Here is a 121,803-nt window from a genome sequence, read left to right as displayed (position 1 = left end):
CCATTTATTGACTTACTCTGGATCTTGGATATATGAGCCTATAATTCAAAATTTTGGGCTCTACTCTGAGCAACTAAACCTTTGGGCCTGACTTCTACAAAGTCCAATCTATTTAGATGTTTTCCAAGTTTGCCAATTTTGGAAGAAATTAGCAAATAACCACTTTCGAATCGTTAATTAGGAGTGCGCATTCGATTTTTTGACTTGATATTTAACTATTAGATTTCGATTTTTCAGACTAAGACCCGATCTTCCACACAATTGTTAATACAAAATTAGAGAGCTTCAGCAAAACTCAAAATTCATAATAAATTTTATTTCTCACGAATATACGATTTTTCCTATCAAAATTTTCATTAAGCTAATTCAAAAATTTTTAAAAAATATGCAAAGAAGTTAAAAAATATTCAAACATGTTATAAATTTTCGAATTCTCTTCTTCTGGTACAATCCTATCTATATTTACAATTGAGACAATTGACCATTGAACTTTGGACCTTTTTGTGTTTTTGAACAGGAGTAGTAATTAATTAATAAGACAAATGCTGAAAAAGTTAGAAATATATTTATATATATATATATGTGTGGGACCCGCATATAGGCATTAAATGTGTAATTGTCAGATCTTTCATTGCTTGGTCATTAATTAGTACTTTCATCTGTACCATATTATATGACTATCTTACTAAAATTATTTATCTTATATTATTTGATTATTTATTAAATTAAAATAAAAATTAATTAAATTTTTTATATTTGCTTCTATAATTAATATGACCTTTTGAATATAAATAATTACTAATACTAACTATTTCTATACTTTATGTATATTGAATTGATATAAAAAATGATAAAGTCTTTTAATTTATTAATGATTTTTTAATTATTATGTAAAATTGAAAGTGTCCATCTAATATTGGACGGATGTAGTAACGTTTTTGATCTTAACATTTCAATTTAATAACACTTTTAATCCTTCTGTTAGTTTTTAATTTTAATTTTTGTAATGTTTAACTAAATATATTTAACTTTTAATTATTTGAGTTGGGCACCTTTGAACCCTTTGTTTATGAATATTGAAAAGAATTCACATTTATTTTTTATTTTTTCTTTTCTTTTCTCAATCCACATGGCAATAAACTACGACCCCACCCAATCCTATTCCATATCCCAAATTAACTCCATTCACTTGGATCCCCAACTGCCCCCTTTATTGGACCACATGACCCAATAAAATTATTTTATGAATTAAAATATTTTATTAAATTAGTTATTTTACGTATATATAGAAGATAACTTATTTTATCAATCATTGTAATATAATTAGTGAGATAAATAATTCTGAAACTAATAACTTATTTTATCAATCATTGTAATATAATTAGTGCGATAAATAATTCTGAAACTAATTAATATTTCATATCAAAATACAAGATAAAATTATCTGCATCTTATCTATGAATTATTGTCCCTTATCCTTCATACCAATTGTTTAGTAAATGATTCTTTAAGAATTATTTGGCATGGGGGATGAGATAGATAAAGTTATTCCATAAATTTGACATATTTCATGTGATTGATTATTCCATCGTATATATACGAGATAACTTATTCCATCATTGTAATATAAATAATAGAATAAATAACTTCGAAAATAGCTAATTAATACACTTATAATCAAACGTAAAATAAAATAATTTTACATTTTATCTCAAAATTATTATCCCTCGTCGTACCCAACGGTACCTAATAGTATAATATTAATACTGGCTTCATCCAGTGTACAATTTTCCTCCATATATACATTGGTTCTAGCTATTCTTCTTTAGCTCTTCATTGCTACTGTTTTTAAATATTAATTTGTCTAGTTATTTAATTCCATCTCTAATGGCTGATTTGGATTGTTCAAGCACATCAAATAATGCCTCCATGGACTCTCCCGGTAAGTAATAACTATTCGTAATTTTCAAATATGTAAATTTTTAACTGTTCTACACACTACGTAGTTACTTTGCATTTGGTATTAATACAGTAGATATTAAACTTCATTCGATTTCTTCGTATGATTACTTTTTTGTATTTTGAATTTCCTTAATAATAATCTTGACTCCGACTAATTATATCCCTAATAATTAATAAATAATCTCATGTTATTGTTTCCAATGATGTGTTTAGCATTTGAGACCGACAAGGAAGAAACCTGGAAGCTTGAATTTTCAGAAGACGAGGATTTCCTTGTTGCTAAAATGTTCAACTTGGTTGGTGAGAGGTAAACTTCCTTGACGTTGAGTTTTACTTGTCCACTTTGAATTTTACACGTCTAAAATAATGATTGATATGAGAATTTTACTACAATGCATGTATTAATTGATATTTAATATTAGGCTTTGAAAAATGATTTGAGAAATCAGTAATTAATAGTAAAGGAAAAACATGAAGTAATTAGATATACTCCCTTCGTCTTATATTACTTGTTCACTTTTTTCTTTGTCTATACTGCTTTATACACGAATGCGTGAGTTATATCGAATACTCAGTATATTGGAGACCACTTCAAATTTTTATTTTCTAGAGGGAAAATCAACTGCGCAAATATCGATCGAAACTTAAACCCTTGTATAGATATGCAATTTCAGAAAGCATAACAATTGAAATAGGTAGTCTATATTGATATCAGATCTATTCTCAAGTTGCGATCTTTTCATTATTTTTTTTACAAGTTTTTTTGAAAAATCATAAACAAGAAGGATATTTTTATTAATTTATCCGTTTTAATACTTTCTATTTAAGTAACATTTTAAATAAATAATGGTGGTTAATTAGGTGGTCATTAATTGCTGGAAGAATTCCAGGGAGAACTGCTGAGGAAATTGAGAAGTACTGGAACTCAAGACACTCCACCAGGCAGTAAATATTTTCTTCTTGCTATATATATAGCTAAAAATGAAAGAAAATATTTATTAGTTCTTAAGGAATTATTATCACTTCTTGCTAATTATTTATTAGGACCCTTTTAGAATGCATGGCCATTGATTATCCCTTGTTTTCTTTTCTCATTTGGGATGACTTTTGCAGCACAATATGGAGAAAAAATAAGTGTCGCAAGGTTGAAAGGTATATTGTCCATTTTTCCTAAATAAAATGATATTATACTTCTCCATTTTGTTTCTAACAAAAGAGCAAGATTTATGGATTCATCATCTCAATGTTTAAAAGTAGCTTTTGAAGCATTTGGACTAAAGTTAATGTGCTTGCCTGATTCTTTTACATGAGACAAGTACATAAAAGAGGGGTGGGGTGTTGGAAGTTGAAGAGACGGGATGGAAAAAAGACGATCAGCATGAAATATCACATATATAACTTTTTTATTATTATTCACTAGAAAAATCATTAATTTTTTTTTAATTTTTAAAAGCTTATTTTTGTAAAGAAAATATTGTTTAAAACAATTAAACTAACCCAGCATAAAATCATTGAAAATAAAATATCTTATTCCCTACTAAACTACTCACCCACAATTATTTTTCGTTTTAATGATATTTGTTTATTTGGTGTTAGGTATGCCTAATAGAACTAATTGTCACTTGGTGCCTTGCATCAACTAACAAAATAAGAGCCCGTTTGGATTAGCCCGAAAAAAGTCAAGTCAAAAAATAAAAATTAGAGAAAGTTTTATTTTTTATTTTTAATTTTTTTAAAGTCATTTTAAACTTATTTTAAATTATTTTTAATTTTATCGAATACTCTCAAAAACTAAAAATAATTTTAAAATGGACTTGATCAACTTTTAAACCAGTCCATACAGGCTCTGAGACTTGTCAACAACATCAAAGTACTATCAAAATGGGAGGGGGGGAAATCAAGAAAAGTTGAACAAATTTTGTTTTCATAGAATCAAACATTCAAACAATGACATACAATTACATGAATAGGAAATCAAAACCAAGCAAAGACCGAAAACAAAATTGCAATCATGAATTGAAATACTAACATGTAATAACATCTTCAACGGCGTATTTGTATAACTACCTCATCTGAAAACTTAACTTATCAAAAAATATATATATATTTCTAATAATTTAACTATGTCTGCAACACGACCCATCATGTGCAGGCCAGACTATTATATCCTCTCAATAGGGTGAGGAGAGAAAGACGAGATAAGATAAAGAAAATATGAGGAGACAAAAAAACCCATAATCGGAAGACGAAATGTTGTTGCTCCCGGAACCATCACCACCTCCTCCTCCGCCTCCCCTGCCACGCCGTTGTCCCATCACGGGATCGGAGAGGAGGCACACGGCCATCAGTACAATAAGAACTATGGTCATTTTAGATGTAATTGTCATCTTCTCAAAACTATGCAAAAGAATATAGGTCATGTAATAATTATATATGGTGTTTGATATATAGTTGTAAATTAGTAAACGCAATGCTACTTTTAATATATTTAACCTATGGCCGGTGGACGTGCTATGATGTCAAGATAGTACTCATTCTTTCAAATTTATGCGTATTTGACTTTGACATAAAATTTTAGAAAGATTTTAAATATAAAAAGTTTTAAATTAACCATTTGTGTGGCCATTCATTATTTTATTAAATATAAAATAAAATTTTAAAGTTAATTTTTGGATAGATTTTCAAAAAAATAATTTACATATGCTAGTTGTCTCTTAAATAAAGTTCGCATCTTAAACACAAAAAATCAACTAATTATACAAATATTCTTATCAGATTATTCACGGGCCCAACATTTTAACTTTTGATATAATTTCATTTGTTTTAAATCTACCTTAGAAATATAAAGTATATTGGTCACAAATTATTTTCGATACGTATATATTAATTCTTGAACACCCTTAGCGAAATTTCTAATTTCGCCAACAGAGAATCTATGGGGAAAGGATAGAGTTGCGATTATTTCTTTATATTTTTATATTAAGCAGTAACGGAGATAGAATTTTTATTAAGGGGTTCAATATCTACTGTTTAAATATGAAGAAAATCGTCACCTTATACATATACGATGTGATATTCCGGCGAAAGGGATTCGGATATTCTGTCCCTCTATCTCCATAGGACACTGTCCCTATATAACAAAATTGAACTCCTCTTTTGCTCAACAATACCATGATGGAAAACAAAGGGAAGCTAGCTAGATTAAACTTGAAGCCAATTATTACTGATTTGGTGGTACCACTGCCACTGTGAACATATTAACAGGTAAACGTGGTAAATGTGCAGGTTGGATTAAATTTGGGCATGTTAAAACAGATCAAATCAATAAACTGGCTATTGTTCAAGCAACTATAAATTTGGTCGAATTTGTGTTAACTAGCCACTTTTCGAGCCTGCCTTTGAAAAATAACTATTGTTCAAAAATTTAACGATGATAGATTTTAAACCTCACAGCGGCTATTTTCAATTATGGGGACTAAAATGATAGGAAATTACACCCAATGACCTTGGAAGTGATGAACAGACCTTCAAAGTCAAAAGTAAAAAACTTGAAATTTTTTTCCCTAGGACAAATAGGGTTAGAAGTTCAAGATTTCCACCGTTTAGGCTATTTTTATAAATCTGGCTATTTGTGAAATTTGCTCCAAAATTTGTTTGGTGGGTCAAAATAGATTAGGTCAAGATTGATCAAGAAAATAGTTATGGCCCAACCCCTAAAATTCCCTCTTTTTTAATTTGGAAAACAAATGTGATAACTATTTCTCCTAAATTACATAATTTTCAATCTCCAAAGTCCAAAATATCTTTTGTATGAACAGAGCAGGGAAATTGCTTCAGATTAGGCCTTTCTGATCTTTTCCTTGACTGGGATTTGCCAAGAACCAGAGAAGGGTTCTACAGGTAGGTGGTATAGTCACATAATGAGTGACAAGTGGTCAGTTAAACAACTTCTATCGAAAAGAAAAATTAGATGCATAGATTGAGATAACGAGATTATACTAATATACTCCTCTAGGTTGATTAAGAATGTTACGTTATTTGAACCAAACAAATTTGGTTCAAAATTAGTGTCTTTTTAGAAGATCAAGAAAATATAAATTATTATTTTGTAATGAGTGATCTATATAATTTTCTATAATGTCATTCCATGCTTAGTTGCATTTACTCCTAGCAATATATATTTGTACTAAACCAAACAATATAATTTACCATAAGAATCACAAATTAAAATGTAATATCATAAGTGGAGTCTGGAAGAGAATATATATAAATTTTATTTCTATCTTTGTGAGGTTGAGAAACTATTTTCGGTAGATACTCGACTCCAAAGAAGTCTAATCAAATTAAGATTGAAAGAAAAAGTGATAATAGGCTTAAAGTATTTATTTCTTCAAAATAGAAATGTTCAAACATATTTAATAGATATATTTTGTTAATCAAAAGGGCCCCTATAGCTCAGTGGTAGAGCGTCAGTCTTGTAAACTGAAGGTCTGTAGTTCGATCCTGCATGGGGGCATAGTATTTTTTCTTTTTTGGAAAACATGATTAAAAAAGTTACGTAAATTTTTTGACAAATAACATAAATTTATATGTAAAATCCACGAAATTAAAATAAATAGTAGATATGAACTCATTACTTTAAAGATATAATGGGTTTAACTCTAAGAACCTTAAATATTGAACCCATAAAATTTAAATTTTGAATCTATCTCTAAAAGGCGAAGATCGCCCAAAATAATATAAGCTCAACATCTGGTGGAATAAAAATTTGATGGGTTTGACTATGAAGTTATGATATCATGATAATATGAGAAAATTGATTCTACCTTAACCTCAAAAATTAACTCAAAAAAGTAAGAATTTTTAAAATTATATACGGATAATAAACAAAAAAGAAGTTAGAATTAATTATGAACTAATCGCTAGTTGTAACGACCCTTTAGGTCATTTTGTATACTATGACTTTTTATTTTATAAAAGACTCACCTCGTAAATTTTTAATGGATACTTTGGACTAATTGATAACTAAGGTTATTTAATTAAGAGGTAAATTTAAATAACTAATTTAATTAATGGGCTAAGTTGATAATTTAATTAGTACTCTATACCACTTATTCTGTATTTATTTAAAATAAAATGGAATAGGGTTTAATATTTTAATTGTTTATTACTACACAAAACTGAAACGAGAAAAGAGAGAAGACAAAACATACTGCGGACGACGGAAGCAGCCCAAGGTAACCACTGAAATCCGTGTAATGTTATAAGGATGTATTAGTATGTTGTATTGTTGACTTGAGGGAAAAAGGAACGAAAAAGCTAAGAAATTTTAGGTGCTAAAGTAGTCACTGCTCGTTTTTGATTTTAGGATAGGAACAAATTTTAGTTTTCTTTATTAGGAACAATTGAAGGCTTCTTCAGGTAAAGGAATATATATATATATATATATATAACCAATTCCTAATCCCTATGATTTTATATATGGATAAATGGTCATAGTATTATTATATTAATAATTGAATTGGATGAGAAATTGAAAGTGCAAACTTTTCATGGTTATTTTAACGTTCTAATTGTTTTGGGTGTTTTGAGGGCACCGAATTTTAGTTTCTATCATTAATTAATGATTAGGTGTAGATGATATATTTTTATCTATTAGGTAGATGATATTTGAGAAAATTGAGACTTAACCCTAGGCTTGAATTTTAGAGAATTGATTATAGAGTTGAGTTTGTTGTCGGGTCTAGGTTAAACATATAAATAATATTGGTGCCTACAGACTAGTTTACTTATAAATATTATATATTTGATAGATTGGAAACGTTCTGAGGCTCCAAAGAAAGGAAAGACATTGGTGGATTAGCTTGCTTGACTTCGGTTCTTCGATTGAGGTAGGTTATGGTTTTGTTCTATATCATAGATAGACTCTTAATAGTGATTGATATTCATTGAGTAATATGTGTGAAGTTTACTACACATTTAATTGTTGTGGTTTGGATGGTTGATATGTTGTTGTGATTGGTCTAAAATCTCGAGGCATGAAATCCATAATCTTGAACTTGTCCTATCAAAAATGGTGCCTTGAATAAAGAAGGCTTGATGAAATATTGTTAATGAAGTGGAATGTAATCATAAGGAATGATAAATTAATTATATTTGGATCGGGTGTCACGTTCCGACACGGTATATTTGGATCGGGTGTCACGTTCCGACACGGTATATTTGGATCGGGTGTCACGTCCCGGCACGGTAATATTAAAGGGAAATAAATTAAAATTACTTAATACTACCCAATCTCCAAAAACTAATATTTCAAAAGAGTTTGATGTGGAGGCTTGAGTCCTTATGTGTGATCTTGATATTATTGACTGGTTATGTACTTGTTCATTGGTTGCCACCTGTTAAGTGTTGTTGTTGATTTTTCACTATTATTTTCTGTATATTAATTTCTATTTTGAGTTGGCCGATGATACCTACTCAGTACATGTTGTCCTGTACTGACCCCTACTTGTATTTTTTCTTGTTAAATTTTGTGGAGTGCAGCGAGTGTTCCACAGACTTCGACTCGACCTCAGCTTTAGTCAGTCTCAAGATCATCGGATTTCAGGGTGAGCTATCCTTCTAGCTCGTGATGGATTCTCTCGGTTATGGCATAGTGTCTTTAGTTTTCAGACACATTTTGTTATTTGTTCATTTTGGTGCTTGATGTTTCCAGACTTAGTTTTAGATTTTAGATGTCCTTGATGTGATGATTTTCAGATTTTGGAGAACGTTATGTAGTAAACTCTTGTGGATTGTTAATTCTTACTTTATAAGTTTGAGCTACCGCGTTGTTGTTATACATTATAAGTTGGGGTTTACATCGTTGGTTCTCCCACCTAGGAGGTTAAGGGTGGGTGCCACTCATGATCCATTTTGGATCGTAACACTAGTCCGCCGCTAAATTATCATAAATCACTCAAATTATATAAGGATACTGCACAAAAAATTAAAATTAACTATGAACTTCATTACTGATTCATCGCCAAATTACTAGCTATAGCTAACATATCTTTTTGCTAATAATCCATCGTTAATCCATTCCTATATAAAATTAGTAACGAATCTTGCTATTTCGCTATAAAATTTGTCTATCTTCTTTTTAATAGAAGCGGAAGACAACTGTCATCCACCCACAGATCAATGTTTAACTACTAACAAAAGGAGCAATATATTGACTAGTGTTATTGAAAATCATGGATACCTAGGAGAATATTCTTGCCTTGCAATATAAGGAATTTTGTTTAATAATAATAAAATCATATGATTGTGAAGGGCCACAGAGTATTAAAACTGTTTGGTATGCTAAACTTGCTTAAACATATTCATCATAATTATTAATCCAATTATTAATAGAACCGGCGGGAGGCAGATCTGATTTGATTTGATGCAAAATTTATGAAAATAGAAATGACTTTTAAATTTTATTATTACATCTACAAAAATTTAAGATGAAAAACCAAAAATATTCTTCTACCATACGGAAAAGATCATTTATGCCCTTTCTTTTTATTTTTGGTTTACCATTGCTGATCCCGATATTACAAAATTGGTGTAAAAATATCCCTTCTCTTCAGGCCTTCCAACATGGCAAACATTAGTCCAAGTGAACTGATATTTCATTGAGGTAAATGTTACGTGACATGCCATCTCATCACCTCAACTTCATCGATCGTCTAGCTATGCTAGACTTTGTTTAAACATATTAATAAAAAATATTCCAGTAATTAAGCATGAAAAAAAACAAGATTCTACAAGATTTTATGCGCCTTAATTCTTAAGTCTAATAATTGTAAAATTTGTTTGATTTTTTTATTTCTTATGGAAAAGATACGAAATCAATGAGATTATTCAAATCACAAGACGCTTAAAAAGTGATCATCTTTATTAGCTTTATTTTATACCAAAAAGATTCTTACAAATTTTCGTATACGTTTGAACATGAATTAGATAAGATTTTTAAGAAGTAATACAATATTTAAAGTTTAATTGAAAATTGAAAGCTAAAATTGTTGGAGATGAAAGCACAATTCAAAGACCTTTAATATTTTTTAAGATTGTTCACGGGTATACATAGAGAAAAATGGGAAAAGTTGCTTATGAAAAAAGATAGTTAATTAATCAATTTGCCTTAAACTAGGTATTATTGGCTAAATACAGTGAATGGGTACATGAAAAATGACAAGTTGAACATGATTATAAGTCGGTACTTGATTGTTTCATTTGTGTGTCATTAGTTTTTGTTTTTCTCAAAATTGTCATTCACCAATCAAATATCAAAACAAGAAAATCCACAAAAATACGTAATTCTATAGTCAAAATAACATTTTTCATGAAAATGACTTTCATCTTACAAAATACCTCAGTACCAAGATGCTTTTTATTTAACCCCCTCCTTATAATGGAAATTAAACCCACTGGACGTGTGACACCCCTGAATAGGGCTGTACAAGACAAACCGATAAACCGCACCAAACCGACAAACCGAATCAAACCGGAAAAAAAACCCGACTAGTGGTTTGGTTTGACTAGGTTTGGTGTTTGAAAAAAAAACCCGACCATTATAGGGTTGGTTTGGTTCTAACTAAAAAAAGTCAAACCGAATTCAAACCGACCCGATTATAAATATACTACTCTTAAATTATGTTATACATAAAAATATTTATTAAAATATAATTTATAAATATTTTAATTTTTTTTCATAATTGTTTTTTCTTTCTTACATTTAGATTTGGACTTGAGAAACCATCTAAATAATATACAAAAAAAAAGCTCATCTTATAAAGTTATATTATAAAGTTAAAACTTCAAACAGTGTTCTGCCTCCATCTTATATGTTGATATTTTGTACTAGAATTCTTTTTAAGAAGCACCGCTCTTTGTTTTTTATTAGATACTATGGAAACCCGAAAAATCCGAAAAAACCCGAATAACCCGAAAAAACCCGAAAAACCTGAGAAAAATTAATATCGAAAAACCCGACTTTATTGGTTTGGTTTGGTTTATAGATTTAATAACCCGATACAAATGGTTTGGTTTGGTTTATAAAAAATCCGAACCAACCCGGTCCATGTACACCCCTACCCCTGAAAGAGGACGGGTTGATGAAGGTGAAGCAAAATTGGCAGGTTTCTAGCTAGGTTGGTAAGCTTATGACATTTTAATGGAATGCCACATTGGAATAAGAAAGGAAAGTGATCGATATGATGTAGTAGAACCGACAAGCATCTAGCTAGGCTGACAAGCTTCTGAAGATGAGGTTCAAATGACATCTTATGCAAATTTCACATAAGAATGGAAGAGGAAAGTGAGGACATTTATAATGCATAACTCAAGTTCACATGATACACGTGCTTTTGAGCTCGATAATAGCCCAAAGAATAAATCTTCAAGGTCTATCGAGCTAAGGGGGTGATAAGTGTCATGTACACTGATTTTGTAAGAAGTGGTGTGTGTGATACCTTGATGGAGGGTGGGTTGGTAAGAATGGATCAAGCAGGACTTGAAAGATTTCTAAGGTGACAAACTTCTTAATTAAATGAGGTGTATATGATGTTTTAGGTGAATTCCATATATATTAGATTAATAATAGAAAGTTAATAACTTTATAAAACACAGTTTAAATTTAAATGCATAGTTCATACACTTTCAGGCTTGATGATGGGATAGCCTAATAAGCAAATTCATGAGTCGTATTAGAATAAAGCAGACATGAACTTAGGTCGACTGAACTCAAGTCTTAGAGGGACTTCATCATTTGTCAAATTTTACCTACTAATACTAAGCAGACACGTTGTCAACAGCCCATGTTCCAAATTCTTGGTTGTTAACAATTTGATTGACTAATTAATTGTGATTTTCCCACCAACTTAAAGCTGATATAATTACCATATGGGATAAACATCTTCTTAATCACTTTAATTTGATGCCACTAATTTTCCATCAACTTTGAGAAAATTCAATTGGTGGATGTGACCCTACAACTATCAAGTTCTGTCTATATTTTTCCTGTCATGCACTAGTGTCCATATATTACCTATAGATTATCTACAACTTTCATAATTAGACATAAATAGTCGTCCTCTAAATAATAATCAATATATATATATATATATATATATATATATATATTTTATTTGTCTAATAAATGTCTGGTCAAATGGGTAACTTCCCCTTCCAATAATGATATGCTTGAAACTGACTTGAAACCTGACATTGGAAGGCTTATCTAGAAAGACTAAATGGAATATTAACTGACAACCTTAATTATCATGTGCTTAATCTTGGGTTTTCTATGTTCATACTACATAGTCACTTAACGTTCCATCACAATTAGATGGTTTTGAACAATTTATTTTTTCGCCGAACTCATTGTTTAAGTTAATTAATTAGTCACTATCACTAATGACTTTGGCAAAAAAGTTAACCAACATATTTCGAATTTTCTATAACATATATAATATTGAGACGGTCCTGATGGAGGGCAGGCTTAGAAGGTGGTATAGGTTAGTAAGCTTTCGAATATTATGGGGTAAATATGATACATTAGCCAAATACCACAACGAAAAAGAAAGAGAAAAAATAATTTCTACATGGTACGACGTATGAGAAATTTTGGATTCAATGATGACAAAATAACCTAAAAAATAAATTCGTGAGATTTATTGGGCCAAAACAAACAATACGTGGTATAAGCATGTGTTATATGACAAATATCATAGCAAAGTCGGACCTCCATACTACGATGATGATGGCAGATGAGGATGGATCAACAAGAAGGATTGACGAACTTCTAGATTGGCAATCATACCTCCATAATCGTGCATAAGATCATATCTTTAAGACTTAAGATATTTTAATAGGAGATATGTGAGGTATTATATAAGTAGCGGTACACTCGTACAAATTTTTATAGGAATTTTGGCTCGATGATGATATAGATCAAGAGATAAGATTTGTCGAGTCAAATAAATAATAGTGTCATGAAATTGTCACAATGATCGTATAGAAGTGTTAAACTTCAAACAAAAACGGTATGCATAGCATGTTGTGGTTTGGGTTCGATGATGGCATAGATCAAGAGACTTCTGTTGTTGACTTCTGTTGTTTTAGGAGAGTTTAATATATTATTATTTGATACGTTTATTTTTTATTCTTTTTGGCAAAAATAAGAGTTTTTTCTAACAACGGAAGTATTAGATAGTCGTTCTCTATGTGCCTTTCATGGGTCACGAATTTGAATCGTAACACTTTGATAATATATTTTTTAAAAATGTTATCTAGTAGCTAGTCTATATATTATATGCAGATCTGCAAGTGATTTTATTTGATATTTTGGAGGAATGTATTGGACATTATCTTTAGATTAGTTGAAGTGTTATAGTCCATTTGTTGTTAATTATGTCATCAATTAAATCATCATACCAACTATTTCCAAATCATACAATAACAACATAACATACTGAACAGGATAATTTTATAAGTGGGGCTTGAAAAAGAAAAAATATATATACAGATGTTATTTTTATTTTTATGAGATAGAAAAATTATTTTCGATCCTCGAAAACTATTATATCTAAATCGTTTTTCAATATAGACAGAAAAAGAAGTAGGGAATTCAACAAGAGAATGTAACAAATATGTAACAAATTGTAAACTTATGGAATTAATGGTTAGTTATATATCAAAAGTCACCTGTGCTCACCTGCTAAATGTGTATGCACATGGAGGGGTCTTAAATTAATTAATTATATATAATCAGTTTTTTAAAAAAATATTTAAACTTGAAAATGACATTAAACATTTAAACTACGTACCAAAATTATTTCATTATACATTGTTAAACCTGTCGTGCTATATTTCCTATTTAGTTGTTGTGCTTACTAAAAGTCATTGATTCAAAATAGTCGTCGTTATTTTAGAAAACTAAGATATAATTAATAAATAATTTCCACTTTTACCTTTACTCAATAAATATGAAGAGAGGTTTATAATGTGGTAAAAAAAAAGTAGTATTAAATTAAAATCAAGGAATAAATAAGAAAATTTTAGACAAATTACCCTTTTAGTTGATGTTTTCTTAAGAAAAGTATAAAAAAAAAATTGACAAACAAATTGGACCAGAATAATTAATTTTTTTACAAACTTATTAAAAAGTATGAGAAAATAATATTCGCCGGTTAAAAATTAAAGTATTTGAATTACTTGATGCCCCAGATATCGAACACAAGTATATATAACAATGAAATAAGACTTCACTATATTACATAATGATCTTTTATATACTTAAAAATAAAAGTAATATTTTTACATGGAGAAAAAGAGAGGAAAAATCAGCCATGGTAGTTGACTAACATAGATAAAGGCACAAGACAAAGTCCTTTCTTCTTCAAGTCTGTATAGCCATTAATTTTGTCTAAAGATACATTGCCTCTTTCTACTTTTTGCACTTCTTGAAATTGTCTTGAGCTACCTTCATTTCCCTACAATATGATCCAAAAATTATGAAAATAATAATACTAAAAAATATTTTATTATAAGGGTACTTGTATTATTTTATTCATTTTTATCCATCTAAAATAGTACGTCAGAAAAAAAATGATATGATGTAGCTTAATCTAATTGAGGATACATCGCAAACAATATTTACTGACTGACAGACCACAATTATCGACAAAATAAATAGTACTTTAGTTGTGAGGGGTGGTTTGGATATTCTATCTGCTCATGTGTGACACATTTTTAACCTGCTCAAATCCAATCCAATCCAATCCGATCTATTTGCGAGCACTAATTGTGGTAAAGTTCTTCTATGGACTATATAAAAGAACCCCTAAAAATAACTAAAGAAAAAGAGCAAAAATTGAACCTCTTATATTATAGAGTACATTACCATAAAATTTCCAGTGCAATTTTCTTTTCTTCTGTAATTGATCTCCATCTTCTTAAAGTTGTTTACCTATTGATAATCACACAAGAAATCAATACAACCAGATGTTGAACAAATAATGATATAAATAGTGTAAGCAATTAAAGGTGTGTTTAATCTAACTATTTAAATTCTTTGATAAAATAGTCACACAATTAACTAGGGTAAATTTCACAAATAGACACTTTCAACGTCTAATAACTAAAAAATGATAATTGTCACGTAATTTCAAACTCCACAGATAAAATCTCACTTTCTGTGGAATTTGAAACTCTCGGATAGTGGCTATTTTTCATATACAAAACTAAAAAATGGTCAGTAAATGCTAATGTCTACCATATATCAATTGTATCGAACCAGAAGGCCTAAGTTCAAATCTCACAGTCATCCGAAGAAGAAACTAGAATTTTCACATGTTTGCCCTATCAAAAACAAATCAGGCTCATAACATGTTGAAAACATAATATAATCAAATAACTACAAAAATATACTTTCATAACATGAGATAGTTACACTGCTCAACTGCAAATATCGACCAAGTAGAATTAAAAAAAAAAAGAACCTTAGGACTGTTGATAGGTGAACTAGCAGTGTCTTCCAAATCAGGATCATTGATTTTCTTGTTTCTTGGTAATTTCTTTAAATGCAACTTCTTGGAAGCAACTAATTGATTGTAATTTGTATTACAATAATTGTGCTTCCATGGAGAAATATTAGAAGAAGCATCAGACAATAAAGAATAATTAGGGCCAAAATTATCATCATCATTATCATAAGTTTCCCTTTGGTTATTCATTAATGAAAAATCCTCCAAATAAGTTGTCCATCCACTCTCTTCTTGTTGTTCATCTTCATTTGTTGATGATGATGATTTATATTCACTTTGGTTCATTCTTGATTTTTTTTTCTTTTTTCTTTGAGGGAATTCTTGGAAATTGGAATCTGAGTTTTGTGAAAATGAGTTGATATAACATATATAGAGAGGAAAAATAGGAAGGAAAAGAAAAAGGGGACATGGAATCTTGGTGTAGGGGGAAAAGTTAAAATCAATTGTTTCATTTCATTAAAAAAAAACAAAGGAAAGCAAGATAATGTGGGGCTACTACTCCGATTAAGTCTCGAGTTCGAGTCTTGATATAAAAGAAATTTTTGATAGAGAGCACTTACCCTCTAATGGACCTAACACAGTGCGAATTCAAAATAATCAAATTCTAATATAAATATCAGAAACACGAGAACCAAATAAAAATAAAAAGAGATAACGTGCAGAAATGGAAAGGAACATTTCAAGGAAGATAGAGATATTTGGTTGACCTTGTGGATTAAAGTGTTACTTTAGGCATTATTCTATATGTTTGTAACACTGTGATTATTAAGATGATAAAATTAATTCATAAAAATTTAATTTTTTTTTAAAAATAATTTGAGCAGATTATGATCAATTATTTTTATTAGAATATAGGGAGTAATTGACAAAGACAATACATTTTTCTTTGGCCGCATACTTATCTAAATAATTTTTGTTTATTTATTTCTCGATCAATGTTTAATATTTTATGTTACGTCTAATTAATTAAATTTAAATTCACACATTGCCTAATTTATTTTTTGGGTGGTACTCCCGAATCCGTAAATGGAAAGGTGTTTATCATCTTGTGACTCTTAATTTTACATAATTATTTTATTGTTTGAAAAAAAAAGAAGGTTTACTTGGGAAATGCTACATGAATCACGCCAATATTTTCTTAATTTTCAGTTTATAATTGGGAAGAAACTATTGGCCAAAAATGTTTTCCTTTAAACAAGAGGTATGTTTAATTGTTTAATGGAAAAGATAAAATATATGAAACGATTAAAAAAATATGTATAGAATCATTATTTTGTTAAATATTATTATAAAAAATATATAATAAACATAATAATAAAAAATTAATTCCACAATAACATAATAATTATACTGAAATATTATTACAGTGAGATCTGACTATCATTTAAATAGCAAATTAAAGGGTCTTTCATTATTTATGAGAGGGAAAATAAATTAAATTACACAATAAGAACAGATCTAACATCACTATCCAACTCAATCTCAAAAAATAAAGAGAAGCATAAACAATTATGTTTTCTTAATCAATTAATTTTTAATCTTAGAAGAAGTTGTCCAAGCAAACAGCTAGCTTTGTGACCACAATAATGATGTTTAGGGTGATTTTGGCATTGTGAATTTGTGATAACATGTCATGTCAAAAAAATTGATTTTGAGCCAAGAATCAGTCTTTTTATCTCATAAAGATAGATGTAAAAAAATCGTGTATATCCTATCCTCTCCAGACATATTATTTGCACTTCTGCCCCTACTTTATGTTGGCTTTTAATGTATGTCTTTTATAACAAATAAGTTTATATTTTCGTATCATAATATCCTACAAGTTATATTCATACATGACTTCAAAATGTATTCACTAAGAGGCATAAGTTCAATTGCTAAAGGACAAACATTATAGACCAATTCATTTAAAGGTCAATTTATTTGGAGGAGAAAACGTATAATTAAATGTCCTCAAACCTCACTTATATATATACTAAATATGTTGTTATTGTTATTTTTTATTTTTGGAATCGTCTCTTGAACAAATAAGGCCCTTAGCTACGTCAAGCTACTATTGATCAATCTTATTCAGACACATCAATTAGACATTTTCCTTATCAAATTGAGAGGAAAAACTTGGCAAATTAACTAAGAGAATCAACCATTTTGCAAAGAGAATTAATTAACAAAACGTTTGTCATAATCATAAGAATTAAAAATAAAATTAGGTCATGCCTATTAATATCATATTAGTAGAAATGGCACCAGGCAGTTGCTTTAAGTATTCCCATTTGAAACATATTTCATTTTTAAAATATTATTTAAAATTTAGCTAGTCTTAACAATCTTCAAGATGACATTGTTGAACTATACATGTTTTATGTTGGATTGAGATCTTCAAACCTCTGAGCTGGAACTTTTCAAACTTCAGCCCTAGCAGTCTGAAACTGAAATTGCCCAAGTCTAACTTCAAATTTGAAAATTTAAATTTTGAAGTAGCTATAATAACAATAACATACTCAATATTATTTTACAAAGTGTGATTTGAGGAGGGTAATAGTCCAATGCAGTAAGCAAAAAGAAGTAATCAAAATAACAAAAATAACTGATAGTAACAAAAACAACAGTCTGTAACAAGACAGTAACTACAACAAAATAATATGATAGTTGAAGACAAAAAACAACAAATACTAACTGAATGGAAGGACGAGAAGCTACGAAAGCAACACTACAACTACTAGAATGGATGACAAAAAAGACAACATACTACCCTAATTTGTTTCCTCCATAACATCATTTATATATCTAAGGTCATGTCGTTAGTAAGTTGAAACTGTGTTATGTCATCTTTAATCACCTTTCTTCAATACTTTTTTGATATACATCTATGTCTCCTGAAACCCCTAATAGTCAGTTCTCACACCTCAAAAGTGGGGCATCCAAACATCTCCTCTTCATGTGTTTAAATCATTGTCACAGTCTCGCTTCCTCCATTTTGTCCTCTATTAAAGTTACTTCCACCTTTTTCCAAATATCCTCAATTTTAATCGTATTGCTTTTAGTAAATCCAGAATTCCATCATTATGTCCTCATTTTTGCAATCTTTTAAATATGAGAGTTCCTCGCTATCCTTTAAATAGAGGTCCCAAATGATTATTTGGTTATGCTTTAAATAAGGGTCCTTAAGAATGTGAAGTTACACTCTCTGGTAAATTTCAACAAAGCCCACATAAATTAAGCTATCTTATTAAAATACAACTTATCCTTACCTGAATTTAAGATAAGAAGAAATTCTTCATTGGTAGCAAAAGGTATGGAAAGCCCAAGATGATTTGGGTCCAAACAAGGTCCAGATAACTATGATTTGGGAAAATTATCTAACTAGGCAAAATTTGTAACTTATTTAGTAAAAATAACTATAGTTTAAAAATATTATAAAAAAACAATATTTTAATTATATAGAAAATTAATGGTATTCTAAGTTAGTTCCTAAATTACCTCATATTAAGGCCACATTTTAAACACAAAATTGAATTTTTTTTCTCTCATTCAATTCCTCACACACGTTCTCTCTCCAATTTTCACAATATTTCAAAAATAATTTTTTCTATCTCTCATCAAATTTTCTCTTTCTTTGGTTCTTCAATTTTCATTATCCCGCTTCTCTCTCATCCAAGTCTCTCTTTCTTTTTCAGAGATTGAAAAACAATCTCCTTAAAGATTTACACAACACATAAGCATACAACTTCTGTATCAAAAAGCATGCAAACATATAAACATAAAAATTTGAAATAGATAAGCATACAATTTTTTTTTTCAATTGTTGTATCAAAATCAAAATGTATTCAAAATAAAACTTTGAAATGTTGTATCCAAAACACTTTGAATTCAAAATAAAACTTTTAATTTTTGGTGTTCAAAACAAATTGAATTCAAAACTTATTCCAAGCAAATTCACGATTCATCATAATTTACTTTAACTAAACTTTTGAATGAATACCCGATTGATTTTAGCTCGGAGATTAAATTGGAATTGTCTGGCAATTAGGTATTTATTTCAACAAGTTTTTTCGATAGATTATCTCATACGAATCCATTTTGTATTCAAAATCTTTTTCATTGATATCGATCTCCTTTTTGTTCAGCAAAAATCTTGATCAATTGTCTTGCCTTCTATGAAAAAGGAGGATCATCAATGGAGAATTCATAGTCTCTATTAGAGGATGAGGAAGACGAGAGAATTAACCTTTGTAAGCGCTAATTGTTGCCTATTTTTATCTCCTAATATGTAAAGTAAGTAATAATATATTTTCAGAACTATTTACCTAATTTGAAAGATTCTCTCCCCTGATTTTCTCTAATTTGTTATTTCTTAATTGTATTCTATTAAGTTAAACAAAAGAAAAAAAATACATAAATCAACCCATAGCAAACTAAAATATAGCTACAACAACAACCCAGTGAAATCCCACAACATGGGGTCTGGGGAGGGTAGAATGTACGCAGACCTTACTCCTACCAAGGTAGGACGGTTGTTTCCTAGAGACCCTCGGCTCAGTAAAAGCATAAATGCATAAATGCATAAGAATAGGAAATTAAAAGTTTTATGAGAAAAATAACAAACAAATAACGAATAGATAACAAATAAATACAAATAAATAAATACAAATAACAAATAACGATTAAATAAATAATGATAGCGTCACAGGTTCAATAGAGTAATCAAAGCATAGAAAGTAATAAATAATAACATAAATAACAGAAATCAGAATTCACAGCGAAAGAGATCGTAATGCACTACTACGCCTATGAATAGAGAAGAAAAACAAGACTATGAACTAGCATTCTACCCTAATGTGGGTCCTCCACACCCTCCTATCTAAGGTCATGTCCTCTGTAAGCTGTAACTGTGCCATGTCCTGTCTAATCACCTCTCCCCAATACTTTTTCGGCCTACCCCTACCTCTTCTGTAACCATCCATGGCCAGCCTCTCACACCTCCACACTGGGGCATCTGTGTCTCTCCTCTTCACATGTCCATACCATCTCAGTCGCATTTCCCGTATCTTGTCTTCCACCGAGGCCACTCCTACCTTGTCCCGAATAGCCTCATTTCTAATCCTGTCGCTCCTGGTGTGCCCACACATCCATCTCAGCATTCTCATCTCAGCAACTTTCATCTTTTGAATGTGAGAAGTCTTAACTGGCCAACACTCCGCCCCATACAGCATAGCCGGTCTAACCACCACTTTATAGAACTTGCCCTTAAGTTTTGGTGGCACATTCTTGTCACAAAGCACTCCGGAAGCGAGCCTCCATTTCATCCACCCTACCCCAATACGATGTGTGACATCATCGTCAATCTCCCCGCTGCCTTGCATGATAGACCCAAGATACTTGCAACTACTTCTCTTTTGGATGGCCTGAGCACCAAGCCTCACTTCAACGCCAACCTCCTGAGGTATCTCACTGAACTTGCACTCTAAGTACTCTGTCTTTGTCCTACTCAACTTAAACCCTTTAGACTCCAAGGTATGTCTCCAATCCTCCAGCTTAGCGTTAACTCCGCGGCGAGTCTCATCGATCAGGACTATGTCATCCGCGAAAAGCATACACCATGGCACCGCATCTTGAATTTGTCGCGTCAATCCATCTATCACTAAGGCAAATAAAAAAGGACTAAGAACTGATCCTTGATGCAGCCCCATCACCACTGGAAAGTGCTCTGAGTCCCCTCCTACTGTCCTTACCCTAGTTTTGGCTCCGTCGTACATGTCCTTGATCACCCTAATGTATGCCACAGGTACACCTTTAGCCTCCAAATATGTCCATAGTATTTCTCTTGGAACTTTATCATAAGCCTTTTCTAGGTCGATGAATACCATATGCAAGTCCCTCTTCCTCTCCCTATGCTGCTCCACCAGTCTCCTCATAAGATGGATGGCTTCTGTAGTTGAGCGTCCCGGCATAAATCCAAACTGGTTCTCTGAAATAGACACGTCTCTCCTCACCCTCATCTCTACCACTCTTTCCCACAGTTTCATAGTATGGCTTAGTAGCTTAATACCTCTATAGTTGTTGCAACTCTGGATATCCCCTTTGTTTTTGTATAGAGGGATCATTACGCTGGATCTCCATTCTTCGGGCATCGTTGCCGTTTTAAAGATGACATTAAATAACCTAGTCAACCACTCCAAACCTACCGAGCTCGTGCTCTTCCAAAATTCCCCAGGAATCTCGTCAGGTCCGGTTGCTCTTCCCCAGCTCATCCTACGAACGACACTCTTAACCTCCTCGACCTTAATACTCCTGCAATACCCAAAATCGCGACGCCTCCCTGTATGTTCTAAATCTCCCAACACAAAGTCTCTGTCCCCTTCCTCATTCAAAAGTTTATGGAAATAGGACTGCCATCTCTGTTTAATGAGGGTCTCGTCTACCAATATTTTTCCATGCTCGTCCTTAATGCACTTCACTTGGTCCACATCGCGTGCCCTTCTCTCCCGCGCCCTGGCTAACCTGAACAATTTTCTATCCCCACCTTTCTTTTCTAGTTCAGCATAAAGGCGTTCAAAAGCTGTTGTTTTTACCATCGAAACCGCCGACTTCGCCTCTTTTTTCGCTATTTTATAAAGTTCCATATTCGTCCACTTCTCCACCTCATCTGTGCTTTCTATCAACTTTGCGTACGCCATCTTCTTTGCTTTCACCTTTTCTTGCACTTCTTCGTTCCACCACCAGTCTCCTCGATGCCGACTACGACTACAAATCGAGACTCCCAACACTTCCCTTGCCACAGTCCTAATACAACTAGCCGTCCTATCCCACATATTGGTCGCATCCCCATTACTATCCCAAGCCCCCATGACCTTCAACTTCTCTCCCATCTCCAGGGCATTTGTAGTGGTCAAACTCCTCCATCGAATCCTAGATCGATCATCCCCGACCCTCTTATTCCTCATCATCTTGATTCCTAAATCCATCACCAAAAACTTATGTCGGGTTGTAAGGTTGTCTATCGGAATGACCTTACAGTCTTTGCACAGACCTCTATCGACCTTTCTCAGGAGTAAAAAGTCTATCTGAGTCTTAGCCACCGAACTATGGAATGTTACCAAGTGGTCTTCCTTCTTTGGGAAAATCGAATTGGCTATGACCAACCCAAAAGCTCTTGCGAATTCCAAAAGTGAAATGCCTCCTCCATTTCTGACCCCGTAGCCAAAGCCTCCATGCACATCATCGTACCCTCTTGAAATAGACCTGATGTGCCCATTGAAATCTCCTCCCACGAAAAGCTTCTCAGTAGGTGGTATACCTCCCACTAACTCGTCCAAATCCTCCCAAAAGCGCCTCTTATCCTCCTCTCTTAAGCCCGCTTGTGGCGCATAAGCACTAATAATGTTGAGTGTGCTTCCTTCAACGATCACCTTAATCGACATCATCCTATCGTTGACTCTCCTAACCTCCACCACCTGATCCCTTAGATCATTGTCTACTAAAATGCCTACCCCATTTCTATATTTTGATCTACCTGAAAACCAAAGCTTATACCCGTCTACCTCCCTAGCTTTAGAACCTACCCATTTGGTTTCTTGGACACAACCTATATTAATCTTTCTCTTCTTTAGAATCTTAACTAGCTCTATGGATTTGCCTGTTAACGTTCCAATGTTCCAAGAACCAACTCTCAGTCTAGACGCTCCTTTAACCCACTTACCCCTCCTTACCCTCGTCCCCGACCCCGTCCCTGAAAGAGAACATGACCTTAGTCTACCATCACTATCTAAAGCCACGAAAATACGTAGGAATTAATAAGTTATTCAAAAATTTAAAGTTACCAAAATACAACGATAAGTGTATGAACAAAAATATAGGTAAACCGGAGGTACCAACTCCAGTTGAAAAGAACCTGATTCAAGCCGAAAACACTGTTCACGCCGGAAACACTGTTCACACCGGAAACACTGTTCACGCCGGAAAACACTTTTCACGCCGGAAAAAAGGAAAACCGCGAGACGACGTCGGAAATCAATAGATCTAGGCCAAATCTGAACAGATCTGGAGGTATTCGTTGGAAAACAAGCAAAAAAAAATAAAAGAAAAAGAAAGAAGAAGTAGTAGTCCGGATCTGAATCTGGAAGTTCTCCTGTAATCAGTCCAACAACCGGAAGAAGCAGGCAAGCACAGTGAAAGTGCGATGAATATAGCTATTTTCAATAAATATTGAAAGTGTAGCTAAGAGATACTATTAAATGCTAAAATGTTGTTGTTTTTAAAATTGTCCCTCTTTTATTCAAGCTGAAAGAAAATTTCCGGGATAACTTAATGAAGTTCAATATTTCTTACGTCTCAAATTATTTATCATATTTTTTTTACACATTTTAAAAAAAGATTTTTCATCTATTTATTTTTTACTCGTCCACTATATTAAAAATACATTGCATGTGTCACTGTTTTGATGGACTTATTTTAAGTAACTTATAAATTGAAAACTGCTTATAAGTTTTTTTAAAAATAAGTAGGTGCAACCCAACTTATTTTTTTTTTGACTTATAAGATGTTTACAACTTATAAGTTGTTTAAAATAAGTTCATCCAAACAAACCCAATTATTTGTTGAGGCTTATTTTAAGCACAAAATGACTTTAAATTGGCTAGCCAAACACTCAAAAAAGATGAAAACAACTTATAAGTCCATCTAAACGGGCTCTAAATAAATTAATATGAATATATGATAAAATACCATATCAATCATTATTTTTGAGAATCGGGTGAAATTCAAATTGGACATTTAAAAATAAATGGAGGGAGTATTAATTTGGAGGAATTCTCGATTATTTTAACCTTGATTATGTTAGACGATATAATTCTTTTATTATTAAATAATTATTTTATTTATCAGTCATAATTAAGATATTTATAATTTTTAGAACAATTAGTACTAAAGGTGAAGTGAGAAAAAAATTATTAAAATTTATCTTAGACTTTAAAAATAATAAATAATAAAAAAATGATTTTTAAAAATTACGCTAAATAATTTGAGACGGAAAAAAATATGGGTTGGATATCTGTATATTGTAATGCTAAAGCTGAACACATTAATTTTGGTGTGTCCACAATTTGCAAGGCAAGTACCCAAATCAGAGACGCATTAATATAAAGCAAACAGCCTTTTTTTTTTCCTTTCATTAATGCAAAAGTATTAATGCAGTGCTTGTTTACAGTAAGAATAGTACTTACTATTTCAAGATACAAAATTTATTGTTAAAAATAATTGGCAATTGACAATGAAGACGCCGATGATAATAATAATAATAATTCATACTATATTAAAATATAAAGATTCTTAGAAATATTGATTGAATTTTTCGTCATTCATTAAAAGACTTTATAATAGACATAATTGTTATTTACTATTTTTTAAAAATTATTTTTATTTAATTATTATCATAATATTAATAAATTTGAAATTAATTAAAATTATAACTATTAAATCTTTACCTGTTTGTAAATATAAGAATTCATATCTTCTTCTTCTTCTATAATTGAAAAAAATATAAAAAAAATATATAGAAATACAACTTAATAAATTATTAAACAAATTAATAACTCTCATTTTCATCATTTAAGTAAATATTGTATTCATTTTTAGCGTTAATTGTTATTTTTAATGCTAATAAATTGACGTGGCATATACATGCAACATATGTGTACTAAAATTATAAGAACACATTTTATTTTTCATTAAATGAATATAATATTACATATATTGCAACTTCAATCGCAATATTATATACTTCATTTTATTTATATGTAATTTTTTATATTGAAGTGACACACACATTGCAATGTCCCAATGTATTATACAGTACTATATTAAAATCATACTTTTTAGTTTTCATATCAGTTTTTTTTAATTGTTAATTATTTTTTATTTGTGGGGTACAAGGAAGTAATAATTTCTATTGATTTTTTATTGCTAAAATAGTTTTTTATGAGAAATCAAAAAGGCCAGAAAAAAACAGATTAAAATTCCGTTACCGGGAATCGAACCCGGGTCTCCTGGGTGAAAGCCAGATATCCTAACCGCTGGACGATAACGGATTTATGTACAGATTATGTAGAATATTGTTTACCTATATTAAAATAATGAAGGTTATTAGAAATATTATTTAAACTTTTTGCCTTTCCTTGAAAGAATTTGTAATAGACAAAATTGTCTTTTCACATTTTTCTCTAATTAAAAGTCCTAAATACTATCGACATTATAGACCTTTTTGTTATATTATTTTATCCCAAATTTTTAATACTTTATATTAGATTTTTATTTGAACTATACAATGATTTATTTTTTTCGATAATCCGTAATCATCTTCGATATGTTTTAAACTAAATCTAAATTAGAAGACAAAATCAATAACAATAACAATAACAATTATAATTATGGCTTTATTTTAAGAAGGTAAGTATAATTAATTTATTCAATTTTAGTATTAGATTTTAACGGTAAACTCTTATTCATGATTATGTTTTTTTTATTGAATTGTTATAATATTTTTGTCTATTTAAAAATTTATATAGAGATGAATAACTAGAGACATTGATGTAGATACTGGTTAAATATTCAAGTGTATGAATTTCGATATTGGTTAAATCTAGTTCTGAGGGAAACATGAACTTTTTATTGAATGCATAATTTGACATAAAAAGATTTAATTACTTATTGCAAAGCTAAATTAAAGTTTGAGCGTGCATTTTTTTAAAAAAAAAAAATCAAAAAAAAAAAACATGATAAGAATGTTGTAGTCAACTTTTTTTTTACAAAAAAGGAATTCTCAACTCCATTATTATTTCTTGTTCTGGATCCCTCAAAATTTTTTGCATTCTTCTTTTTTCAGATTCGAGATTTATCAGAAATAGCCAAGACCCCCACTTTGTAGGACTACACTAAATATAATATTGTTATTTTTATAGTTATTTGTCAATGTTAGAACTTGTACTTTAAAATTTGATTCTTAAACTTTTCACTATTTGAATTATATTAAAAGTTCTAACATTTAAGACTTTAAAACTAAAGACAACAATAAATATATTTTCAATCTGAATAAAAATTACGTGTATAAAACTATATAAATATGTTATATTTATTCTTTAATATTTGATTTGAAGATCCTGCGCATAGCGGGAGCCTTAGTGCACCGGATTGCCCTTTTTATTTGATTTGAAGTCTTAAAGATAATAACATATTTGATATATAGTATTATCTATATCATTTATATAGATACAACATTTATTTTAATGTCAATTGACATTTTTTAATAATTTTATTAATTGACGTGAAACACACATACACAAACTAATATACTAAATTAAAAGCATCATGACAAAGATGTCAAATACAAATCACATGCGTCTTAAGAGAAGGTAATAAAATAGCTTATTATCTAACAAATATACCACTAGACAGTGGAAGTATTGAATTCCAAACCTTCCAACAATTGGATAGTACTAAAGTAAAGAATGTTTTATTGGGATCTAATTTTCTTTTCTATCTGACAGCACAAATAAAGAAATAGAAAGAAATTTAAATAGGATGAATCTGCCTTAGAAAAAATAAGTCTCCTTTTTCTGATAGAATTTGACCTATTGACATGAGCTGCATACAGAGAAATCTGAGTGATAAATTATAATGTATCATACATGAGACTGGAAATAATCAAGATAGGAAAGCAAACACGAAAAAATAGAAGAGAGAAGGCAATGGAGTAATCGAGCTAAATATCAACATGAAGAAACAAGCAACAATAAATAATATCAAAACAGAGGACAAATAACAACAAAGGATGGATGCAACATACTATGCCTAACATGAAGCAATTTTCAAACGCTGAATCCATCGGTGCCATTCTAAAGTTGACATCAACTTTTATTTAGACACTCTTAACTAGACTTTGTTCATTTTAAACACCTCATGTCATGCCTCGTTGTCTCATTTTGACATTTTTTTAACAATCAAATAAATATATAAAGTGTATGTAATACAGTCGTCAATGATATATCAAAATAGCGAATTAAATAAATACACATGTGATATATATACCAAATATAATTGTCAAATAATCATTTTTTAGTTAAAACAAAAGTGTTTAATGATTGATTGACATATGTCATTTTTTATTCAAAAAAATAAAATTAACCCAACTCTCCATCCAGATCGTCTTCTGCACAAACCTACCCCAACCCCTACCCCAACCCCAACCCACGCCAGCTAGATCGTCTTCTCCGCTCCTATCCACCATAACTCCAAAATTACCTATTTTCACCACCTCACCCCATCGACAACCCCTTTAATTACTTATTTTCTACCACTCCAACCCCACCCCCACCCCATTTGCCTTTCTTTCCATCTCTTTTGCCCCCACCCTCCCCTCATTATTTTATTCTTCTTCCAGTTTTTTAAATTATATTTTAATTTTTTTCTTTTTTGTTGTAAATTTTGTTTTGAGAACTATTTTATTGATAGTAATTTTTCAGTAATAAGGTTCCGACAAATATAACATTCTTCTTCTATTTTATTTTCTTAAAATTTTCGTATTTTGTTCTATTAAATATTTTCAAAATTAATGTGATAATTTTTTTTTTCTTATAAATATTTTCAAAATTAGTGTGATGTTTCTTTCTTTGTTTAAAAAAAATGTTTTGTAAGGTTTTTCATCATGATTTTTTCGGTGGAAGGTGGAGCATGTAGTAGGCATAAAGAGTGAAGAAGAAAAAGGGCGAAAAATAATTAAAAAAGACTATCCTCACACGTTCGAAATGGATATAGCATATGCAATATGCCAAGTTAGCCAAAAGTGTTAAATTAACACATTGAAACTTTATTTGAGATGTTTAAAATGAACAAAACCTAGTTAAGATGTATAAATGCAAGTTGGTGCCACCTTTAGGAGACCACCGAAGGACGACTCAACCATTTTCAAATTACAAACAAATGTAACGGAATAACAACAACAAGGTATGTGAATCAAATTACATAATATAAACAGGCCATTTACACATTAGATACTCGATCTTTAACTATATTTAAGTTCATTGTCAGTCTGGTTGCCACAAAAGAACAAATGGGAATTGAAAAGTTGGATCGTCATTTTCAATTGCTAAATTAGTATTCTTGTATCTATCGTTTTCGATTTTGTTTTTCCTTTTTGATAATGTGGATTGGTTTTGCTTTTAATAAAATTGCACGTGACTATATAATTTAATTTAAAAAAAACAAATTTCATAAGTGAACATTGACTGCCATCTTCCTCCCCTTAACTCAACCCTAATCCCTTTATTTTATATATAAAATAGTTTTGCAATAATATTTTTTAATTATTTGACAAATACAAAAAGAAAAAAAATTCACTTATTTTTCAAGAAATATTTTCAAAAACAATAATCGAGTAAACCATTTTCCTTTACACCAAACATACCCTTAGTTTGATTTCAATCAAGTGTGGTTATAACTTTTTCCCTTTGTTTCATCAAAGTTATAACGTTCTTTCCTCCGTCTCATGTTAACGGTCACGTTAGATCAAAATAATTGTACCAAAACAACTATCTCTTTAAAAATTCAAGACTAAAGATGATTGTTGTTTTTAATTAAATATAAGCCCTTAATATTAAAGAAGAATGTAGGGTGTTTAAGAAAAAATAATTAATTGTAACTATCTGTGTCGGTCGTCAGGAATAAGCCAATGGGAAAAGATTTTGGGCCAAAAAACTTCGGGTAGTAACTTCGAAAAAACTTAGCCTCGACCAGACTTGGACGAATTCTGAGTGAGGTGAAATCTAAGGTGATCATGTGAATGATGGAAGGTCAAATCTCTAATTTGATTGGACAGGTTGATAGCCAAGATGATAGGAGCATTTATGGCTTCGCGAAATAGCATTCGAGCTAGTAAAACTCTCGAAATTGAATTTAGCGTGAAGGGTATATTGTAATACGTTTTGAAAAGAGGGTATGTTGTGAAATGGGGCTTGAAGCTCAAACTTCGAGCTCTCTATTTCCGTTCAACCCGCTAGAGTGGCCCCACCAGAGCGGGGCAAACGTGAATTAAGTCGAGAAAACCCCCCAGAATAGTCTTTTTCTGCAAAAACAGTTCCTGGGACTTTAGGAGGCGACCTAGGGCGATTTTTATCAATTTTTCACGGATTTCCATGCTTAATGTAAGAATTTTACTCCCTAAATTCATTCTTTGATTTCTAGAACCTAGAAACTATGGTTGGTAATCATTGGGGGAGGGTTTGAACTGAAAACTAATGGTGTGAAATAGCCCTAGGGTGGGGTTAGGATCATGGGTTTGGCCTAGGATGAGAATTGTGTTATTTTTCATGATAGTTAGGACATTGTGTTGATCCTTTATATGTATTTATTGTTTCTATACCAAGTACGAGAAGAGCAAACCTGGAAGGGGAAGACTCTTGCATTGTAAAGTTGTTGAAACTTGAATTTGAGGTAGGTGATGGTCTAGTTTTTCGTATGTGTTTCATATGCTTGTAAATTGCTTCATTATATGCATATGTGTATATGAATAGAGAAACATGCTAGATTATGTGTGAAATAATCACTTGTTGGCATGCTTTTGTGATGAACTTGTTCTTGGTGATATAATGTTGTAAATACCGAATATATTTGTGATTGTGGTATGTTTGGATTGGGTGTCACATTCCGACACATAATTGGATCGAGTTTCACGTTTCGATATATAATTGGATCAGGTGTCATGTTTCGACACATATTTGAATCGGATATCACGTTTCGACACAAAGTTGATTGTTTGTAGGTCCCTTGAGAGGACCCATGTGTGAAGTTATAGCATGTGAAAGATATTGAGTGTGATATTGTTGAATATGGTTGAACTTGATATTAGTTGACTTATTTTGTCTATGTATATGTCTATTGTGTTGAATTTACTTGTCTATGATCTGCTTACTGGCTAACCGCGTGATTCTACTAGTACATCATTGTTTTTGTGTATTGATACTATTCTTGCTCTGCCTTTTGTTTAGTATATGACATATTCAGCCAACTGCGGAGAGACCTCGTTTAGAATAGTAGAAGCTTGTTCAAAGTCCAAGGGTGAGCTATTCTGTCATACTGTCGTGGACTTTCTCATTGTCTAAGTCATTCGTTCGGGACTCAGATGTTTGGACAATCATTTAATATTATGACTTCTTTTGGGAGTGTTTCCGTTTTCTTTTATTGACATTTGGTTAGAATTTTGGTATGGACAACTTTCAAATCCTAGGATGTTTTTGCATTTCGTTTGATATTTAAATTGTTTTGCTGAGTTTACGAAAACTCAGTCTTATTCTGATTTAATCCTACTTCCACAAGTCTTTAATTGTTTTATCTCATAAATTGATAATTTGGGTTGTAAAATTGGTGTCATGACATTAATATACCTTTTTAAAATAAGAATAACTTAGTAATTTATTTCGTGAAAAAAAGATTTGGACAATCGTTTAATATTATGACTTCTTTTGGGAGTGTTTCCGTTTTCTTTTATTGACATTTGGTTAGAATTTTGGTATGGACAACTTTCAAATCCTAGGATGTTTTTGCATTTCGTTTGATATTTAAATTGTTTTGTTGAGTTTACGAAAACTCAATCTTATTCTGATTTAATTCTACTTCCACAAGTCTTTAACTGTTTTATCTCATAAATTGATAATTTGGGTTGTAAAATTGGTGTCATGACATTAATATACCTTTTTAAAATAAGAATAACTTAGTAATTTATTTCGTGAAAAAAAGATTTAGCATTTCCGTTACCGGGAATCGAACCCGGGTCTCCTGGGTGAAAGCCAGATATCCTAACCGCTGGACGATAACGGATTAGTGATCTAGAAATGTCAAGGGTTTTTCATATCTAATATATTAAAAATCATATTAGATCTTGCAATTTATTTATTTAAAATTAATTCAAAAAAACTTTACAAAATGTATTTTTCTTCATAAATGGTTGATTAAATATTTTGAAGAATAGTTTCTTTATATTTGGAAGATTAAAATATTTTTGGAGAATAATTTCTTTATATAAATGGTGTTCGTGATTAAAGTAGGAAAAATAAGTTTTATGAGTGACGTAACTTGTTAAATTGTCTCGTTCCACCTCCTGTCAGTAACCTCCACCATCATAGTTTTTGCATATATTATAAATTATACATTTAATATATATATATATATATATATATATTCTGATTACTCATTGAACATCAAAAACTAAATTAAAAAAATAAGAAATTTTTTAGGAAAATATTTTCTTGTTTTTTCAAAAACCCTTACGTCATGGTGATGCAACAATGATCTCATACAATAAAAACAATTTCTCAACCAAAAATTTGTCTAATTTATTTTTATTTTAATTAATGAATGGATGCTCTAGTCAATAGTCATATAATATAGTTAAAAAAGTCATTAACTCACAACTGATTTCTACTGTCTTTTTTCTCACTAATTTCTTTACAAACTCATCTCCAAGACTCAAAGCCAAAAAAACAATTAATGCTTAAGTTGTTTTAAGAAAATGGAGTTTGGAGATGGTTGGGACTTTGGGATTATATATTTGCACAAATTCCAAGGCTTCACCTTGCATGCAATACACTTGTTTAACTTTGACTAATGACTTTTAACCAAAAACAAAACAAAAAAAATAATTAATGACTTTGACAATTTTTGGAAGAAAAATAATCGAAGTGCACAAAGCCAATTTGTTAAATCCATAGCTAAATATTTTAAATTAAAATAGATTAAATTTGTCAATTAATTATTTTTTTCTATTCATGTTTACTTGTCTGATTTAATATATAGACATTTCATTATAATATTCATATTAATTAGTGTTTAGTCTTAAATCTCGAGAAATAATTTAAGGATTAAATAAGTAATGCTAAGTATTAAATCCTCTGTTTTAATATAAGTGATATTTTTTAGTTTGGGCATATTTTCCTTAATATAATTATTTGCGCTAAGTGTGTACCACTCAAATTTAATGTTAAAGGTCACTCCCTTTCGTCTCAAATTATTTGTCATATTTTTCATTTTCTTTTATATGTCACTTAAAGAAACATTGATTTACGAGGAATTTTTTACTTTACTTTTACCCTCACTTATATTTTAAGATATAATCTCTATCCATTAAATATTTATTTTATTGAGATATTTGTACTCTTCAAGAATAATTACTATTAAGAATAAAATGAGAAAGATAATTAATTTTATATTTCCTCCGTCTATTTTTATTTGCACATTTGGACTTGACAAACCCATTAAAAAATCAATGATTGACATGATTATTTTACCATACTAACCATATTATTGATTTTTAATAGTTATTAGGTCTTGAAAAATGATTTGAGGGATAAGTAATACTAAAGGTAAAATATGAAAAAAAATAATCTTTTCTTGATATGTTAAGAGTGACAAGTAAAAATGAAAATCTATTTTGGAATAGTGAACAAGTAAAAGTAAACATATGGAGTATTAAACTTCTAAAATGGATAAATAATTTGCAAAATCATTATTTTTTTTAAAATTACGACAAATAATTTGAGACGGAAGATGTAGTTATTAAATTATTATAATTAAATATTTTTTTCAATTATATATGCTCTTTATTAAAATGCTAAAACATCTTATATTTAATTTACTTCTGGAGAAATTAAAGAAGTATTAATCATAAGTTCAGATGGAGGGTTGCATGAATGCCTTCCTCTATATTGCAGTTTCTGTAATTAAAATACTATCTGGTCTATAAATATCAATTTCTTCATCCATACAATTGTAATACGTATGTTTTATGTAACTTTGTATAAGAGCTCCCAAAGGGATTTATACTATTATTATTTTTTCCACTTGAAAGATCATATTTAAAGATTATTGGTTATACGTGTGATTGCATAAGGGGGACATTGAAAACATTCCAGCAGATAGTACGTAATACTTTTTTCAGAACGAGCGCTATAAACTTTCCTATCTTAGAGCAGAAACATACTTACGAAACATAAAACTAACCCTCAAAATGTTATGACGGAAGGACACAAACCCAAAAGCAGAGAAAATAAATAACACCAAATTTAACGTGGAAAAACTTTTCAAATTGAAGGTAACAACCACGGGATCTTCAAAATCCGAATTGCTCCACTATAACAATAAGAGGGTTACAAATATTCTCCTAAATGGCTACACAACAATTGTCAAGTAAGGAGAAGTAATAGCTATAACAACAAAAGTAATAGGAAGAAAATCACCCAAAATAGAGCTACTGTTCGGGAGCTAAGTTGGGATGTTTCTGACCTCCAAATTCGATCTCCACCGTTAATATCAAACACTAAGATGTTAGAAACACTCAATAAAAATTTCAGCCCGATCCAACGGTTAATGAATCGGCAAACGCAGTTTGAAGGTTGCTAATCGGAGAGGCAAAACTCTTGCGGAAAACACTCTTTTCTTCTCTCTTCTCTCTTGTTGAAAGCTCTCTCAAAAACCTCTCTTATGTGCCTAATGTCTCTCAAAGACAATACCAATGAACAATTACATAATTCTCTCAAGTCATCATATTTATAGAGTGGTACTTTTTTCTAAAGTCAAAACCAACTCCAATTAGGATTATAATTACAATTCTTTTCCAAATAGAATTGGAAACCAAATTAGGAGAATTATTCCAATCCTTTTCCAAATAGAATTGGAAACCAAATTAGGAGAATTATTCAAATCCTTTTACAAATAGGATTAGGCCATGGCCTTTGGCTGGAACATGGGTCATAGCCCAACACAAAATTGAATATTACCTCAACTCAAAGGTTGTTTACTCAGATATTTCTTATCAAATCAAGGAACTTGTTTCAGGCGAAAGCAAATCAGAAGCTATTTCTGTTCTACCATGAATTGTTGCTATTTTCACACCCCTATTCAGTGGTTTGAGAAAGAAAGTTGAAGCATTCAGAAAGAGAGCACACGTGTATTAGGCTACTCCAACCGTTTTGGTGCGATTCGTGAATGCTCAAATTACTAAAATCGAGTCACATGTCATATTTAATCTCTTTTATTAGGTACGTCATTTAATTAACTTGAATTGAATGTACTGATTATGAAAATCGAATTGCACATGCTTGTTTAAACACTTTTGATACGATTCACATGTGCATAATCGATCTTTTTTTCACGTGCATAGTCAATCGAGTTACACTCGCATACTTAATGTTTTTCACCACTTTACTTTATTAGTTTACAAAAATTTGATTGCATGAGCTTATTTAGGCTCTTTCCCACGTGCATAGTCAATCTCTTTGACTATTTTACTCATGTATAGTCAATCTCTTTTATACGTGCATAGTCAATCGAGTTACACGTGCATACTTAATCTTTTTCACTACTTCAATTGATTAGTTTGAACTAAATACTCGGATTACAAAATTGGATTTCATTCGCTTATTTAGACTGTTTCACACTATTCACACGTGTACAATTTATCTCTTTCACTACTTCACCCGTGCATATTTAGTCGATTACACATCATACTTAATCTCTTTTACTATGTACATCACTTGATTACTTAGCTTGAATCGAATGCACTGATTAGGAAAATCAAGTTGCACGTGCTTGTTTAAAAACTTTCACATGATTTACACGTGCATAGTCAATTGAGTTAAATATGCATACTTAATCTTTTTCACTATTTTACTTGATTAATTTGAACTAAATGCATGGATTACAAAAATTAGATTTCATGCACTTTATAGGCTCTTTCACACGATTCACACGTGCATAGTCAATCTCTTTCACTATTTCATCAGTGTATAGTCAATCTCTTTCACTATTTCATCAGTGTATAGTCAATCTCTTTTGCACGTGCATAGTCAATCGAGTTAGACATGCATACTTAATCTCTTTCACTACTTTACTTGATTAGTTTAAAGGCACGGGTTACAAAATTAAATTTCATGCGCTTATTTAGGTTCTTTCACACGATTTACATCTACACAGTCAATCTCTTTCACTACTTCATCTGTGCATAGTCAATATCTTTTACACGTGCATAGTTAATCGAGTTAAACATATATGCTTAATCTTTTCACTACTTCTTTTGATTAGTTTAATCTAAATGCTTTTATTACAAAATTAGATTTTATGCGCTTGTTTAGGCTCATTCACACAATTCGCACATGCATAATTACTCTTTTTCACTATTTCATCAGTGAATAGTTAATCTCTTTTACACCTGCATAATCATTCAAGTACACGTCATACTTAATCTCTTCTACAACATGTCACTTCATTAGCTTGAATTGAATTCATTGACTAGAAAAATTGAGTTGCATGTGCTTGTTTAAGATCTCACACATTTCACACATGAATATAAAATCTCTTTCACTACTTCATCCATACATATATAGTTAGTAGCTTTTACACATTCATACTTAATCGAGTTACACGTGTATATTTGATCTCTCACTATTTCACCCAATTAAATTGAATTGAATGCACAAATTATAAAAATTAGAATTCACGCACTTGTTTAGATTTTTCACATAATTTACATGTTCATAGTCAATTTCTTTCACTAATTCACTCGTGAATAGTCAATATATTTTACACATACATAGTTAATTGAGTACATGTATATACTTCATCTTTGATTACTTCACTTGATTAGTTTAAATTAAATACACGAATAAAAAAAATTAGATTCCATATGCTAGTTTAGGCTCTTTCACATGATTCACACGTGCACAATCAATTTGTTCACTATCTCACTCATACATGGTTAGTATCTTTACACATGCATAGTTAATCGGGTACACGTTATACTCAATCTCTTTTATGGCGTACGTAACTCAACATATTAGAAAATCGAACTCATGCACAATCTATCTCTTTTATTACTACACCCATGCATAGTTAGTTTCTTTTACACGTGTCAATAGACTTACACGTGCATATTTTATCTCTTTCGCAACTTTACTTGATTAGTTTGAACTGAATGCACAGATTACAAAAATTAGATTTCATATGCATGCTTAAGCTCTTTCATGCGTGCATAGTCATTCATTTCTTAACCCGTGCATAGATGGTCAATGTCTTTTACATGTGTATAGTCAATCGAGTTGGACATGTATATTTAATCTCTTTCATTACTTCACCCAATTAATTTGAATTGAATTCACGGATTACAAAAATTTGATTTCACGCGCTTGTTTAGGCCTTTTCACGTGATTTACATGTGCATAGTTAAATCTCTTTCACTACTTCACTCGTGTATAATCAATATCTTTTGCACGTACATAGTCAATTGAGTAAGACTTACATATTTAATCTCTCACTACTTCACCTGATTAGTTTAAACTAAATTCACGAATTACAAAAAGTAAATTTTCTGTGCTTGTTTAGGCTCTTTCATACGATTCACAAGTGTACGATCAATATGTTCACTATTTCACCCGTGCATAGTTAATTTCTTTTACACGAGCATTATCAATCGAGTACATGTCATACTTAATCTCTTTTACAATGTACGTCACTTGATGGATTAGGAAAATTGAGTTGCACATACTTTTCTAAGCTCTTTCACACGATTCACACGTGCATATAGTCAATCTCTTTTATTACTTCACCTGTGTATAGTCAATTTCTTTTATACTTGTCAATAGAGTTACACGTGCATACTTTATCTATTTTGCTACTTCACCTGACTAGTTTGAACTGAATGCATGAATTATAAATATTAGATTTCATATGCTTGCTTAGGCTCTTCACATGTGCATAGTCAATCTCATCGAGTACTTAATCCGTGCATATATTGTCAATCTCTTTTACACGTGCATAGTCAATCTTGTTAGACATGCATATTTAATCTCTTTCACTACTTCACCTGATTAGTTTGAATTGGATCCATGGAATATAAAATTTTAATTTTACGCGCTTGTTTTGGCTCCTTCACACAATTTACACGTGTATAATCAATCTCTTTTATTACTTTATCCGTGCATAGTCAATCTCCTTTACGCATGCATCGTCAATTGAGTACATGTGCATTCTTAATCTCTTACTACTTCACCTGATTAGTTTGAAATGAATTCACTACAAAAATTAAATTTCATGCACTTGTTTAGGATCTTTCATACGATTCACACATGCATAGCCAATTTCTTTCACTACTTTACCCGTGCACATATGGTCAATCTCTTTTACATGAGCATAGTCAATTGAGTTACACGTGCATACTTAATTTCTTTCACTACTTCATCAGATTAGTTTAAACTAAATACACAAATTACAAAAATTAAACTCATGCATTTGTTTAAGCTCTTTCACATGATTTACATGCACGTGCATAGTCAATGTCTTTCATTTTTCACCGAATTACTTCAACAGAATGCATGAATTACAAAAATCGAGTTTTACATGCTTGTTTCGGCTATTTCACATCATAAATCTTAACCAATTATTTTATGAATTGAAATAACTAATCAACACGACCTTAAAAAAAGACTAAATATTTGCGATTATTTACTTTGACATCAATAAGTATATTCTTGTTTTCACAATTCATGAAAATAGATTGAAAAGTAAATAGATATATCAAAAAAATAGAATTAACTATAAAATTCATCATTAATTTGTCACTAAAATATTTGTAATTCACAAAAATTCTTTAATAACTTATTGTTAACTAAAACTAATGATATTTTATTTTTAACGACAAAAATTATCTGACACTAATTCGAATACTCCAATTAAAAAACGACAAAAATTATCTAACACTAATTTGAGTACTCCAATTAAAAAAATTAAAACTCTCTGAAGTTTGTTAGGCATAATTTTCACATAATTCAAACATTATGTGTTTGATCAGATCCATTAACTTTAGTCTAAATTTTTTTAATCTTAACAAATTATTTAATTATGAAAAATTATTAATTTAAAATCCAACAACAAAAAAGGTTGATCCGAATTCTGAACCTAGTCATAATTAAGCTTCAAATTCTGATTCCGTTTCAACGTCTACTCACATATACTTATACATATACATATATTCTTCTTTATCTCTCACTACTTCATCTTATTAGTTTAAACAAAATGCACAAATTATAAAAATTAGATTTCATGTGTCTGTTTAGGCTCTTTCACATGATCCACACGTGCACAATTAATCTGTTCACTATTTCACCCGTACAAAGTTAATCTCTTGTGCATAGTTAATCGAGTACACGCCATACTTAATCTCTCTTACGACGTACGTCACTCGACGGATTAGGAAAATTGAGTTTCACGTGCTTTTCTAAGCTCTTTCACACGATTCACACGTGCATAGTCAATCTCTTTTATTACTTCACCCGTGCATAGTCAATTTATTTTATACGTATCAATAGAGTTACATGTGCATACTTAATTTCTTTCGCTACTTCACCTGATTAGTTTGAACTGAATGCATGAATTACAAAAAATAAATTCCATATGTGTCACGACCTAGCCCCGTAGGCCGTGACTAGTGTCCGAATTGGACCCTCATATACACACCTATTATCTATAGTCAATCGGCAATTAAACATGATATAAGATTTATATGGGTAGCACGTCGTCTCAAACTGTTACTTATATATATACCAAAATCACCTATTTCTTGGGGAGTCTTAATTGTCAAAAATAAGATAACATAATATGTAAGCCGACAAGGCTTCCATTCTGAATGTAAACGTCCAAAAACATAAGTCATACTAGTACACCGGACAACATCTATATACAACCCACTCATGTGTCTACAGACCTCTAAGAGGATTAACAATAGCATATGACGGGACAGGGCCCCGTCGTACCCCTAAATACACAAATATATACATTATAAGGATTAGTACCCAAAGTTCGGGCTCTGAGACAATGGAGCACTTCAAACCGTTGAGTAGAATCCTAAGTTGGCGGTTCTCCAAAATGAGTATTTGTACCTGCGGGCATGAAATGCAGCCCCCCGAACAAAAGGGGGTCAGTACGAACTATGTACTGAGTATATAAAGCATAAAATACCGTAAAGGAGATCACATCTGAAATAAAGATTCAGGAGTCAAGTATCATAATCAATAAATCACTGTACCTGTGTCTTATAAAATGAAGACATGCATATCATCATCATATATCGTACATGGCCCGTTATGAGACTCGGTGTCACAATTATATCAATATATCATCATATGTATATATATACCATACCCGACCCTCTAGCAAGGGACTCGGTGAATAGAGTAGTGTACACTGATACCGTACCCGGCCCATTATGGGACTCGGTGCCATAATCATATCATCATATCATCATAATATCATATTATCATATCACGTACCCGGCCCTCTAGTAAGGGACTCGGTGAATAATGTAGTGGAATCCATACATGATAACATACCCGGCCTATCGTAGGACTCGGTGAATAATACCATAACAATATGCACGAATAAGGTATCATTAGCAACCTTGTGAAATTTGATCATTATCGGAGACTTAATAGAATAAGCAAAATAGTCCATCATTTGAAACCCAAGACAATAGTCATTATGAATCACACCAATTATGGATTATACTAAAATATGAATTATACCACAACATGATTTATACCAACTAGGATGGCTGGAATCATACACATGAGTCAAGACATAACAATATAAATTTTGAAAATCAAGAACGGTAGCCATCCGAGTATATCTACGAATAAGAGTTTCTTTGGAATTTAAGCATACGTCATTCGTTCGTTTCATATGGATCATGCCAAAAGAAGAAAATGTTAACTTTACATACCTTTAGCGTTTATACGTATATGTTGTCCAATATTGTCTCAACCTATATTAAAACGTTAACCACTATGATTAAGCTATGGACAAGAATAAAACGTAGTCTATCGTTAGTAGGTTATTTCTAAAAAAAAATTGGACAGCACCTCCCCTATACCGCTCACTTTTCCCACTTTCAAACCAGCCATATAATCATCAACCAACATCAACAATCCAAAATATTGACACAAAATAAGATTTATTATTCATGTTACCAAAGCAGTAAATTCGGAAAGTCAAGTACCTCACGTTGTATCTAAATTTTGAAAATTAAAACGGAAAAACTGGACTTTATAACCTTTATGAAACATTTAGATCTCTGTCTTAAGTTTCCAATGAAAAAGAAATCAACTCAAAATTCATTTTCTACAAAAAGATATCATCAAAATACGAACAGCTATACATGAAGGAATTTTCAATCCTGAATCTGGACAGAATTTGTCTTATGATTCATGCTCGGTTTTCGATATAATAACAGCAGATATAGACTAATACATAAATATAAGAGTTGTAGGTACGTGTATTAGCTTTCCAAAACATGTTTAATATCTAAAATCTAAGGTCTACACAATGAGATATTCCAGAATTACTACCAGCTACTCAATTCCAAAAACGGGTTTTAACATTCACAATCTTCATACACCTTTTTCCTCCAAATTCAAGAACAACAACTCATCAACAACATCAAACAATATCAACCATTATTATACATCATCACTAAGATAATTCCATCTATTTAATCTACCTAAAACAACCCTTTAACCCATAACTCTCAACAAATCACCAAACTAGTTTATAACACTATTTTCTCCGTCCTAATCCGTTAAAACTCTAACTAAACTTGTTAACAATGAAAAGGAGACTTTAATATTACCTTAAATTTGCAGCACCACATAAACTTTTCTCCTTATTGGCTGATTTCTAGCTCAAATTGAAGCCAACGCGACGTACAACAATTTTCTCTTCATGAGCTTCGGATTTCGGGATTTGAATTTTGGTCGGATTTGGGATTTCTCTCAAGAACTCCCTTTCTCTCTCTCTCTGGAAATTTCCAGAATTATGTTGGTCTAAAGTATGAAGGAATAGTTACAAAAAATCAGATTTAATTTCGTGGGTATTGGGCCTGACCCGAATTAGAATTGGGTTGGGCCGAATTCACTATTTAGTTTGGCCTGTCAGACTTAAAATGTCTATATCTTATTACTCCGATATCACATTTCATCCCACGACCTATGGTTGAAAAGATATTTCAATTATCTACAACTTTCATGTTGAGAGTTTTCCCAAATTCTCAAATTATAAAGAGGGTATGGCCTCCCGAAGTCAGCTTACCCGAAACGTGACTTTAAGAAAAACATATTTGATGGCTTCTATTTTGATTTGGCTTAAGGGTCCTTCTTGAGATGTATTTTACTACACATAAATTATTCATATAACTTGGCATCTACAACAAATCATGTCATTTTAAAATTCAAAATTAAAAGTCCTTGAATTTATAATCGTTAGCTTACGAATAATCCAAAATGCAAAAATACGGAATGTAACAATATGCTTACTTAAGCTCTTTCACACGTGCATAGTCAATCTCATTTATTACTTAATCCATGCATATATGGTCAATCTATTTTACACGCGCATAGTTAATAGAGTTAGATATGTATATTTAATCTCTTTCATTACTTCCCCAATTAATTTGAATTGAATCCATGGATTATAAAAAAATAATTTCATGCATTTATTTAGGCTCCTTCATAAGATTTATACGTGCATAGTCAATTTCTTTTCACTACTTCACTCGTGCATATATAGTTAATATCTTTTAAACGCGCATAGTTAATTGAGTAACACGTGCATACTTAATCTCTCACTACTTCAGATAATTTTAAACTAAATGCACAGATTACGAAAATTGAATTTCATGTGCTTGTTTAGGCTCTTTCACACGATTCACACGTGCACAGTCAATCTGTTCACTATTTCATCCGTGTATAATTGATCTCTTCTACACGTGCATAGCCAATCAAGTGCAATTCATACTTAATCTCTTTTATGATGTACGTCACTTGACCTATTAGGATAATCGAGTTGCACATTCTTTTATAATCTCTTTCACATGATCCACACGTGCATAGTCCATCTCTTTTATTACTTCACCAGTGCATAGTCAATTTCTTTTACAAGTGTCAATAGAGTTACATGTCCATAATTTATCTCTTTTCTACTACATCATCTGATTAGTTTGAACTTTATGCACAGATTACAAAAATTAGATTCCATATGCTTGCTTATGTGTCACACGTGCATAGTCAATCTCATTCATTACTTAACTTGTGCACATATGGTCACTCTTTTTTACACGTGCATAGTCAATCAAGTTAGGCATACATATTTAATCTTTTTCACTACTTCACCCGATTAGTTTAATTGAATCCATGGATTATATAAATTTGACTTCACACACTTATTCATGCTAAGAATCAGTAGATTAAAAGGCCTATAGGGTAGTTTTTCAACCTTTTTTGAAATACATTGCTTGCATTAGTAGATTAACATAGCATGGACCCTCCCCTTACGTCTACAATATCTTCACGATGTTTTGGATGTAAGGTTAGCAACGGATTTCACCCGAATTGATTTAGAACATGGGTATGGAAGTTGAAAGATTTTTCTTGGCCAAAACTTTGATTATGCTAACTATTTGGAGTTTTTGAACCAAATTCGTTTGTAAATAAAGGTGTTAGGACACTTAGGAGTACTGATCTATAAACATTTTGAAGAAAACAAGTAATTTGGTGAGGGGAAGGCGCCATGAACGCGCTTGATGTTCTTCACAGATGAAGCCCGCTCTGGCGGGATCTTGCCAAGCAGTGGCCTCGCCTTTGGGGCCTTTTTCTTCCACTCCTTCCCCTAACCTCAGTTTTTACACTTATGCTATGATGTTCTAATTGAAATTTCATGAAATTTACATGTACAACATTATGGCTCACCACGATGCCAACCTCTTAGTTATTCGTTTCCCAATGTCGTCACCCGGGAGAGGCATCATGACTATCGAAATAATAAATTCCTACCCGAGAGAGATACCTACATTCCATGCCAGGCTAGAGGAGTTTGAGTAGGGCCCCTTGACTGAATTCCCTCCCTCCGCATGCACCGGCTAGGTGAGAGAGTTCTATGTTATACTCCTTATAGTACATTGGGACGATCCCCACCCCACCATACGTATCTGAGGAGTGGACAACCAACTGAGTCCCCACTATATTAATATTGTACTAGAGGTATCTAACACATCTAATGTTGATTACGAGGCCAAGTTGAGGGAGATAGATCTAGAATGGCTATGGGACACTCTCGTGGCCCCAAAGCACCAAAATAGGGTCTATTGGCCCAACATAGAGGGAATTACTAGCACTGACTTGTCAAATGAGTCTAAGTGGTGGGTATAATTGGTGGCTAGGAGGATCCGCTCATCCGACAATTGCTCCGACGTGACCTTCCCGCTAGCTCTAGTAGTGGCTTGTGCCATTCAAAGGATAGGCCTGAATGTGGGGGCCCAGATCATGTCTAAGTGGAAGTTGTTCTGTCGGGGTAACAAAAAGGCATTCTTCCTTGTTACACCCCGTACTTTTATACCTTGGAACGCGTTCTTAAGTCTCTTGAAAGGTTCTTAAATCTCTTGAAAGGCTCTTAAGTTTCTTCAAAGGATCATAAGCCTATTAAGTTTCTTAAGGCTTCCTAAAGTTTCTTAAAGCTTCTTAAGACTCCTTAAGAACTCTTAAGCTCTTAATAGTTACCATGTGATTCGGATAATCCATAATGCTATCAAACAATTCTAAGGAAGGGGGAATGAGATACCCCATAATAGAGAAGATGAGGAATGGAGTTGTAAGAATCCGGAAGACGTTGGAGACTAAATAATGAGTCATAGTACTTGACTTACTTAGTTAATCTACCAACTTGTAAAGCTTACATGCTTAAGTTATTCAAATACATACCAAACTTACGTAGCAAGGATTACATAGATTCGTAAAGTAAGATGAGATTACGAACCCACGAAGGAGAAAAGAAGGTACTATGTGGCAGCATGAGAGAGAGCCACATGGAAACAGATGGAGTAAGAGGGTGTCCCCCCACATGCCACATGGAAGCCCATGGTTGGAGGTGTGGTGTGTTGGCCCTATAAGGGCTTGACATGTGTCACCACTTAGGGGTTGACATGTGTCACCCCTAAAAGTGGCCTATATATATATATATATATATATATGTTTTATGACTTTATTTCATACTTATCCTCTAGTCATTCTTATCAAGAGACTTCTAGAGACAAAAATAAGAGAAGAGAAATCTAGAACAAGAGAGAGGAGAAACCTTAAACTTAAGAAAGAGAGCCACGAATTTGGAGCCAAAAAAGGGTAAGTTCTCCAATTTTGTTCTATGAATTAATTATATAGGATATACCATGGTGGTGTGAAGGTGTTATTAATGTAAATTTATGGTTTGGAGAAGCACCAAAACATTAGCAAGCAGCTACAAGATTTTGGGCGCGCTAAGGAAACTTCCGAGGCAAGTTTCAACGAGTTTGACGAGTTTCGGACAAGGTAAGGGTTTCTCTTTCAAATTGAAATTTATGATATTGTTGTTAGGTATATTACATGTCTTAAATAAGGTTTGAAGTGGAAAAATTACATAAGGATGCTAGACGTTAGAAACAAACTAAGTTAAAGTCGTAGTAGCTAAATCGAAGTCGCGTAGTGTGTTGTCGTTGCAACCTGGTTAGATTGTGTGTTGAAGGGATGTAAAGTGTTTTAAAAAGGGTGTGGGTGCTGCTGGTTTCAGCCACACTACCCTCCATTTGGTATGATTAAAGATTTTGCGAAATAAAGATTTAAAAACTCTATTTTGGTATCGTAGTTTGGAGCTAGTTGTTTGGAGCTTGTATTGTGTAATATTGAAGTGATTTACTTGTAAATATGTTGTTGGTTGTTTTTGTTGGTATTGTTGTTGATTTTTTGGCCGAGTCGAAATCTCGGGGATGTTGAAGTTATAGGGAAAATGCTGCCCGATTTTCGGTAGCTTTGAAACTAGTAACAAACAAGTCGAGGGTAATGGATAGGAAATGACTCCTATTAGTACTTGATTGTAGAGTGGGATATTGGAAAATGAAAGTCTATTAACCTTAGTATTACTTTCATTTCAAATAGGTTAAGGAGGTATCAAGACAAGTCGGATTTCGATTAATCCTTGAAAAGGAATGTGAAGCTTTCTCTTGGCATGTTTTGGCACAAGTATGTAAAGCTACCCTTCTTCCCTCTTGATATGTCTTTGAAATAAGTACGATGTTAAAATGCTATGATTACTCACTGAGTCCTATCATGGGTCGGGTACATTTTATGATGGTATGGTAAAACAATGAGAAAGTTATGATACTGAGCTCATGACGGATCGGGTACGATATATGTATATAATGACTCTATGAGGGAAAGTAGAGGGTATGTAAAGCTTATCTTTTTTTTTTGAATGAACCATAGAAAGCCAACATACTAAGAATGCATAAATTCTACAAGAAGCTCTTATTCTTAAGTACGCTAGGATGACTAACGTTTTTAATTTCCTAGAACTTATGTCCTTTTGCCTCGATTCATGTGAAAGTTTCCAACCAACCTAAGTTGGTATAATTTATGTTGTGGTATAAAGCATGACTCTTATTTACTCCTTTAAGATAGAACTCTTCCAATAATTGAACTATGGATTCTCAAGTTTTTCTATACCTTGAGAAGTAGTAAGTAGGTAAAGTTAATCTTTTTTTAGCATGAACTTTATGAAATATATAGACGAAGTATATGTGATCCCAAGGAATCCCCCATTCTCAAAGCCCCTAAGATGGCCATTTTCTTGACTTTCAAAAGATATTTTATTATGCCTTGATACGAGTAGATAATTCCAAAAGTGCTACTTTGATGCAAACCATAATGACACTCTAAAGGTACTTGTTATGACTATTTTCTTAATTTTTGAATAACAGTTCATTTTGATTATTTCAACAAGTCTCCAATGATGATTTAAATTGCATATGGTTACTCACTACTCTACTCGTGTATACCATAATCTTTCTATCATCGAGTCCCAGGCCGGATACGAAATCGTGCATAATTCACTGCATTATCTACTGAGTCCCTCATTAAAGAGCCGGGTACATTATATAAAGACATGGTGATGCAATGACATAATACACTCACCGAGTCCCTCACTAGAGGGTCGGGTACGTATGTATATATGTGATGTGACAAGGTGGAAATAGCGTCGGGCTTATGATGGTCCTACAATTATGATTCACCGAGCCCCTGAAAGGGCCGGCTACATTATATATGTGAGCATGCATGTTTGTTTATAACTTACAAGTACAGGTACAATGTCGTCTTAAGTATCACATTTACTCCCTTGACTCTCTCTATTTCAGATATATTTTCAGTCATGCTTTATATACTCAATATATATGTCGTACTGACCCTTCTTTCTCAGGGGGGAAGGGGGAAGGGGGAGGGGGGATGCATTCATGCCCGCAGGTACAGACTCACACCTTGAGGATCCACCAGCATAGGTGTTCCGATCAGTAGTTCGAAAGCATTCCGTCGTGTTGGGGCCTAGTTTTGGTACTAACCCTCGACATATGTATTTATTTGTTCATACGTATGGCGGGGGCCCTATCACACCTTATGTTATCATTATACTCTTAGTGGTCTGTAGATATGTGTGTGGGTGTATATGGGTTATATAGGTATGTATGTACAGTCGTACGGATATGGTTTATGTTTTGGGGACGTTTTCCTCTGTCGTGATCGTCGTGTCGGTTGAGGTGTTATCTAGTATATTTATATACTGTGACTCAAATAGGGGACAGGTTTGCTTATAGCTAGTAAGAGTATATGTGAGTGTCCAGTTCGGACACCCGTCACAGCCTACGGAGTTGGGTCATGACATTCCTGCCGGGCCTAATCTCCTTCATGTGCAAAATAGATGGGGTGCCACTTTTGGACTCTTACGAGGTACTCTTGATAGATCCCCTTTTTCACCCCTTACTTATTAGGCAAGCCTCTCTCGGGGATAGAAGAAGTGGAAGATAGACAGGGCCGAGAGTAGACAAGCAGTAGCAGTAGAGGACGAGGATGAAGATGATTCTCCTCCCACTTAGTTACAGTCACCGCTCGACCCTCGCTTGAAGGAAGACCTAGCTGTGGTTCGAAGGAGACTAGGAGGCTATTTTTCCCAGACCCCTGCTCCAGTGCCACCAGCCACTACTATGGAAGTGGAGATGATCTGTTGTTAGCTGCGGTGGAAGAGGAGGAAGAGCATAGAGAGGGAACGCCTCATGATGAGGATATGGAAGACGATCAAGGTTATCGTCTATTGCATCGCTCCCTAGAGAGAGCTTCCCACCAAGGAGCCCGATGATTTCCGCGGGTTTAACTTCTTGAACGAGGCATGGGTAGGAGAGTACCCTCCAGAGAAGTTGGACAAGGATAGAGACATTCCCCATCCTCCCCGTTAGTTATTTTTATCAATTGGTTTGCCTCATTTGGATGTGTAACAAACAATTTATTGATTTCTTTACTGTTTCTCTTAATTTTATAAGCACCCGGATGTTATTTAATCTTAATTTTATAAACACTCAGATGTTTTAATTACTTCACATCACCGTGTATAAATAGTACTATTGGTTTTATGGGTTATTCAGTCTTTGTTAAGCATTATATTGACCTCAGAAATAGTTATTTGTGCTTCAGAGTTCATTGCAAAAGCAGGGGAAAATAGGGGAATTTCTTTGGAGTTTCTTTCTCGCGTAATCACGCTCTGGCGGGATAATTCCCGCCCTGGTTGGCCTGTTCTGATGGGATATTCCCTCTGGGGCGGGAATTGTCAAGACAGAACCTCAGTGAATTTTTTTCTAGTATATTTTCCTGTTCCACATCCCTCTTAGAACCCTCAGATTTAAAACTTAGCCCATTTGACTTCTTTTAATGAGAAATTAGCGTGGACTATCCCAGAGTCGAACCCAGCACTACACGTTAAGAGACTATTGCTCTCTATTATCTTAGCATAAACAATTGTGTACACCATAAAAGTCAGTTCCTTCACTCATATCAGGCCAATAACCTCAAGATATATAGAAGCACATTCTAAAAACAACTTGTAACATTGAGTTCTTATTAACTCGTTCTAATAGTTAAAATCACTAAGACAGATAGACACAAATTGGACGCACATTGTTTCAGCCCAGTTATGAATCATAATAAGGGATATTTCATAACCACCCTTATGATAAAGTGCAATAATAGTTCTTTTTTTCACATGGTTCCCAACCAGCTCCGACTGTCCCAAAACCAAAGTTTCTCTAGAGTCCCCATTTATTCCTTTACCTTACCATTCATACCAACGGTAAGTGTATGCACAATTTATAGGTTGTATTTCCTCACCTGAGTATATCCTTAAATATGTTCGAACTCGTTCCTTAATCACCTTATGTTTTATCAATAGACTACTGCACATAAACAAGTTATGATTCTTTTCTGACAACAAGTTCATAGAAGTACAAATAAATATATGTCGCAAAATCTCATCAAGTAGGCAAGTGTACCTCACACATTAACATTTAAATCAGAAAATACTATGCAAATAATCACAATCCCAGTTACATCTCACAAGCAAGTCAAAACTATTAACTCAATTCGCTTAATGGATGACCATTAGTCGATCATCTTATATATTTACACAGCCTCTAAGGAAAGATACCAATTGGAACCTTCTCGGTTCCAATTTTCCTTGCTTGGGTTCCTTCAACCGTGACAACTGTAACTAGTTTACTTTGTTGAGATATCAATTAGACTCAATCCATACTACAAGTGACAAACCGCACAATAAAGAGAGAAGAAATGAAATGATTTTCTAGAATGCTTTATAACTTCCTAAAGATTAGATGTGGATGTTAACACACCAATCCGCAAGAATCTATTCCACACTTGCTCTTGTACTGGGAGACTGGTAAATCGAGCTTTAATACCAATTTATCATGATCCAACCCATCGGGTCGTGCGAGCACCCACTCTACAACCTAAGTAGCAGAACATTAAATCCTTCTATGAAAAATATTGCGGAATTTACAGCAACTTAAGTATTGAAAGCCAGAAGTGATCATTTAAGTCTATATTAAACCAATTCATTCATATAATACTTAACCCCCAAGAATACTAGTCTAAAATTGGTACAAGAGATTTTAAGAATACAAGGTATAAATAAAATAAATGACACAGCTCCCACTAATAAGGAAGAAGTAATAGAAGCTGTTGGAGAATCGTCTTCATCTGCACCTAAGAGACATTACTGCTCCTGCAACCAGACTATGCCAAGTAGCATATCAAGAGTAGTATCATTACAAATAACACGTACTGGTAGGTATCATCGATCAACCCGATATTCACAACATAATATATGAACAGAAAAATAAAAGAGATCATAATAATTAAACTTTATAAGCCTGTCCACCCAAACCTGCTAGTAAACTCCTTACTCTTCCTCCTATAGTCTTCATCACCCTCTCAACCACGGATTCACTACCAACTCGAACAATTACCAGCCAGCAACTTTAGCCACTACATGGTTCCACACAACTATCAATGGTCATGAGCCAGATGTCTTACAACTCCAGGTCCTAGCCATTTCATAAACGCATCTCATAACTAACCCTGAATTCTAAGTAACCACTACTATTACCACTGTTCCCAATTTCAACTCCTATAAGAACAACTCCCTATCAACAAGCAACTCCCACCCCTACTTGAAATTACAGAACATCATATATATTACATCGAGGTCTACCAAAGGTCCACTATCTAACCCACAAATAAGACATACAGTCTCACGGTTCTTTACTATTGACGCACCACAATCAACGGGGTTATTTTATAAGTCCTTCTCTCTAGCTCATTAATAGCTACCTTCACTATTACACAGTTTACAAATATCATTCGTTCCTCTCATGAGACCATCCACACACACACTTTTGACCCTCTCAAGGGATTCAACTCAGTCATAGATGTGTCAGAATGTGACACCTGATCTAAGAACGTGTCAAAACGTGACACCCGATCCAAATATACAAGTCATCACAATTTCACAACCATAATCAAAATTATTTCACCAAAAATAGCTTCATCACAAAACAGGCCAGCAAGTGATCCTTTCACGTAAAATCTAGCATGTTCCCTATTCATATACATAATGCATACCATGAAGCAATTTAACAAGTACATGAAACACATACGGAAAACAAATCCACTACCTAGGTTACCAACCCCTACGATTTATCACAAATATCCACATATTTTATATCCATGTATATACAACTATGACATTTACAATTTCACTTGTCTAAGTACCATAATATCACAACCAACTTCTCCTAAAATCAACACATAACTTTCTTACCCGGTCACTTTAGGTCAGACCACTAACGTCACCCAATTTTCTGCCTATTACCCATGACCCATAGCTTAGTTATACGATTTCTCATTAAATTCCCTTATATACTATACAATGGATATAGATTAACTACTCAGATAAGAGAAGCCTAGCCTACCTGGGCGCCAAGCAACTGTGTGGAGATAATATGGCTAAAATCCTTGGTTCCCGATGTCCTACGGGTAAGATAGGACTGAATTCTACTGATTTGAAACCTTTCCGTTCTAAGATTCCTTCCTCTCTTCTTCCCAAGTTAGAAGCAGCCTTTGGAAGGTTTTTGCAGTAATCCTCGCCTCTAACATACCCTTGGAAGAAATGGGGGAAATAAAAAAATTGCGACTTAAGTTCTGTCCCACGTTCTCCCGCTCTGGCGGTCGTATTCTCCCTTCGGCGGCGGTTGCGGGATGGTGGAACCCAGTTGAGTTAGTTTTTCTTGTGATTTCTTCTGGTCTTAATTAACGACGGTTTAGGTCATTATAACACGTACATAGTCAATTGAGTATGTGCATTTTTAATCTCTTTCACTACTTCACCTGATTAGTTTGAAATGAACTCACAGATTACAAAAATTAAATTTCATGCGATTGTTTAGGCTCTTTCATACGATTCACACGTGCATAGTCAATTTCTTTCACTACTTTACCTGTGCATATATGGTCAATATATTTTACACGTGCATAGTCAATTGAGTTACACGTGGATACTTAATTTCTTTCACTACTTCACCTGATTTGTTTAAACTAAATGCACGGATTACAAAAATTAAATTTTATGCGCTTGTTTAGGCTCTTTCACACGATTTACATGTAGGTGTATAGTCAATATCTTTCATTTCTCACCAAATTACTTCAATCGAATGCACGGATTATAAAAATTGAGTTTCACATGCTTGTCCACGTCATAAATCATGACCAATTATTTTTATGAATTGATATAAATAATCAACCCATCCTTAAAAAAGATTAAATATTTGCGATTATTTACTTTTAAAATGGGTATGAATAAGTATATTCTTGTTTTCACAATTCATGAAAATAGAGTGTAAAGTAAATTGGTATACCAAAAAAACAGGAATTAACTTTAAAATTCATTGTAAATTTGTCACTAAAATATTTATAATTAACAAAAATTCTTTAATAATTTATTTAAATATGTAAAAAATTTAGTCTAAAATTTTTATTTATTTTTAAATAATTAATTAAATATATAAAAATTATTAATTTAAAATCCAACACCGTAAAAAGTTGACCCGAATCGTGAACCTGGTCATAATTAAGCTTCAAATTTTAATTCCGCCTTCTACTCACATATACATACACACTCTTCTTACTCTTTTTTGAACCCACCCCCACCCCACCCACCCATCCCTCCACCCCACCCCTCCTCAAAGATTGCAATAATAACATCCCTACTACATTTAATGCAACTTCACCATCTCTACTTCACATTGCAATTAATCTTCCTTTCCTCAATTCTTTTTCTTCTTCATAGCTTTCTCCTCCAATTCTCAAAATCCCTCTTTTATCTCCACACGAGGGAAAAACTCAAATCTTTTCATCTTCAATTTGTCCTTTTTCATATATGGTCAAACTTAGTTCACAACCAACTATTGACTTGTTCCCTATAAATAAAATCCCTCCCCCTTTCACTCTCCACACACAAGATCTCAAAAACTCTTCCTTTTTTTCCAAGTTCAATATTAGCAAGGAAGAGCTTCACTTCACTAGAGTATGTATACATACCCAATGAAGTCATTTCTTTCATTTATTTTTCTCATTTTAGATGCATTTAATCAGCCAACCCCTAACTATTTGGGACTGAGGCATAACTATTGTTGTAGATGCATTTAATCGAGTTTTTATGTTGTCACGCTTGTTTAAATTAATTGATACACACGTACATACATACATTTATGCTTACTCATATAGCTTCTACAAATTCTCTTTCCTGCCAGCATCGATCTCACTGTATTTTTTTGTTTCACCTAGGAATTTAAGGTTGGTCGATAATCTATATATGTATACATTATTTTTTGAATTGCTTAAGATTTTTGTGGAAGTCGATTTTTCAATTGTTTATTTATTTATTTGTGTCTTTTTTTTTTTTTGACTTCGAAGATTCTCTTATAGAGACACCTACATTAATTTCAATTGCAATAAAAGCTTAGTCAAATCTACCTACACCTTTTCCACTTGTTTTTTTCTTTTAATTTTATGAAAATCCTATGTTCTCATTCTCCATTTTCGACATCTTTTTCATTGGCACATTTTACAAAGCATTTTGTGTTTCTACAGAGTTCGTGGAAGAATCACATCTAAAGAGGTGTGATGTAAACAATGTATATCGTAATACAAATATTAGTGACTGCTTTCACGATTCAAATTACAATTGATTTAAAACTAAAAAAAACTTGACACTTTTTTTCATATTTTTGTATGACGACTTTATACAATTGATATAAACAACGTATATCCTAAAACTCATGATTGATTTCACTACTAGAATTTCAATTGTTTTAGGGTTTGGACTTTGGAGAGTGAACGATGCCGGCCAGAAATTCCCGTCCGGCAAGAAAGATGCCGTCGTTGGTTGAAAATGATGGAACTAATACTGGGGTTCCGCTTGGTCAGGTAAAAGTATTTTTAAAATTTTATTTATTTATAAATATCGATGATAGTATAGGTTATTTTTCTTAAAATATTATGAAATGTTTAAAATTAATTATTAAAAAAATTCTCTTAATGTTGACCCTTTTTAATGTTTGAAAAAGAAAACCATTTTTAATTACTTTATGGTTTTTCTATTGATTAATCGCATCTAAATATTAGAAAATAAATAATATTTAATGAAGAAGGTAAAATACATATAAAACAATAAATTATTTTTTAATTTTTTAAATTGAATAAATAATGTTGAACAATTTTTTAATATACTGAACAAATAAAAATAAACGGATGATAAATAGTTTTTACATTTTCCAAAAAATCCTTCTCGAAACTTGAAAACCGTGTCAAGGACTTATTTTATTTTATTTGTATTGGTCAATAAATGGTTGACTAAATTCCAGACATTTTCATCATTGTTTTTTTATATACTAAGTCAAACTAATTAAATAGACAAGACTTATCTCCCTTTCCCTGATTTCTTGTAAAAAAAAATTATACTTCATAGTATTGTTTCTTCACTTTTTTTCAACAATAATAAAACATAAAACATTTACAAGATTTTAGTTTAATTTTGTTATTTTATTTAATTTGTGCTATTACAGTCAAGTAACATTATGGATAGTCAACCTAATTCAATGGACAATGTATCCAACACATCTGAAACTGAAATGGTTCAAGAATTTGATGATGCTGATGATCATGATGAACAAGAAGAAAATGTCAATACTAATAGGAAGAGAAAGCGATACCATCGCCACACTCCTCATCAGATCCAAGAACTGGAAGCGTAAGTCTTATAAATCCACGAAAATCTAAAAAAAAAGAATATTTATTTAATTATTATATGCACTGACAATATAATAAGATCCGTGATTTGGGTCACCCCTCTTTTTTTTTTGCGGTGTTTAGATACTTTAAGGAATGTCCTCATCCAGATGACAAGCAAAGGAAGGATCTAAGTCGTGAATTAGGGTTAGAGCCTTTGCAAATCAAGTTTTGGTTCCAGAACAAGAGAACTCAGATGAAGGTAAACTTACATTTGGATGTGCAGCTTTATAAATTTACTTTGTAATATTTCATTTGACACTTTTTTCAGTCGATACAGAAGAAGAAAAAAATGACTCATTTATTTTTTGAAAGCAATCTCATTTTATACCCCACAAATATCATGACATTGTTATAGTCTAAACATATATACTGAATTGTTTTAAAACAACTAATTTTACTGAATTCATATGTTAAATTTGGTAGTATCAATATGAGTATAACATGCCAAACATGGCTAGTTATGTAATTTTCTTACTTTTGGGATCATTGCACAAACAATCGATTGAATTCATCGTTTTATCTTTTTAAAGATGTTATACATAAATTATATATTGATTATTTACGTTTATACATATACATGTATTATCAATACGAGTAGAACATGTCAAACATGGCTAATTATATAATTTTCTTACCTTTTGGAATTTTTATACGATAGTAGATCGGATTTATTATTTTTTTTTCCATATAGTATACAGTGATAGAGCTAGACAGAGTTGTTATCAAGGGGATACAACATCTCTTATATATACATAAAAATAGTAATTTTAACCTTATGTGTAATTTTTCAACTTGAATCCCTTACGATATCCTGACTCCGCCCTATATTGTACTATTTGAGGTTAATTCCTGTTTATGTTTTGATATGCAGACTCAACATGAGAGGCATGAGAATGCACATCTTCGTGCAGAAAATGAGAAGTTGAAGAATGAATTGATGAGGTACAAAGAAGCTTTAGGCAATGTATCATGCCCTACTTGTGGTGGCCATCGTGTCAATATTGGTGAAATGTCTTTTGATGAACGCCAATTAAGGTTGGAAAATGCACGTCTCAAACAAGAGGTAAAACTTTTACATGTATGTAATTTAAGTTTATAAGAATATTTTTGATTTATTGATTATTTGTTTCGTAAACACTAAAAAAAAAATCTCAAAATCAACTTATGATTTTATAGCTTATATAAATATTTTTTGGTTTTATCATATCGTTTAAGATTTTATCTCTACTATCTTTGGTAATCTTTAAAATATAATTTTTAATTATTTTTCTATTATGTTTCCGTCTTTCTTTTTTATTTATTTATTTTATGTAAAATTACTTTAAAATTTTGTATTTTAAAAAAGTAACTTTAGGATATTTGGGTCATTTAAGATGGATAGTCAACTATACTTGCCTTTAAGATGATGATCTGGTAGTATAAAAAAAATATACGAGTTTATCGTTTATATACTGACAGAAGAGAAATATTTTTTATATAGATCGAACGCATCTCATCTATGGCTGGTAAATATGTTGGAAAACCTGTATTTCCAAAGCACAACAATGGTTACACCACCAACTCTTCTCATCATGGTGTTGATTTTATTGGAGTTGATCTTCCTCCATACTCGACGCCACAAAGCGTCGATGAAGAGGCATATAACAATGGAGATGTTGGTTTTGAAGAAGTTCCAATAATGATTAATGGACCAATTAGTGAGGTTGAAAAACCATATATTATTGAACTTGTTGTAGCTGCTATGGATGAATTTGTTCAAATGGCACATATGCAAGAACCACTTTGGTTCCCTAGTATTGAAAATGGAACAAGTTTGTTGAATGAAGAAGAATATTTTAGGGGTTTTCCAAGAGGAATTGGACCTAGACCTATTGGATTTAGCACTGAGGCTACAAGGGAAACTACTATTGTTATAATGAACCAAGTCAACCTTGTGGAGATCCTCATGGATGTGGTAAGTATTTTTTTTGTATTTTTTCATGTTTAATTAATAATAGTTGTATTTATGTTATATATACTGATAGTGTAAAATTATTTGTTATAGTAGGTTCTAATAACTTTATTTTTGTAAGTTCTCTAATGTTGTGAGTCAAGTTTACTCGATCAGTGCACGTACAAAACTTAAACTCTGTATTTTGTCAAGAATATTTAAAAGTTTACGTTTAGCTTTAGATTGAAAAAAAACAACATAACAAGTAAGGTCTTAGAAGAGTTAGATGGACCTTATTTCTATCTTTGCAGGGTGGATAGTCTGTTTTTAATAGACCCATAGCAAGAGAACTTTATAGGATTATACTATAACAACAATATATCCAGTGATATCTTACAAGTAGAGTCTGAGAAGAATGAGTATATACACACAAACCTTACCGGCTTACCCCTACTTTTATGGGATAGAAAGACTGTTTTCGACTTAATAATTCTTATGTTTCTCTTTGTGATCTCTAGAATCATTGGTCCGGTATGTTCTCTGGTATTGTCTCAAGGGCTTCAACTATTGATGTGCTATCAACTGGAGTAGCAGGAAACTACAATGGAGCTATACAAGTGGTAATACATAATATACTAAGCATTCTCCTTACTCTTCCTTTATGTGTCATTAATCGTCGTAAAAAATAATTTTACACTGTCAGTATACATATATTTACATAATTCAAATATTTCATGTTGATTTTACAGATATTAGCAGAAACTCAAGTAGCATCACCACAAGTTCCAACTAGAGAATGCTACTTTGCTAGGTATTGCAAACACAGAATTGATGGATCATGGGCAGTTGTCGATGTTTCATTGGACCAGCTACGGGCTGGCCCAGCTATTAGGTGCCGAAAAAGGCCATCGGGATGCCTTATTCAAGAGATGCCAAATAGTTGCTCTAAGGTAAAATACACGTAAAAATAACGTTTACTGATCACTTTACGATTTTACTTTTGAAAAATGGTTAATTGCTTTGGAGTTTTAAGATTCACAAATGAAACCTTAGGATATTATTCCGGAGTTTTAGATATGAAATTTGAAATTCCTGGATAATGACTATTTTTTCAATTACAAAGACTGAAAAATGACTATTTGCAAAAATTTACCTAAGGTGATATAAATGGATTTAACACATATACACTAGCAATATAAATAGTGTTTACACTATGCTTATTATTTCTATTAATTAACATGTTTAACTTCTTTTTTTTGGGGGGGGGGCTCTAGGTGACTTGGATTGAACATGTTGAAGTTGATGATTCAGCAGTTCACAATATTTACAAGCCACTAGTGAATTCTGGTCTTGCATTTGGTGCAAAACGTTGGATTGCTACTCTTGAAAGACAATGTGAACGTCTTGCAAGTGCTATAGCCACACCTATTCCAACCAATGGCATTTCTAACATGGGTACGTAACTCTGTTTCAGTTTACATTACACACTTCTCTTTTTAGTTTGGTTTATAAAACGATGCATGTCTGAATTTAAAAATAATTAATATTACACTTTACCATTGTTTTTATATTCATAAAAGTATCATGATATGTTGATTTACGCAAATGTGGTCCCTTTGTTGAAATACAAAGTTGTTTAACATTTACGATAAATACAAAGTTTTAAATCGTGGTCTAACATTTTCTCTATAAGTTTTTCAATTTGCTCAAAAGGGTATATCTTTAGATAGTACGTGGTCTAAAAGGTCTATAAGTAGAAAAAGGTCATTTACTAAATAGTTATCCTAGATAACGAATAACTGAAACTTTTTTTCTTTCTTAAATTCCGTTTCGATTCAGAACTATGTCATACAAATTGATACGAAATACTAAAATGCTCTTACAATGATGTGATCACAACTACTTAATTTTTTTTCTTGTTGTTCATGTAGTGTTATCAACTCAAGAAAGCAGAGAGAGTATGTTGAAATTAGCTGAGAGGATGGTTAAGAGTTTTAGTTCTGGAGTAAGTGCCACAGCTGGTAATCAATGGACAACCTTATCATCAGGAAATGGCAGTGATGAAATGGTTAGAGTTATGACTAGGCAAAGTGTTGATGATCCTGGTAGACCACCTGGTATTGTCCTAAGTGCTGCTACTTCATTCTGGCTCCCAATTTCTCCGAAAACCGTGTTCGATTTCCTCCGTGATGAGAACATGCGAACCGAGGTAACATTCATTGACGATTCTACAAATAGAATTTAAGTTATATACACTGACTGACTCTCTTCAAAATTAGCCTCAAATGTGATCCAAATAGAAGCTTAACTTCTTTAACAAATATCTTTGATTTTTTGCACCTTTTTTTATGTAATTTCTAAATATGTAAAAAAAATTAATGTGATAACAGTGGGACATTCTGTCAAATGGAGGTATGGTTCAAGTAATGGCTCGTATTGCTAATGGCATGGAGACATGCAACTGTGTCTCTTTACTGAGAGTTAATGTAAGTCCTCTATAATTTTCACTTTCCCTTTATTTCTTCTTACATAAAAAATTAATTTAATTTGTAAAAGCGTTTGAAATTCTGTGATCATTTCATTTAAAAAAATTTAAAAAACTGATTTTATGAATATAGGTATATTTTTATTTACTTAATGATATTCTTAACATGTCTTTTTCATGTAAAAATTCTTTTTCTCTACTCTGACATCATGTGAAATTGACGTGATCATTTTATCTAGAAAGTACTTTAGCTTTCTAGAAAGAGTACATACTTTTACCTACTTAATTACATCTTCAACACGTCTCGTTAGATGAAAATTCTTTTAGACAATAAATTAAATAGCTATATGAGACTTGAAAACAAGAGTTTTGTAGTTGTTGAGATGGCCGAGTTGGTCTAAGGCGCCAGATTAAGAAAACAAAAAAAGAATACAAGACCTTTGTCTGGTTTGACACCATGTTAAAATTAACTTGACCATCTCAATAGAGGGTAAAGTGCATACAAATGTATCTCTACCTCGTGGAGATACATAAATTGTTTCTGACCAACTTTAAATCCTGAATCCGCCCTTCTGAATATTGCAGAGTGACAATGCAAACCAGAGCAACATGCTAATTCTCCAAGAGAGCAGCACAGATCCAACAGGATCATATGTCATTTATGCACCAGTTGATATTAATGCAATGAACATTGTATTGAATGGTGGTGATCCTGACTTTGTAGCTCTTTTGCCTTCTGGTTTCGCCATTCTCCCCGATGGACCTCCATGGGGCAATAGTGGCAGAGGAACTTACAATAATGGTTCTGGTGGATCTCTGTTGACCGTCGCGTTTCAAATTCTGGTTGATTCACTTCCTACTGCTAAGCTTTCATTGGGATCAGTTGCTACTGTTAATAATTTGATTGCTTGCACAGTAGATAGGATCAAGGGTGCTCTGTTATCAGAGCCATGATGAACTTGTAAGTATATTTTTAATTCTCCTCTTTTGTTACATCGAAAACGTTAGTCATTGTCATGAAGTTGCAAATTCTACAGGTAAAATTAAACTTTATTACCTGTGAAATTTACAACTTCATAATTGTTGTTATTTCTCAAAAATAGGGTCGAAAAGTAACCAATGGACGGTTTTTTGTCTACCTTAATGATAAGGGGACAATGTAGGTATAGGATGGTCTAAGAGGAGATGTTTTTGACACAATTTAATTACTATTTCATTTCATTTTATATGACAGTGTTTATCAGGTACAACGCTTAAGAAAGAATTTTTTTGGCAAACACCAAATATACCCTTACAACCATGACATTTTGTAGTCGTAACATGATAAATTATATTAATTGCATATAAATATTTCTACACGATGAGTATATCTATGAATAAAATATCCTAATGAGTTATTTTTTTGTATTTTTTTTTTTTGATTATTGCAGGATAGGATGACAAAGGAATAAGGGGAAGTCAAGAGCGCACCTTTCATCCTTTTACTACAAAAAAGGATTTTTTTTTAAGATTTAGGTTAAGGAGGTTCGTGAAATGACTTCTTGTGGCAATATTCCAAAGAGAGGGAAAAAAAACTATATAGAAAATAGGGTTTACCTTTATTTTATGTTATGTGACTTTTTAGACTATGAAAACTTGGTAGCATTTGGCAGATTGTTTTGTCTGCCTTTTGCATTGTTATGGTATCAAAATATGTTAAACTTTATGTGGTTTCATTTGCTTTTAAGTTTTTCCTCTTTTGGTTGCTTGAGATAATATTTTGTAGGTTTTGTTTGTTTATTGGGAGAAAGGTGAAATTTTCCTTTTTACCGTGTAGAAAGGATTAATTTTATCCTTTGGTATATTTTTTGCACAAAAATATTGTTACAGGTACTCGAGTGGGGAGGTGGACACCATGTTACATGACACCCCACCGACATCCCTATGCATTTTACCCTTCCCCTCCGCTTGTGGTTTCATTTGCTTCATTTTCTTGAGAAGAATGTTTTGTAGGCTTGATTTGTTTATTGAGAAAAAGGTTGAATTTACCTTTTTATTGTGCGAAAAAGGATTAATTTTATCCTTTGGTATATTTTTCACACAGAAATATCATTACAGGTGTTCGAGTGGTGAGGTAGACACCACGTTACATGTCACCTCACTGACACCCCCATTTTACCCTTCCCCTCCGCTTGTGGTTTCATTTGCTTCATTTTCTTTTTTTTCTTGAGATGAATATTTTGCAGGCTTAGTTTGTTTATTGAGGAAAAGGTCAAAGTTGCTCTTTTACTGTGTGAAAAGGATTAATTTTATCCTTCGGTATATTTTTCGCACAGAAATACCGTTATAGGTACCCAAGTGGCGAGGTGGACATCACGTTACATGCCACCTCACCGACGCTCCCATATTACCCCCTCTCCTCTTTATTTTCTTTTTTCTTGAGATATGACTATTTTGCTGGTTTAGTTTGTTTATTGAGAAAAAGGTCGAATTTGTCCTTTTACTATATGAAAAGGATTAATTTTATCTTTTGTTATATTTACATGGCTCAAATATACTTCTTTTTCATTAGGACTATAACAACAACTGTTAGGCTATGACCCATGTTCCAGCCAAAGGCCCATGGCCTAATCCTATTTGTAAAAGGATTTGAATAATTCTCCTAATTTGGTTTCCAATTCTATTTGGAAAAGGATTGGAATAATTCTCCTAATTTGGTTTCCAATTCTATTTGGAAAAGAATTGTAATTATAATCCTAATTGGAGTTGGTTTTGGCTTTAGGAAAAAGTACCACTCTATAAATAGGATGACTTGAGAGAATTATGTAATTGCTCATTGGTAGTGTCTTTGAGAGACATTAGGCACATAAGAGAGGTTTTTGAGAGAGCTTTCAACAAGAGAGAAGAGAGAAGAAAAGAGTGTTTTCCGCAAGAGTTTTGCCTCTCCGATCAGCAACCTTCAAACTACGTTTGCCGATTCATTAACCGTTGGATCGGGCTGAAATTTTTACTGAGTGTTCCTAACATCTTAGTGTTTGATTTGAACGGTGGAGATCGGATTTGGAGGTCAGCAACATCCCAATTTAGCTCCCGAACAGTAGCTCTATTTTGGGTGATTTTCTTTCTATTACCTTTGTTGTTATAGCTATTACTTCTCCTTACTTGGCAATTATTGTGTAGCCATTTAGGAGAATATTTGTAACCCTCTTATTGTTATAGTGGAGCAATTCGGATTTTGAAGATCCCGTGGTTGTTACCTTCAATTTGAAAGGTTTTTCCACGTTAAATTTGGTGTTATTTATTTTCTCTGTTTTTGGGTTTGCGTCCTTCCGACATAACAACAACAACAACATATTCAGTAAAATCTCACAAGTGGGTTTCGGGAATGAGAAGCACTCTCAATTACTCAATTTTTTTCTTGAAGATACATGATGGAAATCGTTCTTCTTTACTTCACTCTATACATGCATCTTAGTATTGATTTCCTAATACATGAACTCGGTACATTCATGTACTTGGGATAAATTTAGTTTACTTTTTCAAAATGTTCAAGGTGGACAACCAATCTTACGTGGCACTAACATATTCTAGTTTTGATTCGAATTAACTTTTATATATTATGAAATAGCAAAATCCATGTCTTGATTGCAACATGAAGTCATGTAGATATTTTCTAATTGATGTTCAATTTTGGAATATTTCAACTTCAAAGCAAAGTCTCGGTTAATTTCTGACACGATCATTTCTTTTTTATGATCGAAAAATTCGTCTAGAGTCGATTCTTTGGGTCCATCAAAGCCTTAGAAACTCGAGAATGATGGTCCGTCCTTCTACCCTTCACCACTTATGTACCAAAGTTTATATGAAGATACAGAGTATGACTTCCCGGAAAGCATTTTCTTGACGATATTGTTTGTCTTGTAGCATATAAAGCTGCTCTTCAATTTTTCAAGAAATTTTTGGGCAATTGTGTGCGTGTTTTCCCCTTTTCTAAATGGTCTGGTGTAGTTCTTCTGGGAGAGTTTTGATAATCTTTTTATCTCTTATTGGGGTTTTGTGGATTTACTGCGTGATGATTTTGTTGAACATGTTTGAAGTGCAATATTTAGAACAAGATTGAAGTCACAATATTTATTTTATTTAAGATTAGATCTCTTTACTAGGTGTTCTAGATGTGACTTTAGGAAGTGGTATTCACGTTTGGAACTAAGTCTTTTTTTTACATCGTATGAAAATAATGGTTAAAATTGAATTCAATTATCAACTGCCTCCATTAAAAATAGGATTGGCAATCGATTCCAAAAGATCGGAAGTTATGAAAAAACATGAGCCCTAGTTGATTTCACTTCTTAATCTTTGTGCATTGTTTTAATAGTTGATCCTGCAGTTGCTGTTGACCAACTTTTTACTTTTAAATAATTGTGATGTTCGATTCAATTCGTGCGGAGTTTTGACTATTCCATGTACTATTTGCTACCTTCGTGTCTCCAAACCAACACATACATCAAATAGCTTTTGACTAACATTTTTCTTGCCACAATCGATTGTTGAAATCTGAACTCTAGTCTCCAATGCTTTTCATCTCACTTTATTGACTTCTAAATCGAAATCCATGGATATTGCTAATAAATTATAACTTTTACAAACTAGCAAATTACAATACCATTGTGCACTTTCAAAAGAAAATGAGAAAAAGAAAATGGAAATATTTTCTCCAATGCATAAAATGTCAAATGAAGACAACCCGAATTTTCACTGGGTGCAAAGAATTTCCCAGTGACCGGTTGGTTATGTGAATCTTCATTTCCTTCTCTCGGAATCTTTTGGATTCTCTCATATATCTATCTACAATTAACAATTAAAAAAAAGCAAACTTTCTTCTTTTTTTCTTCTTTTTTCTTTTTTTAATTACAAAAAATAAGAGAAAACCTAAAAGTCAATGATTGGTTCACCAATTGTGAGATTTCTCTCCAATGACCATGGTAAATTGAAGAGCTTAGCAGTGATGAACTTGAAGATCTTGTTCACATTAATGTTGTAAGTTGCACTTGAGAAGAATAATGGTGCATTTAGTGCCTTTGCATATGCTCTTGCCTGTTCAAAGCCACATTGTAACACCATAAGTATCAATATCAAAAACATTAAATTGACTCAGTATAACTTCATAAGTAGAATTTATGGAATAGTAAGAGTGTTTAATTTCTAATAGATCATCGACTTAAAAAAATAGTTTTTCATAAACAAATATGAAAGAAATGCAAGAGATAAGGAAGTTCTCAAACAACAGTATTTGCAGTCGGAACTTTCACTCTTTATTGCCACTAATTTTTAATTACTATGTCATTAGCTCAAAGTGCAATGATCTTATCAACCCCAACTACACAGTGGCATAACTACGTACTATGTCACATATATATAAAAAAATTATATCATGTATATAAATTAAAAATCATGTTTCTACATATATATACACATTAAATTTTGAACATCTTTAATAAAATTCGTGATTTTTCCACTGCTAATAGAGACCTAGATTGTTTATCTTTACAGACTTTTTAGATGCAAAAGTCTAAAATCAAGAGAGATACAATCCAGATCGTACGCTAAGATTCTTAAGTAATACAAAAGAATAGATACCTGACTTGCAATTGTCCATTGCAGATCCAATGGCAATTTCACAAAATCATCAAACTTTGTCCCTATCATTACAGGAATTGCTGTCTGATTCCATTGACGTGCTTGTTGATGCCAGCTAAGGACACTGCACGAAAAACGACTCGTTAAATTTTATATTGATAATATAAAAATTTCATTATATTGTCAGTGAATATAAACTAAACGTTATTTTTTTAAGGGAAAATAAATCTCATACCTACTGAGTGTACATCGACTTGTGAGATCAAACATGAAAAACATAGCAACAGAGTCCTTACAAGCCATTGGAATTTGAGTTGGGCCAGAAACATCACCTGCATTATTATTATTAATAATAATCATTTAGAAATTAAAATAGGTAGTTTGGTGCACAAAGTATTTTGCGTTAAGCAGAATCTTATAAAAGACCGCACCCTAAAAGGGTGTGATATAAACAGTCTATTATAATATTAGTATTAATCAGTGGCGGAGCCAAAATTTTAAATAAGAGGGTTCAAAATCTGAATAAATAGACGCATGAGCTAGTTGAAGGGGGTTCGACATCTACTTTATATACATAAAAAAATAATTTTAACTATGTATAAATAGTATAATTTTCTGCCGAACGGGGTTCGGATGAACCCTTCGGCACAAGGTGGCTCCGCCACTGATATTAATGATTACTTACGCAGTTCAAACCTATGATCTATAAGTTCAGAAATTCCTTTTTTTAAAAAAACATTTTGATTATATTCTCATTGTTTTAATTTTCTTGATACCCTTTTCTATGCTTAATTTAAATTAAACAATAAAAGAAAAACAAAGATTAAATGGATATTTATACCTTTAACTTCCCACATGCTATATGAGATTCTTGTCCCTCTCACACACAAAGTTTTGTCCATCTGATTTAATCCTTTGGTTGACAATCCTTCATCTACTTGTTCTTTTCCTACATACTTTGTCTTCAATTTAAGAAGAAGAAAAAAACAAGAAAAGTCAGAAATCATGATTGAAAATGGATCAAAACCATAAATACATAAACTAGAAATGGAGGAATAATCCAATATTGCTAATAACAATACTAAAAAATATATATTCTATAGTTATCTAGTCAGAAATTCATCGAAATTTGATTTGTCTCTAATAGATTTTCGATCGATTTCATCAAAAATTCTATTATTTTTAATAGTGAAAAATGAATTTTGAACTTAATTCGACCTCAAAATATAGTTTATGAAACGAAAATCATCTAAAATCATGACAAAAAGTACGGTCCATTACCTCAAGGAGGATGCAACCTTATTTACTAGATTTAGTTGAACCCAATAATTTTGATACGAAATATATATGCTTGGAAAATTAGAAATTTTCACAAAATACTAAATTTTGAACTCATCAATCAAATCTAAATTTTGGATCCGTCTTTACCCCCTACATACCCAAATTACCAAGCATCTAGAGCGTGAAAAACGTAACATTAAAGCTCAACAACGGATATATCAAGAAATGAGATGAATTTAACTCTAACCGTATAGACCCAAACCAAACATCTAAAACATGAAGAAAAAAAAACATGGAGGTTCAACCTCGAATATATCAATAATATAGATGAATCTGACTATACCTCGTTAAGAAAAGGAAAAAAACTTACCAAGAAACTTGTCTTTCCAATTTGATTATCACCCAAAAGGCTAATCTTCAATGCAACAACATTCTCAGATGAATCTTTAGAATGATCACAACAACATGTGGATGCCAAATTCCCTGAAAACCCTCCGTCGGACGCCGTCTCCACCCCAGTAGGCGGAGATGGCATCCTAGTGGCGGTCGGAAAAGATTGATTGTGTGACAATTGTCTATAATTAATAGACTTACCTAACCAACAAGCGAGAATTTTATTCCAAAATGAATTCAAATATTTTTGCAAAATTGTAAATTTGCATATAATTTTCCTTTTCATATTCAAATGAACCATTCTTCTATAACAAAGGAGCAAAGGTTTAGTCATTTTTTTCTCTTTTTTTGTGTGTGATTTAAAAGAGAGGGAATTGAAAATAAAATAAAAAGAAAAGGCCTCAAGAGGAAGCTAAATGCATAGAGTGCTTTAGCTTCTTCTTTTGGCCTTAAAAGAAAAAAAGACAAGTCTCTTTTTGCAGAATAATTAATCATAGTTTCTTTTTATTTATTTATTTTTCTTTCTTCTTAGTGTTTGTTTGTTTGTGCGGGATTTAATTTAATTTGCCATTTTTACCATTCATTTTTTTGTTTTCTATTTTAATATGTGGTTAACGGCTAATTAGGTTTGTAACTATGCCGTAAAATGAGGAACGGTTGACCGTTTTAAAAGATTTTAAAAAATCTGAATTTTGAATTTTATTTTATTTTTTGAATAATTAGTTTCAAATATGGTTGTCTATAGGTTGGTGAGATAAAAAATAAATATTTCTGTTTTGCTTTATTTTGTGAATAAGCAAATGTATTGTAATAAATAGCTCCTTTACATGCATTTTCGGCCTAGCTGGTCGCACAAAATATGTTAGAGCGATTTTAGTATAGTTTGCGAGATTTATTTTGTGCGCATCTGAAAAATAACGGTTACAGCATGTTTTTTTGGTCTAACTTGTCATACGGGACATATTTCATGCAGTTTCAGTGTAGTTTGTGGAATATTATATTGAAGCAAAATTTATTTCGTGCATATTCGAAAGATAACAATCACGGATTTACTTAGAACAAAAAAAAAGATACTTTTTTAGTCAAGTTCGTCACAGGAGACATATTTAGTGTGATTTTAATGTAGTTTGTGGAATATTATATTGAAGCTATATTATACTAAAGCGAGATTTATCTTGTACGCATCCGAAAAATAACAGTCATAACATGCTTTTTCAGTCAAGCTCGTCACACGGGACATGTTTAGTACAGTTTCATTGTAGTTTTTGAGGTATTATATTGAAGCGAGATTTATTTCGTGCACACTTAAAAAATAACCGCCGCAAGTTTACTTAGAATAAAAAAAGATACTTTTTAGTTAAATTCTTCACACGAGACATAATTAGTACGATTTCAATGTAATTTATGGAATATTATAGTGAAGCAAAATTTATTTCATGTACATCTAAGAAATAAGAGTTAAAGATTTTTTTGTCATAAAAAAAATAGAGAAACCAATTATTAAATTAATTAAAGAACCGACAAATGTATGAAGAAAGAGTCAATTTCACGTGTAGCCAAGTTAGCCAATAATCATGCAACCATGTAAGGTATCTAAATGGAAAGAGGAGCCCCACTCATTAGTCATTATTTAGTTTATTATAAATAATAAATAAAAACTCTCTTCTTTTTCAAGACAAAGAAATGATTAATAAGTTTGAAAGTATAAAAATATCAACCAACCTAATTTTAAGTCTAAATTTGTACCATCAAACTTCTCTAAAAGTTATTTGTATGGATATTTTTTAATTACAATAGCAAAATATCATTATAAAAAATACATAATACAATATAAAATAAAAGTCGATGTCAAAGATATCATTATAAAGAATATATAATACAATATAAAATAAAAGTTAATGTAAAAAAAAATTAATAGTAATATTACAAAGGATGATTGTTATAAAAAGGTCTAATTGTATTTTGCTCAAAAATTCTCAAAATAAGTCAATATTAAAATTAATTTTAACACTAGTGATATTAATTTTTTCAAAAAAATAGTAGGAAATGTTATTTAAGAAGTTTCAAAATATTTGGACCCCACAATAATACGGAGTTTTCAATTAAGAGCGTGTTGATTGAGGACCCGCAAGACCTAACGAGGTTGAAATTCTCATATCCAACGTGTATTCAACGGATTAAAATCAATTTCGACATTTGGGTACGAAATTTTATTTTGACAGGGAGCGTTTTTTCTGAATGAATTATATATGGTGTAAATTTGGATTAGTGAAACTTTAATGTAGTTATCGAATATTGGATGATAAATCATAAATTGTGTATTGAAAACATTAAAATCAATTTTACACTATAAAAAAATTTTAAGTTGTTCAAGAAAATGGAGAAATTGACGATAAAGACACACATCGAATGGGGACAGGGAGATAAAATGAAGATATTCGATATCCTATATTATAAGAATGTGTTATCAAAATTCAAAGATAAGTTCTATAGAGTTATTGTCAGATCTGCTATGTTGCATGGAGCAAAGTGTTGATTAGTAAAAAATTTATATGTTCAGAAATGAATGTAGCATAGATGAAGGCGACTTCAGTGATGAACAAGATGGAGGAATGAGGCTGAGATGATTCAAGAGAAGGTGCATATAGGCATTAGTGAGGAGTTGTACTGAGAGATTGACATACAGTAATAAGTCTAAGAAGAGGTATAGATAAACTGAAAAAGAATTGAAAAGAGGTGTTTAAATATGACATGACACATCTTTAGCTCACCTAGAATATGAATCTAGACAGTAAAGATTTTGTATTTATATATTTATCAAAAATTGTAATTTTCTTTTTTTTGATACGTTAATGTTTTCTTAGAAAGATAGAAAATTTGATATCATAATTGAGATCGAAAATTAGAAGGTTTGATTTTCCTACTCCAACCTCCTAATTATTTTTTAAAAACAAAGTAAGTATAAATAATATCTTCTTTCCAAAAAAATTAATACGTGTTTATCAAGTGAGAGCGTGTTTAATGATTCTCTATGGCCCACGAAACCTAATTAGGAGACATTAAACTGATTTAATTGATTAAAATTATTGGAGGATATTCGTTTGGTTTGGGAATTTTTAGGCAAATTGACATTAATTAATAAACATAATAGCAACAAGTTAGCAATCCCCATCTAATTATTTCCATATTTAAAAGTATATATAGCATGTGAGGGTCACTGATTCGAAAATATCTTTATATTTAGGAAAGATAATACAACTCACTCCGTCCATTTTATTTTACTTGATTCTTGTTGATTTGACACGAATTTAAAAATATCTTTATATTTAAGAAAAATAATACTATTCCGTCTGTTTTATATTAGTTGATTCGTGTTAACTTGACACTCTTCTTTAAAAATAGTACTATTTATTAGGGAATTATTTTAATAAATTAACCTTATTAATTATGTTTTAAAAATTTTAATTTTAATAACTAATAGTTTATGTATGTAGTTATTTAATGACAAGAGTAGTGAAAATGATGAATTTTCTCTTAATTTGTTAAAATAGATAAGTACAAAAAATATATTTTTGATATAAGCGTCAAGTAAATAAAATAGAATGAGTATCCTTGGTTCCTCAATTATTAATGAATTCTGATTTTTGTCCTTATGATCAATGATCAGGGGCGGAGCCACATGGTGGCAAGGGGGTTCAGCGAATTTTTTTTATGTATAAATAGTATATGTCGAACCACCTTTTGTTAATTCGTATATCTACTTCTTCAGATTTTGAACCCTCATATTTTCACCTTCGACTAATCAAAATGAGAGTTTTTTTATCTCTTTGGGTATGAAATATGTTATAGGTAAACTAGTTTTAAAAATATATTATCCTATTTGAAATAAAAATACAATTCAAACATCATACTTGGGTTATTAAACATTTGAACAATTAATAAATTTAAAAATTTGTGAATATTTATAAGCAGATGGATAAAAAATACACCTCTCAAATAATTAAAGGTTAGATATATGTCTAGTCAAATATTTAAAAAAATTAAAAATTATTCAATAACAAAGGGATTGAAAATCCTAACCACGTGTCATCTAATTATATCATCTCGTCTTTCTTTCTCTCTACCAATTTTTTTAAAAAAAATTGTTCTTTTTCATACTTTGTGGTAAAATATAATAATATGGGAATATAATCTTTCATGAGCTAATAATGTCCCATGTGGGTGCACACATGTACATGTTTCATGGTGAATTTTTTATTTTTTTTAATAAACAAGGTTCATTGCTTCTTACTTATGTTTTTTTAGACAGAAAGCATTTTGCTTCATAAATTTATAGAATATTATGTCCACACTTCAAACTTCAGACATGTAGTCTGAATTTTAATTGTTGAGGATTATTATTCCACTCAAAGGCAGAACAAACTTATCTCTGTATCGATCACACCAAACGTGTCCTTATTATTATGGTCCAATCCGAGTAACCTATAAATACTACAGTTTGTCATTATTGCAATTTCATGTTTGTAATAAGTTGTTGATAGAAAAATTGATAATATGCCATGAAAAAAGGTAATTATATTCTTGTGTATGTGTGTAATAGATTGTTGATTGACTTTAATGAGATTTAATTATGACATGTAAATGGTAATTGTATTCTTGTTTTAAAAAAATCATTTGTCCATGTGGCAAAAGATAGATTTATTAGGAAAGGAAATTGTATTCTTGCAATTTCATGTTTATAATGATTGTTGATCCACTTTGATGAGACTAATTATAATGGCATGAGAAAAATAATTGTATGCTTACAATTTCTTGCGTGTAATAAGTTGCTAATTGACTTTGATGAGATTAATTATGTCATAAAAACAATAATTGTATTCTTGTTATTTTGTCCATGTAATAGGTTGTTGATTGACTTTGATGAGATTAATTATGGCATGAAAATAGTAATTGTGGCCAAGTAAGTAATATGTTCACGATCTTGGTTCTAATACCATCATGTCAAAAGTTAACTTATAGAAATGACACAATTTTATTTCGCAGCTAAATTTATCAAACAAGCAACATATTTAATCATGACTTCGACATGTGCCCTCCGGATCTCGCCACAGACAAGACGTTAGTGTTATCCAACAACGACATGAACCTTCAAACTTCTCACAAGCTTGAGCTTCATCATTTCTTCTATCTAATTTGGTATTGGGCTCTCTCTTGGCCCATCCACTAGTACAGATATTTAACATACATTCTCATATCGTGCTTAAAATGCGTGGGAAATATTGATCATCTTTATAATTAATCTTGATTCTTGATCATCTTCATTCAAAAATTGGTATTATTCCAGCATTGTTATCATTGTGGAAACCCCATTTGTGAGAGAAGATTGGAAAATCCCTTGGCATGAATCTCCTTTTTGTTCATCAAAAATTCATCTATTCCTCTAGAAGTGGTTCTTTCTTGTCATCCCACTTATTCAACCTACTGTGAGCTAATTCCACCTGCAATCGGAGGCGAATGTAGAATTTATGATCAATAGATTCAGGATGAGTGTAAACTACACACGCACACAAGTATAGTATGTTTGTTGTTTTGCGCGACTCCCCTTGTGAATTAAACCGAAAACAATGAGTTTAGTTGAACTATTGAACCTACTCTAGATCCGCCTCAATTCATGTTTAGCTCAAGGAAAGAATGCTCCAGCCATATTTTTGTATTCTAAGAACCAGTTCAGCTGGACGTTTTATATTGACAATAACTAGTAGTAAAAAGCAGAGATCCTTTTCAATATTGGTCTTAACATACTAAGGATACCTCGCTATGACTAATGTATATTTGAACTTCTGTATTTTTCTTTTTCAAACTGCTTTGATATGCATTATTTGAGTCGAGGGTCTTTCGGAAACAATCTCTCTACCCTCCTCGGACTCAACCTATGAGATTATACTGGGTATGTTGTTGTTGACTAACTTACATTTGAACTTGATTTCCTACTTGTACCAACCTTTTCCAAGTTATGATCAAGATGACTTTATAATAAACATTTTTGTAACCAAATAGTGTTTTGGAAAACTGCTGTCTACCTCTAACAGGATGATTACAAGCACAAGAAAAATTAAAGAATTTTACCTCTTTATGCCAATCAGTTCGGACCGTGATCCATATTAAAATGATTGTTTGCATCACCGTACCTCCCAGCATTCCTGACCATATACCCTGTATACACCACAATAATGTTGTTATTTTTTCTATGATGAGACTGGGACTGGAAATTTGGTTGTGGAGAATGATAACAGAAAAAGGTAAAATCAATTACCTTAGCGCCAAGTTTGAAGTAAAAGCCGAGAAGAGCACCCAATGGAACACCGACAACGTAATAGCAACCTACATTGACATAGGCCACGAAGGTTTGCCATCCACATCCAACGGCCACACCTTTAAGATTTATATACATGAATTTCATCAGATATGTTAACAAAGCAAGTGATTCTCAATCATGTTGTTCATACTCAGACCTAATACAGTAGTAATGCCATTGCCAATTTCATCTATTCCTTTGTTGGAGTCCCACATCGGTGGGTTCAAAGGTCTTTGGTCTCCTTATATGGTCTTAGGCAATCCTCTCCTCGTAAGCTAATTTTTGGGGTTAAGGTACAAGGTCCATTTCTTTATCACCTAATCAAAGATGTTTATCATTTTCCTTTGCTTGTGCTTCGTTTTTCCTTTATCTCGTCAATGTGTATTTTTGAAGGGTCGTTTGTTATTTGATTATCCAAAGAGGGGTCAGTTGATTGTGTTGCCTTTAGACCTTGGTCAGAAATCGGCCATTTGACAGTGTTCGACAATATAGTAATACTATACTAGTATATGGAGGAGGACAATCTGGTGAGGAATTCGAGGGCCAAAGATCTAAACCTTGCACTGAAACTTTAGGTCACCCATTGATTCTAATTTCAGGCCACACATTGATTTTGTTATCATATGTTTTACGATTATACCACTATATATGCAAGAAATATGTCAGCCTCCAATCTGATAACTATTTCATCTCTAATTCTCAACTTCAAACTCGATATATGTCGATCCTAAATCTGATTCAAATTCAATATTGTACTGATGCTCAACAAGAAAAATTGATCTGTTCTCAGTAATCAAACTAGTTAGGAGATTCAAGGAATTGTCTGTGGGAGAAGTGAGTCATTAAGCGTATTGCCCACAGCATAGTGTAAAATAAGGTTTCAAATTGAAAACGAGGATATTTAATAAAACTCGTACCTGACAAGACAGGCTGGATTCCGTTGAGTATAAGGGAAACTGCAAGCAATGGACAAAGATCCGAGACAGCATCAGCAACGACTTCACCTTCAGTGAAGGCATAACTGATGAGATTACGCAATGCAAGAACAATGACTGCAGCAATCAATGAGAGAATGAAAGACCACGATGTAACCACGACAACAGAAAAAGCTGCTGATTTTGGATGCCTTGCTCCTAGTTCATTGCTCACTCTCACACTGTTCATCAGCATGTCACATTTAAGAAAGTCAGAAAAAGATACTCCATTTGCCATTTGCATTAAGGAATTTTCTTATAAACTTGATGAATGTAAATTTCCAATATGCGTAAAGAAGCTTGGAAGATATTGAAACAAATACAGCACAAATTTTTAGTTCCATTGTATGGTACAAACATAGTATAGCCAGAATTACCACAGAACAATATTAATGAAAACGCGATTCATTTGCAGAAACGAAAAAGACTATCTATAGCTCAAACGTTTATTTCAAAAAGAATAAAACAACGAGAAAAAGTAATGATAAAACAAGAACTGACCTTGCTGCTGCATTGAATCCAACTGATATCATGAATACCCAACCAGAAATTGACATGCTTGAGTTATTTCCCACCAAATACAAAGGAAAAAGGCAAAATGGTTAGTAATTGAAAATTAGTAACATACGTTAGATTCTTGGTTAGTAATATTAATTAGTCTCGAGATTATTTATTCCATAAGATATCCCAATCCATGGAATAACTTTATCCATCCTATCCCCCTACCAAACAACCCCCAACGGTGTAAACAATTATTACACAATCATATCACTTAAAACGTAATTGCAGCTGGAAGAGACGAAAAAGAGGACAAGCAATCAATGGCATTAACTATCAGAATCTTAGTTTGTGGCCAAAAAGATAGAGACAAGCAACTTATCGTGAAACTTGGACTAGTATTTTTAACTTTGCTTTTGCAAGTGCAATACGAAATCAAAAAAAATATTTAGCCTTATTTTCAAAGAAAGAGTAGCAAAAATCAAGCTAAAAAAGTAATATTATAGCTTTTATTCAAAAGTATTTTCAAAAATAAAGCCACGTTTTAAAAAATTGACTATACACTAATTGATATGCTTATATTTTATTTTTTTAGACAAACGCAAATTATTTTTCGCTAATCGTAAGGGGTTTTGGTCTTACCAAATAGAAAGAGCATCCAAAGCCAATTCAGGATTTTCAAGCAAACCAGCAAGCAACACCACAATCTGAAAGTACCAAGTCTCCAAGCACAGCATCACCGCCGAGGAAGCCGATAACTTTAAAAAATCCGGCAAGCCGGAAAACGCCCCGGAACTGAATCCTTGCCAGGTCTGTTTACACTTATCACTCTTCACAATGTACACATATTGGCCTATAACAATTAGCCACCATGAAAAACTCAGCACCAGTGAAGCTCCAAGTAACCCGAGCCTGATCTTAAAAATCACCACCCAACTCAACACCAGATGCAACACTAACGTCGCGGCGGAGATGTACGCGCTCGGCGCTACAATGCTCTGAGCTTGAAGGAATTTCTGGATCGGAAAATTAATGGCGTATGCGAATATCTGAGGGATTAAACCGTACACAAATATGGATGCTGCTGCTGCTATTCTCTCAGTTTGGCCTAGAAATATTAGAATTGGCTTGCAGAAAATGTACCCTATAGTAAGTAAAATTCCTGTTAGAGTTAACAGAATTGCTGATCTTTGAAGATAAACTCCAAGCATATCGTATTTTTTTGCCCCAAATGCTTGACCACATAGTGTTTCCACTGCACTTCCCATGCCCAACTACAAAAAAAAACATACGCGTTAATGAACATAAATCACGGAAAAATCGTAAATCACAAAATAGTACAATTTCAGATTATTCCTAAATTTGTTCCGAGTGCAATACCTTTTGCACAGATCGTGTATTTTTATTAAGAAATTCATAAATTATATATAAATATATGATTATGAATAGAGTATAGGAACTTATAAACTTTGAATCGTGAATCCGTCAATATATTTCTTCCAATTTCTCACTCAGACAATATATCAAATATGTTATCTGCATTAACGAAAACCATTACCATGAGACCGTAAGCGAAAACTTGAATCCCAGTATTTCCAAGTGAAGCAGCAGCAAGCTCGAGATTACCCAAGTGACCGGAGAATATCTGAGTTGACATAGACATGATGTAATTGATCATGTAAACCATAACCGCCGGAGCAGCGAGGAAGAAGAGAAGCTTCATTTCGATCCATGTCGCTAACCGGAGTTTATTCCAGAGAGGTATTTCTGTGTCCAAAAGCACAGATTCTAGCTCGTTGCTTGATTCGAAATTGTGAGTTTCGGATAATTGAGGTGATAAAGATGTTCCGTTGTTTTGTAGAAATGGTCGGTAAATGTCATTTTCCGGTGAAGCCATGGATTCCGGTGACTGAGGAATGAGGAGAAAGTTGGAAGAATCTAAGAACGTAGTATGTGGTACATATTTAAGGGAAATAAACAAGCGTCAGCGCTTATGTAATATTTAAAACATATTGATTCAATTAATTTAGATTTGTATTGTATTAAATTAATTAAAAAGAAAAATACTTTCTGTCAATAAATTTTTCATTCTCAAAAACTTAAATTCAAAAGTTAAAATATATGACTACAAATGAAAACATCTCATTCGAGAATATAGTAATTTTGAACGATGATAAATTCAGAATGTAACCTACAAATTTACAAGAATATAGTAATTTTGATTTCAAATTTTATATATGTATTAAAAAAAACTTATTAAATATCTATAAATAACTAATATAAATTTAATTATTAAAATTAAACTCTCTCTAAAAAATTATAAATTTTAAATATTAAATTTTGGCTTTCCTAGATGGTCGATAAATTCAAACTTGGTATTCCAAGTCAATTGGTCCATTTGCTTTATGATATCGATGGAATCTTTTGGATTTTTTAAATTAAAATAATCAGCGGTATTTACCTACTGCAGTTCAAATCAGTATTTTGAAGGTTATTACAATTTGAATTCCATTGATCTGACATATTTCTTCAAAAAGATTTAATAAGTAAGTATATTTTATTTAATAATATTTTAAATTTAAATTTGATTATTACTAATTTATGTAACTTATTTAAGAAAAAAGGCTTAAATATGTCATTAAATTTTGAGAAAAGATTCATTTATCTCATTTATTAAAAGTTTGGCTCATTTATGACATTTTTGTCTGAAAAAAGGCTCATTCATGTCATTATTTGTAAACTAAAAATATTTTTCATTTTTCAAAACTATTTTGTACACGTGGTCAATTATGATTCTGCCACGTCATTAACTAAATTATTATTTAAAATGGAAAAGGTTCAAATATTCCATCGAACTTTGAGAAAAGGCTCATTTATGTCATCCGTTAAAATTTTGGCTCATCTATACCATTTCAGTTAACAAATTATGGCATGGATGAACTTTTTCTCAAACGGAAATGGCATAAATGAGCCAAACTTTTAACGGGTGGCATAGATGAGTCTTTTCTCAAAGTTCGATGGCATATTTGAGCTTTTTCCTTATATTTAATATTAAAACCAGTTTGAAAAAAAAAATCTCCTGATTTGTTAAAATAAACAAGTAAAACAAAATATATATTTTTGATATAACGGCAAAGTAAAATGAGCAGATGAAGTATTTTAAATCAAACAAATAACTTCAAATGAGAGGAATATTTTCTTTTTCTACAATATAGAATTTATCGATTTAATATTTTTATAATGTACCTCCTAAACATTAAAAAGTCCAAAAATATCTCTATTTGGCTTTCATGGTTAGTAGACATAGTTGGATTATTATTTATTTTGAATTATTTAAGGATATACTTGAAGAAATAAAAGACAATGATAACAACTTTTATGAGGTCGATAGATTAACAAAGAACATATGTATATTAAGATTTTTATGAATCGATTAATTAACGAAGGACATATATAAATCAAATTCAATATAGTAGGAGAGTTTAGCACTTTTCAATAGTCCATACTTTAATTTAAATTAATTTCCTAATTTGAAGTGTCATTAAAAGTTGGTTAGCATAACTTGTTTTATTACCAGTCTTTATAATTCATTCTAAGTGGTAACAGCCACAAAAACTTTCCTATTTATTAAGCAAAAAAAAATAGTTGATGTGAACTTTTGCCAAACTTTAAAGTCAATTTGAACATATCAACTTGAACTTAAAGCTAGTGTGACCACATTGTTATTTTTTAGTAAAGTTTTATCGTATATTTGGCCATAATTTTTTTAAAAAATATTTGATTATTTCAAAAAATATGATTTATATCCCTGAGTTTTAAAAATTATTTAAAATATCCATAAGTTTGTATTATCATTTTATATTAAATATGTTTCATTAAAAAATAACCTTATAACATAATTGATAACAATCAACAATAGCAAAATAACAATATAGACAAGAACAATACATTAATCAGATACTATCCATTAAAAATAAATTATTCGTTTTTCTCAATCTTATCACTCAAATTATAACTTAAACTTTTAGAAAGAAATTAGATAAATATTGATTGAAATAAATAAATGGTAAATATTTTTTATAAAATATAAAAAATTTAAATAATTTTTAAATATTTAAAACTTTTCAAATACTAAAACTTTGGCATTTAGCTCACATGGTAAACTCCCCCTTAACAATTTGAGGCGGAATACATATAGTATCACGTTTTCCTTCTTACTATATCATGTGACAGTTTTGAGCTCTTTCCACTGCTTTAACCGATGGAAGATAGAGAACTCACCAATTGAACTAGTTGGCAATTTTATAATTCGATTTGAGTTGACGTGACGTAAAGGAAAACAAAATAATTAAATATTACTTTATTAAGTGTATAGATATTATTAGCTCAAATCATAGTGTACATAAAATATGTAAGAAAAAAAAATGAACATAAAACAATCTTTTAGGGGTCGTTTGGAGTGATGGATAAGGAAAAATAATTTTGGGATAAATTTTTGCCACCCCTCAATTCTTTGTTTGATTACAGAGTGTGGATAATTTATTTCAGGATTAATAGTTATGACTGGGATAAATTATCCTACTTGTGGGTGAAATAGTAATATCGAGATAAAAATGTAATATAACAAAAGTATGCCTCTTAAATTCTCTTTTATATATCACTTTTACATCCATCTAAACACAAATAATTTTTGATATCATTTTACCTATACTTTCAAATAATTATGTATCTTACTTCTAATCAAGAAGTTCCTACTATATATTGAGAAAGATTCACATATACCAGATATACTAAAAAGAGGTAGAGAGATGAGCAAGATGTTGGGGGGAGGGGGAAGGCAAGCAAGATAATCATGTATTTCATATACATGTGAATCACACTAGATACACACTAGATGTATGTATTTGTATGTATCTGATGTGATTCACATATATCTAAAATACCAGATACATAGGAGAATGATGAGCGAGATGGGAGGAAAGCGAGCAATATTTGTCTAGGTATCCTACATACATGCAAATCCACTTGGATACAAATCCACTTGGATACAGTGTATCTAAAACAAATTACACATAATTTTAACCCATATATCTAGACGTATATGAACCCACCAAAAGCTAGTAAAATTCATAATATTACTCTAGTAACTAGAGTGTAACTAAGTAATTAGTTCATAAACTAATGGAATTCTGTAAATTTCCCATTTGAATTTGCATTGAGTAAAAGCCCATTTGGTGGAAGTACTGTTTACCAAAAAAATAATTCATATTCAGCATTTGAAATCAAAACCTCTGATTAAGGGAGAAACAAACTCATCCACCACACCATACCTTCACCTTCAGAGAATGGGAGCAACATAGCTTTCGATACATTCCTCCATGCATTTCACACGCCTTCAATTTGAATTATGAAACACAAATGCCTATGCAGATGTGCACTTGTAGTATACAAAAACTACATGACCCTTGTAATTCCACAAGTATGGTACGCAGATCTTACCCCGACCTTCGTGAGGTAGAGAGATTGTTTTCAATAGATCATAAACTCAAGAGAATCGTTTTTCAGAACAACTTGAAAGAAATGCTCGAGTAGAAAGCTATGACAAATAAAACAAATACCAAATTGATATACTATTAAATTATATCAGAGGTAGTTATAAATGATTCAAAAGATAAATCAAATATTGAATGAAATAATACCAAATATTATATCATGACTATTTCACTACAAACAAGTCTGGAGCTCTGGTTTGAGGAAAACAAAAATGTGGATTTTACATTAGATTTGGAGAACTATTTCCGGAGAACACAACAACATCATATCCAATGTAATCCCACAAATAGAGTTTATGCAGACCATACCCCACCTTGAGAGGTAGAGAGATGGTTTTTGATAGACCCTCAAAAAACACAAACACAAAAATGATGAAGAAGAAAAAGAAATATCAATGAAGAGCAACCAAAATCCTAATTTGATACAAGCATGTTCTACAATTTCCAGACTGACCAATAAAGATTTTATTCCCACAAGATGATAACCTGCTACTCATTACCAAAAGATTAGCTTGACAGTGCTTAATGAAGTAAAAAAATAATCTCGCCCAACAATGGCGTTAAAAGGTTTATGATCCTTTCTCCTCTTTCCACATTGAAGCAGTTACCTGAGAAACGTAGCTAGTAAATAACCAATGTTGTGTTTCATTGCAGACTCAACTGTCGAATGACGTATGGGAGGATACCACCATGGTTGAAATAAGCCAACTCCACCTGTAGAAGGAAATCAAAGAGCCAATGCAATGTTAAAAAGACCTAATAGATGATGAAAGGATATCTTAACAGGAGATCTCTACTGTAGAACATTTTACAATATATTACATACTACAACTTCAGCACACTACGCATGTGAAAGTCATATACCTCGGTGTCGAAGCGCACTACGCATGTGAATGATTTTCCAGTGTCTGTTCGTACAGTAACATCTTGACCTGGGTGGATCTCGCTAATTTTGCCTGGGAGATCAATGGTATATCGCTCATGACCTGTCAATCCAAGTATTTCTGCATCCTCGCCAGCCTTGAAACATAGAGGGACAATTCCCATTCCTACCAAGTTGCTACGGTGAATCCTCTCAAAGCTTTTTGCAATTACAGCTTTAACTCCCTATCAAAGAGTTCTCTTGATTAGAAATTTCTATAGGATAGAAACAGGAAGAAATCAACAAAAATTCAAGCAAAAGTGTTCGAAAACCCACCAACAACATGGGCCCTTTAGCAGCCCAATCTCGGGAGCTTCCACTTCCATACTCAGCTCCAGCCAAGATTATTGTGTCTTGCCCAGCAGATTTGTATTTCTAAAAGTTTCATGCATAAAGAAATAACATATCATATAGCAAATCTCTGAAGTATCAACTATTCTGTTACGAATTTTGAAATGCATTATGGGGAACATATCAATGTCAACAGAATCCGGAAAGGAATGGCACAATAGAAATGTAAGCAAATGGAAAGAGTAAAGTACCATTGCAGCATCAAACACGGAGAGTTTCTCTCCAGTGGGAATGTGAATTGTCTTTGGGCCAACTTCCCCATTTAACAGCTTATTAACAATTCGGATGTTGGCAAAAGTTCCCCTAGCCATAATTTCATCATTACCACGACGGCTACCATATGAGTTGAAGTCCCTGCGATCAACCCCTCGCTCATTAAGGTACTTAGCAGCAGGGCTGTCTTTGTGGATGCTTCCAGCTGGTGAAATGTGATCTGTGGTAATACTATCACCAAAGTTCAGCAAGCAGTAAGCATCCTTCACTCCATGGGGCCCTGGGGGATCCATGGTCATATCCTTGAAATATGGTGGCTCATGAATGTACGTAGAACTAGGTTCCCACAAGTAGAGCTTGTCAGCTGGTACTGACAATTGATTCCACATATTATTCCCCTTTGTAATAGCTTCATACGTGCTCTTGAACATCTCTGGCAATACACTTGATTGGACAACCTAACAAGGAAAGATTTCATTTTCAGTTTACTCTTTTCTTCATCAGTTGTACATTCACAAGGTTAACTAACTAGATACCTCAGCAATTTCTTCAGTTGATGGCCAAATATCCCTGAAGTAGACATTCTTACCGTCCTTACCCACTCCAATTGGCTCTTTCTCAAAGTCTATATCAACCTGCAAATCATTTATAGTTTTCAGTCAGTGTCTCAGCAGCGTGGATTGTATATGATGACAGCATATGATACACTGGTGTGGTTTTCCATAATCTTCTTAGATCCACAATGAAATCATGTGTGTAAGCAATCATTCTAGAATATGGAGTCTATTTTTTGCATCTCCTTTTTGACAGATTTTTGCAGGAACTCAGTGTCTTGGGCCAAGTTGTGTCGGACTAAACTATTGATGGTCCAACTTATGAGAGATGCTCTTAACAGGGACAGTAACCGAGGTTGATCTTTTAATAAAACATGCCAAAAGAGGGTTCTAATGAGTAAATACCAAAATTGTTCACCTTCAAGGCTTTCGCTATTCCTATTTGGTACCAACCTGGTTGCTTAAGTAGTTGCACTTAACACGGATTTCCAATGATACCTCAACTATTTTACATTTCGATCTCTCTGCCAGCTTTTCTCAAACATGTTTAACTTTGCCTTTTAGCAGTTTTAACATTACTATAGACATCTAATTGTGAAAATCTGTTCCTGTATTTATTGTGTTCACAACCACTTGTGGCTCTCCATAATTTTAGTTAATTATGTAAGCTTCCATAAATAATAATAATAAAACTTTTATAGAAGTATGAAAATATTTTTTGACAAATTTTGCCATTTCATTTGGCAAATCATCCCACAAAATATTATTTTTTTATAAAAATACATATAAATATTGACTAGATGTTTTATCACTTTGTGAGATAATTTATGCCAAATAAATATTTTTTAAAGGTTAAATTGATTTACAATTAATTACAACTCTTTTTTTTGCAAATAAATATTTTTCGTGTATTATTCAAATTAGGAAATCTTAATTACTTAGTTGGTTACTTACTCAAATCAATTTTCTTTTTAGAATGACCAATTTTGTCAAATAATTTAGTTTTGCAAAGTAACTATTTTCAATTTAATCAATTATGACTATTTAATAAAGATATAGATTGCAATTAAAATAGGCTAAATTTGAGCAAGAAACTTGGCAATCCAAGTCCCCTGAAATCAGTCAATCCATGTGTTCCACGTAGGCAAGCACATGGATTGTGCTTCTTCACCCTTAATCCTAGACTTTTGTATCAATAATTAAATCAGTCTTTTACCCTTTATATATATATATATTATTTTTTATTTTTTTCTTTAAATTCCGAATTAATCTAAACCGTTAGATATAACAATCGGACGGACCATTATGCCCATTGGTTCAATATGGAAAGCTAGGATTAAAAGTGAAGAAGCACAATCCATGTGCTTGCCTATGTGGCACACATGGATTGGTTGATTTTAGGAGACTTGAATTGCCAAGTTTCTTGATCAAATTTAACCTATTTTAATTGCAATCGTATCCCTGAGAGCAAATCCTTGATGTAGGTAGGGATGCTTGACATTCCACTATCTTGCCCTAGGCTCAGAGGGGTGCTCAACACCTTCCCCTCGAGTAACCAAAACTCTTACCAAGAATCTCAATGATTTCGCAAATCAAAACAGAGTTCACGTTTACATTTTTAAAAAATGGTTTTCCTAATCTTTGGTGACTCTAAACATTTTCAAAAGCAATCACAACTATTTTCTGTTGCGAACTATTTCGACCCGTTCGAAATAGGGGTGCGACATGCTGTAACATGCTTCACGATGATATAAACTCCCATTCTAAATTCAGCATGTCTAATTTGACTCTTATTCAGAGCAGACATTTCTGATTATCATAGATTTTCATCTTATTTAGCTCATTAGAAGTATGTTTTTACTACATTTTTTCCGCTATAAAGCATATAACATATGGAAGAAGTAATTCCCAGGATAATTAATATATGACTTGGTTCATTTACTTACAGTGCCAGCAAGAGCATAGGCAACCACTAAAGGAGGTGAAGCAAGGTAGTTTGCTCTTGTCAAAGGATGAACACGCCCCTCAAAGTTTCGATTTCCAGAGAGTACGGCAGCAGCAACGATGTCTACACATACAAGAATAAGTCAAATAATCACCTAAAAGACAGACTAGACAACGCTACTGCTAAATACAAACAATCATAAGGAGTTACCATTTTCTGATATAGCAGAAGACACTGATTCATCCAAATCCCCAGAATTCCCAATACAAGTTGTGCAGCCATAGCCAACAATATGGAAACCTTGCTGATTTAAGTACTTCTGCAGCCCACTGTTTCACAACAAATACCACATTTCACATAGAGTCAAGCACACACAAGGATGGGATAAATAGAAACTCCCTCTGAGAAACTACAAGAATACCTCTGGAGTAAATACTTTGTAACTACGCCGGAGCCAGGAGCAAGACTTGTTTTAACCCATGGCTTAACCTGGATATCAATAGGATAACATTGACAAAATACGAAGAAAATATTGAAGAAAAACAAGTATATAGACCAGAACTGACATGTAGACCCAGGTCGCAAGCCTTTTTTGCAACAAGGGCTGCTCCAAGCATAACACTGGGATTTGATGTATTGGTGCAACTTGTGATAGCAGCAATAACAACACTTCCATGCTTGAGTTCTGCATCTTGTCCGTGGAAAGAAAATTTTACCACTTTTTCCTGCACATCTTTCGGCACAGCAAAGCCCTACATTGATAGAGCCAGTCAAATTAGCATTTACGGAACTCAAAGGTTGAACTCGGTAATTCAGTAGTCTCATATTAGTTTGAGTTGCATGTTCATATATCACGAGGAGATTCAATGGTATAAAGTAGAAAAGAGTACTTGCTCACCTTGAATCCAACCTTGTTATCAAGGCAAGCGTGCCAATCAGACTTCATTTCTTTCAAAGGCACACGGTCATGAGGTCTATCAGGGAAAATAAAAATATATATTAGAAAGTTCTTACAATGTTTCTCACATTCAATAGATTGTTTACCAAAGACATGAAACATACCTTTTTGGCCCTGACACACATGGCTCAACGTCAGCAAGGTCTAGGTACAAGCAAGAAGTGTACACTTTCTCATGTTGAGGCTGAAATCAGGATATGACAAACTTTTTAGAATATTGTAAAAGACCAAAAAAGGACACAACCTTACAGATTGGTTCATTTTCTTTTTGACAATGGGAAAAGAAGGATAATGATATCTAGCCAAAATCTTTCATTTATCCCCTCAAGAGAGATTCTCATACTTAAATAAAAGACACTCACAGCTGAGGGTAGCAAGGAAGACCTACCTCATTATAGTCGACAAACATATTATTTGCACGCAGATATGCTTCGATCATTGACACCTAAGTTTTAGGAGTTAGAAAATATAAAAGCAATGTACATCTTATCTTCATGTGTAATGCTTACACGTGTCTAAGCACTTACTGTTTCGTCACTTCTCCCAGTTAATTTCAGATACTGCAAAGTAACATGATCTACAGGGAAGAAACCCATTGTAGCACCATATTCAGGAGACATGTTGGCAATGGTGGCCCTGTCAGCCAATGATAGTTCACTCATTCCATCCCCTAAAAAAAGATAAACAAACAGTCAAGTATTTCTCTGGTGAACCCATTTACCAATTTGAAATTATAGCAAGTAATTTTTCCAGTTTCCCCATATTTACCATAGAACTCAACAAACTTTCCGACAACACCATGCTTCCTCAGCATCTGAGTGACTGTCAAGACCAAGTCAGTGGCAGTTACACCACTGCACAATTTCCCAGATAACTTGAACCCAACAACTCCAGGCAACACCATGCTCATTGGCTGAAAGCATCCAGAAAGTAGCATTGGAAAAAAGACATTGAAATTTCAGCATAAATATCAGATGTTTTAGTATAATTACTGTAAATTAGTTAGACACAACTGGACTTCCAGATATTGTATAACAAATTAAAAGAACAATTAAGTATGGTAGAGCCACGAGGAGTTTCTGTTCTCTTAGAGTCAAGGGGAACACACTGCCTGTAATTCAGAAGAGATAACAAGCACATGAATGCATCAGCCTCCATTCCAGCTTAATGAAAACTTTAGGAACAGAGCTGAATACATCCATGTAAAAAAAATTGAGAATTTACATCCATGAAAAAATAATATGTGCACTCACTTTCCACCCTTTCAAAGAGAGATGAAAATGTAGAATTATCATGTCGAGACTTGAGACAATTGACCAATATAAATGGAGCTAACTATGTTCAATTCCATGTAAAAATTTCAAGTGAACTCCCTTACCACTCTTACAAAGAAAGATGAAATGTCAAATTCCAATTTTTGAGTGTGTATCGTGAAAGATAATTTTCAGATTAAGGAATGTAGAAATTTCAGCATAGACAAAAATAAAAGGAGTTAGATTTGGATCAAGAATACATTGAAAAAAATTTAATTGAAAGAACTAATATGAAGTCTGTCTGTTGATAAGGCATAAGGGAAACCTAACATCAAAATACATTACTAACTGAAGCACAGAACGAGAAAAGCACAGAAGACTATTCCAAATTTCAGCATGATAAACAATCCCTTATGGCATTCAAGGTTTCATACCTGACCAAGCATTGTAGCTTCTGCTTCAATACCTCCAACACCCCAGCCAGCAACTCCAAGCCCATCGATCATAGTGGTGTGGGAATCAGTTCCGACAACACTATCAGGATAGAGCAAACCTTCCCTATTAAAGACGACTCTTCCGAGGTATTCAAGATTCACCTAATAATAGTGTGGTGCCAAAAAGCCAATCAGTTCCGGAATATCATATTGTTTCTTGTTTCAGAGGGGTAAATAGGGGTAGTAAATCCAGGAATATCAATGCATTGCCTCTAAAAGAAACTTGAAAAGAGCTACAGTCTAGCACATGTGTTACATTCAATATGCACAGCAGTACAATTGGCCCCTTCCAATTTTCAGGTACAATACCTGATGCACAATACCAGAACCTGGTGGAACAACAAGCATGTTGCGGAAAGCATTAGAACCCCACTTAAGAAAGGCAAACCTCTCCTTATTCCTTTGGAATTCAAGTTCCATATTAGCTTGGACTGCATTTTCTGACCTTGCCACATCGACTTGAACTGAATGGTCAATTACTAGATCTACCGGCACCTGAAAATATACCCAATCAAAAAAAAAAGATAAATTACTGTGAAGTCAAACAATCTATTCAAAGACCAATAGAATATCTGATGATGAAACTTCACGATACAGAAAAGCAATAGAAGAACTGTATAAATGACCTCAATTTTTTTCTATAAGTAGATACCAATGACCTCAAACTTATAATAATTACTGATAACTAAGTCCTTGATACATAAGCACTACAAACAAAATAAGAAGAAAGCATTTCAATGATAATATATCCAAATTATAAAATCCATGGACTGCACTAATTAGGTGGCGTTGCTTTAAAATATTGCACAACTTGTTCTGGAAAAAGTTCTAACTTTTGCAGAAACTCTTTTCTAAACAAACACCAAGAAAACTAACTTCTCTTTCTTGGTGTTTGGTCGAAAAACAGTTCTTGCAAAATATGAATAAAATATTGGTTGAAAGTCCTCTTCAAAAATTTGAAAGAAACACCACCTTAGTTGTTTCAACATTTACCATCAAAGATGACTAACTACACTGTTTAAGAAACTTCGCCAACATCAGCTAAACTTAAAAGAAATGAATACCAATGGATTAATCTTGTCAGCATCGCTGCCAAGCTTGTTCATGGCATCACGCATGCAAGCAAGGTCCACAACAGCTGGTACACCAGTAAAATCCTGACAAAAATAGTGAAGATGAAAGCTGTTACATCTCCAATTGCAATTTTTTTTCTTTTTAGTTTGGAGACATGACATACTTGCAGCAAGACTCGAGCTGGCTTAAACGGAATCTCTGCTAGCTTCGGCGAAGTATTTTCCCAGTCAATGATCTTCTCAACATCTTCCTTTTTGACTTGAAAGTTGTCACAATTACGGATTGCTGATTCAAGAAGAATTCTAATAGAATATGGCAGCTTGTCTGTAACAATAACGAAATCAAGGAAAAGTCAGTAAACTGGAAATAAAAACTTACTGAGAGAACACAAGACTGATGTCAAGCACTTCAACAATGCAAAATTCAAAAGTCGTTAATTTCAATCTGAAAAGGAAAATAGGAGACAAAGAAGAGAACTATTTTAAAATTAAACATAGGGGTAGCCTGGTTGGAGGGAGGGGATTACACGATGGGAATCGAACCCTCACCAACAAGGTGAAAAGTTTTGGTAGCCACCCAACTAAGCTACTGATATCCACCCACCCCACACACACCAAAAAAAAATTGGAAGGGGTCTAATACCAAGCCTAGACAACGATATGCGGAATGAATTAACCATAATTCTCGAATGAGAAATATGATACTCTAAGACATCAAATGAAATACAACAGGTGACAAATACAGATCAACAAATTCAAGCAATTGAGCATGTCATTTATTCACATCACAAATGAAAAGAATGTAGTTTATTATATATAACAAATATCAAGGTCTGATGAAATTACCGATTCGGGGATCATTCAGAGCAGGTAGGCTATAGTACTTCCCGAATTCACCACCTCCAGGCTTGGGAAGACTGGTGAGGATTCCCTTAAATGGGTTCTCTGAAGCTGAATCCATTAACAAACAGTATCAGATTCTTGATTTTCTTTAGGGATCAAGTGTTCTAACAAGTCATTCACTGACAGCAGCTTTTGACAATTATCAAAAACAATATTAACCATTTAAGAAATACCCAAACAAAAAATACAAACTTCAAAAGAATAAATATCTTGGGTCAACTTCAACATCTACCATTCAATTGTCCACCTACCTTAGTCTCATTGAAAAGTATTTTTTTAAAAAAAAAATTATCTGGTCCACTTTTTTCCTATTTCAATAGAAACCAATAGGCTAAATTATTTCTAGCTTTTGGTGGATCCATGATTCCATTCTACAAATCCTAGATTTTTACACCACAATTTTCTTTGATCATTAACAACAATTTTATCACAAGCTAAGTTGCACTCTCTCCACTTTCATTACCGCATCCGCATCAAATTCTCCAAAAAATACATTACTTTTGGAGAATCCGACACACACCCATTGACATTTTTTAAAAGATCGAGCAACATAGATCACAAGGATCCATTATATATAAACCTAAACATCAAAGAGACTTAATATCCACAAATCACAACAATCCATGATTTTTTTTCTTATTTTTTTTACAAAAAAACTAAATCTTGTGGCAGCAAATTCAATAAAAGCTTTTCCCCAACGCTTGACAAATCACAAACAACATTATTATAAGGATTCATTATGAAACTCAAAGAAATTTTTTAAAAAATGTATATAATTTACAATCCAATGAAAAACAGTGAGAGTGAAGTGAAATGACGGATTACCCATGGTAGCTAGTTTTCGATGGTAACTATTGAGAACAGGGGTAGCGGCGGCAGTTCTGATATGAGCTGTAAGACTGATCGGAGATTTCCAATCAACACCACCGTATCTCCACCGCAGCGATCGGAAAGTGGATGAGAATCTCAAAGAAGAAGACCCACTGGAGCAATAAGCACCAGAGGATAAAGAAAGAGTTTTCGAGATTGAAGAAGCAGAGAAAAATCTTGGGTTGATGTGAACAGAAGAAGAAACGTACATTACTGTATATAGCCTAATATATATAGTGACGAGTTGGGTAGGTGGGTGGAGCAAATGGGTATTTGGGGGTGAGTGGGTGGGTGTGTAGGGGGGTAGTAAGGGGTAGGGCGTGTGGAGGCGGCTGAAGGGTCGTGTGGTGTTATTCTTGAAGAAAAACGGAGAATTTTTTACTGTGACAAAAATGGAAGAGATGAAGATGATGAATTTGACCAAGAAGGTCTTATTGGGTATGAAATTGTCTTTATTGGTAAGTGCTTTATTTTTTAATGTAATTTTTTTTATGTGAATTTAAATTTAATTAAATTTTAATATAGATACTAAACATGGGGGAAAAAATGATTTTGAGGGGAAAAAGAATAAAGAATAGAATATACTTACGAATTTTGGGTTCTAATGCTTTAGAATTTAAGAACTTTTTAGGATTTTGTGATAATTGTGATGTCCAAAATTAAAATTATAAGTAGCAATTATTAAAATTTTAGTGACTTTTGTTAAAATTATAATTTAGGAATGATATTTCTCTCCTCTTCGTTGAGTTGAAAAGCTTGATGTATTCAGGAAAGATTAACGCATATGTACATACAATTTAGGAAGGATATTTATGTTTCTCTTCTTCATTGAATTAAAAAGTTTGATGTGTTGGGAAAGATGATTAGACAGAATACGTGTATATGCATATCTTGTTTAGGACTTCTTTATTGAGTTGGGAAGCTTGATGCATCAAGGAGAAGTAATTAAACAATATATGTGTACATGCACGTGTAGTTTAGGAACGATATTTACGTCATTCTTCTTTACGGAGTTGAGAAGTTTGATGTATTAGGGAGAGGTAATTAAACAAGACATGCATACATGCACATGTAGTTTAGAAATGATATTTATGTGTCTTTTCTTTATTAAGTTAGGAAGCTTGACAACACGCAAGTGGATTGACGAAGATAACTAAATTGACACATCAAAGTTGACCATCAGCACAATAGGGTGTTGCTTTACCACATTGTAGGCAGACGCGTAGTAGCATTTGTAGGGGTGCTTCAAGATCTAAATGTATTGCATCACATATCGGGACGAGCTATTCGGCGGACTACTGTTATTCAATTTTTGAGTAAGTTGTCATGCCACCATTTTATCCACTAAACTTTATTGATAGGAAGATATAAAGGTCAAAAATTCATGCATAAAGTTAGTAGGTAGTCAAATGTTGTCTAATTTTCATTATTATTATAATTATTATTATTATCCTACTATCTTATTCTTCATTTTTTTTAATTACTCGTTGCTTTCTTTTACTTCAATTATCAAACTAACTATTTGTTATTGGTATAGTTTTTTTTAACAATATTTTCAACATAATTTTTCATTATTATATTTTTTTATCTATATTACTTGAATCGAAAATCTATTAAAAACAACAGTTCTATCTTCACTACCTTCACCAAAATAATAAAATGTTTTATATATGCCTCTAGTGTGATATAATGATTTTAGAGAGAATATAATTCAAATCTTATCTGAGATGTGACATAAAAGTCCTTTTCATTTTATCTATATAATAACTTGGACTTACTAGAATCTTTGCAATATAAACTATTTTTTTGTTGCTATTAGTAAGTCATAAATAAAATAGATAGACAAAATAAAAAAAAAGTAACAGTTCATACTCATCAATTGATAAGTAGAGTAGTAGCTAGTAGGTCACTTTCAAATTCTAAACAATTAAAATTAAATTGCTATGTTATTTATTCAAATAGACTTTATAATTAAGGAAGTGAGTCGAATTAATTTTTGAAAAAATTATACCTAATAGATCAACTGTAAAACTATTTATTCAAATTGAACTCAACCTAAATTATTTATCATTAATAGACTCATGACCCAAAATATTTATCCTCTTACCCCACTTTTTTCTTTTTAATTTCGCGCATGACGTCTTACCACAATAAAAGTGATAGTTAAATAATTGGACGATGAATTTTATAATAATAGAATTTCTAAACTTGACTTTTCGAATGTTGATATTTTATAGTTTCTTAAAAAAAAATAACTTTGAACGTCGACTTTTAATATTGACCTTCATTTTGAAACCAATATTTGAAATAAGATAGATGAAAGGGAGCCTTGGAGTAACTGGTAAAGTTATTGTCATGTGACTAAAATATCGATATTTATCAAAAATTGATCTCCAATTTGAGGTCGATATTTCTCAATAATCGACTTCCGTAATTTTATTTTCATCTTCGTATCTATCTATCAATAGCGTGGACAAATTGTCGTGTATATTTTTATGTTCATTGAATACAGAAAATAGACATGAGATATATATCTTTTTTAAGATATCATGATGTACGTCACTATCTTGAATATTACATGCACATCCAAAAATAAAAGTGTGGCATCTTAATAAAGTTCATTTGATGTGAATTGAAGAGTAAATTGTCACAAGATTTAATATAGATATGCTTGAATCTTTTTTAAATAAATAAATAAGTAATGCAATGAAACTTCGTCATGTTTATTTATCCTTAATATAATAATGACTTTTGTTGTGAAAATAAATTAAATTTAGCAAAATAAGGCGGAGAGAATAAGAGGAAAGAAATGAGAAATAGAGGAAATTGCCGTGTATGTATTATTTTTGTGCGTCTGTCTATGTTCATTTTGTTGCCAAAATTGGCAATATATAGGCAGAAATGGTGAGCAAATTGCCAAGAAAAGGTGGGCAATTTGCCCAAGTGGACATCCACATCCACTGTTGTAAGTGGACATCCACATCTACTTGCATAATACTCCCCCTTGGATGTCCACATGTAAAATAATTTTACAAGAAATAATATACATAGCTATTGTAAACATCCATAAATATTGTGTCTTGTTAAAGCCTTACTAGGAAAAACTAAGCGGGAAAAAGCCTAGTGAAGGAAAAAGAGTACACATATGTGGTAATACGCATTGAGTGCTGACTCATTAAAAATATTACCAGAAAAATCCAGTGGGACAAAACCTTGGTTAAAGGAAAAAGAGTGCAGCGCATATTTTACTCCCACCGATGAAAACTTCATTTGATATTTTGGAGACGACGCATTCCAATCTTATATCTTAGTTTCTCAAAAGTTGATGTTGGTAATGCTTTTGTGAATATGTCTGCTAAATTATCACTTGAACGAACTTGTTGAACATCTATTTCATCTTTTTTTTTTAAATCATGGTTAAAGAAGAATTTTGGTGAAATATATTTTGTTCTGTCTCATTTGATGTATCCTCCCTTCAGTTGAGATATACATGCAGCATTGTCTTCATACAATATTGTTGGAACGTCTCTTTTCAAAGAAAGACCACATATTTCTTGAATGTGTTGAATTATTGATCTTAACCAAACGCATTTCCAACTTGCTTCATGAATGGCTATTATCTCTGCATGATTTGAAGAAGTGGCAACCATAGTTTGTTTTGTTGAACGTCATAATATAGCTGTACCACCACATGTAAATAAATAGCCTGTCTGCGATCGACCTTTATGGGAATCAAACAAATATTCTGCATCTGCATAACCAATCAATTCTGACTCTGCGCGTTGGGGAATAACTAAATCTTACTAACAAGTTTACTGAGAAAACTATATTTGGTCTAAAATTGTTTGCAAGATACATTAATGCACCAATTGCACTGAGGTATGATATTTCAGTACAACAAGCTCTTCATCATTTTCATGAGGTCGAAATGGATCTTTATTAATATCAAGAGATCTCACAACCATTGGGGTACTCAATGGATGTATTTTATTCATATAAAACCTCTTTAAAATATTTTCAGTATATGTTGACTGATGGACAAATATCCCATTTGTAAAATGTTCAATTTGTAGACCAAGATAAAATTTTGTCTTTCCAAGGTCTTTTATTTTAAACTCCCTTTTTAGACATTTTAGTGTCTTTAAAAGTTCTTTCGAAGTTTCAATAATATTCAAATCATCAACATATACTGTTATTATGACAAATTCAGCTACAAACCTTTTCATAAAGACACAAAGGAAAATTGGATCATTTTTATATCCTTCTTTTAGCAAATATTCGCTAAGACGATTATACCGCATTCGCCCTGATTGTTTAAACCCGTATAAGGATTTCTAAAGCTTTATTGAGCAATTTTATCAAGAATCCTTGTATGCTTCAGACATTTTGAATCCTTCGAAAATTTTCATAAAAATGTTGTGGTACAATGAGCCATATAAATAGGCAGTGACTACGTCCATTAAGTGTATTTCAAGCTTTCATGAACTGTCAAATTCATTAGATACCTGAAGGTAATTGCATCCACCACAAGGGAATATGTTTTCATATAGTCAATGCCAGGTTTTTGCGAAAAACCTTGGGCTACAAGTCGTACTTTATATCTTACGACTTCACCCTTTTCATTTCGTTTACGCACAAAAACCTATTTGTGCACTACTGGCTTGACACCTTCAGGTGTTCGGATTATTGATCCGAAAACTTCACGTTTTTCAAGTGAAGTTAACTCTGCTTGAATTGCATCCTTCCATTTTGGCCAATCATTTCTCTGTCTGCATTCATCGATAGATTTTGGTTCAAGATCCTTATCTTGTTGCATTATTTCAATGGCAACATTATAAGCAAAAATGTCATCAATCACAATATCATTTTGGTTCCACCGTTTTCTTGTCGAGACATAACTTATTGAGATTTCTTCATTCTTATTATTTTCAGGTACTTGGACCTCCTCGGTGATATCTTCATTTGTTGTGTCTCTGGGCTCTTCTTGAGCACTTGCCTCCAAATTATGATCATCTTGATCATTTATTCCTTTTTTTTCGAGGATTTTTGTCTTTGAAACTAATTGGTCTTCCATATTTTAAGCGTGGCCTAGACTCATTTGCCTGAACAAGTTGTCCTACCAGGACATCAATTCGAACTTGAGCATTAGCAACTGGGATATGTGATTTAGTAACTCGTGGAAGGTTAGTAAATGCATCCGGCAGTTGATTTGCAATATTCTACAAATAAATCATCTTTTGAACTTTTTGCTCACATTGATTTGTTCAAGGATCTAAATGAGATAGTGATAATGAATTCCAATCTATCTCATTTTTCAATTGCTTATGTTCTCCCCCTAATGTTGGGTATACTGATTCATCAAAATGACAATCAACGAATCTTGTCGTAAATAAATCTCCAGTCCTAGGTTCCAAATATTTTATAATAGAAGGAGATTCATACCCAACATATATTCTCAACCTTCTTTGGGGACCCATCTTTGTGCAGTGCGGTGAAGTAATTAGGAGATATACCGCACGCTCAAATATTCTAAGATGGGATATATTTGGCTCCCTTTCAAACGCCAACTATAATGGGGAAAATTCATGAAAATTTATTGGCCTTATGCGCACAAGTGCTACTGCATGCAAAATAACATGCCCCCATACTGAAATAGGAAGTTTTGTCCTCATTAGCAATGGTCTAGCTATCAATTGAAGGCGTTTAATCAATGATTCTGCTAGACCATTATGAGTATGAACATGAGCGACTGGATGTTCAACTTTTATTCCAATCGACATACAATAATCATTAAAGGATTGAGATGTAAATTCACCAGCATTATCAAGACGAATTGTCATTATTGCATAGTCTGAAAATTATGCTCTTAACCTTATAATTTGAGCTAACAATCTCGCAAAAATCATGTTGCGAGTTGATAATAAGCACACATGTGACCATCTTGTAGATGTATCTATCAAGACCATATAATACTTAAATGGTCCACATAAAGGGTGAATTGACTCACATATATCACCCTGTATACATTCCAGAAACGCAGGGGATTCAATCCTAACCTTAGTTGTTGATGATTTAATGATCAGTTTTCCTTGGGAACAAGCAACACAAGAGAATTCATTAGATTGAATAATTTTCTGATTCTTCAAAGTGTGACCATACGAATTCTCAATAATTTTGCGCATCATATTATAATCGAGATGGCCCAATCGGTCATGCCAAATGATAAAATCATTAGAATCAGTAAAGCTTTTATTTACTATGGCATGTGATTCAACAGTACCAATATTTGCATGGTATAATTCAGAAGAAAGTGCAGGTAATTTTTCGTGCATAATTATCTTCTCCGTATTTATTGTAGTAATATAAAGGTATTCAACCTTTTCTTCATTTGAAGTTTTAATATGATAGTTATTTTGACGAATAACCTTGAAACTTAACAAGTTTCTTTGAGACTTACTACAATATAATGCATTATCAATTACCAAATCGTTCCTCCAGGTAGTAATAAGGCCATTTTTTTCAGATCGTTCAATCATTTTTCTACTATCAGATATTATATTGAGATATGCCTTTTTCATAATTAAATGACAGATTTTTTTTTAATATTGTATGAGTTGTGGTACTATCCAAAAGACACATATTTCCATTACTCATCTTGGATCCAATTTAAGACTGAAGAATTTATTTATCTTCATAAAATAAAAATACATTATAAGAAATAAGTAATAAAAACAATATGCACATAAGTTAAGTTAAAAGGTATGACGTATTAACATGTAGTAACGTAATAAAGAATGAACCACGAATTAATGTAGTAGTGATAAATGTAATGGTTATATAGAAATAGATACAAATACGGTGGTATATAATTGGTTCAGCATATATAGAAATATATTATAATATGGTGTGCAATTGATGTAGAAGGTTGTAAAAGAATTAAAATAATGTAGAAAATGTGTTATAAAAATATATGGGAATGAAATAATGTCTATTTAAATATTTTCCAAGCTAGTGTCATTTGATGTCCACACCTGGTCAAGGCCCATGAGGCCCAAACTAAACTGACCCGGCCCATAATCTTCTGAACTCTTTCTATATCTCACTCTCATTTTTGCGTATAAAACAAGCTCGAGTATTTTCTCATATACATAACAATGGCGGAACCCAAAGTCAAATACGATCGTCAACTCAGGTGGATTCTGTTTTCTGCCCTCTTTATGAACTCCATTACTAGTCCCAATCACTGTAGACCTGTAGCTTTTGAATATATGTTGGATTAAATTCAAAATTTATAGCAGAAATGAGAAAAGGGCATCTCTTTTATGTGATATGCTACGTTTGTGTGAAATTAAATATCAATTGAATGCTATTCAGTCCCAAGCTAGTTGAGGTTGGGTATATTTAGGGTCGTTCCATTTCAATAGTGTGTAAATTTGTGTTTTATGGAATAAAGTTTGTTTTTTTAAGTTTTGAGTGGTGAACAAGACTGGTATTTAAGGGGAAAAGGGAATGAGATGAATTGTTTGTGAAAAAAAGATGATTATTTTAGTGTGCTGACATGGGCTTTTAAGGAAAAGGATTCAAGGTTAGGGTGTGTTTGGTATGAAGGTAAGTTTTTTTTTTTTAAAACTTATATTCTAGTGTTTGTTGAGTAAGCCAAAAAAAAGTATTATTTTAAGAGTATTTATATGTAATTTAGCAAAACACTGTGAGAGTGGGATGAGGTGGGAAATAGGGGTGGCGGGTGGTGGGGGCATTGAGTGGGTGACAGAACAACAGTGAACGTGGAATGTCACTTATGGAGTTTGTTTTTCCTACTTTCATTAATTTCCTAGAACCTCCTTGAGGTAGTGATAATGTTTGCTTACATTGTACCCTCCCTAGATCCCACTTAGTGGGATTTCTCTTGAAGGAGTCTTAGAGGGCTTCTTGTTTATACATTTGGATACAAAGAAACTTTTTCTTGTTGGAATAAAGGATTTTTGCGACGAAGTGTCACGCCTCGAGAGGGTACCCTAAGCGTGACCGGCACTCAGAGACCATTGCTGGCCCCAAGCGAACTATTTGGTTTGATCACTCATTTAATCAATCAGCGGAAGACTTAGATAAATCAAAGGAAACATCAAGTGGGCTAATAATTCAATAGATGAATAAATGAATAGTTCTAAATAAACAGATCAAACCAACTCAATATCATAAGAATAGTTTGTTTTTTCAAAACGAGTTCCAAATGAAAACATCAACTCTACTTTGTCACTATCTATGAAGCATCGAAACTCATTATAAGAAGGTATAAGGATAGGCCTACGGCTACCTCAAAAGAACTAATCTAATAAAAGAGATCAACTAGAATGAAAGGATCCTCCGAAAGTAAGGAGGTCTGACCAAAAGCTGGGATGGAGTGATCTTCAACGAAGCGTTTGTTGAGGATCTCTAGCACCTTTATCTGCATCATAAAATGATGCAGTTCGAATGACGTCAGTACATGAAATGTATGAGTATGTAAAATAGTTGAAAGAAAAATACGTCATGCAGCTCAACTCAAGGGACTCAACTTTGAAATCGACTCAACTCAATAAGCATACAAGTTTAAAAATAAACAGTGCTTTGAAAATAGACTCAATGATATACAACTCAACCAAATCAAACCATTCAATTTTAGGGAGTTTCTCTAACCGACAACCATCACTTATGAGCTAGTGATGATAAACGCTTTGCACTGCCGTTGCCAGCCGCCCAATACCTTCCCAGGATAAGGAATGATCAACCTCATTGGATCCACAATCAATCAAAGTCCTCTTTTTGGGACTAGAGAGACATAACCTCTATCCTGTGCTGGCTACATAGTTTATGGGATTTGAGTTTTTATTTATTCTTACTCAAATCGGTGCTCAATACTACTTCCAAAAGACTCAATGTGCTCATATGCTTATCCAGACCAATTTATTCAAATCATCTCATTTAGTCTTTTTGGACTCTCATCAAACTCAAATCTCATCTCAATCATCCATTCTTTCATTTAAAACATGCTTTCAAACTCATTGGTATTTCCTCAAAACTCTATCTCAAACAATCATTTACACTCAAAATACTCATGTTCAAAATAATAGAAGTTTAAGAATCTTTCAGACTCAACTCATTCTCATTCAAAACGTTCACAAATCATGCTTTAAAAACTCCATTAATGCATAAAATAAAAATGAAATCTCAATTAGGATTCATGTGAATGAAGACATGAATGTATACCTCAAATACTCAACTCATAGACATCATCAATACACATGTAATTATACACAAGAACTCAATAGAATTTATAAATAACTCAAGAACTCAATTCATGGAAACTCGAAACTCAAACTCAACTCGACTCAATGAAGATGTATGGAACATGAACGAACTCAATTCACATTATGGTAGCCTTACATACCTGGAAATCGAAGAACAATCGAACTCGAAGAATGAAAGTTGAACGCTTGAACCCTAGCCCTTTTCTCTTTTCCAATTTTTGCTCTCAATTAATCTAAGTGTTAATGCGAGGAAATACCCCTACGGTACTGATAAGGGACGGATTTTGGTCCCAAAATGTAGTGGGTTAAGTTGGGAAAAGGTGGGGAAAAGACCGAAATGCTCCTCATTAAAACAGATGTCGGGCAAAAAATAACATCTAGGTCTGCGTTGCGGACCTGGTCCCCAGATTTATTTTTCAAAATTTTTCTTCTCCGCAACGTGGAGACATCGCGCACTTTACTGTCTCAAAATTTTACCTGGACAAAAATACATGCCCAAGTCCGCGACACGGACTTGCTCCCCAGTTCCACTTTTCACAAATTTTCTCTTGGTTCTCGGAATAATCTAAGTTAGACAGTACGGGGTGTTACAGGAAGCCTCTCCTTCTTGGTTAGAGATGTGAAAATGTTATATGATTAAGCTTTGATGGAAATTTCATTTTGGAAAATTTTGTCTCATAGATGACTAATGAGGTACTGCTGACTTTAATGACCCTGATATTTGGTTCTCATTTGGCCAAAGTTGAATGACCTGTAAATTCTGGAAAAGATTAATTTTATTTCTATTTGAAATTTCAGTTGTGAGTAGCCATCAAATAGATCTTCCTTGTGTGTATCCAGATACGTTTGTGTTGCTTTTATGTGTGCCTCTTTTTGTATTAGAAAAGTCCAATCAGGAATGGATCAGGGATGATTATTCCTATTCTAACCCCTCTGAGTTAGTCTAGTGTTAGAAAAGATGATGATTCGTGGTTCTCGATGACCATTGTAAATTTTCTTGCAATGCTATCTCATGGAATGCCTGATGAGATATCTGATGCAACAATGATAACTTTGTCACAGACTTTACTTTTTGACCCAAGTTAACTTGATCAAATTATGAATTTCAAGCACATATGTAACTTTAATGTTCACAACTTTCAGATAATAGTTATACATAGGCAGAGACAGAGATAAGTTCTATACCATATGGCCTCAAATATTTTTTTTTAATACATATGGCTATTATGGGTATTCATGGATGTTTGCATATTCCAACTTGAAATACACCATTCCTCTGCATTGACATGTTTGACAATTAAATTTCTAGGATGGGGTAGAGATAATACTGAAGCTGTTTTGCAGGATATGGGGTGAGAAAGGACAAGCTGCACTGGAGAAAGCCAGTATCTGCTTGCTTAACTGTGGTCCAACTGGTTCTGAAACTTTGAAAAATCTTGTTCTTGGTGGGGTGGGAAGCATCACTGTTGTTGATGGTTCTAAGGTTGAAGTGGGTGATCTTGGAAATAATTTTATTGGTATGTTACGTTGTTGTGCGTATGCATCTACAGTTTTAAAAAGCCTTGGCTTCTCCATATTCTTATTTTTCTCTTGTATTTATGGTAGTTGATGAATCAAGTGTTGGACAGTCGAAGGCAGAGTGCGTGTGTGCATTTCTTCAGGAGTTGAATGATGCTGTTAAAGCCAAGTTTATAGAAGAACATCCGGAGGAACTAATTGAGACTAATCCATCATTCTTTTCTCAGTTTACCTTGGTCATCGCTACACAGGTCTGGAGACGCAAATTATCTTGTACTCCTCATAACAACAATTTGATCTTGGCATGATTCTGCATTCCCACTTTTCTTTAACTTAATTTTTGTCATCATAAAACTCCTGCTTACCTGCATATGGTAAAAGAAAGTTCTTGAACATGTTGGCTTTATATTGTACCACATTTCTTGGTAATTCTACATCATAAAATTGTTAAATTAGATATTCTCTCCCATCAGGCAAATATCATATGTGTTAGTGTTCATACAGTAGTATCCCATCTTCTTGTCTTATTTTTTCATGCATACAAAATAAATTTTGAGAATTTTGTCTTCAATCTTACATTGTCCAATATACATATTCCCTCATAAAGTCTATTTAGTATACACACACCCAACTGTATCATTTTTTCCGTATATATTTTGAGGGAACTTCAGTTACAGTTTCATGCTTGACTATTTATGTATTCTGCCTTATTTTTATAACTGGAGGAATTCCAGACACTTTTATCTACTGTGTAGCATGTCAATTTGAAGAGTCTCTATGCCTCTTGACTTGCAATTTATGAGCTACAATCATTTCACACACTTCTTATCTACTGTGTAGTATGTAGATTTTTAAGTGTCTCTGTAGTATGTCGATCAATTCACAAAATTATGTTGGCTAAATGATATTTGTCTTTTATCTCCTTCTCAAAAGAGGTAGGGCTGTGTTGATTTGAAAGAGCAAACAATTAGTTTTGGTATCTGCATAACTAGGAGCAGCAGCTTATCCACTCTTTAATTGGTGAAGCAAGACAAGCCCCTCCAAAATAAATAAATAAAAATGAAAAAAATAAATAGAAATACACAAAGATTCAAACAAAAGAACAATCTGTTTCCTTTGCCATCTATCTCAACTGAGTATTTAAATGCATAACATGGCTAATTGTCTATCAGCAGATAGCAGTGCAGTGGAATTTCTGACAATTTCGTCTTATGCTTATGTCTGTTCTATATCAGTTGGTTGAAGATTCCATGGTGAAATTGGATAGAATCTGTCGGGAGGGAAATATTATTTTGATATTTGCACGATCATATGGCCTCATGGGTCTTGTCAGGATCTGTGTGAAGGTAATCTTAATACTGCTTATTTGCTATTTCAGGACTAATGTAACTATGAAATCCCATATTGATAGAGAACTGTGGGTCCAAACCAAGTGACTATGATTGGCATGGATTTTGTGAGGATCTATTTCATTGTAAAACGAGGAACTACTGTTGTAGTAAAAGAAAACCACGAAGCCATAGGGATAGAGTGAAACACTGAATGAACAAAGAAGTTACAATGTGTTTTTTTGATAGATCTCTTACCAAATGTGATATCATTTGTGTTAATCATTTTTTTTCTCTTCTATCTGCAGGAACATACAGTAATTGAATCAAAGCCTGACCATTTCCTAGACGATCTACGGCTTAATGACGCATGGCCAGAACTTCGGAGGTCGGCTGTTTTCTTGTGCTTTCCTCTGTGTCATGATATGTCATAGTTCTACAATGGATACTAATCTGTCTACTTTACAATATCTCTTATTTATTACACAAACACCCACACCCTTGTGTTTTTTTTTTGATGGGTAACAAATACCCTTGTGGAGCATATGCCAGGGAGTATAGACTATAACATCATCCCTTACTTCTAAATTGCGGATGCTCCCACCATATTCTTGTCGGAGCATAAAATAGGCTTCCATTATGTCTCAACTGTTCTTTACATCTTTTCGAGTTGCGACCCTGTCTGAAGGACATGATTATGTCAGAAGGGTTGTTGTAGATTATCACCCTTATTCCCACGGTGGAATCCTCTATTTAAGCTGAAATTTAATTGCATCTAGAAGTGCCGTAAGAGTCGATCCAGATCCGTTACATCTTGAAATAACATTCAGGCTCGTGTTTTAGCTTTCCCAAATGGATAGGAAAATGGTTGTGGTTCTTTGGTGGAGCACTCATTTTGCAGCGTGTCTTCATATAGAGATTACATGCTGTTATGTTTGGAGAAATGAATGACCCTCTTCTTCATTTGGCTTCTGTGAGCAGTTTAACTTTGTCTACCTTTTGGAATGTCTCTGTTTCTTTTTTTTTAATTTGAGATCAATTAAATTTTTTCTTTTTCAGAAGCTACATTCAACTAGATTCTGTTCACTCTCTCTGTCAATATCTTCCTTGCCTGGCTTCTTTTATTGGAAATAAGGCTCCTAAAAAGTTGCAGAATTCAGTTGTCTAGTCATAATCCAAGTATCATTAACAGCTTACTAATGTTCGGATGACCTTAGAAGTTTCAAAGCATTGAGGGGTTGTATAAGATGAGAAATAATCAGATGCATTTGTTTTTGCCTTCTTTCTTTGCTAAGGAAGAGTGGTATAACTTATTCTGTATTTTTCAGGAGGCTTGTCATTTCCTAGTATGCATATATGCTGCTGAGGATTAAGATTTTGGTAATGGTAGACATTGTAAGATTTGTGAACCATCTCTGCTAGCAGTGTGTTGCATATAAGTAACACTGTAACAGTAACACAAAATTTGCAAACTTGGTAGGTTATTTGTGGGTTTTGATATTTTTTTAAAAGCATCTCTTGGTGTAAAGCCATACCTCATACCAGTGATGCATTTAGATATATCTTTGTTGGGGATTGGGATTTCATTGATGTGGGCGTCTTTCTACTGGGTTCGTCCTGTACTTAGAGCTTTCACTGTTTCTCCTTTTTAACAAATACATTTTCCTCATTAAAATGAGGAAAGATATAAGGAAAGGGGCTGATTTCATTCATACTTACGACCACAGGTTTGCAGAGACAATTGATTTAAACACAACTGATGCTGTAGTACATAAACACACACCATATATTATTATCCTTGTTAAGATGGCAGAGGAATGGGCAAATACTCATGGTGGAAAGCTTCCTTCTACCAGAGAAGAGAAAAAGCAATTCAAGGTTGAAAAATATATTTGTCAAATCCTTCTTGAGTTTTCATCCTTAATCGTTCTATTTTGGTCCATCTAAAGGTGATTTGGTCAATTTATTAAATGTCTCAGGATTTGATTAAATCCAAGATGATCACGATGGATGAAGAAAACTATAAAGAAGCCATGGAAGCATCATACAAGGTCTTTTCTCCACAAGGGATTGGTAAGTATATCTGTGAATTGTGTGCTGTATCAGAAACTCATACTAGTTTTTTCCATCTTGTCTAATAATATTAGTAGTGATTTCTTATATTTTGTTGAGTCTTTGGGATGGATTCTTAACGGTTCAAACCCTGTTTTGTGTGGAGTGCTTAATCTGGGAAGCAGTTTCGTTTGACTGTCATTGCACCTGCATTAAGAACAAGATCTCTCATCAGTCCATCTATTAACATCCATAACTGATTTATGTTTTCAAATATTGCTTTAGGCAACCTTCAACTTGATGTTATTGGCACAATCTTATACAGCTTCCCTGAGATCTCAAAAGTTTCATAGCAAAAGACAATTAATTTGAATATTTTCTTCTGTGAAATCTCTATAATCTGTAGGAAGCTACATTGAAATGCGTGCAACATCAAGTTGAGGGTTGCCTAATAACCAGATTTGAAGTTTTAGTAGATGATGAATTTTCGTTCTTATATGTCAAAAACTCCCAATTTCTGGGGAAGCTGTTTCACATCTTTCATCTTTTGGTTCCCATTCTTTTAAATAATTGGGAAAGTTGTCTTTGCCTATTGAATGAATATATTCACCTAATTGTGTGTGTAAATCTAGAGTTGCATGTGATATTTGGCAGCTGTTTATTTGATTGTCTGGTTTCTTCCTCGAAATTTGAAAAGATTTTTTACATTGTTTTGTTTCCAAACTATTTCTTGACTGCTTCTGGTTGTCCTTTTCTTTAGTTGATGAGAATGATTGCCAATAGTTCTCAAGATTGTTGAGGTAGGGACATCTTCAATTTACTGAGAAACATGCTTTTGGTGTATTGTCGATGTGGCATTTAGCATAATCAATTACGATGTTACTAAATTTAAAAATAAACCTTCTGTCTTTGTACTTCTGGAGGCTCTTCTACCACTCAAAAAATAAATAAATTGGAGAGCCTTTGCTAAACACCAATATACAGGATGTGCTTAGATTTGGCTGCATGGAGATGGTTTATGAATTTATAATGGTTTTTATGTATTCATCATCTTGTTTCTCTTTATTGCTAACTAGAGGACTAATTAGGGTAACATGCAGTTGCAACTTTATACGCCTTGACAGACATTTATTCTTAGTCTTTTATTTTTTTTGAATTGATTGGCTAAATGCTTCAATGCAAGAGGATAACTCTGTGGTAAAAGTCTTTAAATTGATAAATATCCTAGAGATTAAGAAGGTCTAGAGTTGGGTTAAAGACTTTCTTTTCTAAACTTGTAAGTGTATGATAGTGACTGTAGATCTTAGTTCATCAAACAAAAAAAGAATACTCATGGAGTAAAGAATTCTTTCTGGAAACTTGATATTATATTGGTTTCAATTTAGTTTGGTGGAATCTTAATTTGGAACTGGACGATGAGATCGGAAATGTGTAATTGACTTTTCTCTTTTGTATACTAGGTCCAAACTTACAGAAGATTATTGATGACAGCTGTACAGAAGTTGATTCCAATTCATCTGATTATTGGGTGATGGTAGCAGCCCTGAAGGTAACTTGCATTTTCTTTTAAAAAACCATGCATACACAGGAAAGAAGTTGGAAAACAATTTCTGGAATTATTGCAGCTTCGTTAGTTGATTTAACCTGATTAAAAGAAGAATTGTCGAGTTGATAGGTCCACTAAAACATGATTTTACATTGCTGATGTTTTCTTATTCTTGCTCATTTCTTTAGCTCTAAATAACAAATAGACATTTTAATTAGTCCATACATTTGATGGCTTTTTAGTTGATTGTAAAGATTGGAAGTACCAGTTCCACTGGTTCTTCTCTTGTGAGGTTGCTTGTACATGTTTTAGTTTCATCCTTTAAATCTTACTTGTGTATATTTTCCTTTCAAAAGAGGAAGGGGGAAGGCAGGGGATGGAGAGAAGAGCTCTTGCCAAGTTCTTCATCTGAGTAATGTGGCAACAATCTATTGGCCTAAGGCTCTGGCTTTATCCTCTATAGTGCGATGGTCCTTCAGATCTCTGTGTCTTTGTTGCTATTCCTCATTTGCACAAGAAAATTTGAGTTCCTAGATGGATTAGTCAAGTGTAGTTTAATTTGGGATCTAATTTGAGATTCTGTGAAAAATAATCTTCCTTATGTGCATGTCATTCTTTTAATTGTTTTATATGCTAATTTGTATATGCATTATTCTATTGGTATCCACATAAAACTAGCACCGTGTCTCTCTTCATCTTGGTTTAAACGTTCGTTCTTTTTCCTTTCAGCAAGTACATTTTCCTTAGTAGCCCTTACCAGACAACCTGCTTAAATTCCCTTGATTGATATATTTTCTTGCACTCTAGGAGTTCATAGCTAATGAAGGTGGTGGTGAGACGCCTCTTGAGGGGTCGATACCAGATATGACATCATCAACTGAGTTAGTGGTTTGAGTTTCTTCACAACATATTGAATTTTTGTTAAAATTTATGGAGTTAGTTCACTGATGCTTGGACTGTTGATTCTATTGCAGATTGTACGTAAACCTGCAAAAAACCTACCAAGCCAAGGCCGAGGCTGATTTTCTTGTTATGGAGCAAAGGGTCAAGAATTTACTCAAGAAAATCAGTAGGGATCCAGCCAGCATCTCCAAGGCGAATATACAGAGCTTTTGTAGAAATGCAAGGAAACTTGCTGTAAGGGCATTTCATGTTTTCTGTTCCTTTAGTTTGAAAGTTCATCCATCTAGAATTACTTCTTTGTGCTGCGTGAATCTACTTCCTGTTTGACAAATTGGAACACAACATATTTCTTGCTATATAAACCATGTACTCTCTCGGTTTCATTTTATGTGTCTGAGTTTGGATATATGCAGTTGAAGTATGTAAAAAGATTTTTGAATTTTATGGTCTTAAACTAAATGTGTGTATAACATACCAACACCCTTTGAATCTTGTGGTGTTAAAGCTGCCACGTCATTGCTGTAAGGGAGATGCATTACGGGTAAAATTGGAATTAAAAATTTAATAAATATAGAAAGATGGAATTCTTTTTGAAACTGAGGACACATAAATTGAAACAGAGGGAATATAAATCTATTTGACCCTGATGAAAGGGACTCCTCTGAAGCCTGCTGTTTTTTTGGTATGAGTTTATAATCCTGTCTGTTTGTCACCTTTCTCAAAGCTCTTCTTGTCTCCAACCCCCTTTCTGCAAGTAGTTAAATTTGGGTTCATTCTAAGGAGCATTCCAGAAAAGGCCCTAAATTATTAAACGATCTTGCTTAGCACATGCCTTGTAAGTGCTTCACTACGGCTGCAGGTGGGGGGATCCTGTCAGGCAGAAGGATGCCAGCTTGACACATATTTCCTGGTCTTGCTCCCCTATTTGATTCAGCCAGTTGTTTGAAAATCCTCAATGGCATCAAAAACTATATGCTTCACCAAACATGATTTGGTGGTTGAATTTGTTGTTATGTTAGTGATAAGATACTATGGTAGTGATGCTTTATGTTAATTTCAAGATCATGACTGTTGGAACCAAATTTTGAAGAGACTGCTGACATGACGGTGCATCTTTTCTTAGGATGACAACAATTTTCACCATTAGCTGTCAGCAAACCCCATTTAACATCATTATTTCTGGCTGGATGTTTTAGTTTCCTGTTATTGAAATTTTGTCTATACATTATGTTAGGTTTGCAGATATCGGCTCGTTGAGGACGAGTACAACTCTCCTGTCCAACCAGAGTTACAGAAGTATCTGACAGATGAAGATTATGGGTATGTAATTGCTTACATAGGAATATGGATTGATGTGGTCGAATGGCCTCGATTTGGAAACATCATATGTGATATAAATTGAAGTGGGAAGGGCTTCTTGGGATAATTTAAGCTCTTTGGACCAACATGATCCTTTTATGATACTTTGATTGTTTCGTGATACCAAATAACAGGACTTTGCAAGAAGCCAACACTCTTAAAGTACTTCCTGAAAAGTAAGTCTATCCCAGCTAAAGCGCCCTGCCATTTCATGGTGGATATTCTTTTTGTAAATCCTTTTCCCAAGGGCTTCTAGTGAAGTAACAGATGAACTTCCAAATTTTGAAAAATAGATTTAGAAGACATAATTTAGGTTATTAAGACATTTTCTGTTGAAGTAGGAGTGTTTCAAGTTCTTTTAGTGAAGGATCTCTCTTTTTAAGGTGTCTGTGCTGGACTTGATGAAGGCACTAATTAGTCCAGATGCCTCTATGTTATCAGCTAATCAGGGTTTGATTGAAAACTACTAACTTTTCAAGTGATGCTCACCTTTTGTTGAACAAGAGAAGTGGAGCATAAAGGTAAATAATAAGTAATTAGGATTAAATTCCCTAGTGATGCTAATCAAAGCGTTAGTACTGGCTTGGTCGGAATAAACAAGAAGGTTTGAGAATGAGAAGTTGGTGATTCATACTACATAAGTCTTTTTGATTGGATAGCTACATATTATTGAGCAAGCATTAGGATGGAGTTGCTTCTGGATATTTACTTTGTTCTAATTTTTTTGGTTCCTTTACACTTCGTTTTAAATTTCTTTTGAAGATCATTGTATTTTCTAGTTCTTTAAGATAGTAGCTATGCTGATGGTGCACCTGTGTGCTATTTCTTAATATTTGCAATGGCATCTTGTACTGAGGAAACGGTAAATAGATGGTTAACTGGGAAAAAGGAAAATAAAAGAGAAAGTACTTTAATATTTCTTTTGATAGACCTGGAACTGCAGCCATTTAGTCATTCAGAAGGTTTGACGGGAGCTGTCCCTACTGCCATATATTTTTCAGCCAAAAACATATTTGACAGTCAATCATTTTCTGGTCTTTGGGTATCAAATGTTTGAAAAATTAGCGACGTAATATTGTCCAAGCTTGTTTGAATTGCTTATCAAGATGAAGGTGAAAATTGAATGTGGAAGCATAGAAACACTGGCTAGAATCATAGTATTTAATGCTGAGTGGAAATAACGATGAACACTCACCCTTTGAAGCAATTTATCTGTTGGGATGGTGTAAACTGGATTTTTGTGTTAACAGTTGCTGTCTGATGTATCTCTCAGTTGTCTTTCTATCAGTGGATCATCTTTGGCATGTAAATGTAGGGGGGAGGGCGGGGGGGGGGGGGGGGGTTTAAAGAAATGCAACAACAACATACCTAGTGAAATCCCACAAGTGGAGTCTGGGGAAGGTAGGATGTACGCAGACCTTACCACTACCTCATGGAGATGGGCTGTTTCCGAAAGACCCTCGGCTCAAAGTCACAGTCCCAAGTAAGAGAGAAAAACAATATATATAGCATAATGGCCAAAAAACGAAAAGCGATGCAAATTTACAAGATAAGAACAATAACTATAGCAAAGTAATGTGATAATCAAAGGCAATAACAACACAACTATAAAGGCATGTCTAGATCTACGACCACCCTAAACTGATGCACGGCAAGACACCATTCTATCCCTACTAGAAATGCGAAGATAAAAACTTGTTGCTGAGTTAATACAATACTTTTAACAATAAAAAAAATGAAGCTTAAGGAGAGTTTGACCTTCTTAAAGATATTCTGTACTCTGAATGGGTGCTCAAAAACTTCTTTTTTCTGAACTGTTAATATTTTTGCATTTGAATTCATAGTCGGTTGTTGATCTTTCAACCATTAGTTATTTTGCATAAATAGTCTTTCATTAGGGAGCTTTTGCATACTCCCTTTTTTATGGCAGTACTGCTGCGGGTCTTTATATTCTTCTTCGAGCAGCTGACCGGTTTGCTGCAAACTATAACAAATTTCCTGGACAATTTGATGGGTAAGGACTGATGCTTTCTCGTCCATACAATTCCATTTTTTAAGGAAAAGTTAGTTTATGTCCGCCTGACCTTAAGAATTTCTTGATAGTGAGATGGATGAGGATATATCCCGGCTGAAAACTACAGCTGTTGGCCTACTCAATGACCTTGGTTGCAATGCCTCCGCAGTATCAGAGGACCTTATTAATGAGATGTGTCGGTATGGTGCTTCAGAGCTTCATGTTGTAGCTGCCTTTGTTGGAGGAATCGCATCACAAGAAGTGATCAAGGTTTGTCTCCTTCAATTTTTGATCTTGAATCGTGTTTTTTATTCGAAACTTCTACTCAGTGGATATACAGCCATATTTGATTGGAGCAGTAATGTAAGTTCTATTATGCAGCTCATCACTAGACAATTCATTCCCATGTCTGGAACTTTCATCTTTAATGGCATAGATCACAAGTCTCAACTGTTGTTGCTGTAGTCTCTGAATTTACAGGCATGTTCTTTCTTTCACCTTTTACTATCCTCCTGTTGCTATTGCTCATGTCTTCATTGTGTTTTTGCTTTCTTTGCGCCAAGGGTCTATCGGAACAACCTCTCTACCTGCCAAGGTAGGGGTAAGGTCTGCGTACACTCTATTTTCCCAGACCCTACTTGTGGGACTATACTGGATATGTTGTTGTTTTGTTCTTTCGTTCACCTTTACACAGTTTTCTTAGGTTCACTGGGCCTGATAGTTTTTTTTTTTTGCTTTCACTCCCCTTGGCAGATTGCATTTTTCAGGGATGAACTCAGTTTATGTGGGGTTTCAGTTTTCAATCTTCAGATGAGTTCTACAGGAGTATTGCGAAAAGGAAAGTTTGTCATACTTCCTTGATTTGCAGGAAATTTAGGATCAGTTTTTAACAAAGAGTACATTTCTAAATTTGTACACAAACAAGCGCCCAGGCTCTGCTCCGTGAGATATATGATATAATCAGTTTTAGAAAGAGATGTATGGTATGTCGTCATTCTAAAATTTAGAACTATTCTAACTTTGTTACATCACCAAAAGACGGGGGATTTTTTTTCACGCCCAGTGTCTTACATTAAGTACATGACATGTGACTTTACATCAATTGTTATAATTTAACTTAATTAATGCACATCGTCACCTCAACTTTATTACCATCTATCTTAAAATTAATAAAATTAGTACAAAATATTAAGTGCTAATAAGATAAATACTTATCCTAACAGTTGTTTACACTCGATAAATCATTTTAATCTTAGTTAACAGGTGTTTTCATAAAATGCTTTTAAATATTTTCATGTTTGATTGATCAAAATGTTATAAATAATATTTTTTCCCTATGAAACAAGTTTTATAAAACTGGAAAAAAAATACTAGTGAAAGTAGGAAAAAAAAGTTTCACAAATAGTATTTTAAATTGATTGTCTCATTTCGTCTTTCAATACACTTCATTTTCATCTCCACCTCCATAGCTTCCATCCCCACTCCTTCACATTCCTACCCTCACCTTCAATTTTTCACAGTAGTTGTCTATATTATATATAGTGTATATATACATTTTAAAGAAAATAATAACACTTAAATGACAATAGTTTAACTTTTTTCCAACATTGCAATAGAATCTTTACCAAAATAAAATAATCGAAAAAAATATAATAAAAAATTATCAGATGAATTAAATTGTTGGAGTAATTATTGTGTTAGATTTAAATACCTTAAATTTATCCAATTTGTCAACTTCCATAATTATCTCAACCACTAATATAGTATCTCAACCACTAATATAGTGATTATCTCTCCTAAAACGACTAAACCACGTTAATATCCATACGAAAATCTATTATTTTTCTTATTGCTTGTATGGCTGAAACTAACAACATATCTATTCTAATTCAATACGTGGAAGATGGGATACGACAGATATTATCAATGAATCATTTTATTTTATTATTTTTTTTGATAGTGGAATGGTTTTTATGATGATTTTTTATATGAGGTCTCATTAATCCTCGTTAAGTTTTTTGGTAAAAATTAAAGCATAATATGCAATTCGATTGGCAATATTATGGTTCGAAAAAAATCCGGATAATCTAGTGGAGGTAATCGTAATAATATTGTAATAGTATCGTTGATGTATATTTTCTAAACGTTAATTGAAATCTAGTTGGTGGTAACAAGTTTTTTGATTTTACGGTAACAATCTCTCAATTGGTATATGTTTATAATATCATTGATGTATAATTTTATTTTGTTGATGTCTGATCTAGTAAAAATAATAGTTTTAAATGAATTTTTACATGACAATTTGTTATGGTAACAATTGTAATAGTTGGTAATTAATTTGCCATGAACACAAAATAATCGCATTGATGATACACAATCAAGTGAAAATTATGAGTATAAAATGGTGTTAATATTGGTATGTTTTCATAATATAACAAAAACCAACTCTACAATCTAGCATAAACCTTTTTACGTATGTGCTTTTCATCATAGTTTGGAGTAATGCAGTGATTATTTTGAAAAATATGCTGATAGTTTGATTCAATTATGGTGTAATAATATTTAAAGTTTTTGCATAAACTAATATCAACGTCATAATCAATACCCAAGTTATGCTAATCTTGGCATATTTTCATAATATAACAAAACCAACTCTGTAGCCTAGTATAAACCTTTTTTTTGTATGTACTATTTATCATAGTAATGACGTGTATATTGTGAAAAATGTGCTACTAGTTTGATTCAATTGTGGTGTTATAATAATTAAAGTTTTAACATAATTCAACAACATAGAAACCACCAATAAACCAGAGAACTTAACATAACTTGGGTCATCAAGAAATCAATTTTCTCAGCTCAAAAAATGACAATTTAGATTCCACCAAATCAAAATGAGCTTTAGGAACGTATGATAGCTTTGGCGGAAAGGAAAGAATGTATGTACTAACTAAATAAATCATTGTCATACTAAACAGATCTTCAAACGTAATCAAACCCTCTTGCTTCCAAACTCTAATCAAATCAGCCTTAAGCATTTTATTGCTGGAATTGATGGTGTGTCGAGATCGAAAACAAAATCAATATCATTTGAAATCAGTTATGATTCGAAATTCTCTAATACCAAAATGAAGAACATATCATCACGATCATTAATAGTCTCAGCATAAATCAAGCTTCTGATTACTCGAGGTTGGATCTTCATTTTTAGCAAATCAAGCAAATATCCAAATGGAGAGTCCATAAATAAATGTAGCATGTTGAATCTGGATAAACGCTCGTTTGTCTCATCAAAAACATTCACATTGGTGTACACTCACCAATGTGATTGTTTCTTCTTAGGCTAAAAAAGAATTAACTAGATATTAGCAATTACAATACAATTTATATTGTTTGAACAAAAAATTAGTATATAGAATCAAAAAAGTAAGGTACCTTGAATGGTAGTGTCAATTTTGTCCTTTTTTTTTTAACACATTTAATTCCTTTTAAATTAGGACTTTTTTCATATTAACATAACAAGATTTCTACATAAAAAAAAGATAAATTAATATAAAAAGCAGTTTCAAAAGTGGAACAAAAACATATTATAAATAGAAATAAAATGATTGAATACCTTCGATCTTGCTTTGATTGTTGATGTCGATGGTATATTCACCCGGATCCTTTTGGCTATTGGAATTTTGTCCTCAAAATCACTATCATTCGGTAGTGAAGTTGAAATAACTTTTTCTTTACCCTTTCGTTTTGTTTGTTTTGGTGTAACAATGGTAGAGTTAATCTTGATTTTGGTCGAACTAATTTCAACAACCTTTTGAATTTCTTTAATAGGAAATTGAGTGAAAGCATGAATTTCATAACTTGGTCGAGAACATTGAATTGGGCTATTGATGTTGATTCTTGAAATATTGAGCCTAAGATTTTTTCGTGGTGTCTTCTCCATGAAAATTCTACAAATATTGATTGAAATTAAGATAAATGGGCAAGGAATTTTGAGATGAAAGCGAAGGAAAATGTAGAAACTTAAGAATTTTATCAAAGAACTAAAGCTTCGATTATGCTATTTTCTTGCCATTGATATTCAAAAGTAAAAGGTAATTGAAAAGTCAAAAGGAAACGTATCTTATTAAAAGTGTGATTGGGAATATAAAATGTAGGGGATATTTTAAGTTTCCAAAAAATTAACATGCAGATTAAAAAAGAAAAAAGAAAGACGAATTAAATTAATGGAATATAGAGAATATTGTTATGTAGTTGTAATTAAAAATCTTACTTTGAAGGTGACTTGTTGAGCTTGACTTTATTTTGTTTCTTCTATAAGTTTTTGTTTATGATTAGTCCATGATTGACAAATTACAGCTAAGTAGTTAGTTGCATATCCATATGGAGATATGTGATGCACTATTTTAAGCCGTGGCATAGTCAAGATTTTCAATAAGAGGATTTAAAATATAAAAAAATAAATACACGAAAGTCGAAAAAGGTTCGACATCTATTGTATACACATAAAAAATAATTTTAATTATTTATAATTAATGTAATTTTTCATCGATCCGAACTCCCTAACACCATGTTGGCTCCGCCCCTGATTGTAAGGGGTTTACTCATGAATTAGAATTTTTTTTTATGAACTTCTCTTAAAATCTCCGAGAAAAAAGTAAATAATTAAAAAAATTGGAGTGAGTAAGTTCCATGATCCTACTTTAAAATCCCCTTCAATTACTATCATTGTTTTGTTAATTATCGTTTTCAAATACAAGACTAATAATCTTTCTTGCCATTAAGCATCATCAATTGGGTTATAGGAACTTATCAAAATATTGTCAATATCACCAAATTAATGGACACAAAAATTAGGTTGATGAACTATGTAATAATTTCAAGCTTCTTTTTTCAATAATTATCTAGTATTCAAAATTTACTGATTCAATTATTTTAGATTCACGTTGCGTAGGATCTGTTTGAGGAAAAACGCTATTTACCTATAGTTTCTTCATTTCTGAGCTCGAATTCAAAATTTCTAATTAAGGGTGAGGAATCTTATCCATTCCATCACTTCTAATTAAATGGAGTGTGAATAATTAAATTTAAATAATACTCCATGTAATGCTCCTAATTATTAATTTGGCTTGCTTTTGGAATTAAAGTGTAAACTATGTGAATCCTTGAATCAAATCCTTTTTATTATCAAGCCCTAATATTATATTCATCATAAGCACGGAATTTGTAGTTGGTTTAATCATTAGCGGTGCTTAATTTATTTTGCTAGTTTTTTAATAAATCATTTAATAAAGAGAATCGCAAAAATAGGTCATAGTTTAGAGCATAATTATGAAGCGTAGTATAATAATTATATTGTATCTAGCGGAAAAATTGTATCAGGTGGATATCAATTGTATCCATGTGTATGTGTATGTATATTGTGTAATTGCTACAAAAAAAAAATGTCATTATATTTCATAATTTTTTTGAAATTATAGCTTGGTTATTTATCTAATATTTGTATTGTTATTCATATTTTTTTTCGATATGAGTTCGAATGAAGCTGAGGTACAAAAAATTAAAAGAAATCTATATCAGTAGCCAATTGAGGCCCAGTTGTGTTTATGTTAAGGAAAAATTACTTAACTACACACCTTATATATCTATATTTATTATTATTCCCTACTATTTATAAAAATATCAAAAATCCTCTTTTATTCTTTTTCTCTCCAACTATCAGATACATCCCCTTACTCCTTCACAACTATCCTAATTTTTTGCCTAATTTCAAGCCATTAGGGAAGCAGTTTCATTTTTTCAATTTTAGTTCATCTTCTTTTCAAATTCAAACTTCTAAAAAAGGCAATACAATTTCTCCATTCTCATTCAATTTCATCTTTTCTTTACTGTAATTTTTTCTTTGATTTTATTTTTAAAATTTTCTTAGTTTTCATCGACATTACTTGATACATATGGATTTCGGTCCATCTTTTAGTATTGGCCTTACTCAGTTAAACCAACATCAAGGAGTACTCGTTTCTCCTGGCTCTGATTCATCTTGGGAAGGTTACATCGAGATTAGATCCAAACATCGTAACAATCCCGTAGTTATGGATAAATTACGTGCGAAATTAAAAATTTCCAGTGCAACAGGCACCCCAAGAAGTAGAGAAAAAGATTCAAGGTATTACAACACGATCTAATCTTCCAAAGGTATGAGTTCTTCTATTCTTTATTGTTATTTTTATTTTAAATATCAATTTTTCGAATACATTTCAATGTATCATTCTTAAAGTCCGCAATGGTACATTTAGTCTTTATTTGAATATGGTCTAAATGTATCAAATATCTTATTTTTGTTTCTATTAATGTTGATAAACATTTCGTATGATGATACATAAAGTTCTGATATGGGCTTTGTTATTATGTTATTGATACATAAAGTATACTGCTTTTTATAATGGTCATGATACATCATGTACTAATCATGATACATAAGGTTTTACTATTTTTGCGTTGTTCATGATACATTAATTTATGCCTTTTCTATTATTCTTGATACATAAGGGCAAAACAAAGTGTCTCATATTAATATACACAAGCTCTATATGTTTACTTATTGGTCATGCACCTTATACATAAATTCACTTTGTATGATATATTCTAATATATCATGTTATGTTATATTTTCAGAAAGTCAGATATACAATGTATCAGGTACAAGTCGTAGTTATTCATTTGTTCTGTCAATGCAGGGTCTGAAGTATGTCATCAAAAAGATCCCATCCCATTCTTTGAGTTTTGACACTACATATACCACTAATTTTACTGATGATTTCAAATCATCAATAGGTGAAGAAGGTATTCAGTTGTTTAGGCAAATCATTTTTGATCACTGTTGTAATGACCCTGAAGGTCATTTTTGGAATTTTGTAAAATGACCATTTTACCCCTCCCTATAGTTGTCCCGAGTCGTTTCTGATTGGTACTGGGTGTTGGTTTTTAGAAAATTCTACGAAAAGTTAAATCTTTGGAAATTTTGAGTTTTCATAAGCTTTAAGTGTTCAAAAGTGGTATTTGGGGTCAATCGAAGCTACAGATCTTGGAATGGAATTCCATCAATTTCAGAAGCTCCGGAATGTCGAAATTGGCCTATAAGAGTTTATGGAATCAGTTTTGGAGTTGTAACCAAGATTTGAGGTATTGAGTTAAGAATTTGAGAAATTTTAGGTCAAGATTTGACTTTGGTCAACGATTGGAGTTTTGATACTCGAAATGGAATTCTAACGACTCCGTTGGATTCGGGGGATGGTTTTTATTATAGAAGAAATGTTGGTTGAATTTTTAGAGGTCCCGAGCTCGTTTTGGTATTTTGAAGGCCTAAGTTGGTTTAGTTGCTACTTTTCGAGTTTTGAGTCAAGGAGATCTCGAATTCAAATTCTAATAGTTTGATCAGCTCCAAAATAACCAAATTATGCTAGAAGCATGGTTGACACAAGTATCGAGGCAATCAATACGAGTTTGGGGCGCCATTTGGCTCTTTAAACTTTGAAAGTTAGCCTATGGTTGATTTTACCCAACATTCTTGGAAAACACTCTCAGATGAAAATTCTGACAACGCGGTTAGTTCTGAAATATCGATTTTAGTTTAGAATGATCCTTCGTTCGCTTTTCGAGGCTTCCGATCTAATCTCGATGCCTGTTATGGAATTTGGCTTAAAATGACACTTAAATGTGAGATTTACTTTTTATTAAAATGACCTCGTATGATAATTTCAAATGTTCCATTGAGTACGGAATATCTAATTTAGTGGGGTAACATATCTGGTTTATTTTTATTGGATTTCGAATGAATTTCGAGCACTCCGTCAGAGATTTTGGACTTTTCCAAAATCAAATATTGCAGCAAAAAAGTTGGTTCAAGGCAGTCCGTTTGTTTTGGTTTTTTCTCTCAACTTTAAAACTTCATAACTTGAGTTCTAGAGCTCCATTTTGGGTGATTCGAAGCCCAGTGTGTTTGAAAAGTTCGTGGCTACGCATTGGTGTGTTGGGAATTGCTGGGTACTCTCTGTTTGAGGTAAGATTTGCGTTATAGCAGCTACCCTTACTATTTTCGAAATTAATGTTTGAAGAATTTTGAGAATTTATTTTTTGGTCTATATAAATCCAATTTTGATGATTCAAGGGTCTAAGTTCAAGAGAATTTTGTGGAGAATCCGCTGGTGAACTCAGAATCTTGTGGGGAGGCTTCGTGTGAGGTAAATTTACAAATCTAGCTACTATTTTGGCCATTTTACTTATTGAAATTGTGTGGAATTTTGGAAGATTTTATCTTGATCATTTGAACTCCGTTTTTAGTGATTTTTGAGACTAGATTATGGGATTTTTTACAAGGAACATCATGGTGTATTTGATTTGGAGGGTCTATTTTTTTTAGAATTCGCTGATCAAGAAGCTGCTATTTTCATCTTTTAGTTTGAATTTTGTGAATTTTTATTGCATGCTCGTACCGCATAGTTTTCCATCTCTAATTGTATTATAGTGTTGATTTGTGATATTGGAGTGACGTTTAGAATCTATTTTTGGTCTTAAATACGAAATTCTGAATGCGGATTCCATATTCCACATTTTAAACCCCAAAATTGGTCTGTCTTTAAAAATTATAAAATTAGTGTCTACACGACCGTATCAATGCTGTGCTTCTATTTTTGACAGTGTGGCAGCGTTCCAAGACCACTCGGAAGATAAAGGCTCTGACACTGTAATTTGGAGCTTGCGTGTTTAGCTTACATATAGGCTATGATTTTCCTTTCTTTAGATTGAGCTGGAATGTGTGAAAACATGTTGAAATAGTTGGAATTTGGGTTGGGTAGCTTAATGGTATATCTTAGGTGTTAGAAATCATGCTTCAGACTTGTTATCAGATTTTTTGGGTATCTAGAAGCATGTGTATCTTGTTATTATTCGTCGGCATTGTTAGAAGAGTTGAATGAGCTTGTTGTTGATACTGTAGAGTATAGAGTATGTTGACCTTAATATAGGTTATAACCCTGCTTTAGTTGCCCCGGTGTCACTCCGACGAATTTAGATCCTTGTAGAATGGTGTAGCAGGCTAGTGCCTGATAGTTGGCCTAAGCTAGGAGATACCTTTACTATTAATAACACCCTCATCCATAACTCGGTATAACCATGACTTTGAGATACGTTGGTAATACTAGATTTCGTGACCATTTGGCTTTAGCTTTGGCTCAAGTTTTGGCGATATATTAGTTAACACATTAGAGAGGAGATTCTCGGTACTGTTCTAGTCTAGTTGGGAAGAAGAATATTCGACACCATGGGATAAATTATCTGTGAGCATCCAGGTACCCAGTTCGAGCCTCCGTTCTGAATTATTGGGGAGCATCCTAATAACCAGCCCTAGTTCTGCCAACTTACTAGTATATTAAGCATTTGGGTACCCAATCCTGGCCTCGATCATACCAATGAATTACGGCGTGCATTCGGGTACCCAGTCCCAGCCTCGACTGCACCAATGTATTATGGAGAATATGTGGGTACCCAGTTTCGGCCTTGGCCACGTTGGATATTCGGGCGAGCATCTGAGTTCCAGTTCCGGCCTCGACCCCTAAGGAACCCCTAGTTTGTTGACTCTAGGAGATTCTGGGTTTGGAAATGAAACAATTCTTTAATTTCTGACCTTGCAGATTATTGGTTCCTAGCCTTGGTAGTTGTAGCTATTCTGTGTACTCGATGGGCTTATGGAGGTTCATCTGAATTTTTATTTAACTTGCGCACGAGTGTCCCTACTGGGCTTACGGGGGCCCAGTTGGGTATAGTTAGCTATAGCTCTCGTAGATAGTACTCTTTTCACTTTAGATGCTTATGTTGATTCCTATTTAGGCTTATTCCCCTTTTTCATATTGTTTTGACCTTTTCTGCTTAGTCGGCTTGTGATGCCTACTGGTACCTGTTGTCTTGGTACTTATACTACACTCTGCATCTACTTTCGTAATGCAGGACCAAGCACCAGCTATCGCCGTGGATAGATCGAGCCTGTTGCAGTCAGCTTCAGAGACTAGGGTGAGCACTTGGTGTTTTTGGATCATTTCTATCTCCTTCAGTATGGATGACCTGTATTTTGCCTTTTGAGACTAGTCAGTTGTTGTATATATTTCTGGTCCACTTTTGGGACTTGTACTCGTCTTTTATTTTTTAGCAACTCTATACTTGTGACTTCCAGGTTCTGAGAGGGATCTTTAGTTGTTTATATCATGTTTTGGTTTACTTTCACTTATTCTTTCTGCTTATCTTTATAATTCTCCACTCTTGTTTAGTTTCTACTCTCAAATCCATTACTTGAAGTTCCGAATTGACGGGTTGGCTTATCTACTGGTGGGTTATAGCAGGTGACACCATGACCTGAGAAATCGAGTCGTGACAACTATCTAGATATGCCATAGTGTAACTTTCAAGGTCAAATCATCAAATGTCTCTTACTTCTCAAGGTGGAGCAGAAAAACACAGATGAATTGCATATTCGGCACGTTCAGGGTAACGTACTCCATTTCTCAATTTAGGAATTTGCTATTATTATTGATTTGCGGTATATCAATAACATGAATGAATTTTGTTATTCATATGCACCCCTAAGCAGATTGTTTTCTAGATATTTTGCTGGTGCATAAAATGGTATAATCAAAGGACGTTGGGTCCAGCATTTCCTGATGGGAGGATGGGAATCTAATAACGACGTTGTTCAGATGGTCATTATATACTTCATCTACACATTTATATTTTGTCAACTAGGTGATTCACCTATTTTAGTTGATGAATTTAGGATGACAGAGGATAACAGATATGAGCAGTTCCGATGGGGTAAAATAGCATTTTTCAAACTGATGAAAGGCATGAGGCAGGAATTTACTACTGTCAAATAAATGTATTGTTTGGGCGGCATGCCATACGCTCTTAATGCATGAATTTACGAATGAGCATCTCAGGTCCCTTCTGAAATTGCCATAAGAGTGAGTAATCATATTCCTAGAATTTTTAATTTTCATGTTATTGTGGTCAAGCCCAAATTTGAGACCTTCATGTCTATCATTTTCAGTGAGGTATATTTCATAAAATCATATTCATATTTATATCAAATATATATATCATTTGTTGCTTACTAGCTATAGTTTGAGATTATTCATTTTTCAATTCTGCTCTGATTTAGTATACATAACATTTATGATATATTCAATAGTCTTGAATCTGATACAATAGTCGTTGTTCTGATACATAAGACTCATGTCATGAACTCATGATACATAATGATACTTGTTTTTATTTTTTCTGCTTTTCACTCTATTTGTTTTCCAGTATACATGCTCCAATATTGTCCAACTCAAGATGAAATTGAATCACTTGACATTCTTGGCAGTGAACTCATGTTGAAGCTACTACATCAGCTGCCAAAGTCAAATTAACGAAATCTGAAAAACTCCCCAGATTTGAGGACTTTTCAACTAAACCACCCGAAGAATTGTTAAGAAGATCCGATCTTGTTGCTGATACATCTTCTCCTCTTTCTTCCAAAAGAAAGAAGACTTCCCCTGTTAAAAAAAATCATTCCAGTGGAAACGTCTAACAAAGAAAAAAATATCATACCACCAAAGCCATCAAAAAATCCTGTTTTTACTACTACAAAATCAGTGATAAAGATTTCCTATGGTAAAAAATCCATTTCAGTAGGAGGTAAATATTTTCATATTATTGTATTATGGTTGACAGGAAATTCAAGCGATGAGAGAATAAAATCGATTCAAATCATATCGATCTCTTGAAAGCCATTGATAATATAATGCACCACATGACTAGCATATCATCTCCAATTTAAAAAGATGATTTTCTTCAACCATTTCATGTAGTGGAAGAACAAAAAACACCTATTGTATTGGAGAAGCACAATGATCCAAATAAATCTAATTTCCTCATAGCACATAACCAATCTCATGGCCAGAAAGATATTCAGGTAGATACATCATGTAGTTCTTGATAATTCTGCTTTTTCTATTTTGATACACTTTTAAACTACTTGATACATTTCATGTTCATATATCAGGTCATTAATTTTTATTTTAATTGCCATTTTCATAAGTAATTGATATTATAATTGTAGGAAGTAGAACCATTCAAGACTATATAAAAATGGATGATGTATCAAAACATCACATGGTATCAGATGCTAGAAAATATCTTGAACAACATGTTGCTACTGATACATTAAAGGTAATGTATCAAAACCAAATTTATGACCAATCTGATGTTACATAGCTCTTGTATCTGCTACATTTGTGATGATCTATAGATTTTGATATATTTCATGATCATATATCAGATGATTAATTTTTATTTTAATAGTCATTTTCATAAGTAATTGTTATTATATTTGTAGAAAGCAGAACCATCCAAGACGATACAAGAAATTAATGATGTATCAGAACATCACACGAAATCAGATGCTGTAGAATCCCATGGAGAGCAGGTTGCTATTGATATATTAAGGGTAATGTATCAAAATCAATTTATGACCAATCTGATGCTACATAATTCTTGTATCTGATACATCTATGATGATCTATAACTCTTGATACACATCATGGTCATGTATTAGATCCTTCATTTTTCATTTCAATAATCATTTTCATAAGTAATTGTTATTATTATATTTGTAGGAAGTAGAACCATCCAATATTCTACAACAATTGGGGGATGTATCAACATATCATATAGAATTAAATATTGCAGAACCTTTTGAAGTGTCT

The 121,803-nt window shown here is 32.6% G+C and overlaps 7 protein-coding genes, 1 long non-coding RNA gene and 3 other non-coding genes across 15 annotated transcripts; 4 read left to right on the top strand and 7 right to left on the bottom strand.

Moving 5' to 3' along the window:
• The first annotated feature begins 1,816 nt into the window (after positions 1 to 1,816).
• Positions 1,817 to 4,462, top strand: LOC129871025 (MYB-like transcription factor ETC3). 2 transcript variants are annotated; one of them, XM_055945891.1, is made up of 5 exons: positions 1,817 to 1,942; positions 2,176 to 2,269; positions 2,824 to 2,907; positions 3,076 to 3,114; positions 4,141 to 4,462. In XM_055945891.1, exons 1-5 carry the CDS (start codon positions 1,888 to 1,890, stop codon positions 4,178 to 4,180), a joined length of 312 nt encoding a protein of 103 aa, XP_055801866.1. In that variant the 5' UTR covers positions 1,817 to 1,887; the 3' UTR covers positions 4,181 to 4,462. The 2 variants fall into 2 exon arrangements, with proteins under 2 accessions (XP_055801866.1, XP_055801867.1); XM_055945892.1 differs by having other exon boundaries at positions 4,115 to 4,462.
• Positions 4,463 to 6,406: 1,944 nt separating this feature from the next.
• On the top strand, positions 6,407 to 6,478 carry TRNAT-UGU (transfer RNA threonine (anticodon UGU)). Its single transcript has one exon. It is a non-coding gene; the product is annotated as a tRNA-Thr (tRNA).
• A 7,759-nt stretch (positions 6,479 to 14,237) lies between these two features.
• LOC129870988 (vascular-related unknown protein 1-like) lies at positions 14,238 to 16,009 on the bottom strand. Its single transcript, XM_055945854.1, has 3 exons — positions 15,492 to 16,009; positions 14,894 to 14,959; positions 14,238 to 14,483 (listed from the first exon to the last, which is right to left on the bottom strand). The coding sequence occupies exons 1-3, from the start codon at positions 15,819 to 15,821 to the stop codon at positions 14,334 to 14,336; spliced, it is 546 nt and encodes a 181-aa protein (XP_055801829.1). The 5' UTR covers positions 15,822 to 16,009; the 3' UTR covers positions 14,238 to 14,333.
• A 9,540-nt stretch (positions 16,010 to 25,549) lies between these two features.
• Positions 25,550 to 25,621, bottom strand: TRNAE-UUC (transfer RNA glutamic acid (anticodon UUC)). The gene has a single exon. It is a non-coding gene; the product is annotated as a tRNA-Glu (tRNA).
• A 5,707-nt stretch (positions 25,622 to 31,328) lies between these two features.
• TRNAE-UUC (transfer RNA glutamic acid (anticodon UUC)) lies at positions 31,329 to 31,400 on the bottom strand. The gene has a single exon. It is a non-coding gene; the product is annotated as a tRNA-Glu (tRNA).
• Positions 31,401 to 52,368: 20,968 nt separating this feature from the next.
• On the top strand, positions 52,369 to 60,500 carry LOC129870508 (homeobox-leucine zipper protein HDG2-like). Its single transcript, XM_055945319.1, has 13 exons — positions 52,369 to 52,616; positions 53,408 to 53,518; positions 54,157 to 54,341; positions 54,464 to 54,581; positions 55,254 to 55,445; positions 55,863 to 56,336; positions 56,831 to 56,932; positions 57,062 to 57,262; positions 57,587 to 57,767; positions 58,244 to 58,521; positions 58,703 to 58,798; positions 59,383 to 59,758; positions 60,228 to 60,500. The coding sequence occupies exons 2-12, from the start codon at positions 53,432 to 53,434 to the stop codon at positions 59,749 to 59,751; spliced, it is 2,283 nt and encodes a 760-aa protein (XP_055801294.1). The 5' UTR covers positions 52,369 to 52,616; positions 53,408 to 53,431; the 3' UTR covers positions 59,752 to 59,758; positions 60,228 to 60,500.
• A 2,848-nt stretch (positions 60,501 to 63,348) lies between these two features.
• Positions 63,349 to 66,547, bottom strand: LOC129870423 (septum-promoting GTP-binding protein 1-like). Its single transcript, XM_055945213.1, has 5 exons — positions 66,065 to 66,547; positions 65,255 to 65,375; positions 64,649 to 64,745; positions 64,414 to 64,537; positions 63,349 to 63,870 (listed from the first exon to the last, which is right to left on the bottom strand). Exons 1-5 carry the CDS (start codon positions 66,419 to 66,421, stop codon positions 63,706 to 63,708), a joined length of 864 nt encoding a protein of 287 aa, XP_055801188.1. The 5' UTR covers positions 66,422 to 66,547; the 3' UTR covers positions 63,349 to 63,705.
• Positions 66,548 to 71,057: 4,510 nt separating this feature from the next.
• Positions 71,058 to 75,890, bottom strand: LOC129870329 (protein DETOXIFICATION 40-like). The gene is made up of 7 exons (XM_055945065.1): positions 75,473 to 75,890; positions 74,557 to 75,188; positions 73,918 to 73,974; positions 73,360 to 73,598; positions 72,401 to 72,519; positions 72,214 to 72,300; positions 71,058 to 71,585 (listed from the first exon to the last, which is right to left on the bottom strand). The coding sequence occupies exons 1-7, from the start codon at positions 75,809 to 75,811 to the stop codon at positions 71,520 to 71,522; spliced, it is 1,539 nt and encodes a 512-aa protein (XP_055801040.1). The 5' UTR covers positions 75,812 to 75,890; the 3' UTR covers positions 71,058 to 71,519.
• Positions 75,891 to 79,597: 3,707 nt separating this feature from the next.
• LOC129870042 (aconitate hydratase, cytoplasmic-like) lies at positions 79,598 to 89,383 on the bottom strand. The gene is made up of 20 exons (XM_055944621.1): positions 88,958 to 89,383; positions 88,076 to 88,180; positions 87,394 to 87,554; positions 87,221 to 87,313; positions 86,466 to 86,651; positions 86,097 to 86,258; positions 85,178 to 85,322; positions 84,937 to 85,079; positions 84,798 to 84,854; positions 84,514 to 84,593; positions 84,350 to 84,425; positions 84,018 to 84,203; positions 83,873 to 83,940; positions 83,662 to 83,780; positions 83,453 to 83,574; positions 81,489 to 81,587; positions 80,931 to 81,410; positions 80,665 to 80,763; positions 80,331 to 80,573; positions 79,598 to 80,180 (listed from the first exon to the last, which is right to left on the bottom strand). Exons 1-20 carry the CDS (start codon positions 89,211 to 89,213, stop codon positions 80,112 to 80,114), a joined length of 2,949 nt encoding a protein of 982 aa, XP_055800596.1. The 5' UTR covers positions 89,214 to 89,383; the 3' UTR covers positions 79,598 to 80,111.
• A 6,729-nt stretch (positions 89,384 to 96,112) lies between these two features.
• LOC129870170 (NEDD8-activating enzyme E1 regulatory subunit AXR1-like) lies at positions 96,113 to 110,146 on the top strand. Of its 4 annotated transcripts, XM_055944814.1 has the most exons (16): positions 96,113 to 96,194; positions 99,634 to 99,806; positions 99,895 to 100,058; positions 101,043 to 101,153; positions 101,444 to 101,523; positions 102,863 to 103,013; positions 103,115 to 103,208; positions 104,648 to 104,736; positions 105,541 to 105,614; positions 105,708 to 105,870; positions 106,871 to 106,956; positions 107,130 to 107,171; positions 108,926 to 109,009; positions 109,099 to 109,279; positions 109,391 to 109,489; positions 109,763 to 110,146. In XM_055944814.1, the coding sequence occupies exons 1-15, from the start codon at positions 96,157 to 96,159 to the stop codon at positions 109,472 to 109,474; spliced, it is 1,614 nt and encodes a 537-aa protein (XP_055800789.1). In that variant the 5' UTR covers positions 96,113 to 96,156; the 3' UTR covers positions 109,475 to 109,489; positions 109,763 to 110,146. The 4 variants fall into 4 exon arrangements, with proteins under 4 accessions (XP_055800789.1, XP_055800790.1, XP_055800791.1 ...); XM_055944815.1 differs by lacking the exon at positions 107,130 to 107,171; XM_055944816.1 differs by lacking the exons at positions 109,391 to 109,489; positions 109,763 to 110,146 and having other exon boundaries at positions 108,894 to 109,009; positions 109,099 to 109,256.
• A 1,696-nt stretch (positions 110,147 to 111,842) lies between these two features.
• Positions 111,843 to 113,057, bottom strand: LOC129871091 (uncharacterized). Its single transcript, XR_008762184.1, has 3 exons — positions 112,623 to 113,057; positions 112,442 to 112,533; positions 111,843 to 112,349 (listed from the first exon to the last, which is right to left on the bottom strand). It is a non-coding gene; the product is annotated as an uncharacterized LOC129871091 (long non-coding RNA).
• Between the last annotated feature and the right edge of the window lie 8,746 nt (positions 113,058 to 121,803).

The sequence above is a fragment of the Solanum dulcamara genome, chromosome 10 (assembly GCF_947179165.1).
Source record: "Solanum dulcamara chromosome 10, daSolDulc1.2, whole genome shotgun sequence".
NCBI classification, from domain to species: domain Eukaryota; kingdom Viridiplantae; phylum Streptophyta; class Magnoliopsida; order Solanales; family Solanaceae; genus Solanum; species Solanum dulcamara.
The sequence above is the reverse complement of the archived record's forward strand: the minus strand, read 5'-3'. Positions and strand labels throughout refer to the sequence as shown.

Coding starts and splice junctions, on each gene's coding strand:
- LOC129870329 (XM_055945065.1), bottom strand. CDS start 75,811: ATGGCTTCACCGGAAAATGACATTTACCGACCATTTCTACAAAACAAC. Junction 72,520..73,359: donor AATCCAGCCTGTCTTGTCAG/GTACGAGTTTTA, acceptor TAAATCTTAAAG/GTGTGGCCGTTGGATGTGGA. Junction 71,586..72,213: donor GAACTGATTGGCATAAAGAG/GTAAAATTCTTT, acceptor CTCCGATTGCAG/GTGGAATTAGCTCACAGTAG.
- LOC129870042 (XM_055944621.1), bottom strand. CDS start 89,213: ATGTACGTTTCTTCTTCTGTTCACATCAACCCAAGATTTTTCTCTGCT. Junction 84,594..84,797: donor TGTTTGTCGACTATAATGAG/GTAGGTCTTCCT, acceptor TCCTGATTTCAG/CCTCAACATGAGAAAGTGTA. Junction 83,941..84,017: donor CTTGCGACCTGGGTCTACAT/GTCAGTTCTGGT, acceptor ATTGATATCCAG/GTTAAGCCATGGGTTAAAAC.
- LOC129870988 (XM_055945854.1), bottom strand. CDS start 15,821: ATGAACCAAAGTGAATATAAATCATCATCATCAACAAATGAAGATGAA. Junction 14,960..15,491: donor CACCTATCAACAGTCCTAAG/GTTCTTTTTTTT, acceptor GATTATCAATAG/GTAAACAACTTTAAGAAGAT. Junction 14,484..14,893: donor ATTGCACTGGAAATTTTATG/GTAATGTACTCT, acceptor ATCATATTGTAG/GGAAATGAAGGTAGCTCAAG.
- LOC129870508 (XM_055945319.1), top strand. CDS start 53,432: ATGCCGGCCAGAAATTCCCGTCCGGCAAGAAAGATGCCGTCGTTGGTT. Junction 54,342..54,463: donor CAGATCCAAGAACTGGAAGC/GTAAGTCTTATA, acceptor TGCGGTGTTTAG/ATACTTTAAGGAATGTCCTC. Junction 56,933..57,061: donor ACAATGGAGCTATACAAGTG/GTAATACATAAT, acceptor TTGATTTTACAG/ATATTAGCAGAAACTCAAGT.
- LOC129871025 (XM_055945891.1), top strand. CDS start 1,888: ATGGCTGATTTGGATTGTTCAAGCACATCAAATAATGCCTCCATGGAC. Junction 1,943..2,175: donor TGCCTCCATGGACTCTCCCG/GTAAGTAATAAC, acceptor TGATGTGTTTAG/CATTTGAGACCGACAAGGAA. Junction 2,908..3,075: donor TCAAGACACTCCACCAGGCA/GTAAATATTTTC, acceptor TGACTTTTGCAG/CACAATATGGAGAAAAAATA.
- LOC129870423 (XM_055945213.1), bottom strand. CDS start 66,421: ATGACTAAACCTTTGCTCCTTTGTTATAGAAGAATGGTTCATTTGAAT. Junction 64,746..65,254: donor TAGCATGTGGGAAGTTAAAG/GTATAAATATCC, acceptor ATAATAATGCAG/GTGATGTTTCTGGCCCAACT. Junction 63,871..64,413: donor AATGGACAATTGCAAGTCAG/GTATCTATTCTT, acceptor GGCTTTGAACAG/GCAAGAGCATATGCAAAGGC.
- LOC129870170 (XM_055944814.1), top strand. CDS start 96,157: ATGGCGGAACCCAAAGTCAAATACGATCGTCAACTCAG. Junction 99,807..99,894: donor TCTTGGAAATAATTTTATTG/GTATGTTACGTT, acceptor TATTTATGGTAG/TTGATGAATCAAGTGTTGGA. Junction 106,957..107,129: donor CTGACAGATGAAGATTATGG/GTATGTAATTGC, acceptor ACCAAATAACAG/GACTTTGCAAGAAGCCAACA.